At 47.2% G+C, this 122248-nt stretch overlaps 1 protein-coding gene across 4 annotated transcripts; it reads left to right on the plus strand.

The window, feature by feature from the left end:
- Positions 1 to 11909: 11909 nt before the first annotated feature.
- Positions 11910 to 115138, plus strand: COL13A1 (collagen type XIII alpha 1 chain). Of its 4 annotated transcripts, XM_019286660.2 has the most exons (45): positions 11910 to 12080; positions 25447 to 25761; positions 33164 to 33233; positions 52934 to 52941; positions 58166 to 58201; positions 58864 to 58890; positions 60638 to 60688; positions 64441 to 64476; positions 65930 to 65956; positions 66910 to 66936; positions 68001 to 68027; positions 68134 to 68160; positions 68448 to 68474; positions 72270 to 72335; positions 75885 to 76001; positions 76455 to 76496; positions 77363 to 77389; positions 78125 to 78160; positions 79447 to 79491; positions 80091 to 80117; positions 83829 to 83873; positions 85594 to 85626; positions 86211 to 86237; positions 86868 to 86930; positions 88787 to 88840; positions 89874 to 89960; positions 90428 to 90481; positions 90692 to 90736; positions 91310 to 91378; positions 91966 to 91989; positions 92414 to 92467; positions 93070 to 93114; positions 93403 to 93555; positions 94371 to 94469; positions 94774 to 94827; positions 95632 to 95673; positions 96162 to 96188; positions 97097 to 97177; positions 99511 to 99546; positions 102017 to 102070; positions 102351 to 102404; positions 103157 to 103192; positions 106033 to 106119; positions 110146 to 110184; positions 110791 to 111184. In XM_019286660.2, the coding sequence occupies exons 1-45, from the start codon at positions 11997 to 11999 to the stop codon at positions 110791 to 110793; spliced, it is 2487 nt and encodes an 828-aa protein (XP_019142205.1). In that variant the 5' UTR covers positions 11910 to 11996; the 3' UTR covers positions 110794 to 111184. The 4 variants fall into 4 exon arrangements, with proteins under 4 accessions (XP_019142205.1, XP_039409645.1, XP_019142208.1 ...); XM_039553711.1 differs by lacking the exons at positions 83829 to 83873; positions 110791 to 111184 and adding an exon at positions 113427 to 115138; XM_019286663.2 differs by lacking the exon at positions 106033 to 106119.
- The last annotated feature ends 7110 nt before the right edge of the window (positions 115139 to 122248 follow it).

The following is a 122248-nucleotide window of genomic DNA, read 5'->3' on the forward strand; positions in this document are numbered from 1 at the left end:
GTACAACAGCGTGTATCTTCCTGTGCCAGTGGCTCTGTTCTGTGTAGATGGGCTTGTTCTTTTATCACCAGGTGTATGAAAGTGCATCCATGTGTACAAATACAGCTTTTGGGGGTTTGTTCACTGATCTCCCGACATGACCTGAAAGCTTTGCGTAAGTGTATCAGAAGACAAGTCATTCATTGAGCAAAACCAGTCTTTGCATATTTTTTTTTAGCTAATGCATAGCATAATGAAGATTTTTCCACTGACCCAGCTCATGGATTCATCATCCACACTGGTGACGCTAAGGGAGAGGAAAAGAGCCCATAGCTACTCTCTTTAATAAGAAATCCTTGCAACTGCTCTGACAGAGAAATAACTTTGCCAACAGCCTGCACACTTTCTTTACATGTGCTAAACTGCTCGAGATGCAGCTGAATTTCTTTTAAACAAAAGGCATTTGTTTAAAAACATTCTGACAAAAGTGTTACAAATGTTCTATGTTTGGCTTTTTTTTTTTTTCTTCCATGGGAATGAACTTATGGAAGTATCTTTACCTGAAGTAGGGTTTTCAGTTACATGAAATTTACATGTACATGTTTCTTTCTTTGCTATTTTTCTTACAAAAATGTTTGGGTTTGTTTTGTCATTTTAGAGAAATTAATATTTTCTCTGTTTTTCTTGTCTGCTTTCTAGGAGATAAGAAGAGAAAATGAGTACAAAGGAAAACCTTGTAGCAATTCTCTGGACAAGGGGGAATAGTTTTGAGCTGAAGGAAAGTAGATTCAGGTTAGATATTAGAAAGAAGTTCTTTACTGTGAGGCACTTCTGCAAGTTTCTGAGAGAAGCTGTGGATGCCACATTCCTGGAAGTGCTCAAGACCAGGTGGAGCAATGTGGTCTAGTAGAAGGTGTCCCTGCCTGTGGCAGGGGTTTGGAACACAATGATCTTTAAGGTACCTTCCAACCCATATCATTTGAGGATTCTATGAACAATTCACCTTCCTCCCAAACTTGCTGCTGAACATTTTGGAAGACTTTTTGAAGGCCCTTTCCTCTGGAAGGATCCTTTCTTCTGCACCCAGACCTGATTAGAAATTAGTATTCTTGAAAAGGACTTCCTAAAGAGTAAGGCAGTTGCCATATCTTCTAAAGCTTCTCTAAAAATACACAATCCAAGTCTGGGCTGATCAGGGTATAAGTGTACAGCAATGTGCTATTGGAGTTGTGGTTTGGAGAGCTGCTCAGTGCCACTCAGAGTAAATACAAAGAACTCTGTGATTGCTTTAATTTGCTGATTGCATCCATTGCCTATCAAGGCTGGAAAAATACAGAAATCAGAAATCCTCTGCTTTCAGGCTGCAGTAACACCTGCAGCAAGTGAGCCCTTGGTTTTTACCTGGTGTAAGAAAGGGTTGTTTATAAAAGGAATGACAAATGCCTGTACTGCTGGGATGCAGCAGTGTTTTCCTGATTGCCAAAGCTGGGTGGGATACAGCTCCCTGCTCTCCTGCTCTGGGTGGCAGTGCTTGCTGTCAGTGCTCTGCTGTGTTATGGCTCTTTGTGGAAATCCTCTGGATTTGTGGAATGGGGAGAGGAGGTGTGCTCTCCAAAAGCTGCACTATGAGGTTAATGTGTCTGTACGTGTTCCCAGCTTCTGCGAGAGCAGCAGCAATGGTGCAGTATTTTGGAGGCTCTGAAGCCTCAACCTCCTGTCAATTTTATTTTCTTGCTGATTTCTGCCCCCATCCTGGAATAAACATTTGTATATGTACAGGCCTTGGAAGAGGAAGCAGAGGATGTACCTAAACCCTCCCCTGCACTGAGCCAGGAGCTCCTGGCTCACACAATTTTGGGGCACCTTCTGCAAGAAACAAGACTGTCTGGGTGTCCCTTCCAAGCAGACCTAAGTTTTAGCAGTAAAGCACAAAGCACTTTGTCAGCCTGCTGCTGAAACCTTGACATGTGGGGATGTGATGGTCTTCAATCTCAGATCCCCTCTGAATAATGTCAGCACTCAGAAACAATAATGGGGGAATGAGAAATTCAGGACAGCAACTGTTCGTCTTTGGAAAAAAAACCCAAACAAAAAACCCAAAAAACCAAGCAAGCAATAAAAAAAAAAATCCCCCAAATCTCAGCCTTGGTCTGGGCAAAGAAACAGCGAGGGGTTGCTAGCACCAGTGGCTTGCAGCAAAGTCTTGGCGTTTGCAGAGCAGTGGCCAAGGGTCTTGGTGTTTGCAGAGTGGTGGCCAAGGTGTTATGTTTTTGACTCTAAATGAGGTTAATGAAAGTTGCACGTGCTCAAATCCCTGAGTGCCATTTTGAAAATGCAGGAGCTAACAGTGGTTATTTATTGATTTCATTTTGTCCCCCTGGCCCATGTGGGAGGTTGGAAATGAGAGAGCAGACGCCTGTACATGTATGAGAAGATGGGGGAGAAAGCATGTATGGATACAGGGAATGTGGGGCTGGCACTTGAAGTTTGCAATCCCCTGATTTGGGGATTTTTTTTTCCCCAAGCACCAGTTCAGATGGCCCATGGGAGGGCCCTGCTTTTGTGCCTGTGCCTCCATCCTCAGCTAGGCAGCCTTCCTGGCCAGCTCATTCTACCTCGCCTGCAAGCTGCCCAGGGTTGCAAAAACTGGCAGGGCAAGGAGGAGCAGAGACCCACTGGGTAAGCTTCACTCCACAGGGACACCAGGTCAAAAATCTGGGGAAAAAGTAAACATGAATCATATTAAAAAGTCAATTTAAAAAAATATTTTTTCCCTTCCCTTCCCTCTCTTTCTCATTTTTCCGAATTTCAGCCCATAAAACTTGGTGGTTCCTCAGGGTGGAGGAGGGTGACTCTTGGTTTACATGCAGCCGTCGGTACCCAAGCATGCCCAAAACATCTGTCATCGGTGGAAATGAGCATTGCTCTGGCAAGGCTCTTCTTTCTTTGCAGTAAAGAACAAGCAAATTTGCTTATTTGTGGTTAATGCTTGTTCCAGATGGACAGAAATAATACATGACCCACGGCCCCACTGTTGCCCAAACTACTGAAGCACTGTGGAACATGTTTGCAGCACAAAGACAAGCTGGGGAGATTGTTTAACTTACTGGTCTCCAGTTTGGAGCAGTCCTTCAGCCACAATATAAATGCAACCTCCCAGCAAGACTAAACTTTCTCATAGAAATGAGCAAAATTCTCAGAGGAGAAGAGCTGTTCTCCTCTGTCCTCCTCCACTGAGATGGCAACCTCCATGACACCATCTTGGTAGCCACTTTCAGGCCAGTGTTTGCTGTGAAAGCAGTCACAGACCCCTTGTTTGCCAGTGCAGACAACGGTTTGCCTCTTGTGCTGATGCCGTGAAGAGGCGGCTTGAATGTACTTTGTATGTCACACCAATATGCCACCAGCATATGGAAATTTTTGCACGGAACTGATGTTCTTGGTGAAGCTTGACCAATTTTTCCAACTGTGCTGTTGCTAAAATGTATGAGAGTGGGGGTGTCCCACCTTAGTGCCCTGATACTGGTTTAATTTACCATTCCTTTTGTTAATTTAAGGTGGTTTGGGTTTTTATGGTGCCAAATCTTTCTCTGTGAATTTTATAGGATTGGAATAGAGGTTTCAAGAGGAGAAAGTCACACTTTTTCTCTTCAGTTCACCTGGCAGATCTGCTATGAGGTGAGAGACCTTTTCCTGGATTATGAACTGCCTTTTTGGCATCAGTGATGTGGTGCAAGTAGTCTCAGTCAGAGTGTGGGGAGCAGAGGGGCTCAGGATGTGCAGCCCTCCCCTTGCTGTGGAAATGAGTCAGTGGCTTTTATGGCCCTTGTGCAGTGCAAATCTCCTCTGTCCCACCCCACAAAAAGTGACCAGGAGCAGAGTTACTTTTCATGTTTCAAAAGGGAGTGGGAGGAGAGAAAAAGGGGCAAAGCTAAATATCATCAGTGTCTTATGCCTGCAGTGTAACAAACATATATGATAACCTCTCTGATACCCCAGTGCCTGTAAAATGCAACTAGTCGCTGGGCTACCCTTAAATAAAAAAGCATTTTCCTGCTTGATCTTTACCTTCCAAGCGCTGCACCCTGCACCCTGCTAACTGGGGGTAACACCCAGCCCCACTGCCTCTACAGCTTTCAGAAGCCTATTTCTGACTTCACCTTACGTGCAGCACCCTTGCAGGCAAAGGGTTACTCGTTAAGGTGCAGCTCTGCCTAATTAAGAGGAACAGCATCTTTCCCTGCAGTGAGGTTTGGGGTTTTTTGAAAATTCATCACTCTGGAGCATGACCCTGAAATAACTGCCTGGGCTGGACTTCGGCCCCTGTGCATTAACCCTCTGCTCCAGCCTGGCCTCTGAGACCTGCTGCCTTTAGCTCCCAGCTGAGTCCTGTGATCCAGACCACTGCTGGCCGAGAGCTGCAGCCAGGATGTCACAGATATGCTCGCAGGTTGGAGCAGAAATGAGGCAAAGCCTCCATGTGTCTTATGGTTTTGACCCCAAACAATATGCTGACAGCATAAATTAGGAGTTGGCTCAGGCTCACTTGAAGCTCAGCCCAGGTTTGCTTGAAACTCAGCCTAATTTCTCCTGAAAGCAAAGCTGAGTGGGAGAGGAGTTCTGGGTCAGGGAAGGGGTGCTTGGCAGGTCACAGCAGCCTGAAGAGCTGCTGTTTATCAGCTCACAGCAATTATCAGCCCACAGAAGCAGGGCTGCTTGTATTTCTAATTTCTTGCCTTTACAGAACCATGCAGGTAATGGGCAAAAATGCCTTTGGCATCCTGAAGCAAGCTGGGGATTGCTTCTGGCTGCTTGTGGATCCTTAACACAGTTAGGCACCTAAAAATCCACCCTGATAAACCCCCCTGGGAAAAAGCTTTATTTCCCCTGTTGCTGCCTTTCCATGCAGGTGCTATGTGTCCTGGCTGATGACTGTACCAGCTCCTGGAGGCAATTCATATCCTCAGCAGTGCTGCACTGGGAGAGAGGCAGGGAGCTGTGTGGACCCTAATTCCCAGAAATGGAGAAGACAAATGATGGAAAAAGTTTTGAGAGGAGCTTGCTGCTCTCGTGGTTAGCAGCTGGGCCCTAAAACAGGCTGTAATTTGGAGGGTTGGTCTATACTTCCATGACAAGAGCAAGCAGGCAAGCTGGGGAAAAGTTTGCAAGCTGAAAAACCAAGTAGAGCTGGTAAGCTTCCTGTGTTGGTGGGGTCAGCCTCCAAGTTCCTGTTGGGCTGGGGCTTTCAAGCGGAGGTAGAAGGAAATGTATGGATAGGAAGGCACTCGTGGAAATGGGGGAGCTCAGCTTGCGCTGCTCCAGTGCTGTGTGAAGGGTGCTACTGGGATCAGGGCTCCTGGGTACTCGGGGCAGAGGCATCCAACAGTGTTTTTGGCAGCTTTCGCCTCAGTGAAGCCCCTCTGGATTCCAAGCAAGTAGTTTCCACATTCTGCTTTCTGCAGTAATTTTGGTTTTATTGCCTAGGGGTGAGGGTTCCTGCAAACAAGTGAAACGCAGGCGGGGGTGATAAAAGGTGCAAATTGAACTGGCCTCATGCAGTCCCTGGGAAGTAGCAGTGGATGAAGAGACTTCCAACTCTTTTACAGCTCTCTCTTCTTTGTAGTAAATTGAGCTTGAGGTGTTACTGTAAGGAAAACAATATTTTTTTGATGGCTCCATTACAGTTGTGACCATCCCCTGTGGAGAGCCCTATGGACTCGTGTTTTCTGTTCATTACACCTCACTTTGCCAAGACCTGGTTTCCTGCTGGCAGTCTCATATCCTCCATCTTTGTTTTCCTTTTTTTCCCTAAAAAAATAGGAAGGTAATTATACTTTCTGTGCACCCTGCTTATCTCTCCTTACCAAGGGAGATGTGCAAAAGTGGTGTGGGCAGCAAGGAACCCTTGAGCTCTCACCCTTTCACCTATGGGCCCCCTAGATTTAGCCTTTCCCTTTTTTGTTCCTGGAGGAAGATTTTGGAAAAAAAAGTAGGGAAGGAAGGAGAGGATCTTCTACCTATCCCTACCCAGGAGACCTAGGGTCTGATGCTGCACCACATCTCTGGGAGAAACTATAATCCTAACAGGACATCTATCCCTGCTTGCCTTTGGCTTATCTTCAGCTTTGGGCCCTAGCAGATGCTTTGCAGCCTTTCCACAAATGTTTGGGAAGAGAAGCCAAAGTTAGGCTTTTTTGGCAGGGTTTCCACAACAAATCCCTAGCTCCCAGGGAAGATGGATGTCATTAACCCAAGCTGGGTCCATGGAGGGGTCCTCAGGCTGGTGGCAGGGGCTGCTGCTGGGGGCTCGCCTCCAGCTGGTGGTGTAAACTGAGGAGGAAATAAAGGCTCTCCCCCATCCTTGCCAGCTCTTGTCCTCCACAAAGAGCTGCAATCCTGGCTGTTCCGACAACCAGACAGAGTAGCAGGAGACCCCTTTCCTTCAGTGCTATTTGCTTTGCATTTGGTGGGATTTAAGGTCCACTGTCTGTCCCTGTTCGCTGTTTGTTTGGCCTTCCCTGTTTTGGCAGGGCTCCTTGCTACTTGTTTCTTCTCTTTGAAGGTCTGGGCTCAGCCACAATGAGGGGCTCCTGAATACAAGAATGACCTTACTGAGCCGTGCAAGGCTAACATGAGACAACAGGGAGGTGACTCAGTCCTTTCAGTACATGTTTCCATGTTCCCAGCTGCTGTAGGAAATAAACAGTAAGTGGTTAACATCAATAGTAAGACACATATAGAAGAAAATGTTGTCCTAACAACGCTAAATCTATGGTTTAAAATGGGCAATGGCAGGAAATTTGGAATTAAGGACGGATGCTTGTCTCACGCTTCTCCATTTGCCTTGGGAAATAAAAATAATTCAGGCACAAAGTGAATGAAATGGCACTGGAAATGCCATATTACTGCATTTCCTGGCTTTTATGGCAGGGAACGAAGAAGTAAGAATAAATGAGGTCTTTTGTGTCCTCCAGTTCAAAGTGGTGGCAACAAAATCCATCCAGGTCTCAGGAGTCAACAGAGACCAAGACGAATTTTGCTCAGTTTTATCACTGTGTTGTGCAGCCATGACACTGGAGAGGTTCTTCCTTTGGGGGCAATTATTTTTGTTCTTTTAGTTGAGCAGTTTATTGAGGTTTTTTTTGGTTCAGCTCCACTGGGACTACTTGGATGCCAGAGGACAAGTTCAGTGAAAAAAAAAAAACCCCTCACATTTACTAAGGTAGAGAGACTTCTGAAGAATAGAAATATTTCCAGGTCAAAAATCAAAGTGAAGCTGTTGCAATCTATTTGTGAGCACTGTCTGGGCAGAAGGTCTGAAAGTCTTGCACTATCCCAATAAGTCTGTAAATCCTGTGTGTTCCTACAAAGTCACCTTCTGATGCTCTTGTTGACGGTAAGGAGCGTTTGTTCAATGATCAGCTCCACGAGGTCAGTGGGACTGTTGCAGAACATGAACTGCAGGATGAGGGCCAAGAAAGTCAACTGAATGACTGGAAGATTTAGCAGCCTTAATGATTGAGTTGTTTGGGTATTTCTGGAAGAAGGTGCTGGTCCAGAGGTGTTAAGAAATCCTGTCGACAAAAAGCAGGATTCATTTCTGTAGACTGGAAATGCCTTATGTATCTTCTGTTCGACAACTAACTTGAGAGATCTCTACAAACAGCAAATTTCAGTGTGTCTTAGGGCGGTTCCCAAAACCTAAGAGAGGGAAAAATCAAGTTTGAAAAGTAGGTTCGCTGGGCCCTGGATCAGAGATACATAGGGGAAAAAACACCATCTCAGTATGGAGTGGTTTGGAACACAGCTAGACACAAGTACCAGGAAGGCCGTTGACTGGAAATGTATTGTGCATGTTACATGCTTTGCTCTTTATCCTCCTTTTTCTGAAGAACTGTCTGTGGACATTTGGAGATTATGCTGTTAGCTGAACAAACAAAAGGGATTAAAGCTGGGCTGGTTAATTTTTCCACTCTCCACCCATCTTGGAATTCATTACCATTCATTGCCACTAACTGAAATAACAAGGGGACCAGCCGCTTACAGCACTGCTTCCTCTGTCCTGATTTCCATGAAGTGGCAGATTTGTCCATGAAGACCACCAGGCAGGCATAGCCATAGGAAAGGAGCCAAGCTTCCACAAAACGGCTTGGTCATGCCAGGATCCCAGCACAAGGCTAGCTCGCATGCTAATTCCTTTTCACTAGAATCAATAAGGGCTGAGGGATGTTAATTTTATGTTTGCCTGTATGTATTTATATGTGTGCATGTCCTCACATTTAAATGCACATGTCTGTGGGAAAGGTCTGAGCTTCGCCGTGTCTGACTTTTGGGCATGAAGTCAGTTGAGTTGTTACCAGAGTCTGCCACAGTCCTGAAAACAGCCTTTCTGTGACCTGTTCTTCCTGCCAGGGTCAACTGGAAGACCCACCCTTGAGGTCCTTTTTGCTGCCTCCACACATTGAAGGTACCAGCCTGAATGGGAGCAAATGATCAAAGAGTAGCTGTTACATTTCCAGATGCCAGGAAGGATGAAAGCAAACCTCCTTCCACTCTGCCTTTGTGGGGGGTAGCTGATGGGATGTGACATCTGAGCCTGTGGATGTCTGGTGAAATAACTCTAGGCAGCACATGGAGATACTCATCTCTCTCTGTAACCAGCGGGAGAGCAAGGGAGCTGCTCCTACATGAGGTGAATCACTCACGAGCCCACCAAGAACCTCAGGGAGATCCTCAGTGTGAGGATAATGCATGTTATTAATGCGTAACACCAACTTTTGTCCATGCTGACCCTACCTGCAGCTGAGCTGGGTTGTGACCAAAAAGGCATGGGGAGGTCCTGGAGAGCAAAACCAGCATCTGGCTCCCATGCTGGCATTCCATGGGGATATGTCACAGCCCCTCCAGTGCCGAGGCCTGAGTATGCTTCCTGCACCACTCACCAGTGCGAAGATTTTGGCATGCAACCTGAGGTGGGCTGGGAATTTAGCTGCCTCTTGGCCGTGGTGTCTGAAGCAGGGGCCCAAAAAAATTGGTGTGCATGCGCTCTGTGACCGCTCAGAAAATGTTGCCAATGAAGCCAAATTCCTTCCTCCAACTCGCATGCAAACAAGCCACTAATTTCACTGGCAGTTGTGCATATCTGAGGGCAAAATTTGGCCAAAAGCCTTTGAGCAGAAGTTTTAGCATAATCACCCAGGAAAAATAAAAGGGTGGGAATTGCAAGTGGCATTTTGCAGAGAAAGAAGGATAAAAAATTAGAAATCAAAGTGTTGAAAAGCTTTCCAGTAACAAAACTCTTCTAAGTTCTTCAAACAGCACAATAGCTATTGATGGGTAAAAAATAAAAAAGGACAGCATATCCTCTTGAATTTATTCTGATCCCAACAGGCTGTCCTTGGCATTTTTTTCAGAAGAAACCCTTCAGTAAACATGTTGTCCAATGTGGAAAGACACTGAGCATGTCATAGAAGCAATTTGTAAAACATTCTGGGAGACACACCAATGCTGTCAGGGCCAGGGAGCTGCTTAACTTCACTCTGATTTACAGATAAATACAGTGTGTCTGGGGCTTCCAGTTGCCGACTGTGCGGGCCAGCCCCCAATTACGTGCTGTATTCTGACTCCATGGGATTAATTGGGACCACCAGGAAGTGTGGCAGCAAGAGTAACCTTCCTGCTTGCATGCTGTTGTAAGGACTAAGGAGAAGAGCTTGTGTGGCAAGGTGGGGCTCAGCTTCTCCCATCGTGGAACCGGGGGCCTAGTGTAAGATGAAAGGTAAAGAGGACATTGTAAAATTAGGATTTTCTGGATGTTCCCATGCAGGTAGAGCTCTGAGTGTTGAACATGGCTGGCTGTGTCTGCCTGTTTTTTTAACTGTGATGCACATTTTAGTGTATTTGGGGGTTTCTGCAGCATATTGAAGTGAAATAGGTGCCCAGTTGAGATATTTTGGTTTTTATGGCATAATGAAACCTGCATAGGACATTTGCCCTCCAAGCCTGTGGTGCAGAAAAATGCTGGAGTGGCCTGGAAAGGGCTGGGTGGGACCTGGCTTTTATGGATGAGGGGATCAATAGAAGAGGGATGCGGCTGTCTGAAAATGCAAGTGCAAATGTAACTCATGCAGAGTGATTAACCAGCGTTCTGATGGTTGTTAATTACTGGACTTTTCCCCTGGAAATGGCTACTTCAACACAGAGGCTGGGACACAGCAGGCGTGTGTTTCAAGTGTAAATAAATGTCAGGTTTTGGTACAAGGTCCCAGAAAGCTGGAATTATAGAAAGGAGAAGGGAAGCCAGGAAGTTATGCCATGGAAAACAGCTTTGTGCCGAGTTGTTTATTTATTTATTTTTAATATGTCTCAGCAAGGTTATGAAAAAAAGCACAAGTGGATCTGCTGGAAGTGTTGTAATATTGAAGAGAACCTTGTGTCCCGCAGACGGAAAGAGAGGAAAATAAGATCTATGTGTGCATGGGGAAAATAGAGGGGAGGTGAAATTGCCTGCTTACAGGCAATAATATTCACCATATTGCTCTCATAGTGCAGGACAGTTCTGCACAGGAATGTGATGGCATGAGCCCTCGTCCCCAAAGAGGAGCTGTCAAGGTTTTGTCCAGCTCCCAGTGCTCCTCAACATGCAGCAGGTTTGGATCCTGATCCTCCACCTTGTAGTCCCTGATTTTTCTTGTCCTGATCTTCCACTGGCAATGCCTGCCTCCTGTGAATAAAGTCAAGACAGCATGACCTTCTATCTCTTGCTCCCAGCAGGTTCTACACACCTCATACAGGAGAGTGCTAGTTGGGAAAAGGCATTTCAGGGGCACTTCAGGTTTCCAAGGCTTGAGAAGTAGTATGTGAAAGCACCTCCTCACCCCTAAGACAGCAAACCATCTTACCATTGTACAATTGCTTGCAGTTGGAGGGATTTGTCAGTGGGTTGCTATTCCAGACAGGTTTCTGAAAAGTTTCCATACCTCTTACGAAGATCCTCTGACCCACGGGGACTCCCATTGGTGCAGCTGCAGCAGGAGCTGTCATGTGCAGGGTACACTGGGTGCACAGGCTTTGCCATCAGAACCTGAGGTAATGGGGCTGGTATTAACTGCCTGCCTTCCCCATAGCAGTCCTTAGCATTCCTGCCATCAAAAACTGAGCCACGACACCTTTCCTTCCCCCTTTCCCCTTTTCTTTCCTTCTGAAGAGGCTCAAAGAGCATGTCCCTTCCACAGGTCTCCTCTCCACCAGCTCACTTCCCTCCCTGCCCTCAATTGAAGACAGCTGCCAGGAAACATTTTTGGTGTTTAGCTGAAGTGAAAACACATGGGGGGGGGGGGGGGGGGAAGGCAGGGCAGTGTTCATAATGTAATTACTGGGAAACTTGGGCTGAGGTGGGGAGAGGGGTGTGTTGAGCATGGGGGTGCATGTGCGCGCAGGGTGAGACTCCCAGAGATGGTGGCTGAAGCGCTATAGCCCTCAGTAGTCCCTGTGAAGAACAGGCTGCTCCTTGAGCACAGGCACCACGTTATCCCAGGTATCCAGACCACCAATGTTGAGCAGATGCCCTCTGCCCGGGGATGGGAGTGGGGCTGAGGGGTCTCTGAGGGGAGGCAGGAACTGCCTGGGGATGGCAGTAGGGCTGAGGCGTGTCTGAGGGGAGGCAGGAACTACCTGGGGATGGCAGTAGGGCTGAGGGGTCTCTGAGGGGAGGCAGGAACTGCCCGGGGATGGCAGTGGGGCTGAGGGGTGTCTGTGAGGGGAGGCAGGAACTGCCCGGGGATGGCAGTGGGCTGAGGGGTCTCTGAGGGGAGGCAGGAACTGCCCGGGGATGGCAGTGGGGCTGAGGGGGGTGTCTGTGAGGGGAGGCAGGAACTGCCTCAGGTACAGCCAGTTCCAGCCGGTTCTGGTGGCTCAGCCCAGCCCCTCAGACCTGCTGGTGTGACGCCTGGGGAAAATTGATGTAAGGAAGAGGGGAAATGCTGGAAGATAGAGAGGAATGAGGGAGAAAAAAAGTGATGAACAGCCCGGTGAGCACCAGGAGGGTTGAGGAGGAGGTGGGGTCCTCCGCTGCCACCGGTGGAGACACCATGGCAGGGCAGGTACGTGCTCCCCGATTTTCTCCTTGTCCTGCTGAGGCAAGGAGTGTGAGTGACTGTGTGAACTGCTGGGCAACTCCAAGCCAACACAATCTGCATTTGGGTCATGTCATTTATGTGAGGAAAAGGTGGAAAACGAGCCCAGAAACATGAGTTTCATCTGTATGGCTGTGGGTTCAAGTGACAGACCCTGTGAGGTCAGCTCAAGCCCTGCAGACCCCACTGCTGGGTCCACACAAGGCTCTTTAGTTCAGTTTTCTCACTTCAAGGGAAGTATTTGGGTGCGTTTTTAGTTTCAGAGTACTAGATGCTCTGATGACAACACAGGTTTCTCTTATCACGTAAGAAATGCCATAATGTGTTCATTTTCTGGGGCAAGAAGATGTTTTGTCTAAGAAAGGAGGAAGAAAAGTTGCTTTGGCACTTGCAACTGAGAATGTGTACTTTGTGAGAAAACAGGTTTTGACTATAGGATAGATTTGATAGATTTGTGCAAAGTTAAATGAAGATAGCATGATTTTATTGCAATTGTGATGTAAACTGAGACACAGCTCTGCCAAGAAAGGTATCCCTCCCTCCGGTATATTGTAGAATTGCATATAGTTTATGACTGTGCAGATTAGTTGGCTTAGGGCTAAAAGTGGATATTGAAGACTACTTCTTTGGATCATTCATTGTGGTTTTGTCCTCATGAGGCTGGGAGCATGAGGCAGCTTGATGGACTGATTTGCTGTTAGCACAGCTCTGTTTTTTCACCTGAAACAATATTTAACTACTTAGTGGCTTCAAATTGAAAGAGGAGAGACTTAGATTAGGAAGAAATTCTTAGAGGGAGGTGAGGCACTAGCACAGGTTCCAGAGAATCTGTGGCTTCCCCATCCCTGGACGTGTTCAAAGCCAAGCTGGACAGGGCTTGAAGGAACCTGATCTAGTGCAAGGTGTCCCTGTTCATGGGAGGGGGCTGGAATGAGATGATCTTTAAGGCCCCTTCCAGTCCAAATCATTCTAGGATTTGTTCTGTGGTTCTATGCACTTTCCAACACCACTCCCCACAACAACCCTTGCAGGGTTCTTTGGAAGCCCTAAGAAATCTGCCAGATGAGAGTACTTCGGAAATGGATTTCCTGATAGAAGGAGGCTTTGATCCCCAACAGGTGCTTCTTGGCACGGCACGGTAGGGTGGGAGTGGAGGAACCTGCAACCTGGGCTCTGTCTAGATGGAGGCAGAGCAAGAAGAGGGAGCTGGTGACCCTGGCGTGTGGCAGGCAACAGCTTGGCATTAAGAGATTGATAAATATGCCTGCTGTTGGTACCATACCATTCCTACGAACTGCACACAATTTATATAAATAGTGGGGTGTGAGCTCCAGGCCAGTGGGGGATTTTTAGTGGCTCATGCCAGCAATGGTTGTGAGGACTCTCATTGATTCTGAGCTACATCTGACATAGACACAGCAGTGTGGCCAGGCAATATGCTTTTGTCAAAAAACATATTTAATTTTTCATTATGTCTTTCTGCATTTGGGCTTTTCATCAAAGCCATCACTTGCTTTCCTTCATTTTTCCAAAGGCATCAAACAAACAAACCTTCAAAGTGAAACAAGCCTGAGTTTTCTTTTCCCTCAGGAAACTTGTTTTCCCTGTTTTCAGAAATCAGTTCTCACTAGTCCCTGCTGCTGGGCCTCCCAGTCCCATGCAAGGGAAGCATCAAAGGGGACAGGGCCTGGTGGGAGCTGTTTACAACCTCAGAGTGTTTGGCACTGTAGTCTCCATACTTTCCAAAATGCCAGTTTTTGGGGAAAACTGCCTGAATTTGATTTGGGTCCTACCCTGTAGCTGCCTGGTCTTCCAGACGTTTTCTTTTTTTAAATCCAGTGGAGCAATGAGCATCAGCCCTGGAGCTCTCTTGCACACCTGCAGTTACTGCTTATAGTTTAACATGTCAGTTCTTCTGCATATGTTATTTTTTTCACATCTGCTTTTGCATACATTATTTGATTTACTTTACAGAGGAATCTGAGGACTTGACCACAGCAGCACAGGAGTCAAAGGCAGAGCACAGTGTCCCTTGTGAAGTCAGCCAGGAAAACACTGCATACCTGCAAATATCCCAGACAAACAGAGGGCAGTTTCGGAGAGGTGTGGGCAGGGAAGTGAAACCAAAACAAACTATTCCTTTCAAGTAATATACCGGCTTGCTCTTTGCTAGTGTGGACTCCGTGTAATTGTTTGGGCCTGAGCTGAAGTGGCTGTGAAGTGCAACCACTCAGATTTGATGGTGGTTTACACTTCTTTGCTAAATGTGTAACCCTACAAGAGGTATTGGGAAATGGAGACTTGGGAGATGCATGGGTGCTGTTAGGTTGTGTACTGGAGACCTGGCAGCAGATCTGCCTGTCTCTGCTGAGTATTGCTCAACATCTTGGCTCTCCCACACAAGAAACGTGCCTGGCTGAGCCTCTCTTTCCAGGCCAGCCACTGTGGTCATGTTCTTGTGTAATGCAGCACTTGTTACAAGGCCCATCAGGGCTGAGTCCACCCACTCAGCTGCAGCGTGGGCTTCACTAAAGCTTTTCAGGAGTGATCTTGCCCATCCACAGCATGACTGACAATCTTCTGACCTTCTTTGGAAGCTCTGGCTGCCCAGAGATGATGCCCCCAAGAAAGCTTGTTCTTAACCTTTTCCCAAAGAGCTAACTTCAGTCCCATGCATGCTGCTAGACTGACACAGCCCCTGAAAACATGGAGGAACTTGGGAAGGGCACAGAGTCATTGCAATGGCATGATTGCTCTTCTATCAGCTTCAAAGCATTAAGAGTGAGGGAGGTTTGCTCACTGGTGTCCCTAAGGCCTTCTCAGGTCACCCTCAGCACCACTCACTGCCTTCCCCTGGATGGCACATGTGTCTTGGAGGTGTGAGCTGAACATAAACAGGCTTTTAAGTGATGTCCTGGTTGACAGGAGCCTTTCCAGAGCTGGGGGAGGATGCCTTCACGGGTACCATGAGATTCAGGACTTTCAAAGTAAGGGTTTGATAACTTTGCCTTGTCACTCCTTGTGACTGACTGTTTATTCACCTCTTTCTTTCTTTAATCCTTGTCAGCAGTTTATCTTAAAGCACCTGGTTTATTCTTTCTTAAAGTAGCCTGGTTTCTCTGAGGAGGAAAACTCCAAGAATGAAAAGCATTCATTGATCACCAAAGGCCACCAAGCAATAGAGTGGCAGAGGTGGGAAAAACACCAAGTTGTCGATCCATCAGGCCACAGAGCCCTAGAATTATACATGCCTTGCAACAGAAAGGCTTATAGGACAAAAAATGTCACAGGGACTGTGACACAAGCCACAGACTATCTGAGGCCACTCTCTTATGCAGATTATATCTGTCTCTGCTGCAGATGATGGGCATCTTCCAGTGCTGATTCCCTGCAAGTGGTCAGCCCCTGGCATTGCGCCGGCCTGTGAGATACAGTTTCTGTGTCAGTCTGAGCTGCTATTCCCACCAGCTCCCCAAGTTGGACATGTGGAACAGCGCAACTTGGAGACCTGCTCCCAGCCACATTTGGGGGCTCCCTCAGGGCACTTGCCACCTTGCCTCACTAGTGCCTAACAAAGCAAGTGACTGCTCAGGCTTTTTGCTGTCAATGGCAGCATTTTAACACCCTGTGGCTGTCAGCAATGTTAGCGTCCCATGCATAGCGTTCCACTGGTCATACTCTGGCTGTAACCTAAACCAGCCTTGAATGTATCCTTGATTCTGTCCTGGCAGGAGACTAGAGAATCCAAATCCAAAAGCAGCATGGCATTTGCTTTCTTTAAATTGTTTTTGATTTGGGGTAGTGTTAAATAGGTTGACCAAGCCTAGCAGAGAGAGTCACCCTTGGAAAAGACAACCTGAAAGGACTTTCCCAGGAAGACCAATTCCAAATCTGGCAGTTATAAAGCTGCTGCAGCTGTTGGATAGGCTTCTAGGAAAAACAACAGGACAGCAGGGCAGAGCTGACAGCTGAATTGGTACAGGTGATAAAAAGTGATGCTGCCTCACCAGGGACTGAAGCGACCATTAGCCTCTCATAGGGTGTAAAAAATCAAATTGCATGCCAGAGCATGCTTTGCACAAAGGTGATTGGGACCTGAATGCACTGGGATATCTGCTGGTGAGTGCAACTGGATTTTCCATCTGGAAGGCATGACTGTCTGGCCTAGAAGCCAATTTAAAGTACAAATTGGATCTGGCTGTTTGTCAGAGTCTCCTCCTCAAAATGCAATAAGGACAGGGTGGTTATATAATGTAAACCATTCTTGGTAATTTAGTGGTCCTGAAACAACAAACAAGCCAAGGAGGGAAAAACTGTTTCGTAGAATTCAAAGCCAAAGGAGTTCGGCTGAGGAATTCAGTCCACATGATCCGGCAGAGATGTGTGCTGCTATTCCTGTACGTCTTGAAAGGAAGCTGCCACCAGATCCTCTGCTATTTTCTGTCCACGGGGCCCTACTGATAGGCGTGATATTTCAGCCTCTGCGCTAAACCCCCGTGCTCCAAATATGCAGGGACAGTTGTGTGCAGAGCCAAGCAGTGTTCCCCACTGCTGGGGCACCAGTGGGAGGCAGCTCCTTCCTCACCAACACGTAGCAGAGCCCTCAGGGAGGGCAAACCTCTGTGGATAAACATGGGTTGTGGTGGCTTTGCCCTGACCCATTGCAACATCCACGGACACAGGCAGGATGGCCAGTTCAGAAATAATTTCTTCACCTAAAGGGTTTCCAAGCATTGGAACGGGCTGCCCAAGGAGTGGTGGAGTCACCATTCCTGGAGGTTTTCAAGGAATGACTGAATGTGTCATTTAGTGTTACGGTTTTGTCAACAAAGAGGTGATTAGACAAAGGTTAGACTCCATAATCTTGGAGATCTTTTCCAACCTGAATGATTCCAGGATTAGCAAAGTGTGTGGTGGGCAGCAGTCCCCACAAACAAAGGGTTCCATGCTGTCTCCCTGCTGACCCCTCTTAAAGCAGAGTAGTTTATTTTAATCACTTACTGGTAGCAGCATACAGCCAAATTAAAGACAAATGTATTTTGAGCCTGAAGGAAGTGAACCACCATTTCAGGCTGATGTCCTTCAAGGGCTATTGCAAGGGTCTGTTTACTACTTAATATTGATCTAGTAATTATATATGCTTTACTTCCTGCTGTTTGTAATCAGCAACAGGCCTCTCAAACTTGAAGCAGGTACGAAGCATGCACACGAAGTGGACAGTACTGACCTCCGGAGAAGAAAGAGGAAGAATGTTACAATGCATCAAGATGCGATTTCAGATGCCTGAGGTAAAAAAGGAGTGCTTTGCTTAGCCATGTGGATAGTGAGTTTTGTGGTCAGAGGACCCAGCTCTCCCCTCTTCTCAATGGGACCTGTCACAATGGATTCCCTTCTTCTGGACTGGCATAAATCTAGAGTGACTACACTGACGTCAAGCTGGCATGAGACCTAAGAGGCAAAAGAACCTAAAAAGAGCTTTTTTTTCCATTGACCTTAACGAGTCCCAAATGAGAAGGATTGGACCCTTTCTCTTCAAACAAGTTTGTTTATTGGCACTCGGCTTCAGACAGGCTCCTTGGGTGCCCAGCCTGATGGAGATGCTACATCCTGGAATGTTGCAGCCATTGTGTGAACTGGTCTTGCCATGTGTGTCTTTGGGATAGAAAAGCATCTCTCCATAGTTCCCCTGCGATGCTGCTAAAAGGAGGTAAGCCCCCGGTGGCAGCTAAAAACCCAACAAGCTGGAAGAGACTCCGTAAATGGCTGAAGGTTTACTGATAGAGCTGCTTTTAATAAAGCAGGTTAACTACCCTGCCAGTGAGGATTTACATCAGGTGCTATGAAGGCAATGGTGGTGGGAGGGAAAACCCTGACATGGAGCCATGCTGCTCTCTGAAACCATCGATCTGCTCCCAGGCTCACATCCTTCCTGCTTCACTTTGCTTTCCTCTCCCTCACACTGGAGTGCGGGGGTGACTCCTGGGGAGCTGTGGTGTGGGAAGCAGAGGGCATGAGTGAGGGCTTTGCCCTGTGCAGGGGAAACAGTGGCATTGCAGAAGGACATTAGCAGTGCTCCTTGTCTCCTGGCTTTCCTCTGTGAGTAGTTTCCAGGGAAATTGAACCGACTCCGCTCCATTAGCCACTAGCCTCTCATCCGCTGGGCCTGTCTTTTGCATTACGATGGAGCAGAGCAGCTCTGCGCACTGCTGTCAGGGTCTGAATCAGCTTTGATAAAAGACCAAGTGTTGGAAGGAGAGGAAGTATTTACGTAAAGTTGTTTTCAATTTCCTGAGCTTGCTGTATCCATTCTCCTTCACTTCTGGATTCCAAAACAATCAGTCTTCTGGGGGAGCCTTGCTTCATTATTTTTGCTTCCCCCAGTGCAGTTGACACTTAGTCTGGGTTTCCCAATCCTCCCAGCTCTGGTTCATTAACTTCAAAGTTCATACAAAGCTGCTGTGGGTTTCCCGGCTGCTTGTGCAGGGATATGCGCCTGCCCCGGCACTGCAGGGTTTGGTTTTCCTAGACAGAGCTGTGACACAGCTCTGCCTCCCTCCCCTATGCACGCAGCATCTGGTCGGCCCTGGGCTGGACCCAAGATTTTGATCCTTCTGGCTCACCCTATAGGGTGTTCAGCCTACAGATGTTGACTGGTTGTCCCAGGCTGGTGGCAGTCTGAGCCTGATCTGCATCTGCCAAAGCTGAAGAGATAGGGTTTTCTTAGTGATGTGTGTAGAAATAGGTAGTGGAGGATTAATGGGAACCCTGTGCGTGGCAGAGGTGAGGGGGAGGCAGGAGGAGGGTGGGCTTTGGGGTGGATGGAATAGCCCAGCTGTGCAGCAAGGCTGAAGGCATTCAGCAGTAGCTTCTCACTGAACTGTTTAATGGTAAATCTAAATGCAAATCAGTGCTCTGGCTTATCAGTCCCACACGTGCCAATGCACCGAGTCGAGAGCCTCCGCATACAAGTAACTAACTGAGCATACAATGACTGAGCTTGCTTTTAATAGCGGGAGGTTTTCTGCTCAGCAAGGGGCCGAGGGAGTTGCTGTTGGGAACAGAGGAGCTTTTCCTCAGAGCCCCAGCCTTGTGATGGAGAATGTTGTGCCCTGATGATTTAATGCATGAAAATCTCACCCTTATTTTTCCACCTGGATGAGAAGATTTTGAGTGTTGAGTCTCTTTGCTACAGCTAAGGCTTTGTACTGCTCTAGCTGTGCTGAGAGCCTGTAGTAATGCTCTGCACCTGGGATTTCCCAGGTTCACCAAAACAAAGAGCTTCCAAAGCAGCTCTCCTGGTGTAGGCACATCTCTGTCCTGCGCAAAACCCATCTCCCACAGGCTGCTGTGGGAATTCTGAGGCTTGCAAGATACTGGGGAATAGTGCTGCAGGGGTGGAGGGTTTTTCTTGTCTTATTTGTAGCAATGTTGTTCGTTAATTTAACTTCTCTTTCCCACCCCGGCTCTGCAAGAACCAAGGTAACAGCAAAAAACAAGCTAGCAGAGATGACCATCTCTGCAGACTCCAATGGCACTGAAAACTAAAAATCAGCTCCAAACAAGGAAGAAAAAGCCCAGCAACAAAAAACCTCCAAATAACTGCTGAAAAGAAGTAAAACTTCTTCCTGTGAAATGCCTCTTGTCCATGAAGTTCTTCTGCTGTGAGATGAAAGTTCCTCCATGAAGAAGGGTGCAGAGCCTGGTTTGCTCAGAGCCATTTCCCTCGTCATCTGAACAAAAGGTGAGAGGTTAGTTGAAAACAAAAGGACAAGCGTGGGCAGCTTAAATGTGTGTCCACCACTTGCTGTCTTGCACTCTCCTCTGGCAGAGCCTTCCCTCTGCAGGGTGTGTGGGAGAAGGAGTGGCCCCAAACTGTGCAAAACCTGTGTTTGCTCCACCCTCCCTTGGAAGCTCTGACCCAACCTCTGCAGGAGCTGCTGGTGGCCAGGCTCCCACCCTGGACACAGCTCAGCTCTGATTGTTCTCACACAGCTCTGGGGACAGGTTCCCACCACTGCAGCTGCACGAAGCGAGTTTGGCTTTGATGGGAGGGAGGCAACAATGAGCTCAGGCATTTTAGGGTTATGAAAATATAAAGCCCTAACCAGATACTGCTAACTTTGCTTCTTTCTTACTTCCCTTGCTGCTACCAGTGCTAGGAGTTCATATTGTGCAGTGAGCCCCTTTGTTTTGTAGGAGACCAATTGATTGAAAACAGCCATGATATTACTATGCATGGACAGTACATTTTTTCCATGTATTTTCATAACCCTTCTCCCAAAGGACCAAATGTGTCTTTATTCTATAACTCCACAATGAGTTAGAGCAGCTCCTCAGGCGGGAATTGTTCTGCTCCATAGGCTACTTAACACTTCCTATAAACAAATACCAAATTAGGTAGGTAATACTCAATATTCCTGACCTTACTTGCAAAGTATGTGTAACTGCATCTCAGAGAGACAAAGGTGGAGATACCTGTTGTGAACCTGAGGTTAAAGATGACAAAATACTTGTTGTGGGTTTTGGGGTTTTTTTTCTGTTTTAGTTTTTGGAGTTGTTTGTTGGCTTTAGTTTTATTTTAATAAAAAGCAAGGGTATTTGTATGTGTAAAACTGCATGTACCGTGAAAGAAATGCAGGGAAGCTTTGGTGTCAGACATCTCTTCTAGGTTAGGCATCTCTTATACCTAAGGCAAAGTTTATCTGGTTGAGAATGGAGTTTCACGGTAATGCCATGGGTTATATTTTTAAGTATGCATGTGCATGCTTGCTTTTTGTTCCCTAGTTAACACTGTGTAATTTTCTAAATATTGTCTAAATTTAAGTCATGACATCAAGAATCCACATCAGAGCAGGACCCCTTGGTCCTTCAGAGTCCCTGGCATGGGAGGTTTCCACTCTGCTTGCTGTTTGAGAACCAGCTGCTTGGAGCAGACAGGATACTGTGGGAACCCCAGACCTTGCCTACTCTGTGGGGCCAGTGGTAGTTGCTGCCAAACTGTTGTGGAGGTGACATTGTCCCACTACAAGCCTGGCAGCCTCTGTGATATAGAGCAGCTGAGGACATGGGAAGGTCCATGACCAGGAAAGAAAACAAAACCCCAAATCTCTCTGCCCCAGTATCCCATTTGTGTGAGTGTTCTGACCTTTTGTCACAAGGACTCTGAAAGCTGATGTGAGTTTTTCTATTCCCCCATTGCTGTTCCCCCCCTAAGACATTCTACTCTCGCTGCCTTGCCTTGGAGGGATGTGGCTGTGCTTGCCTCAGCCCCTTGCAGTGCTCCATATGAGCAGCATTTTGCAAAGGGATGGTCTGCAGACCATATACTTCCACTTGCAAGAATTTTCCCCCCTTTGTTTTGTTACCCTTCTTCCTCCTCTCTTCTCCGCTCAGAAAACATCTGTTTCCAGATGTTGTTCTTGAGTCTAATAAATGCAGCGAAAGGCCTTGGGTTAATATATTTACAATAGCTGGAGATGTCGGCTGCTAGTTAATGGCTCGTTCGAGCACACCAAGATCCCCGTGTTTCCCTGGGGGGGGAGGGGGAAAGGGAAAGGAGGAGAACAGAAAGAAAAAGAGAGCTGGGGTGGAGTGTTTCTCGCTAGTAAATGGTCTGGAAAGGGGAGGATTATTGGTGGGATCGAGCACATGGCCATCTCCAGGCAGTTGGCTTCAATTTCCAGTTAGTGACAGGAAGGACACATTATTTTTTTAATGGAAGGTTGTGTTTAAAGTGAAGGAAGGTGAAGAAAGCCTTGCTGCTGTTATCTGTCCCTTTTCAGGTGGAAGACCTGTTGCAGATACCTCGCTGGCTTGAACTGTGCTCATAGAAGCAAGAACCTCATCCATGCCCAGCTCTATCCATTTCTGGCCTGTGGCATGGAGTGGTTCATGCCCACAGTACCTACCTCGGGTCACAGGGGGGGTTTATGGTCTATTGCAATGAGACCACATTGTGTCCTGTGAGGAACCCCCACGTATTGCACTCCTTTGTGAGCACTGTGTGTCTGTCGCAGAGCAGCACCAGGCAAACTCTATGAGGTGCTTTGCCCATGTACAAATGTCCCTGAGAAGGACGGAGTGCCAGTGCCACCTGGAGACTGACCAAGCTGGAGTCTTGCCACACCTGCTTGTAACTAATCAACTGACCTAGTGCCATGTGCTAGATGTGAAACTTTTTCATTGTCCAGAGGAGTTTCAGCTGCTTTGGGAGGTTATATATGAGTTCTATTTGCTCCAGTTCATTGGATGTTTGTGCTGAGGTCCTTAATGTCCCTGGAGGACCTGTTAGAAGCAGCAGAAGTGTGTGGTTATTGTCCTTGTAAGGAATTTCACCAACCTCCCTGAGGAAAGAGGGATACGGACTCAAGCGCAGTGTATGGAGGGTGTTCTAAGAGTCACCTGTCAGTGAAATCACTCCTGATTGCAAGTGAGTATTTGTTTCTACTCGACCAACTTTGAGAGTCGCAAACTTGAAGGAGGACTGGTTTCAGGCCAGCGCTCACCTCCTCTGAGGCTGTTGAGAGAGCTGAAGTCTGGGCTCAGCTCAAGGAGTGCTGAGATGATTCCACGTGCCAGGCCTCTGTCTGGAGGCAGCTTTTTTGTTGAGCAGTGTTGCAGACTCGACATGCACAGTTGGCTCAGGTTTGTGGCTAAATTAGTCCATCTCTATTGGCATGGGATGATAGGGCTCCTTAATGCCTCATGAACAGAAAAATTACCCTCCAGCACATCTGCAGCTAAGGCTTCTGCATGAAACCCGTCTGAGTGCAGCTCCCTAGCCTGCAGTGACTATGACATACCCTCTAAATGAGCTGATCAGCTGGAGAGGGGCTGGCGGGGAAGCAGGAAAAGGCACTTATAGAGTCATTCAGGTGATGCTCATGTCTGGACAGCAGGATCTGTATCAAAAATCAGTGCAAAAGAGCAGAGAGCTCTCCCCAGCCAGTGTGGAGAAATGAGATGTAGACACCCAGCAGATTTCCATTTTTAGCTTAGAGGGTGTGTTTTTGTGATTTCAGTGCTTAGGTTGGTATAAAGGGGGGAAAGAGAGACAGCCTTAGGTGAAACTTTGTGTAATGCAGACAGGTAGCTGCAGTCATCAGTAGTTCAACCCCAGTCTTTAGGTAGTGTGCTGCAGCACTCTCTAGGACACTCAGCACCAGTTGCTAACTGGTATTTTCCCGAGTAGATCTCTGTTTCTCAAACACTGTGTCATCAGCCTCTAAGCATCTCCCTTTCATTTCTTGCTGTCCACTTATTTGCTGTGATTGCAGGTGGTATCTTGGGTAACTCCCATGGACTGTGGTTTACCTCTGGCAGAGCCACAGCCTCAAAGACTTACGTTCCTTTTGTAAAGAAATAGGCTGCTAACACAGGGAGAGACTGGGCAGGGGGTAGGAGACCGGGTAGCTACACCTCTTAAATGAATAGACACCCTTTCTGTGCCGGGTCTGTGGGTTACACATCTCTGCCCTGCTCATATGAAAAACTGTTGAAAGGCTGCAGCCATCAGAGAGGTGTTTTCCGTGCGTGCCAGAACAGCAATGCAAATTTGAGCAGTGAGATGACAAGAAACCCACTAAAAGAAATAAAGAAAGGATTTCCTGCCTTGCAGACACTAAAACCCCATTTTGGGAAGTGAGTGGCTGTGAAAGGCAAGAGGCCATTCAAAGAATTGGGGCTGTGTGCTACCGGGCCCTCCGAGGGTTTGTCTGGTGGAGGGGAAACAGCTCGTGCTCGTGTTAACCTGCTCCCAGAAGGTCTATTTCTTCCAGCCCTCTGAAACAGAGACCAGGCCAGAGATGAATATGCGTTTTCTCTGCCAGTTAATTTCCAGCACAGACTGCACGCAAAATCTTCATTTAAAACGTGTAAATGACAGCGAAAGAGCCACAAGGGAGCCAGATTTTAAGAGACCAATTTGCTGCCTGGCTTTTAATGACTATGCACCATGGTGAGCCCTGTGCTGCTTCACTGCTGAGTGTGCTCAAGGAGACGATGAAAGAACGGACAGACAGACAGGCAGGAGCTCAGCAGAGCCTACATGTCACCCTGGAGGATAAAATATTGTATGTTATGCTCAGAAAAACTGGGAGAGGTGGCCCTGCCTTGCTCCTGAAGAACAGAAGGAGGCTTTGTTTCCCAGACGCATGGCTTGGAGCTGCCCTACGGCACGTTTTGGGGAGACTGCTCCCTGCCCAAGGGGGTTGTCTGTCTGGTGCCCTGTGCCTGGTGGGACACGGATATGATGGGAAGTTCTGCTTCAGTAGAGGGCCTCAGCAGATTAGTTCCTCTGAACACCCTGGGCAGGCTGTACCCCCAAATCAAGCCCCAAATGTTCCCCTCTTGCACTGCAGCTTGCCCGCCTGGGGTGCTTCTCCCTGCTGCCCTCTGCTTGCAGAGCCCTCAGCTGCCAGCTCTTGTTTCCAGATGTTTCCATCTACTTCTTGCCCTGCCTGACTGCTCTCCTCAAAATATTGGGGTCCAAATACCCCACTGCTGGTGCCTGAGGGCTGCCCCAGGATCTGCGTGGGGGACGCGACAGCCCATTTGTACCACCCCATAAAGTGCTCTCGGCTGCCTGGAGGAAAGGAAGACGCAGGCTGTTGTGAGCCCAGCCTCTGCTTTACAATCTCTTTCCTGCCTCTATAAATAACCTCGGCGAGAGTCACTTCAAAGGGAAGGGCTGGCGGCGGAGAGGTGGTTTGGGGACCGAGCGGGACAGGGGCGTCCCACTGCCCGATCCCACCCCGGCGCTTTGCATAAATAAATAAATCATGCAGCAAGGGAGAGGTGGAGAGAGAGGGCGAGCAGAGGAGGTTACTTTGGGAAGCCGCGCAGCTCGCTCATCCCAGCCCCGTAGTTCGGAGGGAGTGTGTCATGTTACAGGGGAGCCACGATCAGCCAGAGCACAACGTCGCCGGAGCAGCTGAGAATTACCTCTCTCTAATGGGGACTTTCATGTGCGAGCTCCTGGCCAGTCTGCGAAGGAACTGAAATTGACAGCTTAGAAAGAATCAAAAACCTATCAGCGAACCAAAAGACTGAAATACAGGAGGAAAAAAAAAAAATCTTGATCAGATTATTTTTTTCCCTCTCGCACTCTTTGCTGCAGTTGGATCCTTTTTTTCTGCACCCCTTTTGTGTGTGTGGTTTGTTTTTGTTTTTTAAAGACACCCCCCCCCATCCACTTTTGTCATTATTGCTGTCACTTGTGATTTGCTGGCACTGGGATCCCCTTGGACGTTCTTTTTCTATGCCTTCTGGATTGTGCTTCTTGGAGTAGGAGTGAAGCTTTATTTATTCTATTTATTTATTTATTGTTTCTCAGGACAGGGAGGGAATGTTGGAGGAGAAGAACTGGAAAGGCGTCGACGAAGCAGCTTTTGACAGGGGGTGTGTGGCTCCCCCCAGGACCGGCGATGGGGAGAGATGCTGCCGCCTCCCTCTCCTGCTGGGCTCGGGGCTGCCCGGCGTCTCCCTCCTTTCTCTGGTGCTGAGCCTCCTGCTGTACTTTCGGACCTCCGATCTACAGTCCCGGGTGTCCCACTTGGAAGTGGACAGACCCACACAGCTCCCTGCCTGGCTCTCAGCAGACCAAATGGAGACAGCTATTTTGGGAAGAGTTGACCAACTGCTCAATGAGGTCGGTGTTCTTTCATTTGCACGTATAGTTTGCAGTATTATAGATTTTAGGCATATGCATGCTTGCCTAGTCACGTTATCCATTATTTTTCCCTTCCTTAAAAATATATCTCTGCACAAGTGATGCTGCAGCTAGGCTGAATTCCCTGTTCCTTCAGGTCCCTCCCACCTCTCAAACTTGCTTGGTATTTACTTCTGTCTTCTCAGCCCATGCTGTAGGTGAAACCTGCACTTTGCAAAGAGGAAAGCCTCATCCCTGGTCCTGGCAGGGAGGCAAAAACCTCCAGCCCTTCTGTTCAGGAGTCTTGCATACTGAAGGAGTTAGAATTGGAGCTAGAGGTTAAACCTGGGGACTCAACGTGGGTTTGAGCCCCAGGAGAGGGACAGGCAAGGCATGTCGCAGCTGGCATGGCTATGGGAGGAGGTAATTGCCAACACACTGGTGTTGTGATGGGTTGGCATTGCTGCTGTACCAGTCCTGACCCCTCCTACAGCTCCTGCCTCAGGAAAATGAGACACACTGGCATTGCCAGGATGGTTTCTGGTACTGCCAGAGCATCAGTGCAGAGCATATGGCTGTGTTTTACTCACTTGAATCCCATCCAAACTCCACTGGACCCTGTGGGCTCTCTTCTGAGAATGGGGGAGTGCTGCTACTGGCTTCCGCAGATTAAAGAGTGCCCAAAAGTGCAGATTATTGTTGCTGACACCTTTTACTTTGCTGTGTTGATGCTGCTGCAGGCTGTCTGGGTTCCTCTGCTCTGGCTGCAATGAATATTCCTTGCCTTGTTGGGCTTTGAAGTGGTGTTGACATGTGTCCGGGAGCAGATGGTGGCTCATGTCTCTGAACTCTCCAGACAGGTCCTCACTGACCTGTTCCCACAGCTCTAGGAGAGGCTTGGGGGTGAGATTCAGGGCTGCAACCATTTCCACCCACCTCTCCTTTTCTCTGTTTACTCTAGCTTTGGCTTGAGTCATGCTGGAGAGATCCCTAGGGCTAGCCCAAAAACTGTTTGTATCTGAAAAAAATCCCTCATGTGCTGCTATTGCCAAATGAGGCGAGAAATGGGATGATCAGAGTGGTGAGTACTGGGACCTGCCTTGGGCAGTGTTGCCTGGCACCTGGAGTGACCTGGACCCCCTCCTGCTTTCTAGGAGCAGTGAAAGTCTGTGGTGAGGAGTTTAAACCTACAGCTGACAGGCTCAGCTTCTGTTTATGGGTCTCGTGAGAGCAGTCCCTGGATCTGCTGGGGTATGCAGCCAAAAGCCATGAACCTTGAGTTAGCAAACACTGCAGGAGCTGAAGGAGATGGTTTTGAGTTGCCTCTTTGGATGAGGAATAAGGGAAAGACAGGGTCCATGGGGCAAACCCACTTTAAAAAGGGGTTTGGGAGGGCAGAAGCATTGCAAGTGATTGGATCTGTGCCCTGTGGTTGCACTCTCATGCAGGGACTCCTTCCCTGCCACTAGGCAGGGCCTAACGTGCAGCAATCCCTCTGTTGCTGCTGGCATGAGTCTGCTGGGAAGTCGAAGTTTATCTCTACCGAGATTTGAGAAGTGCCACAGGATGCCTCCTGGGAGTGGTGCCTGGGGCCGGATGGCCTTGTATCCTGCTGGCTCTGCTGGCAGCAGCACCTTTACACCTTTTTATAGCTCGGCTTAGCGAGGAAATGGGGGTCTCATGATGCCCATGTGCCCAGCAGCACCCCTGTTTTCTGAGCAGCCCCCTCCAGTGCTCCTTGGGGTGGCCACAGTCCCCATTGTAGCCAGTGTGGGGAGCAGCTGTAGGACAGGAACGACTGCTTGAGGGGCCAGCACTTGCTCCTGAGTACCACCAGGGTTACCAGCTCCATCCTGGTCCGCAGCTTCAAAAAGAGCTTGGAGAAAAGTGCTGGAGACTGTGGAGGAGTAGGGATGCCTGGCCCACGTCTCCTGTGCCTTTATACTTGTGAAGGTCTGATGCCCATGGGAGAGGAGGGCTCTGTCCCTCGGGGAGGAGACCCTTGCCAACTATGCTGCCCACTTCTGCTAAGCATCTAAACCTCAGACCTCCACACTCAGCCAGAGGCACTGGCGTGGACCAAGCAGCTCGAGGTCCGGGGCAGGGGGCTGCTGGTGGACAGATGGTGGGGTGCCATATGAGGCTTTTGATTAGGAAAGAAAAATCCTTCTGGTCTTCCTTTTCATTAGGTCTGAAGTGGGGCCCTGGACTGACTGGTGAGGGGCAAGGATGGGGAAAAGCAGGGAAGATAAAGGGAACAGGGAGAGGGTGGGAGGAAAAAAAAATAAAGAAAGCAAAATAAGTCGTGCTGACCATGACTGGGGGAGAGGGCCTGCAGGTGGGCTTGCTGTGATGGACGTGAAAGTGGGATATTCATCTCCCCCTGCTCAGACCCTCACTGCCTCTCATTGTCACATCCTCACAGTTTCCTGGTGTTTCAACCTTAATGGGTTTCACAGCTGCCAGCTCAGTGTTATCCATCACAAAATAAAACAGCAAAGCTTTAAAGGAACCCCAGCTTTAGAAGAAGCTGGTTAGGGGTGGGTAGGGAGGTGGGAGGGGAGGGGAGTCACAGCACAGGAGCACATTTCTAGCTCTGGTGGCTGTGAAAATCAGCTGGAGGGACATGAAGAAGTGAAGTCTGTGAGGGCTGATAGGTAATGCTCAAAACCTGTACTGCTCTGAGCTGGAGTGTGTAATGCCTTCCAGTCTGGGCCATGACTGTGCCCAGGCATGGCCTGGGTGTTTCCAAGGGTCTGCGAGGGATACCATACAGATTGCACTGAGAAGTGCAAATTGCCAAAGTCCTTTTAGAGGCCTTTCTTCGAGACATGCAAAAAATAAGGCAAAGTGGCAGGGAGAGGAGCTGGGTTGATTTGCTTAAGACGTTAATTTCAAGGCAGCTGGTGGGGATGTTTTCTTGATCTCGGAGCGTGGTTTTCAAGCACCCGTGGCTGGCTGTGGCAGTGTTACCATCTTGGCTCAGGAGCAAGGAGAGAGCAGCAGATGCTTTCCTAGAAGCAACCTGACCAGTGCTTCACTCGCTACTGTGTAAACCTCTGCCTGGTGTAGGTGAGTACCACAGGGGAATTTTCTACCAGACTCAAACTGACTAGGTTTGCTTGTAAAAACATCTGTGCAGAATGGGCCAGAAACAGGTAGTACAGGGAGAACTTTAACTCCATGTAGGAATTCGAATTCCTCTGCATTTATGAGGCATCATAAAATCATACAAGGAGCACAAATAAACTCACTACTGGCATTTGCAAGAGAGTCAAAGCTTTCCAAAGAAGAAAACAAGGTCCTTTCCCATGCTGGGTAACATTTGGTGCTGTTTCATTTGCCAAAAACTCATCAGGGTGGAGAACAGGATGGATTCAGTGCTGCTGCAAGGAAAAAAAATCCCAGAATTTGTGAGCTTGTAGAGATAGAAATGTGTATGTGTGATGCAGCAACAGGTAATCCTGTGCACCCTGGGGGAAGATCAACTGCCCCTCAGCCTTCTCAGGGGTTTGTGTTGAACGTATTTGTTGTGGCTCTAGTGAATCTGAAGGGATTCTGGAATGTGCCTGTGAATGGGGAGGGAGCATTGATCCTCACTGCTTTCCCAATAGTCTTATTTCCCTGGAACTCTTTCCTTACTTATGCAAGCAAAGGAGGGACACCACAAAACTCCCTTTCCCTCCTGACTTGAAGCTTTTTTCCCCCCTTCCTATTATTTCATGTCTCAAAGCACACTGCACAGTTGTTTCCTAGGGTCTGCAGGCTTGCTCTAAGCATCCCCTGCCTACATCTTTAGCTTAGTGGGTTTTGCCCCACAATCAGATAATTTTTTCCTTTCAACTTCACTGGTAGCTAAGTCCCATTTCCCTTCAGCTGCTTGCAATCCCTGTACCTAGGTGGTGTTATTTCCAAGCTTTTCGTTCCATCTGGGAGGACTGCTGCTTGCTTTTGCTCTGTGCCACATGGTCCCATGATCCCAGGAGCTGGGCCTTTAAGAAAAAACAGGGAAATTGGAGGTAAAACAATAAGAGTTAACCACCCACCCTTGAAACCCTCCTGATGCTTGTAATAGATTATCTATTTAAGATGTGTTTCTCTTAGCTGTTGGAGATAGTGGTGGGAAATGATTTCACCTCCCCCGGTGACTGCAAACAACTGGGAATGCTAAAGAGCTATTAATCTGCCCCCTTTGAAGAAATGCCCTCCTTCTCACCTAATCTCAAGTGCCCATCCAAAATAGACAGACACTTGCAAGGTTTAGGAGACCACAGCCACGGTCTTTTAATGTCAGAAGTGGTCTTGCTGTTGCTGCTCAGTCCACCCATGTCAGCCCTGTCCTGTCACGCTTGCGGTGAGTTAACAAAACCCATGGGAAAAGCCTGTGATGACTTTACTGTCCATTCCCAGCACGTGTTTCAGCACGACCCTCTTGGAGACAGGGGATTTTCCCTTTCCTGGCACTCAGCAATGGCTCCCTAAATACACAGAGGTGCAGGCGGAGGTGGTCAGCTGTGGCTCCAGTGCTGGCAACGGCTTTTTTCAGCCACTTTCCGTGGTTTAGAGGGAAGATGCGGCTTTTATGTCACTGGATAATGTGACAGATGAGAGCAAGCCGGCTCTGCTGACAAAGCAGTCCCCTCCATAGGAAGTGTTTTCAGCCTTTCTGGAAGGCAAGAGGTAGCCTGTTGCTGCTCTTGATGTTACATGCTCCAGGTAATACTGAAGGTGACAAAGCAAACCCCAGATCCCAGGAAGGCGATTGCAAGCACTAGATTCCCAGAGCCTACCTTCTTTTTAAATTTGCTTACAGAAGCCAACCTTGTCCTAAAATGGAATGGTTTTCTGTTGCCTGGGAATAAAAGTTTTCTCTTGGAAACATTTTTAGAGGGAAGTACATTTGGTTGGCTCTCCCAAGCAAAGCCAACTTCTTGTGTTGGACCAGGCAATATTTTGCACAGTGGTAATGAGAGAAGCAGAAAAGGCTGGGGGTTTTTGTTTCACCGTTTCCACCCAAAGTTGAGCTGAGGTCTCCAAAAGCAAAGGATTCTTTTTTGTAGCAGTGTTTGTTTAATAGACTGTGCAGGAAACTGAACACCAGGCGCTCCTAAATCCCTAGTATATTTTGCCTCCCACTAAAGGGATGCAATGCCATGGCACCATTGCCCTTTGCACTCTCCAAGGATGTGCAGAGCTCTTGGGCTTGAGGGAGGCACAAGGGATGGGGGAGAATGTGCAAATGCTGGTAAGTGTCCAATGGCTGCATGGTCGTGGTGCACAGGGCTGTGCTCCCAGCCTGCCCAGCAGCACCCGCACCTCCCTCCTGAGGGGCCCTCATCCTTGAGAAGGCTATTTCAGTTGTCCTAGGTCTTTCCACTACCTTGACCCTGCAGATAAAGCCTCAGGGAAACGTTATCGGTCCTGTTCCGTTCCTGGTCATGCTGAAGTCCTGCTGGGTCATCACTTCCCTGTCCAGTTATGCTGCTCCTCACTTTATATGCCTGCACAGCCACCCAGCCAAGGCTTCTTGCAGCACACCCTAACTCGGCCATTCCCCCTTAGCCCCTCCTGTGCCTCTTGGTCACTTGGTGGGGCGGGGATCTGTTCCCTGTTTCCTTGCAGATTTGTGTCCTATAAAGGCCCCTGTTGCAGCCAGGGTCTTTGGACCCTTGTTTGCTAGGAAATGACTTTCTGCTCCTGCCTTTGCAAACCGTCACCCCTTCCTCATCTGAGCCTCATTCCCAAACATGGGAACTCCACCCAAATGTGGCAGTCTTGTGTTGAGACATTTTGGTTGGCACATGTGTACATGGGAATGGGGCTGTGTATATCCACATACCAGTGTGAATATCCAAATAAAGGGTCGGCTGTCCTACTTGTGCCTGTGTCTGACCACTAGCACAGTTAGAAGCCAGGCAGTGCTGCAGAGCAGAGCTGTGCCATCTGGGGGTGGCAGCTAGATGGGAATGTGTCCAAATGCAGAGATTCACATATCTCTGCTTTTAACTGAGAAGGTAAACACTGATGAAACACTCTATGGGAACTGGCAATTTTCCTTGCCTAAAACCCTCTCCTCATCCTGATACCAAATCAACTTGCTATCAGAACATTTCAGTCTACCATGCAAAATAAAGTTCTGAAAATATTAAATTTCTAGTCAGTCACAACAACCGTTACTCTTTTCACTTGCAATGAGGAAGTCCTTTCAAAGTGAAAAAATGGAAGCGTTCCAGCCAATTCTGCCTTCCTTCATCCCAGATGGAAACAAGTTGATTTACTTTTATCCTCTCTAAAATAATTTTTCCCAAAACGGATGCCTTCTTTCAGGAAGATGCTCAATTACTTGTGAAAATAAAGCAATTTCTATATGATCTTGGGCATGGTCCTCTGTTGTGCCCTACATAAGGCTATTTCTTTTAAAATGTTGGCCCACTTGTGAAGTAGTTCAAAATATAGGAAGGCGTAACTGGGATGGGAAGTTGGGCTTGGAGGTTAGGACAGAAGAGGGAGTGACTCCGTAGCTCAGGAACCCCAGCAGCTCAGCCTTCTCAAATCATTAACCAAGTGTGGTTCGCAGGCATTAATGAATAACTTATTTGGGTTGATTTGCATTTTCTTCACTAAATTACAGTTGTTTCATAGAGTCTATGAGGGGTGGTGAGGATGTACATTTTGCTCAGGACATGAGTTAATTTTATTGATGTTTTCAGCGAGGGAAGATGCAGTGGCCTCAGGTGGACTTTATTTGCCCTTCAAGAAATACACAGATGGGCCCAGAGAGCAGGAGACTGACATGCTGGCACCATTAGAAATCCAATTCATACAAAATGAACATTCTGACAAAATTCCACCTTGTGGAAGCTCTTGATAGGTTTTGTTGTGTTCTGCCCTTGGGGAAAAATTAAGTGTCACAGCATCTGAAGATTTCAGGGGATGTTGTTGCTGTTTTCAGTTCATCTTCAGCCACAATCTTGCAGTGGGACCCTTCTGTCCATCCAGGTGTCTGCAAGAACATAAGGAGTCTGCTGCAGGGTGGAAGAGGACCTGCTTCAGATCCTTATTTTCTGTCTGCTGAGTGGGTCTTCTGAGAAATGCGGCTTTGTCACGAGGACACAGTCACCAGTTTATTTGCCACTGCTGGCTCTTGGTTTTGTAATGCCTGTCAGGAGGACCACATTTGGAGGCCATTATGAAATTCTCTCAGCCTGCTTTCAATCAAACCCTGCATTTCTAGTTAAAGGCTATGAACTTTATTGCAGTTCTTCGTTCCCAAACTGTTCTGCCCTGTCTCGCCCATCTCTACTTGGGCAGCATCCCCTCCCAGTTCCACTTTTTCAAGAATTTGAGGCTTTGGTTTCAATGGTATAAATTAATCCTTTTTCTGTTTTTCTTCTCTTGGCAGAAATTAAAGTTCCACTTGCCAAGACATCGAGAAGTTCGAGACACACACCAGCGATGCAACTGCCCGGCAGGTAGGGATCTGGGGCAGCTGGCGCTTTGGAAGGATCGTTTTTGTCTGCATCTCATTGAAGGAGGTTTTTAATATGGTCCCTGTGTGAATGCAGAGTTCTGTGTACTTGCATAACAGTGTGCTTGAGGTATAGGAAATTGATACAGAGATGTGTGCAACAAGTCTGGTATGTATGTAGATGTCAACATGTGACAGGAACAAGAGGAAGAGTGATAGACATCCAGGTAGATCTCTAGGTAGCCAGTAAAAAGAGAAGGATTGGTCTAGAGGGCGCCAGTGTTCCCACTGATTCTAGATACCAGTTTTGAAGTGGGCAGAGAAGCTCTTCGGAAGTGCATTTTTCTTGGCTGATTTTGGAAGGGTTGAGACATGTAGGCGAGATCCAGCACCAAAGCTGAATCTTGATGAGCCAAAATGCCTCTAGGGTGAGAAGACTTGAATTCCTTGGTGTTCTACAACTATCCGAGGCATCTTGCAGAATAACAGCCTTCTGCTAGAAGCAGCCATTTATGAGGGGCTTGAATGAAGTGATCACTTGAGGTCCCACTCATATAACATACAGAAATATTACAGGATTGCATAATTGCATTATGGTTTTAATCATGTTAGTGTCAAAAGGCTCTTTGAGACACATCTTCTGAAGTGGTTTCAATACAATAAGTGACAAATTGCTATGGAAAAAACACTTGTGAATGGCATTTCATTCCACGAGTATGAATCATTCAGCCTTCCTCATTGTCTTTTGATGCATTTGACTAGAAAAAAATATAGAAGTGCCAGCTACAACTCACATCCAAAGTTGAAGTTTTGGGAGAATATGAATTTGTATATTCAAACTGGGTGACTGAAACTCATTTTGCAAAGAAGGTGTCAGGGAAACTTATGTCTGGATGAGCGCATGAAAGTAGCATTTCCATTTTCAGTGGTTTCTCCTTTGGTTCTCTCTGCTGTCCAGTGTGAGATGTTTGACAGTTATCTGGTGATGTGTTTAACAAAGGGTATTTAAACATGGTCAACAGTTGGGATAATGATGGATGAAATTACAAAGGGGTTGTCTTTGCTGTAGGTAAGGTCTCAAAATCATTGTATTTAGGCCTGTACAGACATAGGAGGTACAGTCTCTTGCCAGACTAAAATGGATTTGCCACGTAGCAGCTTGTAAAAGCAAGAGTTAAAGCTGTACAGGTTTGTGGTGGAAAAGAACTAAAATCCAGGATCCAGAACTGTAGAACATTGGAAAAAGCCTGATTTGACTAGTCCAGATCAGGACTGTTGGACTTTCTTTTTAGTCTCAGAAAGAAACAACAGGAGCAATTTTGGTTTAAATTTAAAAGATGGTACAAGTGAAATGTTTTCTAAGTATAATTTCTCAAAAGAACAGATAAAAACTGAGTTCAACTGATTTTAAATATCAACATTTTCTCTTCAATGGAAACACAAATCACAGCCCTCCTCCATTTTTAACTTCTTGAGTGAACTTGACATATAAATGCCATAAAACCACAGGAGTGAATGTCCTCCTGGTGTTTCTGAGCCAACTTGAAGAAGGAAACTTAGAACTTGAATGCAGAGCAGAGGAAAAAAGAGATTCACTCATTTTTGAGGCCATCTCAATGTTACGTCCTACACCAACATTTGTGTGATAGATGAATCGCCCAGTTATTTCAGCATTGAGATCATAATACTTGGTTACAGATACCCACATCCCTTGGGAAGCTTTGGCAGCAGTTTGTGATGAGTTTCTCATAACTCTTAGGTGCCTATTCACTCAATTAAGCTTACAGTACTGCTGAATAACAGCTTTGATTTAGGAGGACAATAACAATAAATGTCTCATAATTGTCTCATAAGGGTTGAGGCTTCCTTTTTACAAACTGTCAAACTTGCTTGTCTTCATCAAATATTCTATGGATACAGAAACTATATATAAAATTCTCCCCCACTCTGTCTACTAATCCATTGAGGGAAATGAAACCATACCAGTCTAAAGCTGATGTTGTGGCAGGTGAGGTTTTGATTCGCTTGGAGCAGTACAGAAACAAAGGTACCTTCAGCCAGCTGTTGTCTTGTCTTAGACCCTTTGCTCCAGGGTATTTCCCTTTGGTCTCCAGGCTGATGCAACTCTGGCCACCTGACCATGGTTCAACATGATCTCTCTTCCAGCTCAAGACCTTGGGAATCCTTTTCCTCTATGCATTTTTTCCCATGTGTTTACAATGCCCCAAGGACCAGACAACATGACTTTTGCGGGAGACCAAGGTATTCAGAAGCGTCAAGATGTTGCAAGATGTGGCGCATGCCTGTTGCTTCTCACTGGCCCACTTCACTGCCTATAAACACATCATGCTCCTCAGCAAAATAAATGTTTATCAGAAGTGACGTTTGACTTCATCTCTGTGAGTCAGGTCCCTGCATGGCAGAGAATGGGAAAAGGAAGACAAGTTCACTTGCTGACCTGTTCAGTGCGGATGTGGAGGTCCAGGGCAGTGTCACCCACTGCCATAGAAGAGCTTCAGAACAGATGGAGTTGTGAACATAAATGGTTTGGAAAGGCTGGGGATAGGAGAAAAAGAAGATTGTGAAGTATGTGGCTGTGCTGTGACTATCTGAGAGCGTGTGATAAGGATTCTAGGAATAACATGGTCAGGAAGACAGCATAGCTGTATTTATAGCAGACGATAAGGAAATATAAGTTTCCTTTGACTGGGAAGCGGCTACTTCAGATCACTTGGGCTGGGTGTGACTACCTGTGAGATGTTGCTCCTTGGCATTGTGTTTTTTGAGCTTAGAGGTCACAGTGGGCTTCTCCAGCAGTGTCTTGATGGGGACAACACAGCCCTCAAGTTTAACATAACCTATCTGGGTTATCAATGACTTTGTTCCCTTCAATAGGTAACCTCTGTCATTCCTTCCATCCCCATTTACTGCTACATGCATCTGGGACAACTTTGTGCAGTTTGGAGAAGAGACCTGGGGAAGAGGTTGGGGAAAACTCAATGGCAGCAATGACTGTACCCAGCTATTCTCCAGCCCCAGCCCCTGTGCTGAGATGGGGCCAAGTGTGGGCAGGGAGCTCAGCACAGGTTTTGGTCTGAGGTTGTTGCATGTGTGGATGTGACTTGGGGAATTTTTCTGGGACTGAGCAGATGCTTTTCCATATGGTGTGTGGATGTGGTCAGGAGCTACCTGAAGCTGGAGGATCCTCTTACAGCCAGCTGACCTCCCTTGATTTCCTCCACGTAGCAGAAAAACGCTGCAAGAGAAAAGCATTGTGTTTCAGGTTGACAGGGCAAAAAATGCTAAGCTTTCCTGGTCTAATCTTGATCCAGTTGCAGATCCAGACTGTGTCTGCCTGGGGAGCCTCAAACAGCCAGGGATTACACCACAATCCCTTCCCACACCTTTCCTGGCGGAGGTGGGCGCTTGTGTATTTTGTATATTGTGACTCTCTTTATTAGACCTTTCCCATCTTCCTCTCCTCAGCTCTGATTTTCACAGTCCCCACGTGGTTGTTTTTCACTCTGCTGGCTCTCTGCTCTGGTCTTCAATATCCCTTTAAAAAAAAAAAAGGCTGGCTGCTTTCCCTCTGCCTCCACAATGCTTGTTTTGGTCTGGTTTCTCCTTGGTCAGGTTGGGAGTCTGCAGTGCTGGAGGCGGTCAGCTGTGCTAGCAGGGAAGCAGCTCAGAGGGATGCTGAATGACTTTTGCATCCCTCGCTGTGGCAGCACTTGGGGGCAGGGGAGGGACCTGGGGTGCAGGAGGGGCAGCTCCCAGGGAGTGGTACTGGCAGTCAGAGGAAAGTTGCACAGCCCTGCCACAAACCGGTCTACCTTCTGCTGTTACAGGGGCTTGGAGGGTGGTGTGGTGCAGCTGCAATGATTTTGGCAGTGGCCAGGAACTTGGGTTTTCTCCGGAATGTCTTTGAGGCTTTGCAAAGGAATGTCCCCATGGCATTTCTTCTCATACAAAATTTCACCCACGTTTCCTATCTGCCCCACCATGGGGCACAAAGAAAGCTGCTTGGCCACCCTTCAGCTGCGTTTGACTTTACAAAAATACCAGCAGGAGATACTGCAACTCAAAATTGTTGCTGCTGTTCACCTTCTTGCAGGGAGGCCTGCGGGAGCCAAGGAGCAGCAGTGGCCCCAGTTGCGCCCAGGGGATGTGTGCCACATGGTGCACACAACTCGGTCCAGACATTCTGCTTTCCCCCTTGGCTACACCTGTCCAGACCCCTCGGCATACTCGCTGCTGCTGGAGGAGGCAGTGTAGGGCTGCAGTGGGGCGTTGGCTCCCACCCAGAATGTGTCACCCAGAGCCAGTGGGGCCAGCTGATGGGAAGTGGCAGGATTTCCCACACACTGACCTGTGCCCATCCCCACAGACAGTTGCAGAGGAAGGAAAATATGCTGGGAAAGGCAGGACCTGGCTTAGCAGATGAGGGGTTGATGGGGATGGCTGGAGCAAGGGGAGACTCCTGGGCAGTGTGGGCTGAGCCTTGGCCCTGCAGCAGACAGGCAGGTTGTTGTATCCAAGAGGATGCATCCGTTTCTAACTTGGGATTTGTGTCTTCTCCCCAAACATCTATGTGGAGATGAGCCAAAAGGAGGGACAGTGCCCAAGTCCTGCCTTCTCCCCACATCCCAGCTGGGGTGCTCTATCTCTTGCCAGGTTGTTTTCATGGCTTTTATATTTTCTTGCTGTCGTGTTAAACGTGATCCTTTATCAGCTTGCTGGGGCTTCTTGGACACATCATAGAATCATAGATTGGTTTGGGTTGGAAGGGACCTTAAAAGGTTATCTAGTTCCATGCCCCTGCCATAGACAGGGACATCTTCCACTGTCCCAGATTGCTCCAAGCCCTGTCCAACCTGACCTTGAACACTTCCAGGGATGGGGCAGCCCCAGCTTCTCTGGGCAACCTGTGCCAGTGTCTTAATGCTGCTCAGGGGCTCCCATGAGATTAAAAACATGAACACACTGGTGAGCCCCGAGGGGTGAAGGAGGTGTTTGGGATCCCTGGTGTGGGGTGAGGGTGCGGAAAGGTCAACTCCAGCTATTTAAACACCAGCAGTCACAAGCCGTGTCAGTGGCCCTGGCTCAGAGCCATGAGGAGGATGAGGTGGGAGGGTGCAATGGAACACCCTTGGCCGCTTGCATTGAACTGGTTGAAATGCTATGGTTTTGTATTTCACCTCTTTTGAGGACATTAAGTCAGCGTGGCTTTCTATGCTGACTGTGCAAAAGGTGTTTTCCACTTTGAAAGTGGCTCAACACAGCTTTTTGACAAGCACTAGCAAAAATATTGGAAAAGAGGACTTCTGTCTCAAGCAGCTGCTCCTTGCCAAAAGTTTTGAGCTCTCTGAATTGTGTTTTCCCTTGGAAGGCTAAGCCCTCATGGCCAGGCTGGCCAGAGAGCTGGGATCTGGAGGGAGCAGTGCCTGGGCTGCTGTGGATGGGCGTCCGGCACCACTGCAGCCACAGCAGCACGTTGCCGTGTCAGAAAATGGGATTCTCTGGCACGCCATCCCCATAGCACATCTGGAAGAAAAATTGCAGCATAATCGTTGCTTAAATACTACCCTCCTTTTTTTCCCCTGCTTTGTAAGACATCTTCCTGGGAATTCTGTTATTCCCTGAAATTTAAATATATTCCCCCATCCACATTTTTGGGCCCTCCAGAGTATATACACACTTCAGCCTGGAAAGTTGCTCATGCGCCCTGGGCTGCTGGCTGTATTTTGGGTTGGGGTTTGTTTGGTTTAGACATACTGTTGTTTCATTTGTTTTGAAGATGCAAACCACACAATGAATTCCATGGATTCTGTGAGCAGTTATGAATAAATGGGGATGAACAATTCAGGAAAAAAACCAAACAAATAGTTTGTTTGGTCACTTAACTCTCTTTCTCTGAACATGTAGGCAGCTATACTCTTAACTGCCTGGAGCAGCTTGAGGAGTCACCTCAACCTTGGGTTTTGTCACCTGTACATTGCCACATGCATGGCTGAGGGACAGGAAGAGGGAGAAAGGATGTTTCTTATACCTCTAAGCATCAACTCATCTGGCTTAGTCTTCTAGGGAGTATTTAAGGAGTATTTAATTGATTTTAATTAACCTGCTGTTGTTGCCTCTGTGCAGATTAAGAGGGCTTGCATAAGCCATTAATACAGTTGTGAGCATGGCCTGCACTGCAAAATGGTTGGAGGGCTTAGAGCATCCCTGTGGTGCTACCATCCAACAGAGTTAGGATGGCAAATGCCTCGGCCTTTCCCTCTTTATCCAAAATATGCTTAGAAACAGCCAAAGCACTGAAAAAGGAAGGCACTCTGGTACAGTGATGGATGCAAGTGCTCTGAAGGAGGGTGGCCTGTTTATTTACACCCATCTGCTTGTTCGTATGATTCTCCTTTGTGATGCTCAGGCCTTCCTCCTGTATACCTCAGGGCTCCCCACTTTGTCTTTTATATGCCTTCTTATTTTAAACATTTTATTATTGGCTTTTTTATTTTAAACTGGCTGGAAGGTAGGAAGAATTTCCTCCAAAGACATGGAATTGCTACGGGACTTTTTCTCTGGAGGCTGAACTCTGCCCAAAGGTGCAAACAGGTGAACATTTATATTCAGGTGTGCATGAGTCCTGGTGACCCAAGCATTAACTTTAATGGTGCTTGTATATTATGGTCCAAATGTTATATCCCAGCCCTGGATAAACCTTGGTTGTTTGATACAGCCATTCCCCATGCAAAACCAGGAATAAACTAACCTATACCTTAGTATAGTGCAGAGAAAGACATTGAGGATTAAATGCATGGGAAAGAGATTTTGGAGCAGATACCCGCTGTGAAGTGCTCCAGCCAAAGCACAGACTGAGGCAGGAGAAGAGCATTGTGGCTGTGCTGATTTTTATCAGGCAGCAGTCCTGATGTGACCTTTACTGTCCATGTTGGAATAACAAATCCAGTGGCACATGGCACCCCACATGCAGACTAGGCCCCGACAGGTTGCCTGTGGGGCAGCTGGGGGTGCATGTTGAGGGCTGCAGCGGGGAGCTTCTGCATATTTGACGGGTTTGTGTACAGATGTTTGGTAGAAGTGTTTACACCATTGCGTGCCTGTGCTTACAATGTATATGGTACATATGGGCATAAATCAGCGCCTTGACAAAGCAAGGCAAAAACATCCCAGCTGGCTGAGGAAACCCGAAGAGCACATTGCTCTGCTACTGTACGGTGACGGCTTTGATTCAGCACAAGCGTGCTACCGGGGTGGAGGATTTTTCCCAGGCCTGGGCTGTGTGCACATGGCCAGGCTGGTTTGCGTCAGCCGCTGACGCACGTCCGGGCCCCGCGACATGGGTCTCGTGTGTGCTGCCCATCCTGGCAGCTCTGCGGCGGCCGGAGGAATGAGGGTGAGTCGTACCGGCCGCCAGGCTCCACGGCGGGGCACGGCGCCCGGTGGCGGCCGAGCCCTTGCGCAAAGCGTGGGTGCCCGCCAGCTGCCGAAGAGCACTGAAAATACCCGGGATGGGCCAAAGGGGATGTTGCAGGCGCCAAGTGGTTCACTCCGAAGCTGTTTGCAAGGGGACTTTGCTTCGGTGCCAATGTTAGATGCTGCCACGTGCTTAAGGACAATGGGGAGGTAAAAAGTGGGTTGTTGCCTGGCCAATATCAGGATGGCTCTGTTTGGTGTCCCTGTGGTGGGGCAGAGAGGGTTTTTACAGTGGGATGTAGAGGCCCATGAGGAGCTGTCCTCTCCAAGGTTTCTGCTTTCGGTGTGGTAATACCCGATTCCCTCTTGGCTTTTCCGGGCATCTACCCACACCTTTACCCTGTGGGGACCAAGGACCAGGCTGATCTGCCGGTGCCCGAGGGTGTCCCAGGACACAGATCAACAGGAAGAGGGGAGGGGCGGCTTTCCTTCCCCCATCGCCTTTCAGCCCCTGTGCCCGGCTGGGGCCTCAGGTACGCTGATGGTGCAGGGGCAGAGGCAGCCTTTAAAAGGGGAGAGGTTGCATCATGCAGGGTTGGGCGGGCCTCGGGAGGCAGAAACCTCATCTGTTAAACACATACCGCCCCCCCCTCCGCCGGGGAACATTCAATCCTCTCTTTGATGGACGTCCAAGAAAATACTTCTTCCACATCCTAAACTTGTTAGCACCAGTTAATCATCTTAACCTTCTTCCCCTCCAAACACACACTCCAATGAGTTTCCCATCGGTGGCAGCTGTTAAAGACGCAGCCATGCTTTTTGTGCCAGCCTTTGCAGGCGAGTGTATGGCCGTTAATTATTAAACCTCCTGGCTGTCCCCCAGGTGGGAGAGCAGCTACCCACATCTTGTGCTGAAGCCCCTTCCAAGTGACTGTCCGATGAGTCACTTTTAGGGTGGGATGCACTTGATGCAGCTCTCCCCTTCCAGGAGCTGTACCAGGTCTGCGTCCCTCTGTGCACTGCCTCTTTGACATTATGAATGCATTATGAAGCAGAAGCCCTGGAAAATACTTATTTGCATTAGAGTGATGCTCAAACATCCCAGATGAATGCTGCAGAATGCCAGCAGCATGACAATCAGAGGGGTTGGAGAGATGTGCTCACGTGTGGGGTCTGTGCCATGCACCTGGTGAGAGCAGTGGGCTGTGACATGACACCTAGTAACTGGGCATCTGCCCTTCATTGCATCTGGCTATGTCTCCCCTTTCCAATCTGGAAACTCCCACGTTGCCCATTGTGTGTCTTCAGTTTTCCCCTCAAAATAAGATTGTGTTTCAGATAGAAGAAAGGTGACTCCCTGATGCGTCTGTCCCCTCTGCAGTGCCCAAGGCTCTGGTGGGGCAGTGATGTGCCCTTTGATGCTATCCACCTCTTGCACATAAGGGATTGGGTGGCAGCCTGCTTGCATGGGCTCCCTGGACCAATTCAATCCTTCACTCCCCAAACCAGGGCTGGGATGATTCCTGTTCTGCTTGCCCATCCTGTTCTAGCCTGGCTGCTGAGACTGTCTGTTTTTTCCTCATGCGATGTCTTGGGTGAGCAGCATCGCAGACGGGCTGTGCAAGCAGGCGGTAATTAAACCAGCATATTTCCCGGGGGGGGCAGCTGATTAACAGCACATGGGGGGCTGAGACACACACGGGCAGTATCAATCCATTGCTTGCCTCACGCCTCTCCCTTAGGATGTCTGGTTTTTTTCTTTTTGCTTTTCTTTTTTTTCCTTTCTTTCAAAGGGAAAATGAAGATTATATCAGCTGAACTGGAATCTGAACTGACAGAACTTTGTGCGAGGGACTTGTTTATTATGATTTGGTGTTGCTCCGGGCAGTGTGTGTGCCTTGCTGGGGACCACCCAGCTATCCCATCCACGCCAGGCTACCCTTGCTGGGCAGCTCAACCAGCAGCAGGTAGAGGACCTTTTGGAAGGGGTCTTCCAGAGGCTGAACCTGGGGCTGGAATGTGGCACTGGGTGGATGCAGCCAGATCCTGGTGGCTGCTCTTTTCTTGTCCTTCTCCTCTGTCATCTGCCGCTGCTGTCCAAGGGAGGAGATGTTGCTGGAGGCAACAGCAGCTGCTGGGAGTTGTGTGTTGGCCTCATCCCTAACAGAGTTGAAGAACACAATGGGCTAGGATTTTTTTAATCTTTTTTTTTGTTTAGTTTTAAAATATTAGCTCCTTATTAGAGCAATTTTGGCAGCAAAGAGGGAGTAGTTATGTCTCCCAAAACGGCAGTCCTTGCCTACAGATTAACTTCCCCTTAGACCCTACTATATACAAGTGCCACATGCGTGAAAGAGGGGTCGAAACCCCAAAAGCACTCACAGAGTTTATGGGTCTGTGGCACTGCCCTGGCCACACCGAGGGAGCCACATGTCAGCTCTCTGCTCAACAGGGAGTGGTGTACCTGGCTCTGACCCCTGTGAAACCTAGGGAGAAGCTGTGGTATTGTGGGGCTCTTTGCCATCCCCTGTGCAATGTGATTTAAAGTGGGCTTAAAGACAGAAGGAGAGGAGAGGGGTCAAGACAAGTGGTTTTTTTCTGAAAGGTGTAGCCTTGTGTTTTGTGTGGTGATCTCTTGCTTATGGATGACCTGAATGCTTATAGAAAATGTTTATTTTCTGGGGAAGCAGGTGGAGATGGGGGTTATCAGGTGTGGTTGTGAATATTTCTATCTCTGAATTCCAAAGCCATCCTGGATAGATCTCCATGCTCTGCTATTGCAGTAAACTGTATCTTAATAGGCAGGGTCCTGGAGTTTCTTGGGACAGTGATGGGAAGTGGCTCTCAGGCCCTTTAGGAAGGGAGGCTACAGATGTGACTCTTGGCTCGAGGGCTGGTGCGGGGCATGTGCTATCCCCAGCCCCACATGGTTTGGCATGCATTCAGCCATTCCCTCCTCCTCCACTTGGGTTTTTCTATGTGCCTTTCCCATGCAGCAGACTGTTGCAGACCTTGGTTCTCATTCCTGCTCTTTGCTCTCTTCTTTTCTAGGACAGTGAGGGTTTCCTGTTTTGCTAGAACTTGCCATTTTAGCAGTGGCTGAGGAGCCTCAACCTTTTTTTACCAGGTGTACCACATGCCCCATGTACTTTCGAGAAACTTCTCTCTAAATATAATGCCTTTTCCTCTCGTGCCCTCAGGGCTTTTCCTTTTGTCTAGGAGGAAGAGCTTCAGAGTAACTGATGTCTAAGCTTGCTTGATTTTCCTCTAAGTTATTTTTTCTCTGCTCTGGGGAGAAGGGAAAGTATTTATTTTCTGATTTCCTTGTGCTCTCTTTTGATTTTGAGATTATAATGGGATCTCTCACTACCTTAAAAAATAAGCACCTGTATGCCTAAATAAGAAAAATCTTGCCCTCTCAAACAAGATGGAGGTCCTGACAGAATTCAGAAGAATTCAAACTTATGGAATCAAATTTGTCATGTTGAGAAGATGAGAGGATACAGGTGCCTTTGAGACCATGCTCAGTGGGAGGCAGCAGTTGGTTGGGGTTACTTCTTTGCCTTTCCAGTTCGATGGCTCTCTCCATAGTGTGTGCTGTGCATCTGGTGTTGGCACTGGGGGCAGCGGGGAAGGGATCTGCATGTTCAGTTCATTCTAGGTAAGGGAAGCCGTGAGTCCTTTATCCCTGTAAGCCAACACAGGTTGTCTCCATATGTGCGTCCTGCCCCGGCCTGGCTCTGACCAGGCACGGGGGTAGCCAAGCTAAACCAACCTCTCCAGCTTGAGATGTGCTAAAAAGCATCAGCTAGAGTTGGCTGAATGAATACTCTCCTCTTCTGCTCCATAAAACACACTGAGCAAACCCACTTAGGCTCATAAACTCCATTGCATTTTTCCTTTTGAAAGGACTAGCATCAGCCCAACTCTCCTCCACATGCTCTGTTTGGAAACAAGGCAACGCATCAGGAAGAGCCTGAAGGAAGAATTTATGATGTCTCTAATTAGTCAGTTTGTTCCATCCTTGAAGGAGAGGATAACGAGCGACAGGGATGCATTGCCGGCCTCTGGAGGAAGAACACTGTGGCTAGGCTCATGTCCAACTGCTGATAGGGTAATTAGTGGTAACTGGGAGCTATCAATCATCTGGGGTGGAAGAATGTCTGGGCTAAAGGAAAGACCCTCCCAAACATTTTCATAATTCAGAAGGGTGTGAGACAGGGTCTGGAAGACAGTACTGGCAGTCCGTGAGATATTTGAGGAAGGAGTCTATTAAAAGATAAATTGAACACAATGGTCTTTTGTTCATCCCTGGGTAGGTGACAGAATTTGCTGTTATAAAAGTTGCAAAGTATTTTGGAAGGAGGAAGGAAGAAGAAAAGAGTTAGCAGATGGAAAAGAGAGAAGAATAAAAAGAATTAGGGGGGAGAAAAAAGTAACAGTACACTAGTTATTAAAATCAGCTGCTAATTGCAAAAATTATATAGGACTAAAATTAATTATGCAATTTGCCAAGTGAATAAAGTGTGCTGTTTGCATTTGAAGTGCGCGATCAGAGAATTTATTCAAATAATTTTTAGCTATAGTAAGGTCCAACTTTCTACTTTTCCTGGACAACCATATTATGAGAGGGATTGTAATTTTCAGCAGGAAGTAAAAATGCCTTGGATTTTGATTTTTACTTTACCCAGCCATGATTTACTTTGGCCATTTTCCCCCTCTGGTTCCTTCCTAATTCTGCAGCTCTCTGAGGAATAGGACTTGTGCAGGGCCTGGCCAAGTACTGAGGAAGTGGCCAGCTCCTCAGTGCAGGAATGAGAGACTCTTGTTGAACAACCAGCTGCAATTTTCAAACCGATTTGGATCTCTCCAGAGCTTTCAGATGCCACCTTCTTATTCCTGGCACGGAAAAGGATGTGTTAGGGGATGTAGGGTGGGAGTTCCAGAGAGATTACCAAACATCTGCCAAAGGATAGGGTTTGTTGGAATGGTAGCTTATTGAACTGGCATGCACGTCTTCAGACTAAGAGTTGTGAGGTGCTTCTGGAAATGTCCAGGTGTTTAGGTGGATTTCAAAAACAGAAAGAGCTGGAGAATTGGTGGGGTTATGCCTCTGGAGAGTAGGAACTGGGGAAGAAGTTGAGAAAACTCAGCAGTCTGACAGGGAAACTGTTGAAGGCACGAGTTGAAGTTGTTCCAGTGCATAGGAGCTACAGGAAGAGATCAGCTAAATAAAATTATGAAGCAAGCTGAAATTTAAGACAGGAGGAAAGTAAAACTGGAAGGATTTAAAATGACTGGGTATGCAAGATGAAAATCTGAGAGTCTACAGTGAGGTGGGACTGTCAAGGACACCAAGAAAAGGCTGAATTTGTTCTTGTGAGTGAGGAGACCTTCCTTCTCACTGGAACGTGGGTGCCAGTCACACCAGGCAGCAAGGACATCAGCTTCTTAAAGAAATCTCTGAGCCTTTGAGGGCTCATAAAAAACAAGTGTCATGTCAGAACATAAGAGCAAGGCAGACGTGGTGACAGGGAGGAACTCATTTTCCCTCTGTGAGTAAGACCCTGCAGATAAGATAAATAGACACCGTATCTTCTGCCTTCACGAAGTTGTCTGCCATTGACTCATGCAGTGAGCTGGAGAGGAGGTTGCTGTTTGAGAATTACATTTGAAGAGGCAAAAAGGCCACTGAGGGGCAGCAACAAGAACAACCAGAGGTCCAGAAAACATGGCCTGTGCAGAGAGACTGGAAGAATTAGGTTTTGTTTAGTCTAAAGACAAGAGAAGACTGAGGAACAGGACAGCAGACATCAAATACATGAGGTAACCGCAAAAAGGAGAGAAATAAAAAAATCTCTTCTTTGAATTTGCTGTGCATCAGAGGTCATTGACTGACTTAAACAACAACACTGGAAATTTTGGGTAGTCTCTAAGAAAGATAATAAATATGGCCTTATGAATCAGGGCTAGGGTATTGCCTGGACTGGATCACTAGGGAAGCATGTGGTGTCACTATCCCCAGAGGACAGCAACAGGTTAGAGAAATATTTGCCCATATGGGCTAGGTACAGACTTTATTCCTTTGGTTGCTTTGGAGATGTTCCCTCCTCAGTTTCATGTCACTCATTCCACAGGAATCCTTTAATCTCTCTTTGGTTTGCTCAGGGGAGGCAGAAGGGGAAGAGAAAGGGGGATAGTCAAGAACAGCGGTTTTGGGCTGGTGGTTTGCTGGAGCCTGGGGGCACGCTTGCTCTTTGGCAGAAGGTGGTGGAGTGCAATGAGCCTGCCACCATAAGGTTTCGATTTACCATCCAGGGGTCCACACCACTACTGGAAAACCTTGGGGGGGCCTTCAAGTATGAAAATTCACTGGGTGAGCTGACCCTGGGAGTCCTTCCCAGCCTGGGTTTCTCTGCTTTCTGTGGTGCTAAGTGCTTCAGCATGGCAGGGACAAATGTGATTGTTTGCTGCTTGGGAAAAGCTTGCTGACCCATGGATGCCTGCCCGAAATGAGCATTGTGCTGCCCAGCATTGGCTGTCCCACCATCTCTCCCCTGGCAGTGCCAGAGGTGCTCTGTTTGTCCTGGGTGCAGCCAGCACTGGGTGGGCCATCTGCTCTTCACCCTTTCCTGTCCTTTGTTTTTGCAAGGGGCTCTCCCAGATGTTTGTCAGAATACTACTGCTTGCCTATGGTTGAGCCCTTGTCTTTGAGCACTTTAATTTGCCTAACAGGGCTGGCTGTGGTTATGCCAAAGGCCCCACTTACCCTTATCAGATTCTTCTGGCTCTGGGGGCTGACTGGCTCCTGTTGTCCTTACAGACTTTTTTTGAAACAAGCAGTGATGTTTGGAGATGCACTTGGGATCTGTGATTAAACTCCGCTATCAGACCCCCTCTTTTATTTTTGAGACTAATGCTTAATCATGTTAATTTTTCTATGAGGCTTCTCCTTGGTGTCTACTTTGATCATAGCATCCTTTGGACTTTGTTCAGTGCTGTGCTTGTGGCTTTCTGCTTGGCTTGGGCTGGTGGTGGTGGTGCGCTGGGGCGCTCAGAGTGCCTGAGCAATGACTTTTATCCTCAACAGCTGCTGATATTAACTGCCGAGTCTCGGTGATGTCATGGGTTTGATTTTGGGGGCGAGCTTGAATGACTGGCATAACCCAGTGCCTCAGCTTAGCGTTTGTCAGATTTTTTGGCAGTGAAATCCTGATGGTCCTTTTGCTGTCCAGCATTTCTGCAATCCTTTGAAAAACCTCTTGCCACTCTGAAAGGGTGTAGCCAAGAGAAGAATGTTTTAGGGATGGAGGGGCCTGGCCTTTTGCAAGGGCCTTCTGCTCTCTGGAGTGAGTTATCCACTCAGATTTTCTGCCACTGCTGACAAAACCTGAAGCAAAATTTCTAGAGGCTGTGCTTTGGGTAGTCAGTGTTTGAAGTCTTTCTCATTATTTTCAAGACTTCGTTGTCTTTAATTCCACCTACAGCTAATAATACTGAATTATGGCAAGGCACATGGCATTTTTGCCTTTTCATTTGAAGTTCTCGGAGTTAATGTTCCCTCTGCCTCCTCTTGTATCATTTGTCCCCTGATGGAGGTAGGGAAGATGGCTCTAGAAGAGTATGAGTACTCTGGATCTGTTGTGTGAAAACTGCAGCAGGGCCAGTGTTTAAAATAGGCCAAACCCATCGTTTGTACTCCATGCACCCAGCTGGGGCCTGCCTGCTCCGAAATGGGATCAGTCTGCACTCAGTGCCCATGGAGCCATGAATTAGGGGTTCCATGCCACCCTGGGTAAGGTCATGCTCAGGCTGCTGACATTTTAATCAGCATTTCATAACTAATTGCCTGGCCACAACTATCTTGTTATCAATTAACATAGCCCTGAATGGCAGGAAGTAACTGTATCTCTGTAACTCCCTAAGGCTGGCTTCTGGGTCTGTGAAATGGCTGGATTTCCTCACAGGGATGGATTACATGTTTACATCTTCCCTGCTGCCAGAGTGTGTAGTGAGGATGACCCAAGTAAGCAACAATAATGTCTTAGTGTTCCCTCTCTGTCCTCCTCATCTTGTATATGCTATATAAGAGGGAAAAAAACCCCTTGTATGTGAGCTTTTGGAGCAGGCTGGAAGGTACCCACATTACAGACACTGCACTGTACTGCCTGAATCCAAGAAATTAGAGGGAAAAAAATAAGCCACAGCATTTGGGAACCTTTTGAGAATGGACACTTTTCCAGACTTCAGGAAATGCCTGTAAGTGGATGGGATCATTTCAATGATCCTCTCAGTCCAGAGAGCACTGCCATCTCAAGCTGGAGATATCTCTGTCATCAGCAGAAGGCCTCTCAGCAAACCTGCTCCTCTATGTCCAGCTTTTAAGATCTGATGGTATGGAACATGGGACTTTCCAGATTAGGATAAATTTGACCCACTTGCAAAACTAAGCCTCTCCTTTTCTGAGGCCAAAGAGGCTACAGCGTGGAGGGTCGTATTTTATCTCTCTGAGTGGGTCAGAGAAAAGGAATCACTGCAGTTCTGTTGTAGTCAGTCACTGGTTGAACAGGCCATGAGAAAGGTCAAGTGAACAGAGGGCTCTGTGGCATGGCCTTGCTCTTCACCACAGGTGTGCTCTTTCTGTATGTGCAATAAGGTGGACCTACCCTTAGGTGGCCGCTCATTTGCTCGCTTGGGCTACGGAAAGGCAGAGCTTCTTTAAGGAAATTTTCTGTCTGCATAAAAACCAGAGCAGCTGAGAAGGGACAGTGCAGATGGTGCTAATTTCCAGAGGCCATATGTTTGGAGGGACCTTGGGTACCCCTACAAGAATTCTTTGTTTTCTCAATGTTCAGTTTCAAAGGTAGTCTGGAGGTCTCCTCTTTGCAGGAGACCACTGCTTCCTCCCACTCGTCCACTCCTGACACGTTTTCTCCGTCCCCTCCTCCGTCCCCTGCTGCTCCACAAGCTCGCAGCTGGATAAACAGTGTTTGCAGTCACTTACAGCCCTCCAGTGCCTTCCAGCGAGGCACCGGCACGGAGAGATGCTTCCTGAGCAGCCCGTCGTGGGCGGACGGTCGTGCTGCAGCCCATATGCCAGCACCGGCATCGCTCTGGTCCCAGCAAGATCAGGTTCAAAACACACAGGATCTGGAGGTGCTAATTACAAGTGTGGGTTCTCTGTCTGTGAAGGCTGAGGAATTTGGTGATCTGGAAGCTCTGGGTTTGTCTGCTGGCTGAGCTTAGCTATGGAATGGGTTTGGAAACATTCATGGTAGCTTTTATTGCTGCTCTGTTGACTCGTCCTTTCTCTGTTGACTGTTTACATGGAAAGGGGATCTAGCTCATCTCCTATGCAGCACCACCTCTGTCTCACCCCAAAAGAGCCTGCTGTAAGAAGAGGAGGAACCCACAATAGGTCGGATTTGTACTTGTGGCTGTCAAGATTGTTGGCTCCTGGTTGTTTGTGGAGCTCTTTGGAGTTCACCACCAAGACCTGGCTCATGTTGGGGCAAGCAGTCCTGTTTCCACATGGTTGCCCCAAACTGGCTGGGACTGCAAGAGACAGGTGACATGGGGACTACACGCAGTGGTGGTGTGTTGATTCTGTTGCAGTTCAGGTGGCTTTTGTTAAGGGTCCCATGCAGCCTGGTCAACTTGTGAGTTTGTTCTCTTGGCTTACAGGGTTGTCAGCATCCCTGTCTGGGCCAGAGCAGCTCTGCCAGAGCTTTGGCCACAACCGAGCTCACTGCACTGCCGATGGCTGGAGTAGTTGAGAGTAGAGGTGCAAGTATCTCTGTCCTCCTTTACCCACTCTTTCCTCTAATGTGCATTAATTTACTACTTGTGTTAAGGAACGAGCCACTTCAGAACCTCTGCTCACTTTACCACTGTGACAGCATATGACCAAAGCATTTTGCTGAAGCTTTATTTTGCTTTGTAAAATCCCTTACGCTTTGCAACAGCTTATCCAGCAGCACCTCCTCCCTCCCTGGTGTCTTTAGAACATCTTTCCTCTGCCTCTTCCTCCTCCTTTTCCTCCTCCAGCCCATGCAAGATGATGTTGCTTTTGGAAGTGACTCTGTCTGAGGGCTTCGCTTTTTCCTGGGTCACACAGACTGTCCTGGCATTTGAAGCCCAGTCTCTGGATGGTCTCTCCTGATTGACTTATTGCAGCCAAGACTGTGTCCCTGCAGCTCACTGATGAGTGTTTACACAAGACTGCGCAGTCCCCTTCAAATAGCCATTAATTTTATAGGGGGCACATAAAAGAGATGGGCCTCCACTATTCCTCCCTCCTTTGATCTGTGTGGGGTGCATGGCCCAGAGCTGCCAGCATTGCTGATTTACTCCGCTCTGTGGACAGAGCTTCTGGAGCAAACAAGAGCTTATATTTGCTCTCAGTGGTATGGCAATACCATTACAGGCTGTGCTGCTGGCTGGTTGTGTTTGGGCTGGAAGGGCAGGGGTGGCTCAGGGTTTGCATGTCCTTACATTTTTCTTTTAATATTAGCTCAACAGTTCAGTTCATGCAATCCATGAGTGCCCCAAGTCCATGCAGACAGGTAGGCGGGTTATTAAGGGTCTGTAGTGTTGCTAATGGAAATGAAGTCCATGTATTGGCGAGCTATAAGCATTGACCTTGTGACAGGGCACTCAGTCTGAAACAAAATCTCTCCAAAACAGTGCTCTCACAGAACTTTATTGTCATCCAAGCCAGACTCAGAAAACTGTCTCTCTTTTTGTTTCTTTTTTTTTCTTTTCTCCCAGTCTGGCATAAATTAGGATTCCTGCCTCTGAGTCTGACCTTGCCCTCCTAAATGAACTCTCTGATCAGAAGCCCTTTTGTTGTTTCTGCTTGGTGTACCAAGTAGGACAATGACCTCAGCATCAACACCGGTTGTGGGTGATTGCCAGGCCAACCAAATCTGGGTCGCCCCTGAGCTCCTGTCCTAAGTTTGATTTGAATTGAGTTGTTGAGCCTTCCAGCTGCAAGTGTTGACTTTAGCTCTGTCTGTCAGCTATCATGGAGGTGGTTACTATTTTTTGTATTTTAACCAAAAGTTGCTCTCTAAAGGTAACCTCTTCTGATCAACTACAATGAAAGCTGTGTCTAACAGTGGCATTTGACAGGGAAACTTTAGGTCACCAAACCTGGTATAAGAGAGTCATGCTAAGTGAGAGATTTCCAGTGTGGAAAACATTTGTTCATCCAAAGTCTCCAGTTTCTTTTGTGGACTTTCAGCCAGGGCCATTTTCAGGATGACGACGTATTTCACAGGTGCTCACTGTGACATCCGCCTCCCATGCAAAGAGGAGGTTGCTGCCTGTTATCTGTCAGCTCACCTGTTATACTGCTTAGCCTTACTTCTTGGCACTTGGTGTGAAGAAAAAAAAAGCAAATAGAGTGTCTGTAAAGTATGGAAAATGTAGAAACCCCTGACAGTTGTATGGTGTGTCTTGCTTCTCCCACAGAGAGGAAACCACAAAATAGTGAGTCCAGGGGTTTCTTTCCACACACACAATATCTGTCAGGATTTTGAGGAATTTTCTGGGAACTGATGAAAGAAATGTGCTGTTTAAGCCCTGATATATATTGTACAACCATGCTGTATGAAAGAAATGCAGTGCTCCACACTGGCAGGTTCCAGAAAAGATTTCCAAAATAAAAGAAACCCAAAGGATCTGAGGGAATTTCTTCCAAGAGGGAAGATGGGCTTCTATGGGATCAGAGGCAGAAGAAAAGGGGAAAATTTGATTGTATTAAAGAGAAAAGGTACCTGACGTCTTTAATAACTGTAGTTTCCTTGTTAACCATTTCACACCTTTGCAAGATCACCGATGCTAGTGTGAAATGGCTAAGAATTTTAGCAGCAAAGGGGCTCTTGCCTCCTCAAATCCAACCTTCTCAGCCCCAGGCATGGGCAAGGATATGAAGGAGAGTCATATAAATAACAAATCCCTCACTCCCGTGTGTGCCAAAGGACCAAAACTCAGTGTGACAGTGCCAAGAGGCTGACTTGCATGGCCTTTCCAGCACAGGGCTCTGACAGGGCTGTCAGAGGCTGCCCTGCACTCATGGTGGTTACTAGCAGCTGCTAATTGTGGGCATACCTTAATTAACAAGCAGGGAGCTGGTTAAAGTACATTAGCAAATGGGAGCAGTCTGAGGATTAAGCCCTGATGGTGCAGTGTCTTTTTCTAGCTCTTCTTGTTAGGATTTATTGCATTAAAAAATTAATTATTGTTTATTTTTCTTCTCTCTTTCAGGTCCGCCTGTAAGTACCAAACCTCTATGGTTTTAGAAGCTGTTGACACAGAGTCTGTGGAGCATGAACTCCACAGCCTCCTGTCTGTGGTGTCTGGTGTGGTAGCCACCTTTGCAGTCCTGGCAGCCTGGGATATCCCGAACAGCAAGTACTGTAGGAGCTCAGGACTAGATTGGGGTGGGATTGCTCTTGGCTGCAACTCAGCCTCTGAGGGGGAGATGGAGGGAGCGCAGGGAGGGGGCATGGCAAATTCATGTGGTGCAGAGATCTGTGTGTTACCAGTTGGCCCCACAGCCTCTGGGGGAACCAGCTGTATGCGCTTCACATGCATGGGATGCCACGTGCTGAATGAGATGTGTTTGCAGAAAAGGGAAAGATAGATCACAAACACATGGCAGGAGCTGAGCTGGAGGGACTTGTTCCCTGCTACTCACTCGGGCTGGCTGAACTGCTGGGCCTTCAAGTATAGCTGCGCAACTATCAATTTCAGAGGAAAAATTGTGTTGACAGCTTCCTTTTCAAATGTTAGCTAATGTAAAACCTCAGCACAGACAATTTAGGCTTCAGGAAAATAGCTAGGTTATTGCAGAAATTTTCTTGCAGCTATTACAAGACCCACGGTGAACCAGAAGAAGCAATGCAAGGACTGAAGCCATGTATTGATAACTCTCAGGATTATAAAGAAACACTGTATTGTCTCTAGCACGGTCCTTCCAGAGGAAATGGTTTATATTTGTGTACAATAGAGCGACTATTCAGGGTTTCTGTGAAGGAACATGAGAAGTTAAACATACGGTAGTCATCTTTTGTCTGTTCACGCAAAAGTGTCTTAAACAGTTTGCAGATGACGTTCTGAGTAGTAGTTGCTGCACAACCTATTTTCTTTCCCCTTTCATCAGGCTGAAATGCTATAGACTGAACTCCCACGGATATACGAGCACAGACCTATTTAATGACAACAATCTTCCAAAAAGTTGCACCTTCTAGGCCAAAAGGTCTGAAAGCATTTCACAGCTGGAAGCCCTGATCCACGCAAAACTTCAGCGATAGCTTATCCCAGGGGCTTTCAGGACTGGCTGCTAAAGTGGATGTATTTCAGCATTAGCTGTGGCTTTTTGGGAGGAGAGCACTTCTCTGCAGGCCGCTGCAAGTGGGTCTATCCATGGCTGTCCCTGCCACTTCAGCCTGGGTAGCCCGTGTATTGGCACTAAAGGGATGAGGTGGACACAAAATTGGTGGTGGTGTTGGCATTTCTATTATTGCTGTGAGAAATTAGAGAGAAATCCATAGATCAACACAGACGTCTTCTAGAGAGCAGTGCCTTTGTCGGGAGAGGAAGACACACACTCCAGGCTTCCTCTGCAGCAATAAGGGTTAGAAACCTAATATTGTAATGAGAGATTGAAGCCTGGCAGAAGCACATGGGACCACCAGAGAAGTGCTGACATTATATGCTACCGTATCCTGGCTTATTGCGACCTCTGAACCTGCCTCTGCAAGCAGACTTCTAGGACAGGCTGTGAGGAATGCTACAGCCAATGGAAATAACAAGAGGAAGTTGGGCAGACTGAGTGTTGTTAGCCAAAGTGGAATTTGTCTTGGGCTAGTAGGACCTTCATCTCATTCAGGACTTCCTGGGTTTCTGATCAGCTGGTGAGCGAGATTGGCTCAGTCACTGTGAGCAAAAGTTCACCTCTGAAGAGCCAAGTGAGTCCTACATGTCACTGTAGGAAATATTCCCCCACCCCTCCATATTTCTCATGATTGAAATGGAAATGGTTTTATGAGCAACAACCTGGGCTCCAGCCTGGCTGATGGTCATACATGTTGTTCTGGATAGCAGCCCCAAAGTGATGACCACACATCTCTCTCCTATTTTTGTTTCCCAGCTTGCAAAAGACAGCACACTGTGTGGCAGGGCTTAGCTCCCAGTGCTGGTGTTGGCTTGAGCGTGGAGATGGGCAGAAATGCTCATTAGAAATGCACTGAGCCCTGCTTGCATTTTAGGACAAGGACAAAAGCCAGGGACATGAATGAGCAACACCACAGCAGCAAAAGGGATCTTCATGCTCTTCTCTTGCCCAACCAATACTCCCACCCTTATTCCCGAAGTCAGTCAAAGCTTTGGTGAAGGCAAGGGCAACCCGCAGTCATGTAAGATATTTGATGAGATTGGGACTAAAAGGGGCAAAGGAAGAAAGGAAATGATGAAATCGTGCAATAGTCCTTCTGCCGTCTGGACCACATCCGAAGCAAAAGATCCTCTCACAGACATTTTCTCTCCCATTTCTGATCATGCAACATTTCTGTGGCAACTGCAGCAATTCCATACATGAAAAAATAATATTTAGCAGATGGAAACTAAGGAAGAAAGTCAAAGACCTGTAATTAGCTTGCTCTCCGTGGACTTGCAGATACCTTCAGAGCCCGTGTGGAGAGCTGTGGGTAGAGTCGTGCCAAAAGGAGAGAAAACTTCACAAGCAGGAGATTAGGAAACCAAAGCAATCAGAGCTGATGGTCAAGGAGCTGTGGAGAGTTTTTTAACCATTCTGTTTCCTAAACCCTTCCATTTGATTCCATCTCTTTATCAAGCCCCCCTTTCAGAGTTTGAAGCTAGTTTTTGCTGTTTCAGTGTATTTTGTTTCAGGGCCTCACAGAAAGGCCACAGCTCCTGGTAAATACTTCATCCTTACTCTTTCATCCCCTCATTCTTTCTGTCTGGCAGGACTTTCATCTGGTAGCCTTGAGAATTCATAAGGTGGTAGAAGGTAGACTTGCATAAAAAATGTGATGTGGAATAGAATACTGCAAACAGGACATGGGTCATACAGAGTAGAGACCACAGGAGCTTTGTAGGTCTAAACTTAAAGGGTAACATAACCCTCATGATCCCTCCTATGTGTGGGAAACACTGCTTTTGAAGATGTCTTTGAGGGTCTGGTTGAAGAGGCATGGTGTGCAGTATTCTTGCTGGTGGGACTTGCTAGGAGCAGCAGGATTTAGAAGGCTTAAGTCACCTTGGGACAAATGCAAAAATCCATAATAACAGTATCTGCATCTGAGTTAGTCATGACTGAGGAAGGAGCGTGGGTTTTGGAATTACAGCAGCATGATTTCCTGGTGATGGTTCCCTGTTCCCCAGGCTGCAGCTCACCTGGAGACTGCACGAGCCATAACAAGCAGTTTCCCAATGAAGGAGATGTAAACTGTGCAGCTGGCTCTCCCCTGGCTCAGGACAGAGGCTGCTGGTTGCCTTTCATGCTCTTTTAACTCTGATATGGGAGCTTCAGGCAGCTTTTCATGACTTCATAACCAACCTTCATGGTATCATCCACCCATGAGTGCTCTCTCCTGGCTCCCTGTCGCAGACAACCTTTCCTTATAAACATCTGGCATTTATTTGCTGTGCTACCGGGAGCTCCCCCTTTGCTGCTGTTGCTTGGAGGGCTGTAACTCTGCGCAGTCACATACCAGACACGGTGCCATCATATACCACTCCAGGTACTCATGGGAGACCTGACACAGCTCAGCCTCGACCTTGGGCTCTTCCTGCTTGGGCACTAGCCACAGCAGAGATAGAAAAAGTAAATTCGGCTTTTACCTCAAAAACCATGAGAGAAATCAGCCTGGGCTCAGCTCTGGAGGAAAACAGCATTTAAGGGACTTAAAGCAGAGGAGAGCTCAGCGTTATGTCTTCCAGCAGCCACAAAGTAATCCCCAGGGCCAGATGCAGATACCGGGAGTTCCGCTCACTGCCGGCACACAGAGATAGGCAAATATTAGCATGACTGAGAACGCACCTAAAATCCTAGAAGAAAGCAGTTTTCCATAATATATCATCAATAAAACTTAAAATCAAGCAACTGTTTAGGGTTTCATCCATCTGCAAGGAGTGCTTTTGCAAAGTGTATATGGCTCTTCAATTTATCACAACACATGCTGCATGGAAAGGAATGCTCCTCATACCAAACAGCCCCCCCAGCTCTGCAGAGGGAAGTGGCTGAACTTCCACCAGGGAATGGTTTGATCCCAAGCAATAACATCTGAGTTTGGGATGGACAGTCTTTGTGTACACCCAGAAGAACAAACAGAGCTAAGTGCCTTCCCCTTCCAGAGATTTCAGATTATGTTCACACGCACTGGGACTGAACGTGAGGGAAGGCACAAAGAGGTGGCACCAATGGGGCTGGTGTCTCCAGCTGCAGAAACCAGAAAACCAGGTTTATGTCTACAGACAGAGTCAGCCAGGGGCAGGAACACTCTGTTTTACATAAGGAAACCCCAAACATCGCTGGAAACAGAACTGAGGGATTATTATCACATCATATTTGCAAAATATAGAGCAAAAGCTACATGACTGTTAAAGCCATAATCATCAAGATCCCTTAGGAATGAGCTGCTATCTTCCAGATCTGCACAGCCTTCAGTTTTGGCGACCAGGAATGTAGAGGGGGTAATTTTTTTTTTTAATTGCATAGTACAATTTAGCTGTAAGAGGCAGCCAACTGCCTTGTAGGTAAGTGGGTGAACAAAATTGTCACTGGTCCTGTGTTCATGTGTTTACGAAGCTCTGTCCGGTGTCACCTGACCCAAAATCATTCCCAAAACCACTGTTAGGATCACTCACATGCTGACAACACACTGGGAAGTATCTCAAAGGGATAGAGGACACTGAAAACAGCTGCTCATATGTCTTCTTCCAGACGTGCTTTTTCCTGTGTCAGCTTGTGTTCTCACATTTTTCTCTTGCTTCTGGACAAGACAGTATTTTCAAGTTTAAGAGAATTGTGTTTTAAAGTTATAACTCTATAAATAAACAGCTAACGCCCAGATGACTTTGGTCAAGAAAGAGAAAAACATGACAGTTGGCTACTGCAGGAAGCCAGTTCCCAGGACCTGGATTTTATGAAGTGTTGGAAATAGGGATTGTATTTTGTTTGACTGGAGACTCCTGTCCTCCTTTTGCTGCCTAAATTGCTGTATGTAAGTTCTGTTGTGAGATGTGCGGGTTTGTCATACGTGGAAATGAGCTGGTGGCTCACACATTCTAAAGACAGGTTCGGGCACACTCATACACACTTTCCTCTTTAACTTTCTCTCTCTCCTTCTCAAAATCCTTGGACACTTGCACCACAGTGTGAAGCTGCTGCTGTGGCTTAGTTCAGTTGTGCTGTTTTATGACCTTGTTTTTGGCCAGTTACCAATTCTCTCTGATTTCTGCCTTAATTGCCAGGGAGACAAAGGTGCGATGGGAATTCCTGGGCGGCCGGTAAGTCAAACCCTCTTTTGTGTGCCTTATCTTCTCCATTCTGTTCCAACCCCCAGAATGTGGGGGGGGGGGGGGGGGAGGGTGGCAGAGGGAGGCTTTCAGGGATAGTCCCTTATCAGGTGTCAGTGCAAGTCAGGGAGTACTCTCTCTGAGCCCTGCACCTGAGGAGCTCCCTTGGTCTCAGCAGAGTGACCAGCCCTGCAAGCCACATACATGCTGGGGAGGTGTTTCCATTTCACCTGCCGTGCTATCCAGGGCCTCCTCTGGTTCAGCATCCCCCTGTTTGGGTGTCTCCCCACTGCCACCTCGTGCGCCAGCTGGGCTTACTAACCCTGAGTTTGCTAACACACACCCCTGCCTGCCACCGGCAGCTGCCCCTTCCAAATAACTCTGTCCTGAGCAAAGGGGGCCATCCCCTGCCTGGCTGAGTGCTGTATTTTGGAGCTCTCCTGGCTCGGGCATCCCATGGTGAGGACAGGGAAGAGGAGTGGGGCAGGAGCTGAGGCCACCCTGCTCATCCCAGCCGCATAGCTGGGGTTGTGGGGCAGGAGAGCGTGCCTTTGCCTTTGCCGCTGATGCCTGTGTTTGTCTCTCTCTCCCTCTCTCTCTCTCTCTTCCCTGCACCCTCTTGCATGTGGCTGTGACGGGTGCCACTGACCCAGGGACTAAAAGGGCAGTCCGGAGAGAAGGTGAGTCAGCTCCTTGTAGCCTGTAGCACCCCCAAACTGTCCTCTTCTAGGGCCAGCCCAAGCTTGCCCATCACAGTCATGGCCACTGCAGCCAGCTTTGGGCTTCCACACCCCTGGGCTGCCTCATCTTCCGTGTCAGTGCAAGTATATTTCCCAAATTCCTTCCAGGCCAGTCAGCCTCCAAAGATTGCTGTGTTTCTTGTTTATGACAATTTACTAACATCATAAGAGCCAGTGGGCACATGCAGGGCTTCCCCCAAGGCTTCCTGGATTTTAACCATTGACTTTCTCCTCCTCTGGCAGCTCTGCTTGCCCTAACCAACCTGCAGCTCCCGTCTACTTCTCAGGTTAGCCTGATCCCTGGTGCAGGTGGGGGCAAGGAATGAAGTGGCATGGCATGCTCCTATTTCTGACACAGTGGGACCTCCTCCTCCTGAGGAACGCTGATGGCATAGTTTTAAGTCTGTGGAACACCATCTCACAGACTCTTTGCTGTGCAGTGAGCTGGGATTTGTACCCACAAAGAAGTGCTGGTTTACAAAGCAATCCTGCTGCTGGCCCCTGTTTTGAAGCATTTGGCATTTCAGTGTTAGTATGTTTTCCCCAGAGCTGTGAGTACCTCCCGCCTGTGAGAGCAGGGAAATGGAGGTGTTTGGCATTCGTGAATAACTGAGTAACAACGTGTAGAAATTAGGAAAGGGATGGATATTTACCTGACAAGGAGGGTTATCCATGCAGTACCATACCAGGCCCATTTGTTCCTCTTCATAGCAGATCGGGAGAAAAACACAACAAGGAAGGGTAAAGTAGGATAGAGATTCTTCATCCTTGTGTTCACTGTTTGCTTATTGGAACCAATCAACATTATCCAACAGACCAGAATTTCCCACCTGAAGCCATTCTGCTTTTTCTCTGCGTGTCCTTGCATTTGTTTCTGGCCGAAGTTTCCATGAAGGGACAGCAGATAGATACAAACAGTGGAAAAAAATCACTCCTAATTGCCCCTGCTTCCCCAAAGCCTTCTATGAGAAGTCTTTGGCAGGCCACAGGTTTGTTTTGCAGAGTGCTTTGCTTTCTTGTAGGCTGCTTGGTTTATGGGATGCTCCATCCCAATGCTCCCCCAGCCCTGGGCACTTCTGGAGCTGCCTCTCAGGAATACACCATGTTTTCCAAAGAGAGTGACATGTCCTGCCCATCACACGCTGTGGGTGGCTAGGAGCTGGAGAGGCAGATGTTTTCTTTTCCAGCACGCACTTTGCTTTGTTTTCATCCACATCTCAACTGAGTTTGAGAAGTATGCAAGTGAGGCATTTCTGGAGGCAACCAAATAAGCTGCCCACAGCTCCCATTTCCCTGGAGCCCAGCACATCCCTCTTTCTTTTCTTTCTTCTGCAGGATGCAATCCTCCTGGAACTTGCAGGAAGGAAACAGAAAGGGTTTCAGGCCATCTTTCACACTTCCAATGGGGCAGAACCTGTGTTTTGCCAGAAAGTGTTTTATGTGTTTATACTTCTCCTTGCTGTGCAGCTTCCATTTTCTGGCACATCTGAGCAGCTCTAAAGGACATATTTTCTCCGAAAGTGTGAGACAGGAGCTGGGGGAGGCCAGAACAGCAGCTGCCCCATAAGCCCTGAAGGTCTCACACCTGAGGCATCCTCATCTAACCCCAGTCTTGACAGGAATATAGTTGTCTTTGTGTTTTCTTCTCCTATTCTCACCCCTTTTCCTCTGCTTTGTCTCTCTGCAGGGTGCTCCAGGAGAAGCTGGCATGTCTATCATTGGGCCCCGCGGTCCACCCGTAAGTGGCTTTTCTCTCTATTTTTGTCTGATGCAGGATGTGGGCAAGTTACCGGGAAAGACTTAGGAGGGGCATTAAGACTCAGCATCAGCCAGAAAGAGCAAAAGCCCTGTATAATGTGGTTCCCCTGCTGAGGCAGCCTTGGTTTTATACTGCTATTATATCCTATATATAATGAAATGATAGCTCATATTCCAGAACAGATGAGGAAGCCTTCCCTTGGCAAGGAAACCAAACTCCTGCATTTAAAAGGAAGAAGCATATTTCCTTTTTGCAAAAGGGGTCCTATCACTTCTGGAGAAAATTTGCACTTTGCCTGGCTGATTTCAGCCTTTGGTTTAATCAGCAGGGAACAAGCCCCCTGATTTTACTGAAGAGCAGGACCAGAGCTAAGCTGGTGACTGGGGAGCTCACAAAGATGGGTAGTTCAGAGGTCTTTGTCAAGTACCCAAAATCTTGGAAGCTCTTTGTTAGCATGGTTACCACTATCTGGAGAGTCCCTTACCTGGCTGAGAAAAGGCAGGATTTTGCACCCTCTTCCAGCAAAAGTGTCTCTACAAGGTGCAATGAGTCAGCCAGACAAAACTTTTTGCAAGGACAGGGTCATAAAAAAAGACCAAGATGAAGGGTTGGTGTGTTTACATACCCTAAATGCTGGATGCTTCTTGCACTGTGGTTCAGCCATCAAGCCTCTGCTTTTGTGTGGGTGTAGCCAGACCTCTCCACTCCATCCCTGCACAGCTTCCACCAGAGATTTCCATGAAAAAAGACCTGGAGGTTCAATTCTCTCCCTCCCAGTGGGCACTTCCGATTTTGTTTCACCTGTGAAGAGCACTATCCTTGACCTGCAGAGAGAATGGGCTGCTGGCAACCTTTGTTTCACAGCTGAGGCAGTATGAACACTTGGCTACATCTGGCTTTCCAATTAACTTTCCAAAAGCCCCATGACAAATGTTTCTAATAAAAACCAGCTTTGCTGGTCCCCAGGCCCACCTGCCCAGGATGCTGGAGTTTGAGAAGTGACAGAATCAAAGCCCAGGACCCAAATGGGTCTCCCCAAGCGCTTTATGCCTAGCAGATGGTCCCTGGCCACGTGTCCAAGCAAGGAAGAAGGGCTGGCAAGTCCCTCAAGCCACGGTCTGAGCAAGACCACCCTGCTCCACAAACAGCAGATTTTGGAGGGTAAGTGCCCCATTGCTTTTGCTGTTTCTCACAAGCTCTGGCTCTCAGCCTTCTGAACAGTGTAATTGTAGTAATCAGAGAGAAAAGCCATCAGTTCCTGTCCATGTAGGTCCTGCAAAGGAGACAGGCACCACTGTTTTCTTGAAGGACACATGCCTGGGATAGCAGGACAATTTTTGTCTGCTTTGGTGCTGCTGCCTTTGCTGCTTTTTGGGAAAGTGCAGAACACATATCTTTAAAGCAGCAGAAAACTTAGATGGCAAATGGTATCTAAAATGGGGTTTTGCTACACCAATCAAAGCCGTGAGGTGCCAGGAGTAGCCCAACTCCACACTTTCCCCCTGCAAAGCCTGCCATGAAGATGATCCAGTTTCCTGGGGAGCTGGTGATAGGTCAAAAGGATGGCTGAGCACTGAAGACAAGCACGGAAACCCTGGTGAAGGGGCCACTCGGAAAGATGTGGGATGACAAATAGTTTCCAGATTTTTGTTTGGAGGTTAAAGTTTTCGCTTGAGCTCAGAGCTGCTTAACTCCCGGCCAGAGAGGGACAGTGCGCCGATAGTGGCAGAAACAGACGGTCTCCATGATTTGGCAGCTCCCAGGATTGAATACTTCATACAATCAACATTTAAAAAAGGAGACAAGGAAAACCAGCCACCCAACAAAAACAGTCTCTTGGAATCGCTCGCTGCTGAACTGTTGTCTTGGCGTGGTACTGTGCAAATCACTCTGCTGTCCTCTGAGGAGAAAGAGGCAACAGTCTGTAGTCTACAGAGGAAGCCAAATTGTACCATTTCCAGGTTTTCTCCCTAATTCTTTTTTTAGCACTTCTTGTCAGGGAGGTGTCCAACAGGGAACCAAAATTAATTAATTGTGGCTCGGCTCTTCTTGCTTCTTGCCTTTTCAGAAGCCAGCGGTGGACAGATCCTTTAATTTATAGCCTATCTTCCCTTCTGGTCACTGGCCAGCAGGACCAGGTGGTTTTGTGTGTATCTTGCAAAGCAAAGCTGACCAAGTTCAACTTTGCAGTACTAAAGAAACAGTGCAAATGCGATTAGGTCCTGCTAGCATTGCATACAAAACCAGAGCTCTTCAGTGCAACATGAGGCATTTTGTGGTGGGGGCATCCTCAAACCCTGCAAAGAGGCTGTTTGGGCCCATCCTCTGCAGGGGTAAACTTTTACTGAGTCTCTCTGACGACAGAGGGTGGCTGGAGATGTTGCCTGAAGGTGAAGGTTTTCCCTGTCAGTGTAGCTCTGAGGTCTCTCCCAAAGGATTGTCATTGCATCACTGTGGCAAACCTCACCCTCACAGCCCAGGAGGCCCATTCCCTCCTTCCCCTTCCCTTCCCTCAGCACCACATGGGATCACTCTGGTTAAGGCAGAGATGCACCCTGGTCATGCCCAGCTTATCCCTAGGGAATCCCTGCGGGACTCCAACAGTCTAGTCATGGTAGCTCATATTGCTGAAGAAAGCATTTTCTTCCCCAAAATGAGAGAACACATAAGGAAGCTGGGCATTTTGGCATCAGAGCACAGCTTTCAGGGTAGGCAAGATGCCACAGTAGTCGGCTGATAAGCGTGGCACAGGATTTGCCTCATCCAGCTGTTCCTATCTACGTGAGTGTGCTTCAAGATCTGCTGAAGTCTGGGCCACAGGGACCTAATGCTTCCTGACCTGGCTTATGCTTTTTTTGGGAAACAGTTTGAAAAATCCTTAAGTGAAGTGGTGTCTTTCCTGGATACCAACAAAGCTATGGTAACTGTGACCTGGGATGTCACAGGTCCCAAAAACTGAAGAACTGTGAAAAATTAACAGCCAGGACATTTTCTCTTTTTTTTGGTGTTTTTAAGTAGAGGATGAAGAAGCTACCAAGCATATCCCAAGCCAGTGTTTGCTGTACCTGATCCCAAACTGGTAGCCATAGCTAGCTGGCCAGGAAGAGGTAGGAGGAAAAGTCTTGGTGCTCATGTTCCTCTCATCACACAGCCTAACTCACCTTTTTCTCTTAGCTCTCAGAGGGAAAAAAAAAAAACTAAAAACAAAAAACAGAAGAGAAAAATAAAATCATCTCCAGAATTATTTGTGAGGAAAACGAATGAGCTGGGACATCAGATGAGGGGAGGAGGAGGAGAGGGATGGTTGTATTTAGACACCAGTGACCTGCAAGGCTTGTCTTGCACAGAGCAGCACCCTGCATTAAACATCACAGGTTTATGGCAGCAAGAATTGCCATAAAATGAGCTCAGCCTCTGGAATATACTCCAAAAGCCTAACATATGGGCTAGGGACGCCCATTTAATTAATGTAGAAACTTCAAGGAAACTGCTTGCAGTCCAAACTGGAGCTGCTCCAGCATTTTCTTGGCCCTATACAAATTGCAGCGAGGATGAGAGATTTCCCCTCCTTCCCAAGACACTTTCCCCTTGGAGGGGAATTGCGTATCTCTTCAGAGAGCTGTAGGGTAGTTGGTCAGAGGCTGGAGGAAAGGCTCTGTAGAGAGGACTTAGGGTCCATCAAAATTCATTTCAGTTCCTCTAAACTGCTATCTCTGTTTCATCCTTCCCAGGGACAGCCTGGAACAAGAGGTTTTCCTGGATTCCCGGTAAGTGTAACTCTTAATTTATGAGGTACGGATGTGTGATGTTACTAGGAAGCCTCATAAGTGCTTGCTGTATCTCATCATTTCTTCCTGAAATCAATGACCTGATCTGATAGCACTGGAAAAAGTAATTTTTTCTTCATTCCTTTTTCTACTTCTTTTTTTTTTTTCTTTCTTTTAAATGATATTAGGGCCAAAAAAAAAAAACCCCAAACCACACAACTCTGAAAGGAAATTAATTTTTAAAAAGCCCCAAGTGTTAAAATAACATAGTTAAAGCCAGATCTGTTCAGTAAAAGAAAACCATCCTAAGAAATACCATCACACACAAAGAAAACAACCCCTAGGTAGGTGAAATTCCAATTTTAATTGAGCTTTTAGGTGATATTCCAATGGCAGCAAGTGCCTGGAATCCAAAAAGGGGGCCCTGCCTGTTGAGCGTCAGCTGGGGACTGTGCTAGGCTGATCACCCTGGTCATGCCAAAGGGAAAGGACATAAGACATGAGGGGGAATTCTCCAGCACAGTTGTAAGGGAGCAGAGAATATGCCCAGGAGAGGACAAAGCAAATTTCATTTCAATCCTACAGTTGCTGGCAGCACTCTCTGAAGCGCTGAGGCTGCTGAAGAACAGTTGCTGTTTATTCATATGCATTTATCCTGGACAACTAGGAGCCCTAAAGCAAACACAAACACCCCCCACATCCCTGCTCCCACCAGGCAGCTCAGCTGCTGCTCCAGGACACTGGATGTGCCAGAGCAGGTCTGCAGGGGAGACTCTCACACCTGGAAAATGGGAGGAATTGGCAGCCTCCGAGCTGCCTGACTGGGCTCCACTGTTCTGCCCATTGTGAAAAGGGGGGCTGTGAGCTGCCCCTGGGCTGAGGAGAAGCAGATCTCTCCAGGCCCTTGTGGTCTTTAGCTTTTGGAGGAACAGAAAACAAATTGGCCCAGCTCCTGAGAAAGCGCTGGATTGGACAGCTCTGTGGAGCCTGTTTCTCATCAAACAGTACCTTCAGCATGTGCTGAATGTCACCTCTTCCCTGGGACACTTTTATTATTCTATCATTTGCAAAAATTTCTCTTCCCGCAAAGGTGGGTGCCCTTTTAAATCAAAGTCTTGAGAAAACTGTTGATACTCAACTATTTTACCAAACACTGTAAAATTTTAAATTCGGAGGTTTTTTTGCAAATTTCCTATAAATCCCTCCTTGCTTCTATTCTTGTGTCCAGCATTGCTGCTGAAATGTGCTGACAGTGAGCAGGTCCCTGCTGAAGCAGTTTGAAATCTGGGCTGGTACTCAGTGGGCCAGGAGCCTGCAGGACTGGACAGGAGGGCAGGGAGTCACCTCACATCACCCCAGTCCATGCAGTCTTGTGGCACGTAGTGCTTCCTGGGGCAGCTGGACAGACACCCCGAGGAAAGCATTTCTCATCATTTTTCCTCTTTTATTTCAGGGCCCTATTGGCTTGGATGGCAAACCGGTAAGGAAACAACTTCTCGGCAGGCTTTCTGCCCTGCCTCCTGCTAGGTCCCGCCGTGGTGCCGGCCTGCGTGTTACACCGTATGTTCTTAAGGGGTTTATTTTGCAATGTCATGCACACGCATGGATTAAAAGAAAATTAGGAGGCAAATCTATAAAATAGCAGTTCACAAGTGCAGCAGCCTGGCTGCTGCAGGGAACGCCTTAGCAGGCACTCCCACCCTGAATCAGGCAGAGCAGATCCCCGAGGTAGCAGCCCTCTGCCTTAGCCAACAGCTTCCTTCTTTTGCTGCTGTGCCAAAAAGAGCTGCAGTAGAGCAGGGAAGGATCCTAAAGGCCTCTGTGAGACCTCCATGCTGTCCTTAGAGCTTTGTAGTAGAAACCTAAGTTCTTCCCGCCCTTTGGAGAGTAAGGCACAAATGAGATACTTCTCCATGAACCCAGTGGACATGAAACCCATATCTCCATGTAGCAGCCACGTAGCCAAGTTCCCCACCACACTCCTCCAGTGCTGTAATGGAGGAGCTGGTAGCACATACCGCTGGCTTCTAATTTCCTGCAGCAGGACCCTGTTTTTGCGAATGAGGAACATTACCCCCAAGAGAGACGCAGCAGCACCTCTCTTGTACTGCTCTGGGGGCACACACTTGACTCAGCAGAAGCTGCTCTGCCAGCCCCAGGGGGGCTTAGCCATGACCCAGCCATGCCCTGCAGAGCCTTGACACGCTGTATTCTTCCCCGAGAGCTTTGTTCTGAGCATTTTGGGGAGCTCAGAACCTACAGGAGTGGTGTCCTGTTAGGTGGTGAACAAAGCTCCACATGCTCAGTGTTGTGTCCCCCACTGGAAGTGTAGTAACTCTGGGCACCTACCAAGGTAAGGGGGAAGTGGGTTAAATCAACATCATCTAGAGTCTGCAGTGGCCAAAGCTGATGTGTGTTTCCTTTCTTTTGCAGGGCCATCCTGGACAGAAGGGAGAGATGGTAAAAATACATATGTTTGTCTGCGGGTGATGGGTTGGTTTGAAATGATGTGCCTCAGCTGGAAACAAGCTCATGGGCAGGGTAGCAATCTTACTTCAGCTCATGCACTAGCTGCATCCCTAATTCTGTAACTTCATGATAATAGCGCTGGGATGCATGTCTGTAATTTTTGCATTATGGCTATCAGATTCATCATGTCACAACAGCAACTCTCTAGTTACGCATGGGATGTGTTTTCCTTGCAGTTAGCAATTATGTTCTTTAAATATATTCTGGGAGCTGACATTTTTCGTGGTTGGCCTCATAGCACAAGTAAAAGTTGATGGAAAGATTTCTGAAAATGCATCTGGCAACTTTCAACTTATCTAACAACAACCAAAAAAAGCATACTTTTCGTATTAAATGTGGTTTCCCCCCTCTCCCCCCGCCCCCCCCCCCCCGAAGCTCATGTTTCATATGTGCATCATACTAAAATGCTTTTGGTTGAAAACTATAAACTTAGACTGCACTTTATGGAAGCCCAAATGCTGTCTTGTTCCTCTTGACATCTCTGGTGATGAAATCCCAAATATGAGTATGTCAGGAGAGCAGCTCTGTAGTCACCTTCACTTACTAACGTGTTGAGTGTTTTCTTCTGTTAATTCTGTAATTCTGTTTTTTGAGCCTGAGTGTCAGTATAGCCCTCTGGCAAGCACATGTTGAAGATCCCCCTCCCCACTCCCCTATTGCTCAATCTTAGCTCAGGCTTCAGTCCTGGCTGCTTCTGGTTCCACCCCAGTGCGTCGGCTGAGGAGACGCGCTGTGAGCTGAGGTCCTGGGAACAATAAGGGTGTGTTTTCCTGATGATTTTTTCCCCCTCTTCTTTTAATATTTCCCCCCTGTGGTGCAGCCAGAGCATGTGTGCATTTTCACTCCTCCAGAGTAACAAAGGGAACCTGGATCTCTCTTGGGAATTTTCTTCACAATTATTTTTAAAAGCTCAGTTTTTCACCTACTCCATACGCTGTCTTCTTGTCACTGTGAATAGAAAGCCATCCCATGTTAATTTCTGTGTTTCCTTAAAGGGTGCTGCAGGTCCCAGGGGACAACCCGTAAGTATCTCATCCCTATCCCCTCTCTCCCCCTAATCCCTTTCCCCTTACATTCACTGAACTCCTTCATTTACTGAGTCCTTTTTTGATCACTTTTCTTTTATAGGGACCCCCAGGACAAAAAGGAGAAAAGGTAATTTCAATGGAAGCCTTGTTAAAAAGTAAACTGAAAGAGAGGAAGGGGCTTGGTGGACTTGGTGCCGCTCGATGGGACTGTGAGTGAGGAATACAGCAAGAGCAGAGGGCTCAGGGGATCGGGGACAGGAGGCAGGGTGCTTATCGGGTGCAAACTGGCATAACTGCACTGAGTTTGATATAGTCACAATGATTTACACCTTCTGAATCTGACCCTGCATGCCTATTTTGGTCGCCTCTGTTTGTGGTTTAAACTCTTTCCTTTTTAATCCCCTTCTTTCGCAGGGTCAGTGTGCAGAGTACCCGCACAGGGTAAGTCATTAGCGTTATTATCCTCTGTCCCGTGCCTTCCTGCATGTTAATCCTCCTTCGTTTGAATGGCTTTTTGTTGGAAGTAGAGATCCTTTCATTAACTAGATGCGTCATCTGGGCCCCCAGGGCAGTGCTCGGCTGATTGATGTGTTTCGAAGAAAAGCAGCAGATAAGGTTTTCCAGGAGGGATGTTGGTTCTCCAGTCTGTTCCTGCCCACCGGAGCTGACCCCTAGATAGCTGCTGTCAATTCTACTTCCTGGACACCCTCCTGTGCTTTGTGCTGGACAGGGGAAGGTCCACGTCCTCACCCTAAAACCCAGTGAAACCAGGGGTTTCTGGAGGAGTGGAGGTCACCCACTCACGCCTTGTGCTGCTGCACTGATTCCATGCTGCTTCCACGGCCTCTGCTCTGGTTGTGTGGCCAGCAGCAGTGTGGAGTTTGAAGACCTGGGGAGAACTCTTATCATCATCCCTCCCTTTTTCTTCTCCCTCATGCTGGTGTCATCCCTGCATAGAGACGAGGAGAAGGGTTGTGCTCCCTGCTTGAGGGTAACCCTTCATCCCCTGGCCATGGTGCTCTGTAAGGTCCCTGACAAGCTGGTCCCCATGCTGGTCCCCAAGCCTGGTGGACTTTCTGCCTGCAAGGAAGAGGCTGAGAGGGATGTTGATGCCAGCAACTGTTTAATGAAAGCCAGGATGTTGCCCCACCTGCTCCTTCATCTTGGCCTGGCCAGCATGTGCTGCAGCCAAGAGTGGAGAGAGAACATCATGGGGTTTGAGGGGATTTAACCAGTTCTAAAAACAACCAGAGTGCTGAAAATCCACTGGAAATGCATTGGAACAACATCATATGAAGTGGCTGGAATTTGTGATCTGGGTGTACAGGGAGACAAGCTTAAGAGCTTTCTGTTTATTTTTGATGGGCCTCTGGATAATCAGCAGGGCTCTGGTCCCTGGCCCAGAAGGGAGCAGGGTTGGAGCAGCAGAGCCACTGGAGAGAGAGCTCGGCTGGCAGCAAGGGAGAAAGGGCAGTGGGTATGTGCCAGTCCCCCGTGCAATAGCAGCCAGTCAGCTGTGTTTATTCAGTGAGCTGGCTCACTAGATTGTTATGTTAAAAAGGAGCCAACAACACTGGTCACCTGAGCAGTGTCCTGAGTTCCTGTTACAGCCCTTGGCTCTGACTGTCCCCAGTGCTCAAGGTGAAAAGCAGTGGCAGGACCCAAAGCAACACTGGGAAGGGAGCTGGTGCATCCCTGGAAATTGCCTGGGCTCAGGCCTGAGGGCAAAGGCATACTGGTTTGGTGAGTCAGGGTTGTAGGGTGACTGATGAGCTGCAGGGCTGTGACAGCGGGAGAAGGGTGGGTGCAAAGCCTCACATCCTGGCAATGTTTCCTTGGCTCTCATGGAGATACTTTTGGTCTCATGAGGCACCAAGTTCAACATTGTAAAAAGCCCATGAGTTGTTCAAGGCTGAGACATGCTCACGGGAAGGGTGACTGTCCTCAGATCAACTCAAGGACGGACTGTCCTGAACTGCAGATCTGGACAGACCAGCCAGCAGAGGTGCAGCTCTCTTTCTTTCTTCCTGAATGAAAATTAGGATGGGCCTTGTTGCAAAAATGTGATGCTGCTGACCAAATTGCAATTTATTCTTGCATTTTCTGTTTGATAAGGTTTTTTGTCAGATGTTTTGGGTGAAGAAATGAAAACCAGCATCCTGAAAAACCAGGGATGTTGTTTCAATTTTGTTTCATATTTGTTTTCTTAGGAAGGAAATACAAGGTTAGGATATGTGCCTTGGCTCTTGTAGTTTCCTATTTTTCTGTCTGTATGAGTCTGTGTGGCCTGTGCTGCTGTGAGGGACAAACCCATGCATTGGGGCTGCCCAATCAGGGTAAGAGGGTCACTCAGGCTGCTCCCAAGTGCCGCTCAGGGAAATGGGGGGACCAGCCATGCTCTGTTTGCTCTCAGAAATACTGTTTGTCTAACTGACCCCGTTTGTCTCATGTGTCTTCACTGTTCCCCAGGAATACCTAAGTACCACACTTGCAGCCCTGCGCTCTAACCAGATCCTTACGCTGAAGGTTTGTGGGTAGCGGTCTGACGGGACCCAGTTCTGATGCAAAGGCTCGAGGGTGCAGATCCAATATTGCATGCTGCCTTCTGAAAAAACTTCCCATGGGAACACAGAGAGGGCAGGGCAGGAGATGGGTGGAAGTGCCTTCAGATTTCTTGTCTAAACTCTCCCACTTGCACCTGAATCCATTGCAGGGTCTTGTCTTGACTGTTTTCAGGACTGCTTCTCTACATTTTCCTCCTTATCCATTCCAGCATCCTCCCTCAGCTTCCCTGTAAGCTGTATAGTATTTTAGATACCATTCAGCACTTGAGCAGCCAGGCAAAGCCTGGAGAGAGAGCTTAGCTGGCTCTCCTGAGCTATGGGGCCTCCTACACTTTCTTTTAGAAAGGGGAGGTTTGCCTTTGGATAAAATCAGCCCAGCTGAATTTCCAGCAGCACTGCTTTTGGAGCGATAGCTTGTGGCTGTCTGGATCAGTGCATTTGAACACAACCACCTGATCATGACACCGCAATATTGGGTTACCACTTCTCTTTGCAACAGGACTGGATCCTTGCTTTCCCTGCACACGTGAAGGACAATGTTTAAAGGGAATAAAATGTGCTGCTTGGAAGTGTATGGTTTCTGTGGTGGGAGGCCTGTGGGCAGACCTCTGGGATCTGAGTGCACAGCTCATAGGGGGAAATGTCACACGTGGGCACATTTTTGTGCCCAAGCACAGAAAGTCTCTCTTGCTTCTCCCAGTGTAAATCAAGAGCAGCTTCAATGGAAACCTGATAGGAACAGGAAAGTGGATCAGGCCAGAGCAGCATTCCTGGGCCTGGAGCCGGCATGGTGGGTGCCAGGGTGACAGCAGCATGCATGCAAGTGGAAACTGGATACAGCAAAAGGATGAACAAATGCTCCTGAGCTTTAGTGCATTTGATTTCTGTGTGTCCGGGTCAGCTTTGTGCCCTGAGGCAGCATTCCTGGCTATAAGCAGTCAGAGGGTGATGATGCTGTTGAGCAAGGAAAAACAAAGCCCAGGCTGCCAAGGCAATGCCATGCTTAGGCATCCAGCTCCAAGGCCTGGTCTTCTCCCTTGGCCAGGGTGGTTGTGTCTGGCCAGCTCAGTGAACCATGCTGGGACCTCTGTGCTGACCCAGCTAGCCTCTCTCCACTCCCTTCCACACCTGGAGGAAGGGTGAGTCCTGGAGATACACTGGGTTTCTTGTGAGAGAACTAGAAAACTGCACTTGGAAAACTTGGAGAAAATTGTAATTTTGATAGTTGCCCCAAATATGATGATGATGATAAGTTAAGAGAAACAATCCCATTGCTGGACACCCTAGCAGAACCACTGAGTGGATATCTTGCAGTGAACACTTCCTAAGGAGATCAGCAGAGCTGAGTCAAAAATCCCCTGGGTAATTCTATTTCCAAGCAGAGGAAGCTGTGAAAGCTCTGTGTGGAGGGAGCATTGGGATGGCAAGTGGCCACCCCACACCTGCCAGGCTGGCACCTGCTGAGTGCCCCTGTGAGTGGCATGGAGGAGCTCAGAGGTCTGCCCGCAGGTACCTGTGCTGCGCCCGCCCTGTGCCGCTCTCATGCTGGGCTTTATTTTCATGGCAATCTCTCTGTTCCCCTCTTCTCTGTTCTCTCCCCTGGCTGCTCTCTGACTCTCGGTGCCCTAATGGCCTCCTTTGCCCTGCGACCTTCTGGTTTTATCTTCTTCAGCTGTTGCCTCTCCTCAATTCAGTGCGGCTGGCTCCACCTCCGGTTATAAAGAGACGCACTTTCCAGGTAGACTTCTCCTCCTTATTGCCTGTTTCTGAGCTTATCCTGATGCTTGCAATTAATCAGCTTGCTACCTGTCTTTCATCCCCTACAGAGGGGTTTCCAAGAGTTTCAGGCAGAGCTGAGGGACTTTCTTTAAAGTGAAGGAAATCTTTGATGTGATAATGTTGCTAAAAAGAAATGCAGTGAAGCCAGTTTTTTAAACTAAAAGAAATGGGCCATGAAGCTGTTCTTGGGGCTGTCGACAAGCAGCCTCCTCCCTTAAGGAGTCAGTTCCTGCATATTCAATCTCCAGAAGAGGTTAGAAGCCTCTTGCTGAAATGCATCTAATGTCTGTGAAATTTAACTGAGAAGAATGAATAGGCAAACGCTTCTTTTAAGGGCTAGTCTAGTCTGAGGCACTTGGGGAAATGTGTTTAAATAAGCTCTTAGAATGGTTTCATTAAATTGCATTAAATCTTTGTGTAAACACATTTATTTTGGTTTCCAGGGCCATAATTCATGTTTAGTTTATTTTGGGAATGAATTCATAAAGTGAATTACGGACATACGAATAGTGAATAAGAGTGTCCGTAGTCAGAGTTCATGTAGCTTTTAATGAACCCACTTTATGCTCTCTCATTCCATCAGCTGGGATTAGCTTTCCTGTGTGGACAAACCGCTGCAATTACCCCGATGAAGTGTGCTGGACACTCTCTATTAAGTGGCTGGGTTTTGTCACCCTGCTGCCTGTCTAGGCAGTTGGATGCTAGCAGGGGACTGCAGGATGCAAGAGACCTTTACCATGAGGTGCTTGGTCCTTGCCCAGCACTGGACAAATCCTGACCTTACCACCTGAGGCTGTGGTTTCAGTTCAGTTTCTATCCATTCAGCATTCGCACCACACAGAGCCCCATGGATTGCGCTGTTTGCCCTTCAAAGTGACAGTCTGGAGAGCCAGGCCAAGGACTGACCTCTTGGGAAGGCTTTGAAAGCTGAAGTTCCTCTCCAGGATGAAGTGGGAAACTTGAATAGCTGCCCTACATCCTGTCGTCAGCCAGGGCTGCAGATTCCCTCTGTCTGCAGAGGAAAACTTCACCAGAGAGTTTTGCCGTGATCCGTTTTGCTTTTGGTGTATTCATTCTCTAAATGCAACAGGGTGTAATCTGCTCCTACAGATCTGCCAGCACCAGGCAATTCCAGGAGCCCAGTGTATGAATACTAAGAAAAAAAGTGAGTCTGCAAAATGGATGTTAGCACCAGCGCCTGGAAGAGAGGAAAATCCTGCTGCTAACTTTGAGCACATCAGCAGGAGTGCTTTGCCCAAGGGCTGGGGCTTAGCCGAGGCATGGGCTGAGGGGGGTCCTCTGTGAGGAGGCTGAGCAAGCACTGCATTGCTGGGGCACAGTCAGGGTGGCTGGCTGATGTTTAAAAGAACTGAAAAATAGCTCCGGTCGACAGCTAAAAATATAGAATGACAACTGAGGAAAATGACACCTGATCTCCCACTTACTGTATCGACTTACTGTCCATTTAGCTCTGTGGAGGTCCTTTTGTGCTGAACACATTAATGAGACTATAATGATGTGGTAATAACACTTTGTGTGTTCAGGGATCTGCAAGGATGGGTACTTGCTTAGACAAAGCCTGCTGTGCCCAAGACAGCAAAGTGAGGGTGATGCAAACAGGACTTTTGGGGGATCTCCTTCCAGCCACTCCCTGTGCTGGGGCAGGGCTCCTGCTCTTCCCAGCTCCCTGTCCCCTACCAGCACCCCTTTCCAGCACCATGCTGCATTTTAGTGCCCTAAATCTGGATCATGGACTGGGCTGGCAGAGAGCAGCTGAGGTGGAAGTAGAAGAGGGAGAGCCAAAGTGAGATGGGCAAAGCCCCCTTTGGCTTCCCGTGGTGCACCCATGCTGGGAGTATTGTAAGATGCAGTGGAAGGAAAGTCTTTGAAGCTGGAATGAGAGGTCAAGGCAAGAGGAAATCTAGAAATATATTCCAGTGTCCTCCCAATATCTTCATTAGATCCAAATTACCTTCCATATTTAAAAGCTGTGAGACCATTTAGAGGATGGTTGAATAGCACTGAGTATGGAAAATAAAGAAGCTTAGAAAAGAACCTGCATTCCCTTGCAAGGGCCACAGGATGAATGAAGATCCACTTTAAAAATGGGGTGAAGCAAGGGCACCCCTCCTGCCTGCCCCAGCAGGCTTCCCAGCATGGGCTCCAGGTTGGGTGGTGAGGCACAGGAAAAGGGCTGTTGCTCCACACGTGACTGAGCTTCTCGTGAGCCTGGCCCATGTGTTGGAAATTTTCTTTTAAACAGAGCTCATGGCAGAAAGGATGAAATTTGCAGCTTATTATTTTCATTTATCATTCTAAATAAAGCAAACATCCCTGTATCTGCATGTTTTACTAAAGGCAGCCAGGATAAACAGTGTGCTTGGTAGGAACACAGGCAGGGGACAGATTTCATGCATTTTCCTCCAGTGTATAAGGCTGTAGAGAGGATAAATGCAGCAGAGACCCAATTGCACACCCATTGGCTTTTAATTGAGAAACAGCCATATTTGGTTTCTAGCTTCCCATGGATCCACCAAGGAAAGTTTTTCAAATTGAAATTGGATCACTACCAGTAGGCTGTCATGGTACTTTATCTAGGGAGGTGAGCCTAATAACCAAACAGCTTAGCGCGGGTGCCACAGTGCCCTAGGAGCTCGCTGGATTAATCAATTATAGATCAGCAGTCTGGTATTCAAACGTGGTGCTTCCAACCCACTGTCTCCTCAGCGCCACTTGATGCCACGTCCAGGTCCTTTGGGCCAGATGACATTGCTGAGGCATGAGCCACAGCCACCGAATGGCTACTGAGGGGCCTGCGGAGGAACTGGCTCAAACGGCTCTGTTTCAGAGAGCTGAAAATGGCAGGTGGCTCAGCATGCACTGCCTTGTTAAATCTTAGAAAAACAGGCTCTGCCTAGTGTACATGGGCCTGCCTTGGGTGGGCTCCAGGAATGCCATGATGATCGTGTTATTTTCTTTTGGGTTTGTGGGATTTCTACTTTTGGTCCTTGGCAAAACAGAGGGAGTGTTGTCCAACAAATATAGTATGGGGGAAAAACAGGCTGAGGTAAGACACTGTGGCTCTGCCTGGAAGTGCCAGCGTCATCATGGGAGGCTTTGCTTCACATGTGACTGTCAAATGCTTTGGAAAGCCTCCTTAGAGACTCAAAAGATGTTGGTCTTTGACACATAAATTTTACTTGACTGGCTCAATGAATAAAAAGGTCTCTTTGGACTGCTCTGTCATCTCTAGATCCCTTTAGAAGAGAGCTCTGACCAGGTGATCTCAGATGTCTTTGCAAACCATTGGGTGCTGGCTCCTGCTTCCCAGGGAGCCCAGCTGTCCTCAGCAGGGCTCTCCATCACTCTTGGAAACTTTTCCTGGCAGTAACCTGGGACTTGCTTCTATTTCCTCTGCTTCAGTCAGGCTGGCCTGCCTTGGGCCCTTAGGGTGGTGGTGTGAAGGGTTTGCTCTGCCAGCTGATAACTCTTGTTTTACAAACTGCAGGGTGAGCAAGGACAAGCGGGGATCCAAGGTCCCCCAGGGCCCCCTGGTCCACCAGGGCCCACTGGACCAGCTGGACCCGAAGGAACCCCAGGACGTCCTGGGCCAATTGGACCCCCTGTAAGTCCTTACCAAAACCTAAATCCTTCTGTTCCCCCATCCCCTAGGGCACAGGCTGTTTCCTCTGGCCCCTGTTGCTTCTGGCGAAGCTGAGATAGCCGTGGACAGGAGGCTTGCAGAGCATGTGGATGTGTGGAGAGGAAGAAGTTCCAGGGAAGGAGGGGAGTGAGAGGGAAGGCGGAGATGTGCACTGGGCACTGCTGATATCTGGACACACAGTGGGCGACACCAGGCTCATTTCCTCCTCCTCAGCCCTTGCAGATGGCCCCAGGGAGGAAGTAACACCTGGGGTGTAATTGTCGTGCTGCCTGCCACCCTTTTGAAGTCCTGTCGCTGTCCTATCGAGCAGCCAAGGAGGGTGGGAACAGAAGCACCATTTATAAAATAATACCATTGCTAAATGGCAGGGCACAGGACAGAAAATCCTGCTCATGTATCTCTCTCTCGCGACAGGGCAGAGCGGGAGAGCCTGGAAAGCCTGGCAGAGATGGAAAGGTGGGTACCAGAAACCAGCTCCATTCCTGGGAGCTGCAGGGGAAAACATGGCATGCTGGCTCCGTAGCCACTGCAGAATGAAAGGAACTTCCATTTCAAAGAGTTTTCAAGGCCTGCTAACAGGACAAGCAAGTCTCATCCCTGAAGGCAAATGCACCTCTCCACACACATTACAGGGGTCAGGGATGCTGTAAACATCCTCATTTCTCTCTGAGAGATCTTCATCTCTCTCTGAGGAGCCAAGGACAGGATGACTAAACACTTGAATTGCCAAAGCAGGCAACATCAAGGGTGGTATAGGCATCAGAGCATATCTAGAGTAGTTTTCCCTTCCTGCCTGCTCACATGCAGCTCCTGCATAGATATTTTGTTTATTTATATTTACACACACATATATCTGGTATGCTTCATGGTTCATATCAGGTAAATTGTTTGGTTTTTTCTCATTTAAAGACACAAGTGGTTTGTTTGTTAATATATTCTCTCTGTTTAGCTTGCCAGAGGAAGCTGCAAATGCCTGATTTACTCCAGAGCTGCACAGTGGGCTGGGAACAAGTTCCCCAAGCAAGCCAGAGAAACAGAAAAGATTCTGGAGCATAAGACATAAGGCAAAGCAGCTTTTTAGTCTTCAGATTCAGCAAGAGCAAACCTGGAGGGATGGAGCACTATGGGCATGAATTGATTTGGGTGTGCGGACTAAGATAGTATTCATCTACATGAAGACTAGATTAGGGATGTTTGAGCTCACCAGTGCTAATCTTTAAGGGGTGTTTCAAATCAAACCAGCCAGCATCCCCCCATCACCCTGCTGTCCATGTGATGTCTGTATTTTCCAGCCCCAGTGTCTCTTTTGATTTTATCCACAGGGCTTACCTGGGCCTCCTGGACCAAAGGTGAGACATCTCTCCTCACTTAGAGGTGTAGAAAGATGGTGAACAGAGATGGACTCTCCTGATGAGGACAGATGAGTACATTTTGATGGATGGAGGAGGGGTAAAAGAGGTTACATCAAATAGCTGAGAAAGATTTCTAAGCCAGCTCAGCATTGCCTCTGGGGCCTGGCCCGTGTGCTGACTCATGGGTTTTGTCCAGGCGACACGTCTGAGTAGCATCTTGACTGAGCCAGGCACGCCTCATCAGCCCATCTTGCAAAATTGTTTGCCACACACAGCTTTATTGGCTTCTTCCATTCTCAAAGCATTTCCCAGTGCTTCAGGAATGGATTTTGCAATGCTATTGTTAACTCTGCCATGGTTTCCCATTTATTCACTTGCCAAAGTGTGAGGGAGGGGGTGGTTGTTGTTGTTTTTCAGCCGCAGCCACCCACCCTAATTTGTTTTTATCTGATATGTGTAGCCAGGGTGAGGAAATAGGAACTATGGAGGTTGGGGCACAGAGCTGACATGCATTACCTGTCTGCTAGGGCTTTCCTGCCAGGGCTCAGCCCAGCGCAGGTAATGCTGAGCTGTGGGTCTGAAGGGACGGGAGCTCAGTGGAATCACTCTGAGCAAAAGACGAATTTTCCCCATGGAACGCTCTCCCATCCCAGCAATACCCCAGGGAAGAGGGCAGAGATTCATCCTTCTCAGGCCAAGCCTCGTTTTCTTTCGTCTTTTTGCCTTTTGCAGGGAGACACTGGGATTCAGGGATACCCTGGCAGAAAGGTAAGAAGGGAAGCTTCAATGTTGTTAAATTAATTAGTGCACTGATGCTTCATGGAATCATGGCTGAAAATCTATGGACTGTGCTGAAGCCTCCTGTGGAGCCTTTTTCCTGTTGGACTTGGATTTGCAACAGGCCCACAGATTCCCTGCTGTCACCCATGTAAGGAGAGCCTGGGCCCAGAGATACCTTTAACTCTCCAGCAGCTACGGAACAGATGTCTGTGTGTGTGTGTGCCTCTCTACACCCACTTGCAGGCTGAAATGCACTTCTTGTGCATCCAGACCCAAACAGGAGGCTGGAAAGGGCCAAATCCCTGGCTATTGCTCTCTGGGATACAGGAAAGAGTCAATTCTGCTCTGGGTTAAAAGGCAGAAACTGGCAATGCCCGAATGCCTTCAGCAGCAGCTGATTAACAGCAGGGTTGTCAAGCCTGGAGGGTGTAATGAAGAGACAGAAAGACAGGGGAAAGACAGAAAGGAAGATCAAAGGGGAGAGAGGGAATGAAGAGACACTGCTAAAGAGATGTCAGCTGGAGAAGGGGAAGGTGAATGTTCCCAGCAGGAAGGAATCCTGTGTCCCCTGTTATCTCCACGTTTCTTTATGGGTGCTCTGCAGGCAAAATGGCAAGACCTGAGAGCTTTTTAATTAGCTCTGTATAAACTGAGAAGTTTTTGTTATGTCAGGAAGTGGAAATTATAGCCCCTGCAGACTGCAGCCCACTCCTGCAGACAGACACAATTTATTGCCCCTTCTCTCAGTGAACCATCAGATTTTCCATTAGGAGCCCATCTTGTTCTGTGTGCGCAGGGCGGGCGGCTCTCGGCAGCGACCTCACAGCAAGGGCCTCTCCTACCAGCCTCTCCTATGAGCTCCTCTTACATGAAACAACTTGTCTGGCTAATTCACTTTCAAGCGAAGAGCCTGCACTGATCTTGGAAGGATGAGTCCAAGGTCATGACCTTTCTCTGGGAAAGCTGGAAGGAATGGATGAATGTAGAGGACCAAGTCCTAATGGGAAGGGAAAAGAAGGCTAAATATTGAGAAAAGTTTACTCAGATATGATGTAGGATATGGGACCACTGCCTTCACTCCATACATTTCATACACTGAATATCTTTCTTGATGCAGAGTGGTGCTCCTCTCCCAGAGAGACCCAGGGGTAGGTTGGTGTGTGTAGGACACCTTGGTGTGTCTCACACCTCTGCTGACCTTTCTGGTGACCAACAGCTCCTTTTCTTGCTGCTGTGTTTGCTTCTTCCACTGTTTTCTTTCTTCTCTTCCTCAGGGTGAGGTGGGCGAGTCAGGCCTCCCTGGAGCCTCTGGCCCCAAGGTAACCCTTAAAGTCGAGTCAGTGGGGGCACCTCTCAGGGGCAGATAAGTGGCACAAGCCTATCCTAAGGGGATATCAAAGGCCATGGGCTGGAGACAGTTCTCTAGAACCTGGAATGAACTTTGTAGACAGGAACACTTGCTCTTATGTGAAGAGTCTGGGCGATTGTTGGCCAAGGTGATTCCGCACTGTCCTGAACCAGGACCTACACAGTCTCCCATTAAAGAATAAAACTGGCCCAGCCTTTAGAGGCTTTTGCACCAGGGCTGTGAAAATGAGACTACTCTGGACCATGAAATATTTTGATGGTTTCTACACCCTTACCATGTAGAAAAACATTAGTATGGGCAACCTCCAGCATCCACTCCAGGGACCTAAACTGCCTTTGCATTCCCTAGGAGGGCTGGGTTACAGCCAGTGCTTGACTGGTACCATGTTGCTGTGAGGAGGACCAGAGTGCTGGGGTTGCATTTATCACACCCCTCTTTTGGCTACTTTCCCTTTGTCCCTTGCTGTTACAACTGAACTGCTTGCTTGGTTTCCCTTTATGTTCACTGTCCTTCTCTGTTAACCCCCTTTCTCTCCTCTTTGCTGGGCAGGGTGAAAAAGGGGATGCTGGCGTAAAGGTAGGCATGACAAATATGTTTTTCTAATGCACAGTAGATCACCTGGGAGATACTGCTCCTTGGGCTAATGGATTGTAAGGGGAAGTTGGGTCCAAGGCAGCTCTGTGGGGTATTTGATGGAGTACACATCTGTGCTCTGATTAACCACAGACAGGCACTCCGAGCTCAGGCAATAAACGCAGCCTTTATCCGTTCGGTGGAATTCGATTCTTACCAAAGGCATTTCTCTGACTATGAAGTTTGCTGGTGATTTGTTACATCTCTCTATTTGATGGGCTAGGTTGGGGTTTCCTCATAAACTCTGGTTAGCTGACGCGTCAAATCCACTCAAACTCCACGATTCAGGCTGAGGTTTGGCACCAGCTTTTCTGTCTGTTTCTGGACACTTTTTACAGGCTCATATGGTCTCTGCCCAGATGTTATCTATTTGACTGAAATTTACTGTACCCATATATTTAAAGTATATTACTCAATGTAGACTGTGCTTAAAACATTACAGCATTGGCAAGTGTTCATGGCAGTCAGAGCACGCTGTGTCATGCCATACATCTTAAACATCGTGAGGAAAGACTGGTCCTGTAATATTTGGACAGGCATTAACAGTGACATGTACATTTCCAGTATTTAGTGTGTGGCATACAGCTCATTTATTGTGCAGCACATACACTTTCTATATCTTTACCATCTGGGTGGATTACTGTTCGAAGAGAGAAAAGGCCCCTTCAGAGCTTACCAGGGATACATCACTTGGAGTTTAAAGAGATGTTCTTTGGGAATGCAGGCTCTGGGTTCATAGTTTAATAGAGCAGCAGTGACTGTGTTCCTACAAAAAACCAGTACCTCCTCAGAAATACTACAGTGCATGCAGAGTCCAAAGGTTTCCTGTGTCCTTCTCCAGTGTAATTCCATCAAGGACAAAGGTATTGCTCCTGTTTGTGCCAGTGTGAATGAAGGTGGAATTGCACCCAGAACATATGTGTTTTGAGGGCTTGGAGTTTGCTGCTCTCTCAACAGTGGGTCTCCTGTTAAGCTGAACTGAAGGACTGAAGTCAGAGTGTGGCCTGGGAGGGAGAAAAGGCTGAAAGGAGAAGCTGTGTTTCGTCCCTGCTTAAAGTCCCTTGTTTCACTGCTAGCATTGGAACACCTGCTTTATTTGTGCCCGTGTACAAGGACTAACCAGCCCTTCACTGGCAAAGGGGAAGTCTTCAGGTATTGCAGTGATGTCTCAGGGTCATCCAGAGGATGAGAGCCTTCCCTGACTCGGGGCCACAGTCTTTCTACTTGGCCCTTTATTTATCCCTTATTCATCCCGCGTCAGGAAGAGCAGAGATGAAACCCATCACAGTTTTTGTGATACTAAATTGCAGCTCCAAAGGGGCACCTCCCCAGTCCCAAAGCAGCAGCTTCTTTCACACGCAGACTTTCATTTGTTATTGTCAAGGTCTCTTTTCTCTCAACTTCCTTTCTTTTTGCTCAGAGGAATTGAAGGGGAAGTGCAGACATATTCTTAAATCAGCAGCCATACCTCACCCAGTAGCAGCTCCTGAGCATCCAACAGAACCTGCATTTGTTGTCTTTGGAAATTGCTTCTTTCTGTTGTCCTCCCACCTAGGAGGATTAATTGGGACTCTGGAAGACTTTTAAATCTTCCAACTTTGGATCCAATTACCTGGACTTTGCCTTGAGGAGCCCTGGACAAACACTATGATTCGTAGTTTAGCTGAGTGGCCAATTTTGCATGGAATATCACTGCTGCCAGTGAAGAATATCTCTAGCCTGAAGAGGTTTGCTAGCATCATACAGACCCCTTGTTCATTTAACCACTTGTCCCCACCCAGTGACAGGTGCAGCACAACCTAGATTGTCTCTCAGCTGTTTTCTTCTGTGGCCACCACTTGTGCTTTGATCATGTAAGGACCTAAATCTGTGTCTCATGAAGGTCATTAGGCAGTCATTGTGATCACCTGGCCCACTTGAATGAGCATTTGATTCTGCCCCCAGCCTGTCACATTCAGCTTCACTGATGTTTTCTTACTTTTTTCCTGAAAGATCCATAGGATGAGGCTTTTTCTCATGCTTTGAGGAAGGAGCCATAAAGTGCCCACAGCCTTTCTCAATAACCCCCTGATAATTTGCCTCTCACAGCAAAGAGCAAAAAGGAAGGGTTGTCTGCTTTAATTGGCAGCTAATGAGCTGATCAGCGTGAGGCACCATTGGCACTCCGTGGGGATAAAGCTGCTCACACCAGGTAAAAGGGGAGGAGAGTGTGAGGTCACGGTGTGGAAGGGAGAGGTGTTTCCTAAATCAGCATGAAGCTCAGGAGAGCTGGGAGATGCTACTGGTTGCCTTTCTAAAGCCCCCTGGGGAGCTGTGCTGCGGCTGTTTTGCGTTTTGTACCCATCTCTGGTGATGTTTCCCAGTTCCTGACTTTGCTGCACCATTCCAGTGCTGCTTTTGGTGGGCAGCTGCTGCTGCCTGGCTACGGCACCCTGTGCAGCTCCTAGGGTAGCAGGGGATCGCAAAGGGAGCAGCCCAGCGGGTATTTGCTGTACTACAATGGCTTTCAAACACATAAGGGTTTAAAGATGTTCTAGAAAGTTGTTTTTCCTGCTTTTTCTCTGGCGCTGGGTTTCTTTCTGCTCTTCAGCGGCGCAGTGTCACGTTTGTTGCTGCCCTCTCTAATTAGCTCTAGTGCCTGTGGGATCTCGCCGGTGCCGGGGGCTGTGCCAACGTCGTCAGGAAATATGGCATAGGGTGGTTGTTCTGAGTTGCCCCTGTGGGGGGTTACCGTGCTCCCTCTCACCAAGGGGGCTTTGCTTTTGCAGGGCTAAATAATTCAACAGCTCTTCAGGCGGACAGTTCTTCCAGAAAAGTCTCTGGGAAGGGGAATTACTGTCACAGGCTGGGCTGCCCTGTGGGGATGGTCTCTGCAAGAAGGGTGGGTGTGTTCCACCAGAAAGCATCGGTCTTCCCTTCTTGGTCTTGCTTAAAAAAAACGAGAGCGCATAATTGGGAAGGGAGAGAGAGAGAGAGAGAGAGCGATCCACGTTTTCTAGTACAAAGTATTCCTAATTACTGCTTTACTTTTCTAACTGCTGAAAATAGGGTAGCTAAGTAGGCTGTGTAGGGCAGGAGGTGCCCACATTAGGCCATGTATATGATGGTATTAGAAGCTGTTTTATAAAATACAGTTCACAGGATGCTGTAATTACAAAAAGTTAATTAAAAAAACCCCATATACGTATATCCTTCCAAGCAAGGACTAAACACCCAGAACAAAATGACAGCAGTATGCAGATTGCCCAAAGATGTTTTGTTTTCCAGTTATCACTAGACAAAATTCAGGCTAACAGCACTTGTTAGCACCCTTGGATTCTCTGTTTCTCCAAATAGGTTTGTTCATTCTATAGTCACTGTGGGCTGAATGCCTCCCTGTGCCCTACATCATGCTGTAACCTGGAATGTGGTAGCAGAATACAGAGGCTGTGGCACTCCAGTGGGGTCCGTCCTGTAAGGCTTGAGAGGTGCTGCTGATGGGAAATGGCCCCAGCTAGGGCAGTCAACTTGATGATAGTCAGGTGGGGAAAACAGTGCCTCACCTCGCTTGGGAGGGTTTCTCATCACCTGTGCCCTGGGCACTCCTCACAGTGCCCTGGGAGGACTCATCTCCTGTCTCTTGCTGTCTTTCTCTGTGTCTTGCTCTGCTTCCAGGGGGAGAGAGGCATGCCAGGGATGCCAGGAAGACATGGCTCTAAGGTACCTTGTAACCAGAGGAGTGACGCTTGTCTGCCTGATCTCACCCATAGCACTCGACTGCCCCTGATGCACAGGCATTTGTGTGTGTGTCTCTTAGTTGGTGGCTGTCCTCAGCTGAATTGTTTATGCTTCTAAATTGCAAAATGCAGGGCTTAATTTGTGAAGGCGATGGTGGGGAAGAAGTGTTTACAGAGCAAATGGCATGTCCAGTCTGATGCTGACTTGCAACATCAGGATATTCATGCTTTACGCCAGTGAGAGCAGCCAGTTGCTGATGTTTGTAAAGGGAATTGGCATTTTGTAAATTGGGTTCCCAGGTGACTGCTGCAGATGTGTGTTAGCCCAGCTGGGATAAGCAGGGCTGCCCAAGTGTGAACCTGGACTAATGCAGCGATGAATCAGGGTCAGTGTGTGAGCAACCCTGCATGTCTGTGGATTGCATTTTAAGGGTAAATACTAAAAAACAACATGATCTGTGTTCACTGCTGTTCGAAGGCTGAAAAATGAGGAACAGGCATCCCAAGGCACCACGAAGGCCTAACCAAAGCCACTTACTGCATGGTATCCCTTATGACTCTAGCCTGTATTCACTAAAACCTACTGATCCTGAGACAATCTGGAATGCTTTTCCCCCCCCATTTATTGCATAGAATCCCTGATCTCCATCTTCTGTCCTTGTGTTTTTTAGCTTTTGTCCCCGATTTCTGTTTCAGAAAGCTGAGAGGTATGATCCTGCTGCTCTCTGGCTCCCCACTCCTTCTTGTTTGAACTTTTCCAAACTCTTTTCACTTTGAACTTGGCTCCCAGTCCTCCTCACTGCCTCATGTACTACATCCCAACCCCTCACATTTCCCAACTTCTAATACCACTTCACTCCCTCCCCTCTCCTTAGTTTATCCCCCATATTTGCTTTTTCAACTGAACCTTTTCTAACTAGGGCCTAACTAATACTAACACAGGGTATACAGAGATTTCAGAGGATGGTTGACGGGGACAACCTGCATTTTGCATCAGCAAAAACTGTCAAGGGAAATGTGACAGTCCCTGTGGGAGCAGCTGTCTCCTGAGGCTCTGAGGCACCTGTCTCGGATGACAGGGCAGCCTGGACTCCGCAGTCCCATGGTGGTGGCTTGCTCTGCACTGCGGAATGACACCTGAATTGCAGTGCTCGGAGGTCTGTTTTCTCCCCTAAGGTGTCTGGCTTCAGAGCTCTCCTGAAAGCGTTTTATTGCAGGATTTGTCTTCTGTGATAAAAACAGAATGAGGGGGAATACTCCAAGGCTCTGGGATACAAGCTGGCTTTTCTTGGGATGCTTGAGCTGAGGTATCTGGGCTCTAGCCTTGAAGTGGGGGTTTGGTCCTTGGTCTGTCTTTGCATTCCTCAGTTATTTGACCCTGTTCTGCTTGTTGGCCTTTGCTTCACTTGTGGGACTAAAACCAGGGGCGGTGGGGGTGGAAATCCAGCTGTCTCGAGTGGGTTGTGCTCATGATGCCTGCCTTTGGAAGAGCTTTCTGGAACCCAGAGCCACTTCCACAGGTGAACAACTGCTCAGGGAATGAAGACGTGTGCTGTGTGGTGTTACAGCATTACTTCTGAGTGGTGGAAAGGAAAAGATTTTCGCATTTTCAGTTTTACCTGACTGATACTGTTTTGCTTTTTTAAAAATGTATGTCCGATTAATTTCAAACAAGGTGTTCCTGTCTTTCCTCTCTCTGCCAGGGCGCTCCTGGGTTGGCCACCGCAGGGATGAAGGTCAGTTTTACGCTGCAATGCCTTGAGTTGGACGCGGGCTGGAGCTGGGAGAACGCAAGGTGCTAGAAAATGGTCGGACAGCTCCCACTAAAGGGGAATATCAGAACTGCCGTGGCTTTGGCGGAGGTGCTACACCTGTCTCCAGCCTCACTCCTGCTACCTGGCAGCGAGTCTGGTGAACTAGTACTGTCACAGCCTCCCCCAGCTGCACCTGCAGCCTTGCTCTTCTCCTGTGAAAACAGAGCAAGGAGCGGCAAATTCCTTTGTGCCAGCAGATGAGTCTTGTCTTCCTATGCTCCTCTGTGTCTGGTAAACATCCTGACATACTGCAAGGTCGTTGCTCTGTTCTATAGAAGCCACGAGTCTGAGGTCTGCTGGTTTCTTAGAGCAGTCTGGGAGCTGGCTAGTGAAGATAAAAGAAGTTTCAGGCACAAAAATATGCAACTGAAGCACTGTGATGCCCTTACTTACCAGGTCAAGGCCCCCATAGATCAATGTTGTTTTCCCCACTCTGATAGCCCTAGGAGGATTTGTACTCTCTCCTCCTGGTTTTTCACCTTATTCTCCTGTCTCTTTCTCACCAGGGCGAGCCTGGGACTCCAGGAGAAAAGGTACTCTCACAGGGCTTTGCTCTGAGCCTGCACTTCTGGTTGGTTTGTGTATTTTTCCCTTCCTGATCAGCTGAGGGAGCTGAGGAATGTCTGTGTACTTGCCAGTGCCTGAATCCAGGCCCTAGTGGCACCTGCCACTCTAAGCAAAATGGTAGTAGGATACAGTGATACCAAGTGAGAGAGGGACCATACTGCAAGTATTTCCATCCTCCTGCTTGTGTCTGTGTCAATGGGAACCTTCCAGCTGCCTTCCTCCTTTCCTCCCTACTCCATGAGATACGCACAGCACACTGTGCTTAGCAAGTAGGTTCCCTCTGCCACTTCCCTTGTCCCCTTTCTGCCTCCCATACTTCTGTGCCCCCAGAAGCCTTCCCATGTCCCTGCAGAGGGCTCTTCCGCTGTGCAGTGTATGAACTGCTCTGCACAGTGTCCCCACCTCAGTGTAGCATGACCTGGTTTGAGTTCCTGAGGCAGGCATGGTGTGTGAGTGCCCCATGCCTCTCCATCCCGGAGCAGCCAGCTTGGTTTCAGAGCAGCTGGCTGCTCTTGTTTGAGGCTCGCTGGGTTATGTTACAGCATGTGACAGCCATATAACAGACATGTTCTCTGTCTCTTTTTTTCCCCACGAAGGGAGATCCTGGAGTCCCAGGGAGGATGGGCCCCCCAGGTTTGCCAGGGAAGAGGGGGCAGCGGGTAGGACATTGTGTGTTTGGGCTGGGTGTCCTGGTAGCGCTGTGCTGTGTTCCCTGCGAGCGGGAGCTGCTGGGAGCTTCCGTGTGTTGCATTATCATGCTTGCGGGGGATTATGTGTCCTTTGCTGGCTCTTGCCCCCTTGGTGAAGTGTGTTTGCGTGTTCCTGCTTGCAGGAGGTGGGGGGCTGGTGGCAGGCAGGGCAGCATGAGATGCCTGGGATGTAGCCTTGTCCTGGGAACGATTAAGGACAGTGCTGCATCTCTTGACTCCAGAAATAACACCCTAAACAGGGATTCAGTAATCTGACCTCCTTCCTCAAGAAATCCACTGCTTTGCACCGTAGTTCTGGCATCACAGGATGTTTTCAGTAGCTCTTATGGATGTGTATTCAAAAGAGTCCTTGAATGAAAAGTGGGATACCAAGGCGGAATCAGGGATTCACAGAGGCCTGGGACAGGATTATTCCTTATTATAGGAATTACACCTTTACAAAAACCCCCAATGCCAAACCTTTTCATTGGGTATGAGGTCCTGAAAATGTTTTCCCTCTTTCCAGGGAGAGAAGCATTAATTTAGCAATGTGCATGCTTTGGCAGGGAAAGAAGGCTCAGACAGGGGGGTCTTACAGGTGGCTGGAAACCAAATTACCTTGGAGAAGGGGGGCACTGCACTCTAGAATTGCCTGACAAAAAGATTGCTGCTAGTTAATTATTTTCCAGGGAGCCACCAGTGCATGTCTGTTCCTGGAGCATTGATGCAAGTCCCCTGCATGTCAGATGCGTGCCCTTGAGCTCTGATGAGCAGTACCAGCCTCTGCAGCCCAGTAGCTTGGCTCCAGGAGCCTTTGTGGAGAGAGCTGGGCACCTGTGGGGGGAAAGAGGGTTTGAATTGTTCTCTGTAATCTGTACAAGTTGCTGAGTCTTGGAGCTGTGGGGGTAGCGGCTAAGAACACCCCTTCCCCTGGTGATGCGTTTGAAACTTTTCTTCAGGGTAGCAGAAACCTCCAATATTTCTCACTGTCCTGGCAAAATGCAGACTCCCAAACAGGACACTGTACCTGGAAACCATGGGTTTAGCAGCTGTATGGAATGGTCTGAAGAGAACTTAACTTCAACATAAAGACCAGTAATTGAGTTCCAATATTCAAAATATAGCCCCGGTGTCATGGTGAGCTGAGCAAAGCCACTTCACCAAAGGAATGCCAGACGCTCTCCATTGCTCACTACCTGTGGCATCCTCCATGCTCCATGGTGCCTCACACAGCTCAGCCTGCAGCTCACCAGGCATCATCTTGTATCATCAGCTGCTGTCTTTGCCATTTTTGCCACTCCTGTTGTCACTGCTTTTCATGACCAGTGTGTGTCACGGAGCTTGGCTGCCAGCTGAGACACTGCACTGCTTGCGTTTTTTTAAGAGCATAATGAGTCTGGGATTTGGAGCTAGGGAAGAGGAGCAGGGCATGGAGAAAGTCCTGCACTCCAACTAAAATTCGCCCTCGGCAACAGCTTCTGTGGGTATATGGATCAGGGAAAGCCTGTGCAGAAGAAGTGACAGGGAAAAGAGTTTAACAGACCAGAGGGATAAGGAAGATGCACAGGGGTGTCCCTGGATCCCTTGCCCGCTCACCTTGCTTTGGAGAGAACTGGCAGTGATGTGCAGAGATAGTCAAAAGGATGGGCAAAAACGTGTAATGTCTTGAGCTGGTACTGCTCATGGAGGATGCCTTGTCTGTGCCCGAAATAAAATCCCTAGGGAAGGAGAGAGAGTGTGAAACCAGGAGCAGCTCACCCTTTTGCTACTCCTCCAGGATGGAGAGCCTGCAGAGTCAGCCTTGACCATGTCTGTTTTGCCAACAGGGTGAGAAGGGACAAGCTGGTGACCCTGGCCTTCCTGGACTTCCTGGCCCAAAGGTTTGTCTGTTTCCTGATTTTATTTTTTTTTCTCTTTTTGGGTGGGGCCACTCTCACCCCTTTTCCTCCCTCCCTCCTGTGCACAGCTCACACACTGCTAGCTGTGGCAGTATGTTCTGCTCAGCTGAATGTCATCCCCAGACAGGGATGTGAGGGAGGCACACAAAAAGATGCCTCTTTGTGAGGAATTGTGTGCCCTCATGTAGTGAGGGGGAGATTGACCACAGAATCATGTTCCAGTAGTTCCCCTTTAAAAGCATGGCCTCAGATGTAACATGGCATTTCAGCCTCCTTCCTGTTCCAAGATCCATGGGTGATGAGAAGAGGGGCTTTTGGGGAGCTGCACTACTGTGCTGTGAATTGGAGGAGTAGCTTTGTGCTCAGAGAGACCCAAGGCAGGTCACATAAAGATAAGCCCTAAAACTGGCTTTTTCCCTGATTTATCTGAGATTTTCAGATAGAAATCACACCTTTCAAATCAGACTTGCTTTTTCTTTGGGAAAGGGGACAGTGCAGTGAATGCCAGTGGCCATTTCAGGAAGGGATGAGGGTTCAGTGACAAAGCTTTCCTGTTACTGCCTTATTATGTGCTCTTGGTGTGCATGGTGTGCAGGGCTGAGTGGCTGATGATTACAGCTCCAGAGGGAGACATTCCAAAAGAAGCCGTCATCAGGTGGTTTAATTAGCTCAGTTTCAACAATAGAAGAACACAGTGTTCAAAGGGAGGCTGGGGGATGAGGTTTGTCCACAGGCAGCCTTGTGTTGCCCTGGGGAGTAAGTGCCGTGCTGCAGCTGAAGGGATGAGCGTGGCTGTGGCTGCTGGCAGGGCTACACAAGGACCCTCAGGCAGGACCATACTGTCCTGTTCCTGGCCAGCTGCTGCTCCTGGAGCAGTGCCTCTCTGGGCTATCAAGAGTCCAGCTGATGGACCTTGTTTTGGGCCACGTCTCTCTAAGTCAGTATTTTGGCAAATGAAATTACAGAGATGCAGAGTCTGAGCTGAGACATATGGCTTACCCTTCTTTGCAAACAGGGAGAGAAGGGAATTGCTGAGAATGCCTTGGTGGGAGCTAAAGGAGAACCTGGCCCTCCAGGTCTGCCTGGACCCCCTGGACCAAAGGTGAGTGATTTTTCCTTCACGGAGTTGTGTGTTTTGAGGGACTGTGCCCAGCACAAGGTGTATAGGAAGGAGCAAAGGTTGTATTCATCTGTGCCCATCTGTGATTACCTGCTGGAGGGATATCAGGTTCTACAGAGTGTTTTAGTACTGTTGTTCCATATGCTGCAGGTGAGAGAATTTGTGAACTGTTTTTGGAAGGAAAATGCCCTTCTTGTTCTCAAATAACTCCCCTCTAGGCTCTGTGAGAAACCAGTCTGAACACTCCCTCTGCCCTGGGTGGAACAGAAGGGTGAGTGGTGGGCAGTTGTGGCAGGAGATTTGGGCTACCTGAGGAGAAGGTGGCACAGGAGGGGTGCTTGGATGGTGCAGTTCTGTAGTTCTTCTTCGTGGAAGTGAGAAGCCAGCAGTGGAGTTGCATCCTCTCAACACAATACAGACCCATCCCTTTCCCTTTCTCTTCCTGTCAGGGAGAAGCTGGTGACATTGGTCAGCCTGGTGCTGCAGGATCACAGGGAGAAAAGGTATGGGGTGCTTCTGCACAACCCACCTCCAGGTTCCGAGGTTCAGTAGCTGCAGATTTGTTCCTATGTGTACAAAACTTAGCTGAAAAGGAGAATTTTAAATCAAGCTGTCTAGCCCAGACTGTTTCAGAGAACCAGCAGAGGATGATTCCTGGAGTTCATGCAAGTGTAGGGACAGGCTTTGCTAAAATTGTGATCTTCCTGTTTCAGGGGGAACGTGGTTCACCGGGAGACCAGGGACCCATGGGCCCAAGGGTAGGTGTTCCTCCACTAACACAGAGTTTTGGCCCGTCAGAGGGGTCTAAGGATAGTGGGACCACACTGACAGTCCAGATTGGGTCTTGCTGTCACTGTGCTCATAGCTGGGCAGTGGCTAAGTTTGCGACAGGCTATTTCTCCACTCCAAACCCTCACCCCCACATTAGAGGAAACAAAGTCTCCCAAGCCATCTCAGAGTGGCTCATTCATAGGAGGAGGTGGGTTTGGACGTCCCAGTCTGGACTCAGGCCCTTGACCTACGAGAAAAGAGCAACAAGAGGGTTGGTGCATGTTCATGGGTTGGTCAAACAATCCAGTTCCTGGCTTCTGGCCTCAACTTCACCTCTTTCCAGACTGCCAGCTTTGATGGTCACAACATGGTGATCTGAGCTGGGCTGGCTACAATTCTGTAGAATTTCCTGCATTGCAGAGGCTTTCTTTAATAAATGAAAAACTGGACACTTATGAAATGGACCCTTCTGAGTCCCTTTTTTCAGAGTGAGCCACAGCTCCGAGCACCCCAAGGGAAGGGCAATCCCAGCCCCTGGCTAAAAACCTGGTATTTTTCAGGGCCCCAAAGGAGAGCCTGGGAAGGATGAAATTATGGACTATGATGGGAACATCAGTGAAGCTCTCCAGGTGAGCAGCTGCCCTCCTGTCCTGTGAGGTGACTGCTGGGTGCTTTACTGTTTCCCAGGGGCACAGACAGCTGTGAACAATGTAGATCTGCTTCGTCTGCACCAGCCGCAAAGGGAAGCACTTGGTTGTGCCATAGTCCCCTTCATCCCACAGCTCCCTGCCAGTAGTGTTTTGGTAAATACCTGCGCACCTGGCTGGGCTGATGTATCCATACTGGTTGACAGAGAGGTCACATGAACCCCCTTGGGAGTGGCCCATGGCGTGGCGTGGGTGGTGAATAAAGTCACCAAAGCTTCCTTGCAAGCATGTGCAGATGAAGTGCAGTGAACGGGTGGCTGTGCCCAGCTCCGGGCTGGCCTGGGTTCCACTGGGAAAAAGGAGAAATTGTAGAATAACAGCTCTGTGGGACTCAGAGTGTGGTTATTGTTTGTTTGGTTTTTTTCTCTTACTAATTTTGTAGGCTCCGTGCTCATTTGGGCCAGTGTTACATTAGTGGAGAATAAGCCGTCTCCAGGAAAAAGCTTAGTTTTCCAGAGGCTGTTTTCTTTTTTTATTTTAATTTTATTTTTTTCACTTTTTTTTCCTAGGAAATACGAACTTTGGCCTTGATGGTGAGTTCCTGTCTTTGCTATGGGGTTTTACACAAGTAGCCATGTGTCCATCCTAAGCAGATGGCCTGACAATTTAGGTGCAGCTAAAACACTTCGCCTTTGCCATTGGGAGCTAAAGCTGGGGCAGCTGACAGCTGAAAGAAGAGCTCATCTTGCCTTCTGATCTTGGGCACTTGAATTCTAATCAGGACTTTCATCGCTCTGCTTTAAGAGGTAGTACATGCTGCTTAGAACAGGGAGTGCTCAGAAAGAGCAGGGATGAGCAACTCTCAGGGCTCTCCATTGTTCATCTTGCCAACAAAATATGATTTTAGGAATCCCTTGAAATATTCCTTAGTGATTTCCCCTTAAACTCAGGAGAGGTGTTCGGTTTCAAAACACAAATGGTGTTGAAAATATGAAAATAATTTTTTTCTTTATCTAGGGACCCCCAGGACGTCCAGGGGTCGCTGGACCTCCAGGGCCACCAGGACAGAAGGTACTGTCTCAGTTCAGCACTTGCAGACCTCAGGCAAAATTTCCACCCACGACTCTTTCCAGATCTCCCATACTTCCTGTCCAGCACTATCAGACTGTCCTGCTGGCCTCTGCCACTCCTCCTCACACACAATATCCTGAAAATCTCTTTTCCCACAATGATAATGCCTAATCTTAGAGATGAAGGTTCCTTTCTACTTTCCCTCCCCTTCAGGAAGCAGCTTGTGGGAACCAAACTGAGGGGTTGTGTTGGTTGGGGACTATATTACAGCACTGGGGCTGTGAGCTGGCGGTCAGGATCAACAAGACTGGGAAAATTCTCAGGCAGTCACATAATGTAATGTTTCAACAGGGGTTTCCATGTTAGTCTTTCTGTTTTGTTTTTTTTTTTTTAATTCTATGAATACAGAAAAAACCAGGGGTTTCCATGCTTTATTTTTTTTTGATTACAGAAAAAACCCTGGATTTTTCATGCTTTTTTTTCCCTGTGAGTGGTCCATGCAGGCTGTTTCTGCAATGCCTGCCCTTCTTCATCACAGTGCCCCACAGGAGGAGTCAGAATAGCTGCTTTCAAACTGACAAAGTAATGATTCTGTGTTTCAGGGTGAAATTGGGTTGCCAGGTCCTCCAGGCCACGATGGAGAAAAGGTAAGGCACGATGCTCCTCCCTTCAGAGGTCTTACCTGGAGTCATTTCTGTCACTGACATTGCACGGTTGCTTTTCCCACAGGGAAAAAAGTGTTTTGCTTCACAAAAAGGAGCATTAATGGTTTATCAATGTCCTAACATTTGTCATGGCAACGCTACTTTGTCCTGTCTCCAAAGGGCATAACCATGAGGGAAAGGATGAGCAGTGCAAGAGGCTCTGGGCCAGGCAGGAGTAGCCTTACTCTGATCTGTAAATGTTTCACTTTATGTTGTGCAAATTTCATTTAGGGACCACGTGGCAAGCCTGGAGAAATGGGCCCCCCTGGCCCTCACGGACTGCCAGGAAAGGATGGACCTCCTGGAATGAAGGGAGAGCCAGGCCATATTGGGGTCAGAGGAGAAAAGGGCGATAAAGGAGAGCCAGGACAAGCGGGCTCACCGGTGAGTAAATCAAAACCTCTCTGAGTACTGGTGGCCACCCAGGTTTTGGGGCAAGGCCCCAGGACTCCTTGGATACCTGAGCGCCCCTGCAAGGTGGGTGTTGCTGCGTGAAGTGTCACAATATGGGAGGTCCTGGCTTCCTGGCACATGATGTCCTCTTGCTGGAGTGGCTGTCCCCAGGTGCCTGCCTTGCTCTGTGGGCACCATGTCCGTTCCTCAGCTTGCTGCCTGGTGTCTTGCTGGCACTGAAACGCTGCTGGAAGTGAGCAGGCCTGACCGTGAGCTGGGAGGCTGAGGCACTACCACACCCCCTCCTGGGAGGGCAGCTGCATGGGGTAACCCCTCACAACCTGGCCACTAACTGGGGCAGAGTGCCCAGCCTCCCAGCTTCAGTCTGTCACTGCTTCTGTGTCCCCAGCACTGCTCAAGGGGGTTTTATGCAACAGCTTCCTGCCTCTCTCTGAGATTACCAGGATGAAACTCCTGCTGTCTCAACAGCTGGCTGTGGGGAGTGGTTCCTAGCATGGACTCCAGCAAACTGCATAACCCTGAGCAGAACTTGGAGGCAGGAAAGCAGTACCCCATCCCCACTCTGGGAACTGGTACATCTGTAGTGACAGGAGGGTGTTCAGCCATTTGTACCTCCACTTTCAATACTAGTGATGCCCTGCATTTCCCTGGATACCTGGTGGATGCCCAGGGTTTTCAGAGTACTCTTGGGATGACCAGAGCTAGTCTTGGCTCTTGCAGTGATGTCTTGTATGTCTACCTGACTTAGTCGTGCAAAAACTCCACAAATCTTTCTTGATCTATAGGGTCTAGATGGCCCCACTGGAGAGAAAGGCGAACGAGGTGACCAAGGGATACCAGGACCATCAGGATTGCCAGGTCCTATTGGACTTCCAGGATTGACAGTAAGAATGGAAAAGACAGGCTGCTCTTTCCTGCTTGGTAAAGAGAAAATAGCATAGAGCAGCATACAAGGGCTCGTTTTCCAAAATGCTGAGTGCCCTGGAGCCTCAGAGCCCTACCCCTTTGTTAGGTGTCACAATGTCCGTCAGGCCTCCAGCAGTAGGCAGGGAATATGAACCACATGGTCTGTTCCCACTTCTCCCGGGGGAGCTGCTGCTTGCCAGCAATGGGTGGTTCACAGGCAGCTTCAATGGAGGGAGACTCCAGAGCACAGCCGGTGGTGACAGACTCTGCTGTTGTGTGCAGGGAGAGAAGGGTGAGCCTGGGGAGCATGGAGACAAAGGAAATCCAGGAGAATTGGTAGGTCACCTTTCTTGTGTTCCTTCGTGATCTCGGCAGTAGGGGAGGGACAATCTGGCAGCAGTGCTGCTGGAAACAGGCACCCTCCACCCTCTGGTGACACCCCTTCACTGAGGACAGCAAGCCTTGTGCTGTGGGACTGGATCGCCAGCTGCCTCTGACTCCTGATGCCCTCCTTTTCCTGACACAAGAACAACCTATCTTACAATCACTAGTCAATAAGGAATGCCTAGGGAAGAAGAGAAGAGCTTGGAAAGTATAACAAATATTTTCCCTAGTATTTGCAGTAAATGGATTTCCTAGCAATTATTTGCATGTGTATATATACTATGTATTTTCTTTTTTTTTTTCAATAGATTTTAGAGTTCTTGAATTTGCCCATTCTCCCCTCAAAGCTCACCCCTAGCTTTGGAATGGTTTGCAGCAAGGAGTCCCACAGGCTATTGACACATGTGGAACCAGATGCCTTCTTTCCTCTCTTCTATTCCTTGACCCTATAGGTCCTTGTAGGAATGGTGGTAGAGTAGTGGAAGTGGACCTTTCTATGGGAAAAACCTCACTGCTTTCCCTCCTCTTAGATATTGGCAACTGCTGCATAACCTTCCGCAGAGTCCTGCTGCTGCTTCCCAGCTACTCTGCCTGGGATTGCTGCTGCTTCCTAATGCAGTCCTTAGGGGGAGTCTAGGTTTCCCAGCCTGGTGGAAGAGCTCTGCTGCACCCTGTGTCCTGTCTCCCCTCTGAGCAGCCCCACTTTGCCCCTGAGGGCAGCACATTGATGGTGACTCCTCTTGCATTGCTTTCTAGATATCTGGGCCCCCTGGACCCCAAGGCCCTCCAGGACCTCCAGTAAGTTTGAGTGATACACCTGAGGAGCAAGGCACTGGGAATGGGATTAGAGCAGGCTGTGGCTGGGGAGGATTCTGTGTGGAGGAGACAGAACCACTGCAGTGTTGAAAGGGGAACATGCTTAGTATCACTTCCAAGCCCACCCCCAGAGTAGGTCAGAGCTACAGTGGGCTGGGAGGGCAAAGAAAAAAGGTTATGTTAGTTTGAGCTGAAAGGAAGACAGTAGCAGGATGGGATTAAAGGGATCAACTGCAGAAATTGTCTTAATAGCACACCTGGCCCCCTGCCAGGGTGTGCTTGGCAAGAGGCTCCTCGTTAGAGATGAAAACAGTACATGAAGTGCCCATTACACAAATAAAGAGGCTTTTGGGCTGAGTGTTTCTGCTCCAGAAAGCAAAACCTTTGTACTGCAGGCTTAACTGGGATACCTGGAGCTTAAAGCCCATCCTGAAACATTACTTATATCTTGTTTCTCATCCCAAATACAGGGTCTTCAGGGTGTTCCAGGACCCAAGGTAAGGGTACAAAACATTATGTACTGAAATGTGACGGAAATTGTCCAAGGTGCTAGAATTCCCTTTAGTAACAGCTTCCTCGTGTTCAGGTGGTACTTTTCTTCCATGTTGGTAAGAGGATAAATCCTTCTGGATATTTTCTTGAAGAAAATGGATTAGCAGCTCTCATTTTGGGACAAAAAACAGTTGAGTGGAAACGTACAAGGAGAGCTGCATCTTTCTGGTGACATTCTGGGCAAAGATTGGAAAATGTGCAAAGTGTTTTAGTTCTTCTGATTATCCTTAATATTTGGCCACCAGCACTGTTTGGGTGCTAAAAATGATGGGTATGTTTTAAAAGGCCTTATGAACAGGAATGGGGGGGGGGGAAAGCTTTGGGTTACATTTTGAATTTAAGAAAAAGGAGTATTTTGTTTAATATTGCTTCATAGTTTATAATACAGAATTTAAAAAATACAGTTGGTAAAGGAAAGCTGAAATTATTTTTTTCTGAAGTGTTGAAACTGATGCCTTAGCATTTACAAAAGTCTTTCCAAACATTATTTCTGTATGATTTTTCTTCAAAGCTTGTGCATACCTGTCATTCACTTCCAGTGGATCCACATCTTAAAGTGTAATCCCACTGCATCAGATAACTTCTGGTTATTTATATTTATATACAGAAACAAGAGCAGGGAGAGCAGCACTATAGTGAGCTCTGAACATCTTTACCCACAGGGCCTGAGTCTCCTCTTATTGCCACTGAGTTAAAACAGGTGCTCACACAGGGGTAATTTGACAGTGGTTTTCTTCAGCTTAGGCTGAGAATTGGGCTAAAGCATTACTCTGCTGCCTCTTCTGAAGGGAGAAATGTTTGTTATGTAAGTGCTGTTATGGTGGGTTTATTTTCTGCTTCATCCTTCCTTTAGGGGGAAGCAGGGATTGATGGAGTGAAAGGAGAGAAGGGTGCCCAGGGTGAAAAAGGAGACAGAGGGCCACTGGGATTACCCGTAAGTATCCAGGAAGCAAGCAGCACTTTGTGAGCCAAACTTAATATCAGCTGTAAAAAGATCCCTCAATAGGAGACGCACGTGGGGATTTGGTATGTAAAGTCAGAGAAAGAGATGGTCTATAAATAACTGTGCCTTTGCTTTTTAAACTCAAAGTCTCAATTTCTGTACACAGCCTTCAACTTCTAGATCTGTTGAATAGATCAGTGATCACTTTATTTCCTCCTGCTTCTGGCAGGACTGGGAAAAACAAGCAGTAGCTTTCCTGGATGTTCTCTGCACTTCAGGACAAGACCAGAAACAGAAGCTGGAGATGCCTTCCCCAGCCATTTGTCTCCTGGGCTAAGCTTTGTACAAAGTGTGGTTGTTGTTAATGCAACCAGCTTCTTGGATAGCTGGAACATTCCTGTCACTTCTGCCATGGCATCAGTGCTCCTCCTGAGCCAGCGTGTCCCTGCTTTGTGTGAACTCGGTCCCGTTAACCTGGTGTTAGTGCACTGCTTGGCTTAGTGAGAGGAATTGGGGCACAATGTATTACAGAGAAGTTGCAGGAGCTTTAGATACAAACCTGATGATGAGTTGGTGGTAACTTAGTCCCACCCAGTTGTTCCACAGCCCCCAACTTCTCTCATATCATAAAAAGCACTGGTGGCACAGCAGACCTTCTCCCTTTGCCAAATGTTCTGCCTGGAACGAACACTGCAGAGTGCATCTCATGTACTGTGTGGCTTTCTCGTCCTGTGTTTGACCACCCAGATCCCTTGTCCCTGACTTTGGCTGAAATGTGCGTGTCTTTGTAAAATGTTTTCCTCCTTTACTTGTGCTGAACAGTAGTTCCCTTCTAGAGCTTGGATGAATCCCCTCTAACTCTAGGTGCTTAAGTGAGCCCAGCATGAGTACATTCCCTGGGGCTCCAGGCAGAGCCAGGGGGGAGAAAGTGGTGGTTTTGGAAGGCTCAAAGGGTGTGGGATTGTGCCTCAGTGAAGCAGTGAGAAGTCAGAATCCAGTCCCCTGAGAAATGCAAATGGAAGTTTTCTGTGTAAGTGGTTATTCCTTATTGTGGGGTATCTGGACAGGGGAGGGATGTCCTTGTGACAGTCTGAGCAGAAGATGCCTCAACAGTTATCCCAACAACTCATCTTTGGGGCAGGGAATGTGCTAGTTGCTTCTCCTACACTAGTGAGCCCCATGGGGGTCCAAAGGTGCCTTGGCTTTTCCCATCACTCTTCCTGAGCTGTGGAGGTGGGAAGACTGGCCCAGAAGTGTCTTCTTAGACATGGTTTATATTTGGATCAGCAATATTGGCTGGCCAACCAGGAAGCACAGCCAGTAAGATCAGATATTGTGGAACTTATATCCTTTTTCAGAGCCACTGAACTCTCTTCATAAGATTTCCGAGCCTGATCCAACGTGTCTTCAGCCTGTCAAACTAAATGCAGTGCCACGCAGGTTCTGAAATATTTCAGACTGTAAAATGCTGAAGCTGGATCTGCTGCCTTTTTCTGTGACTTGGGGCTTGACATCATGCTGGAATTCCAGTCCTGATTGTCTGCAGTAGCCTTGGAGTTTGTAATGCTCAAGTGGAGGAAAACTCAGTATTTGGTACTTACATCCTACCACAGCTTTCCCTCCCAACTACTGTCATACAAGCCACTGGGCTTGATGGGCCTTGGGGAGAACCACTGTTAGGTCTTATGGATGAGGAAATTCAGGGCAAGAGCCAAGCAGACAGAAAAGTGCCACTTGATCTCAGTCTGGTGTAAATTTGCACTGGTGACATGGGGAGATGAGCCACCTGTTTCATAAGCCCCCAAACAACTGCATGTGGAGTGGAGCAAGCCTGCAGCTGACCCAGTGCACACCAACAGTCCCCGGGTTTCTTGGTAGCAACTTGAACAGCTGATGGTTCTGTGCTGCTTGTAAATGCTTTGGTGACCACCGGCATCTGAGCCTTGTGTCTCACCTGTGTTGCCCAGCCTGCCACAAAGGCAATGCAGATTCCAGCTCCACTGTCACATTGTCCTTTTTGCCACCTGTCACGGAACAGCTGCTTCCCCAGGAGCTTTCCTGGTGGCATTGAGAGAAGGAAATTTGCACTCTTAAGAGGATCTGAAAGTTGCAGGTCAACATTGTATGTATTCAGTGTTTCTATGTTTTTGTTGGTTTGCTTGTAAGTGCCATCATCTGTCCTTGAGATCTTAATTTTTGTTAATTGCAAGCATATGTTTGTCTCAAGTCACTGCTTTACTCACCTCTCCCCTCCCCTCTCCTTTCCCCTCACCCTCCTCCCCTCTCCTCTGCCTTGTTTTTGTGAACCCTCCCTGTCTGTTCAGGGTGCTTCAGGTTTAGACGGCAGGCCTGGACCACCGGTGAGTTCCATTTCTCTGTTACCCCATGTTCGTCCTCCCCAGTATCGTGACTCATTCTGTGTCTTCCACCTGAGTCTTGTTTACACCAGGAATAATATTTTTATCACAGCAGGCTTGGGAGGGGTTAAACTTAAAATGAGGATTGATGTCACACGCTTGTCTTCTTTGATGTTATGAGTCTGGATCCTGGGCTCACAGCCTACTTGTTCCTCTCTGTCTCAGTAACAAGACGAATGAAACCTCTGCATGGTTCCATGATGCTCCGTTCTCCTGTTCTCTATCCTGAGGGATCTCCAGCCTGCTGGTCCCCATAAGATGGGAGAGGGACTCATCATCAGGAACTGTAGTCATAGGACAAGGGGGAATGGCTTCAAAATGAAAGATTGAGCAGGTTTAGATTGGATATTAGGAGAAAGTTCTTTATTGTGAGGCACTGGCAGAGGCTGCTCAGAGAAGCTGTGGCTGCCCCTCCCCTGGAAGTGTTCAAGGCCAGGTTGGACAAGGCTTGGAGCAACCTGGTCCTAGTGGAAGGTGTCCCTGGCCATGGCAGGGGGTTGGAACGAGGTGATCTTTAAAGTCCCTTCCGACCCTAAACCATTCTATGATTCTAAGTAATGCAAACCTGGTTCTACAAGCCACTCTGCTATTATTGGATAACAGCTGTTAAATAACAGCCAAATATTTTCAATCCCTCTTGGGAAATCACAGATCACCCATGTACAATCCATTTGGCTATTTAAAAACAAAAAGCAGTTTCTCCTCCTCAGTATAGCTGGGAATAATTTCAGCTGCTCTGACTTCTGAACAGAATCTGAGTGGCAGCTTATACAGTCACTTGTTTGGGGGAAACTATAGATACAGTTTTATAGATGTGCAGGGGAGATTTCAATGGCACTAAATGATGTATAAGTGCAGGCAATTAAGATTTCCATGGCTGCATGAATCTAAGGAGAGCCTGATTTTTCTCTCTTCCTTCACCATGCTGAAGTTGTGTGCTGCATGAGCTACTCTTCCACTTGTATTCTGCAGACCTTAACTTCTCTGAAAAGCTCTCCTGATCTGCATGAGCTGTCCTGCTCGCATCAGAGGGGTTACTTCAGTGACTAAGGATTGCAGACTGACATTAAGAAGTGCAAGACCCTTTGCTTTAAAGCTCTTAGAAAAAGACTCTCTCATTTGGGAAGCTTGCTCCTTGGTTATTCCTAGGAGTCAGGTAACGTGCCTCAAAACTATCCCTTTATCGAGGCTCCATGAAGGAATTGTAGGTCCATACCTATGGGATTCAAGGAGTCTGTACAAGGAGTCTGGGTTGGAGACGCCAGAATCCTGCTCTTAGCCAGAGGGACTATTACTGAACCACCATGTTGCCAACATTAAAGATCTCTTTGATTAATTTCGCAAAACCCAGGCAAGTCTCGTGAGCACCAGAAAAGAAGTTTGGTGTGCTGGTGTTTAGGGACCGAGGCTGGAGAGCTGGCCAGAGTAACGTCACGTACACCGATACGATTTGAGCATTGTTCTCCCTTTATTGTTTACCTATGCAAGCTTATATCTACTTTTTGCAAAGATTCACTCCCAGTCCCTCTAGACAGCCTCTAATCAGTGGGGGAGACGACCAGTGTATAACTTTGCCAAAGACTTTCAGGGCTGCCTGCAGCCAGGTGCTTTCCAGGCTTGCCTGCAGCCAGGGGCCGGTTCAGGGGCTTTTCCTCAGCAACCCTGGGTTGTCCAATCTTCCCAGGGTTATCATATGCCCCTGTTCTACAAGGAATCCCTGTACTGGTGGGAGATGGCCTCTGTGTCAAAGGGTTAGGAAAAACACTGGGTTTTCCTGTCAGCGTGACTGGGAGCCTGGTGGAGTGACATGAATGGCAAAGAGGGAGCAGAGGGACTGGAGGATACCCCTCCCAGCTCACATCTGTGCCTGTGCACACCTGCATTCAGCACTGCAGCTTGGGGTCTGTCAGCTTGCATGAACGACTGACCCAACACTTTCCATTTTGCTCAACTACGCTGACTTGAGGTGGGGCGGGGGGGGGGGGTAAAGAAAATAAGGAAATAATCAAAAAGAAAAGCAAATTGCTTATCACATGTGTAAATGGCCTTTACTCTGCTACAGCTTTCAGCCTTGTCTGGTATAAACTAGAGAGAAAGAATTCCTGTCTGTGGAGCTGGTAGAAATGTTTGCTGAAACACTTGTCAAGAGAGCGCTTCAAAATTAGAAATGAGGCTCTGTATGTTGTTGCTGGTGTGATCTAACATAGCAGCTCCAATGTTCTTCAAATTGCCTGTACCGACTACTTCAAATGCATCGCCACTAACACTGAAAGCTGTAGTGGTGCTAGGTGCCTTCCACCACCAGACTGTCCTTCCAAGCTGTGCTTTTCCTAAGGGAGTAGCAGTGTCTCCTGGCTTTAATGAGACCCTGGAATAAAAGCGTCCTGATGTGTTTTCCTTCCTACAACTGCAGGGTACTCCAGGACCAATTGGGGTTTCGGGACCAGCAGGACCAAAAGGAGAAAGGGTGAGTTTGCTTCAGAACTGATGGATGCTCTGTAACTTCTCTGAAGAATACAACAACTCTGAGGGATGGAGGGAGCTCTAGGCTTTTCCAGAGCTGGAATTGCCCTCTCCTTGTGCATACAAGACCCTCAGCTGCACCTCTTTGGTATTTGAGTAGCTCATCCTTGGGGGTTTTCAGGTGCTTTGAAATGCATCCTTTGCTTTTTCTTCTATGGTGTTCTGCTACCTGTTTGTACTGAATAGGAATGTTAACAGTTTCTACTCTTTTATATCCATTTCAGGGCAGTAAAGGAGATCCTGGAGTTGCAGGACCAATGGGGCCAGCAGGGCTTCCTGTAAGTATGGAATAGCAGGGATTTATCTCCAGAGCCTGTGCCTTGCTGTGGTTGACAGCTGAAGATGCTGCAGTATTACAGTGTTTGCAGTCACAGCTGAGTTAGGTGTAACTCAAAGTTAAAAGATTTCATTCGCTGTGGGAATGACAGAAGAAGCTGAGTAGCTTCAGAGCAGACTCAGAGTGATGTGGAGGAGGCTGAAGGGAAACTGTTAATTCACCTTCGTCCTTGAACTACCAAAAGAAGCTGTGGGGGACTCCCAGGATGTGTATCTTAGTCCAAAATGCTGCTTTTGAGCAGCTCCCCTTACCTTTCACAGCCTGGATGCCTGCCTCCCAGCTGTATGGGAGAGTCCTGTCTTGCCATTGCAGGGACAAATGCTGCCTTCAGTGAGGTTAGTTCCGCTGTCTGGGATTGCTTTTTGCAAAATGGGGCCAGTGTTGGTGCTCTGGTCTAATGCAGTCATGGAGTTGCTTTGTTGTTTAACACAAAAAACGAAGTTTGCTGCATTGTCACAACTAGTTTGTTTCTTATCTGAAGGCCCTTAAGGTAATAATAGTGCTGTTGCAACCTGGATGGTCTGATGGAGGTGAAGAGAAGGTTGTCTGCTGGAAAAGTTTTGTTTTTGACATAGGGCCATTGGTACAAATGGAAAAAACCCAAGCTCCTGAGCACACATTCTTCTCTGTAGTGGGAATACAATGAAACCTACTCGTTTTTAAAGTATTTCTTTTTGTGTTGATGCATTTCAGGGTTTACAAGGTCTACCTGGTGACAAGGGAGGCCGGGTAAGTTGCTAGGCGAACTCCTTGTATTTAATTGCTAACACCTGTACACAGTGACATCCCAGTTAACTCCTGAGCACCTGTAGCAGCTAGCATGTGTTTGCCAGACCTTCATCCAAGTAACCTTACACACATTTTAGAAGGTGATACCCGTAGCTCATTCCATCACCTGGGGCATTGTGCTATATCTCTCTGAAGGCTGTAGGAGGGATTTTCTAATGTGTTCATTGTCGTCACACCTCTGTTCTCACTGAAGCACAGGACTTGAGTTAGGCCAACATGGTGTGCTTTAGGAAATCCAGCTTATCTACTTACTGATGTGTGTAGGGATTCCTGGGAGAATTAGCTGAGGTGTAGCCAGCAAATCTTATTTCAGTACTCTGAAATTGTCCCTGAAGCATGAAAAAGAAGGTTGTCTTCTAGCAAATGATCCTGCAGAGAATTTGGAAGATGGAAATTTGGAAAACATAAATTAAATTTGCCTGCCTTGAAGAATCAGACATAAAATCTCCTCAGGCATTGTCCTGAATGGAAGTGATGGTGAACAGCTGGGTCAAACCCGGTAATGAGAATGGCAGCTTTCCCATCATACCACCTGTGTTATAGAAAGGTAAACATTGCTAAGAAGTGCATGTTGAGAAGCTCCTTCTTTTTCACCAAGTTTTCTTGCCTATTGAGGCTTTGAATCTGAATCTTTTTGATAAAAACATTTAGGAGCTATGGTTGAATATAATTTATATTCAGAAATATAAATGACTTTTGGATTGGAGTCTGTAATATTACAATTGTATAAATGTCAAGCAGTTCAATAGAGTACAAGTGTATGTAGTCACACACACCTTTTATTCATAAGAATCTGGCATCACCTAAATTTATCTGGAAATGTAATTTTTTATAGTGCATGTGCCCGTGTGATTATTTCATTATGTGGATTTGCTTTTGATGCATAGTGAGTGTTCTCTATCCTCTATCTGCAATGGATTTCTGACCTTACTCTGCACAGAAAGGACAGTTTTGGACAGCACTAGCCAGCTGGCATCTTAAACTAGGGGAGAAAGGTTCAAGTTTCATGGGAATGGCAAAGTTCTCCCCTTTTTTGATCATTGCATTTCTGCCTTTGCTTCTTAACTTCCTCTTCACTTTTGTTTTGCTTGTGTGGCTTCTAAAAAATGTAATTTTTAATTCCTAGACTTTTTCAGTTGGTTTTTGAACTGAGTATCTTAGTTAAAAAAGGGATCTTTCATTAGCTTTCATTAGCTGGGATTTCTCTGAGCTCTGGCATAAAATCAAGTGAAAACTGGGAGAAATTGCAACTCCTTGTAGAGGATGAGTTGGAAAGCATGAGTGGGGAGTTTGACTGGCCCCTTGAAGTGTGCATGCACTCTGCCTCACTGCAGCCCATGGCTTGCAATGGAAAAGTGTAAGAAACTCAGGAGTGTAAATGGGCAAGTGCAGTATCTTAGGGGACCCTAGAAAATAACCCTTTTCCCACTGAGCCTTTGTCCAGGGATTTCCCCTTACTCCCTACTCCGAAGTCCCAGTTTGCCAAAATCCTCTCTTTTCCTCTAGGCTTTTAAAATCCCAGAAATGCTCCTGCTGCTCTCTGCTTGAAGCAGGAGATCAGCGTAGCTGTGCCTGGGGTTGTGGCACTAATGGCAGTGGGAACAGGCAGCATTTTGTGTAATCCAGCTGAAAAAGTGTGAACCCTGAACTTGTCCTGCTGTTATTTTAATGCCTGTGGGGGTTTTTGTGTGTGTGTGTGTGTGTGTGTGTGTGTTTGTGTATCTTCCTTGCTCCTATAGGTCCACCTTTGTCCCCTTTATCCCTTCCTCCTCTTCCACCTTTCTTCCTGGTTCCTTCCTCCAGAGCAACCCATGCTGTGTTTTTCCTGGATTATCCTCTGCATTCCAGTGCTTGGTTCTGGGTGACTTCTCCTCATTGCCTCTTCTCTCCAATCCATTTCTCTTGCCAGCTTTGGGTTTAACATTTTTTTTAAAAGAACAAGCAGCAGCCTGTGCTGTCTGATTTTATCCCTTAATTCCTTTAACACTCCCCACGAGGACCCTAAGTTCAGTTCCCCGTGCAGCAGCCCCTTCCCTGTTTCATGCTCAGCAGCTTCGAGAATTTCCTGTTACACCGAAGGATTTGGTGTGGATGTAACTGACAAATACCACACTATGCCCTGCCTTGTGCTGCTAGTTAAGAATCAGGGACCAGTTGCTGCCCTGTGGCTGTGCTGCCTAGGACTACTCTGGTCTAACAGGTTTTTTGGGAGAGCGCTAGTCAGAGCATCCCAAAGGACAGCCAGACTGTGCAGATTCTCGGGGTTGAATACTTCCTTCATTCTCTGGCTGAGAGTTCCCTGAGTGAGACTTTCTTTGAGAATGGGAATTCAGAGGCATAAAAAAAGCATCTCAGTGCTATCCCAGAGCTCCAGTGGCAGAGGGACTTTCCCAGCCAGCTGGAGATTGAGATAAGGTGGCACACTGCTGGTCAGAGGGGTGGTTTCCCATCCTGTGTAGTCTGGGGTCAGCCGGTTCTCCAAGGTGCCTCTCTCTGGTGTATGGGAAGCCCCGACAAGTGGTGTGATGATCCCTTTGATGCTGAGCCCTCACAGTCTGTCAGAGTGGGACTGCAGCCACAGCCACAGTGTTTATGCAGCTCAGTTACTGCTCAGCAGCTCCATATGTTGATCTTCACTTAAAATCTCAGAGGGATAATTATTTTAAAATGTTTCCGAAATGTTTATTCTTTTTTAAACTATCGCTGACATTTGTTTGAACTGGATGATCCTAAAGCTCTTGTGTATTCTTTTTTTTCTTGGACTAAACTATTATTTACAGGGGGAGAGGGGCAAGAAAGGCTCTAGAGGGTCTAAAGGGGATAAGGGAGACCAAGGAGCACCTGGATTAGATGCACCCTGTCCGTTGGTATGTCCTGTTTCATCAAATGTATTGTTTTAAGATGTGTTGATGGGGAAGACAGAAGGAAATCATAACATAAATAATAGTCTTGCAAAAGTACAACATTTGGGTAAGGTCTGGCTGGGTTCCCACCACAGCCTGTGGCAAAGCTGTGGGACCAACTGATCCTCTGAGAGATCAGGCTCCTGAGTGACCATTGTTATGTTCCTTCCTCTTCCAGACCTCACAAAGGTTTGGGGTACATGGGATGTCCCATGTGCTGGGAGCCCGGGGCTTTCTCCTCTGCGGATAGAGCCCTGTCTCCTTTGCTGCTGGTTACGGCTCTTCTCTGGAGATGCTCGATAGGATCAAATATACGTGATAGCAAAACTGGAATGCTGGTTTCCTTGTCTTGGAATAACAGCCAGCTGATATGATGGCCTGAGAGCACACAGGGCACTTGAGCTGCACTACCCAGAGGGAAAACAAGTCTCAGTTATCCTAAATGGGATGTGTTTCTGTCAAAATAGATTGGCTGTAAGTCTAGGCAAATTAATATATACAGGAATATGTGTACATTTTTATCTAAATTCATATGCTACAGCAAATGCTGTCAAAAATCTGCTAGCAGTGCCGCAAATTCCAGGAGTACTTGGGGATCATGCTTTTAAAAATCCAGCTGCTGGGTTTCCTAGTGAAGATCAGAGGAATGGATGGTTTTGTAATGGAGGAAATGCTAGTCCCATCCTCTCAGCTTTAACTTAGAGAAGCATCTCCTGGCTCATAGATGACAGAAAACCAAAAACGAAACTGATGCTGATGCAGACAGGGGTCTGTGCTGGGTGTGCAGCTGAGTGCCCTGTGCCAGTCCCAGCAAGGACTCGGCTTCTCCTCCTGGGACACAGAGCTGGCTGGCACTGAATGAAATAACGATAGTGGTTGATTTCATAAACAGGGTCTCCGAGGTTTTAAAGGCGAGAAGGGTGAGCCGGGGCTACCTGGGCTGGACGGCCTGGATGCCCCATGCCCATTGGTATGGTGTACCTTCCCTTTCCTGCATGCTCATTTGCTTTTTGGCTCTTGGTGCTATTTTCTGATCCCCCAAACAGCTGCATGCCCTAGAGACACCCAGCAGTTCCTTCCTTACCTGTCTCCATCTTCCCTTCCTCTCATAGCTGCTGTCAGAACCAGGCCCTTCCCTTCATTCTGATTCCCAGCTGCTGTCAGCAGTACTTTGTGGCATGAGGAAAAGTAGAGTTGGAATGTGGTTTTATTTACAATTTCTTCAATTCTTCCTTTGCCTTCACTTTCACAGCTTCCAGTAAACCTATGTATGCAGACCCAGCTCTGCACTGGCTTGGCTTCCTCACAAGGAGCTGCAATGCTTGTGTCCTTTATTAACTCTATTTTTAAGTGCCTGTGTGTGTTGAGCACAGCCTGACATGGTTCCATATGACCTCAGTCACCCCATACATAAGATGACTGAAAATAATAGTTATCCCATCAGTAAGCCCATGTGAAACATATTAATGGGGACAGTTAACCTCTCTGCTGAGTAATTCCTATTTATTACTCTCCCCAGAAGTCCAAACTGTATCCATAGTATCCAAAAAACTTGAATTTGGGATTGCCTGTTTCCCAATATCCATCTTATTTGAGTGATAAAATGACTGTTGTATTAGTGCCTGATCTAGCTCAACAGCTGTAGGGCAAAAGTATTCTGAAACACCTAACCCCAACTGATTTCTAAGTATCCCAGTAAAGGTCATCAATTTATTCATTTTCTCTGATATTTCTGGAGATGCAGCATTCAGGGTGGGATTTTTTTCTCCTTAGGACAGTCTCAACATCTCCGTAATACAAAGAAATTTGTACTCCCCTGCCCTTCCGGCCCTGTTTGGCCTGACAAAGTTTGCTTGAGTATGGTCCTTCCAAGCTTTACGCTCACTTAAGGATGTTTGATGCCATCTACTTTGGATGGGATATTGTTAGTTCACTAGCTGGAAAAATGCACCCCAAAGCAAAAAGCCACATTTAGTTCAGAAGGTTTTCCTAGTTTCTTGAGGAAAAAAACAAAACAGGAAACTGCCATAAAAAGCTGTTGTTATTTGAGCTTTGTGAAGAGCTAACATAGTTTTCCATCCAGTATTCCCTCCTTTAGGTGCTGCTGTTGCCTCTTTGGGGCAGTGACCACTGTTAAAGTCTCACTTGCAGCTCTCTAAATTCTGGGTAGCAGAAACTTCTTCCAGTCCCACAGGTGAAGCTATACCTGCCCAGAACAGTCCACAAAGGAGGAAGACCACAGAGCCATGTGTTTTGTCTCCCAGTTATCATGGCCAGGTTTCTATAGAGTAACATCTGGCTGAATAAGGCCCCTAATTTTGCAGGTGCAAGGATTTCACCAGTGCCCTGGTACACGACCTTTTTGGTTTTGTCAGTGCTCCCAGTGAGGATTCACCCCACATGGCTGTATTAGAATTCACACTATTTTCGTTAAGGGAGACTTGCCAGAAAATCTGATGAAATACGGATGCTGTTATTTTTTTATACATAGTGTTCTGGCATGCAAGCTAGCTTGGGAACGTGAATAAGCATGTTTTTTGATCCAGCTAGGTTAGAAGCTTAGCATCCAGCTGACACATCCATGTGTGTAGCTTATGGAGGCTGTGAACTGACTCTTTGCACATCTGAGATATGTGGAAGGAGATCCTTGGTACTAGTAAGCATGTCATGTTTCTGTTCTTGGCACATTCGCCTGCAACAAACACTTCCTTGTGACCCTGATCTTCCTTTGATCCCTAAGCTGTGACTCCCTGGCCTCCCATTCCTTCATACACCTAACTTCCCATCTCCTCCTGCCGTGCACTACACCAGTCATTCCTATCACCACCAGTGTACCAATGGGAACGCCACAATTTACCCAGTAAATAACTTGTAATCCCGTGTTTCCACGTAGTTGGGGGAAGGGGAGGAAGCAGCACAAGGAGACCAAAGTCAAAAAATGCATTTGAAAAGCAATATTGTTGTACTATCATGGTAACATTCATGAGCCCCCTGGAAGTGCATCTCCAGTAAATAGTTAATTTCTCAATATACTACTGTGCATTTGCTTTTCTGTTTGTATTTTTTTGGGGTTTCCTGGGGAATAGTGATAGACCACGAATCTACCATGTGCACACAGCACAAATATTTGACTTCTCATGTCAGAGATTTATCTCCTTACATCTGACTTTATCTCCTGCCCCAGAGCACCTTAGCACTGGTGTCACATCCAGCCCATCAAAGAGGGTTTCACAGGGTTGAAATGAATGGCAGTCATTTACAAAAGCATTTCCCAACCATGGAGCCCAGGACATCACCGTTGCAGAAGTGCTGGGGGATTTTCACAGAAATCCCACTGTGTTATTGAAGCCAAAGCCCCTTTTCAGGGACTCAGCTGAGACATCCTGAACCAGCAGAGGGGCTGCTTGCCTTCCTAATTTCCCGGGAGCAGGATCTCCCCAGAGGCAAGAGGGGATAGCTGGGCAGTGTCTCACATGACAAAGCAAACCCTTTGACAGATAGGGCAGAAAGGAAAGGGAGGTTTTTTCCAGACCCTCCTCAGGGTCTGAGGTTAGTGCTGACTCTGGGGTTTGGTTTTAAGCTCAATGTTACATAGCCAAGCCTGAGGACACAGAGCAGCCACCTCACACTTCCCACTGCCAGCCCCTGGCAGTATTTTTCTGGCTCAGTTGGCCCTCCTGTGTTCCTTCTCTTCTTCCTTCAAGGAAGCCTGAATAGACTCCTTTCTTAGGAGAGAGTGGTTCTCGGGTACATAAGTCCCTTGGACAGCGTGCAGGCATTTCCCTTCTTCACCCCAGCCCCTGCTTCAGGCTGCACTGGTTCTGCCAGCCGGAAGTCTGGGTCATCTGAATGGTGAGGAATATCTCTGACTATTCCTCCAGCCCTGGTTCAAACTGTTTGTTGCAGTAATAGTTAACCCATGCCTTCCTTTCTCCATCTCTGTACTACTTTATGTGTCCTAAACTGCTATTTCATCCATCTTTTTTGCAGGGGGAAGATGGCCTTCCAGTTCAAGGCTGCTGGAATAAGGTAAAGTAATCTTGGAAACGTTGTTGTGCTGAGTTGGCAGTGCCATGGGTCCTGCTGATGTTTTTCCATGAATCTGTATGAGAGCAGAAGAGGTGTGGGTGCATGGATGGGATTTCCAGGACTGTATCCCTGAAAAGTGGCAACCAAAACTCCTCCTTATTTGTATATCAGAGTTCAGCTCTATGGGCTACAAAGGAGAGAACTGTATCTGTGGCCTGTGAGCTGCCTGGCCCTGCTTCTAATCCTTGTACAAAGATGAGATTTCCACCTGGATTCCCTCAGACCCCACCTGCACTCCCCAGGGTCTGGCCCACCTTCAGTGCCCACTGTGGGTGTTAATGCCAAGTGTTCAAGCCACAGTGGTAGGAAGAGGGTGGAGGCAGAGTCAGCCTGGGGTGAATCTCCCTTCCTCACTTTGGCACCTGGGGAAGTGGAAAGGGTCCCTGCTGAGATCTGTCACCATTGCTTTTCCTCCTGGAGAACCCAGAGCCAGCTTCCCTAACAGTGTCCTTCCCCCCATGGCGTGCTCCTTCCCCCTGTGAGCTGTCACTAACTAACACTTGTTAGTGAGTTGTCACTAACACTTGTTTATGTTTTCTTTTGCAGTGATGATTCTAACCCTGGATTGGCCTGTGTGTGTTACTGTACATAGAATATTTATTTTTATACAGTGTTCTTCTCTGAAATGCCAGAAGTTATGCATTTTTACAAATTATCATAAAGTGGCATATTTTTTTGTACAGAAAATACTAGATCTCCCTTTTTTCCATTTGTCAGTTCTCTGTATTGCGCTTGTTTTGTCATGGAGTACAGCTGTAATATTTACATGGTATTTGTGCACATATGATGAATATAGGAACTTAATAAATTATTGCATTAAAAGTGCCCAAAGGAACTGCCCTGTATAGATTTAAAGGTCATTTTCATTTTTCAAGCTGGATCATTCAAGAATATTTCAAAATATTACATATTTTTTATTAAAGCGAAACATTAACACTTCTGTTGTGATGAATTAAAGTGTTGCTGAAAAACCTCATGGTAGTCCCCATGAACTGGGAACATAGAGACTCGCAGTTTAATTATCCTCCCATGAGCTAGACTAACCCTCCTGACAACAAGGCAAGAAATTGGTTGGCAAGAAATTCTACTCCCTTTCTAAATTGTAGGCCTTGAAGCAGCTTAATTAAAGTCTTATTTAAAATTAAGCATAACGCAGCATATACCTCGATATCCTAACAAATGTGTATTAGTGAAATCAATCCATATGACTTTTTAAAATGTTAACCAAAGGTCGCATGCAAATTTGCAGAGTGTGTAATTATCATTTGCATATGCACATCTTAATTATCCTTCCTGACCTACCTTTGTTGGTGTCTCAAGTCTAAATTACCCAGAGAGGAAAATACTACCAGACTAAAGTGAACATAAGTGTTCTTTCCTTAGAAAATGAGGGGAAAAGTGGAAGTCTAAATCTGTTTCCTAAAACATGTCTACTTGCCTTGGTCCTTCACATAGGGGCAAAGGCAGTGGGCATCCCAGGAGTTTCAGGGGAAAGCTACTAGTATTTAATGATCACAAAGGAGAAACACGAGTGGTGATGCATTAGTGAGGCTGATCCACCAAAATCCTGGTCTTTGCATGATGCTGCCACTACAACAGGAATTCAGCTTCTCCTGGCTACAGCTGTGCCAGTGGAAGGGGTCACCTCCACGAGGTTCCCCCATACTCAACTATTCATCTATTCACAAACTATTAATCAGTTGTTTTTCTAGACAATTCCATACAGCCTTTTAGCACCATCATAATAGAGTGACAGAGTAAGGGATGTAGTTCCCTTGTATACAGGGGCAAGGCCTGCTGGGGACTGCCCAAGGAACCCAGCCCAGCCTCTGACAGATGGATTGCAGCAGTCACCTCACCCTTTCAGAAATTTACTGAATTTCATCTAAAAACCAGTACGGTTTCCACTGCCCTGTGTCCCTTCCCTCCCCGCCCTGCAGGCTGTTCCGACTCCAGTGCTCTCACAGTTAGACAGCTCCTTGCAACTTTCAACCTAAACTAATTCATGGTATTTATAACCATTTGTTCTCATGCCAACATTGTCCTTGGGATGAAATGTTTCCATGCATGATGTTTTCATGAGATGCTTGGTGCAATGGAGCTGAAACAGCATGGAGAGAAAATGAACCACAGAGCACTGAGGGATTCTTGTTGGTTTTCTCAGTAATAGATGTCATTAATATAAGCCCCAGCTCCCTGTTAAAAGGCTTTGCAGCTGTGAAGCTGAGCTAATTGGAACAGCTGATGTTCCAATTGTGTTTTAATTGCACACCTGTTAAAGAAAGCAGTTACTAAAGGCCCAGCCCGGTGTACTCCTAGTGCTTTGGGTTTGGAAGGTTGTAGTAGCAGCAGTGAGTTCCTGCTCTGATCTTGAAGCATTCAGCTGCAAGGAACGATGTTTGAATGCTTCAGTCCCTTCTCAAAATCCTCGCTCTTCTTAATCCTTAAAAACATAGACATCCCTAGGAGAACCTGCCAAAGCTTCCTGTTCCCTTTGGTCTGTGTAGCATGGTTTTTGTGTAGCTGGTATTTGTGACTGCACTGCGTGGGATTATTGTTGGTTGTTTTTATCTGATCCAAGAGCAAAGTGAATGCACATCTGTTACCTTGTCCTGACTACAGGATTCTCGAGGTGATGCTGTACGTGTTTTATTTCTCGGCCTGATTTTTGACTGCTGTATTTGTGAGAAAGCTCTTGCCTGAGGTGTGAGGGACCTTGAAGTGAAATTGCCAGAACTCTCGAAAGTACCTCACTTGGGTCAGCAGAGACTTAGCTACTGTGTAGGGTACTCTCTCATCTGTCCTAAAGGTTGGGAAATGGTGACAAGTGTTCCCTGTAGCTGCTGCAGATTATAGCCTGGGATTTTCATTGAAGTACCAGACAACCATTTTGTATTGCTGTTCTACAGCCCCAATATTGATCCAATCTCATCAGCCACTAGGGATAGACAAGAGGTCTCAAATCAGTGACACCACACTGACCTGCTGCTCTTCCCAAACCTAAGCTCCTTGCATGTCCAAAGAAACCCCAAGGGGGCAGCTGGGTTTGTACCACCCTGAGTGTGGCAGTTTAGTTTCAGGCTCTGTCCCTACTAAACCCGTAACCAGGGTACTGTTGCTGTTGATTCCTGTCAATTCTGCCTGGCTGTTTTCATGTGAAACCTTTTGTCTGCCACTTCAAGGGTCAAACTCCTTGGTTGATAGCCAGAAAGTGAGTCTGAGAGTGGAGAAGCTTGGAAAATGGCAGCAGAGTGAAAGGAGGAGGCCCTTCCTGAAGATTTGCTGGAGATGTTTTGGAAGTTCCCTCCTTGGAGCCTGGGAAGAGTTCCTCGGTGGCACACCAGGAATGTGTGCCCAGATGCTGCCTGCTGGGGCTGCGGGAGCTCAGCATGCCAGCACTTTCTGCTTTGCTTTCTGTCGTCCCCCAGAGGCCAGTGGCAGGGGTTGAGAATGGCACCATTTATATTCTTTTTCTTTGGTCATTTTCACTTCATTCTACTATTGTGGTCAGACTCTTCAGATGAAGAATTAGGCTCATTTTCCAGCAGCAGCTGCATAAATGAGTGCAAGACATAGACAATATTTCTGGGAGGGGATCCTTTGATCCAAGAAAGAAACTCTTTTTGAGCAATTCTCTTTAGAAAAGCAGAGGAGCCCCCATGTTCAGTTCAGACTGCTGCTCAGAGAGGATAACACTTTTTGCTACCATTTCTGGTTAGCAGATGACAAACTTCCACCTGTATCATTGATGATTCCATCTTTAACCTTTTCATCACAAACTTTCTTCTCCTGTTTGGGGTTTTTTGAACCATACTGAAGGCATGAAATATGTTGTCAGAAGAGGAAAATGTGGAGTGTGGAAAAAGTCTGGTTTCACTGACTAATTCCTTTGCTTCCTGTACTTGTGCTTTGGTCTCCACTGCACCCACTGGATGTACTTTGTCTGGAGCCCTCCAGAAATGTTTTCTGCTGGCCCGTTAAGGCCATTTTGTGGGTACATCTCCACAGATGTACTTCCAGATGGAAAAGAAGGATCACAAAGGTTCAATTCCACTGTTACATGTTTTAATATGTTCACTAAAGGGAAATAAAGATTTCGCAAAAATTTCCCAGCTGCCTGAAGGGCAGAATATACAATCCTGGATACTTCCTACCAGCTGCCATGCAAACCTGGCATCCTTTACTCATCCCTTACCCCACTGCTGGAAGTTAACATGTAAGCTCAAGTGTCTTTCCACCACAGCTTGTGCAATTTATTGTAAAAAACCCCAAACCTAAAATAAGTACCTGTCTTTCGAACGTGACAAAACATCTCTACTTCCCTGAGTGCATTGGGAATCCCGTTGGCCCAAGTAGTAAACCACATATTTAACTTTGAGGGAGTGATTCCCCACTGGCTTCAATGATGCTATTTGCATTGAAATACTTTGGTGAGCCAGGGCCATTGTTACTAGAGCTAATGAGTGATATTATCTCAATCATTAGACAGATCCAAGTGCTAAGAAATTCACGTTATAGTTAGGGAGAAAGTGCTGATTTCAAGCTCAAAGGGATGCCATTAACCCAGAGTCATCCCAGATTCAAGCACTCTTTGTCAGCAGGGGTGGAGTCATTCTGACCTTCTGATAAGGACACCCATACCTGACACCCATCTCCTCTCTCCAATGCACAGAAAGTCTACTGTTAAAATAATTCCAGGTTTGCAAAGAATGGGGGAAAAGTTCTGCTTTCAGGTTCATCTGAAGAACTGCAAATTTTTTTCTTAAGGTTTCTAACGCATGTGTTCAGGAAATAGAGTAGTGGGGGAAGAAATTGTTTCAGTTGGTAACCAGGCTGGTGGAAAGATTAATTTATTTGATTTGTAGTTTTTTTTTATTTTTACTCTTTTATTTGGGGTGGGGGGTGGGGTGGGGGTGGGGCGGAGGGAGACCCTGACCAGAACTGCAGGCGGTAGGTGTGCATTTTTTCTTCTTTTTTTAATGAAAACCATGATATATATAGCTTGATAATGTTACTTCTGCTTTTTGTTAATGATTTTTGGGGGCAATTTGTTTGCTCTATTCTGTTTTCTTGTGTTTTCTTCTAGGTATATTTTTAATGGGCTTTTGGAATAAGTGTGTAAAAGTTTCTCACCCAAAATGTCCTAAGGACATTCCTGTTGTGTTTTTTCTCCCCAAGTTCAGTAGTGGAAAGGTGCTTTCTATAGGCAAACCCGTTTTTAGTGGGGATAAATATACCCCCAAAGGCCACACCTAGGGACCAGGTGCCAGTGACCTCTCCCAGACAAAACGCTCTCTCCACAACTCTTCATTTACATTTACAGAGATCAAAAGGGCTATGTTAGGGAACAGATGATTGGAAATGGTCTCTTCCCACCTTAGGTGGTCTGTCTGAAGGCAGTGAAGTCTGGTAAGAGCCACTCTGTCCTCTTCAGAAACGTTCTACAGCCTGAAATCGCAGTCTTGGCTAGAAAGAGCTGAAAAACTAAATTTAAAAGACTTTATGTAAACATGGCAAGTTCTTGGAGGGTACCTGCTCAAGTATTACTGTCTGTTGCTATTGTTTTCCCTCCTCTGAGTCCAGCAACACACTGGTTCAAGCTTAGCTTTAGGCCGTGCTTCACCCTGAGCCTATGTGCAAATGCTTTGCTGGATGAGGGTCTCCCCTTCTTTTACACTTCGGGTTTTTTTTCCCCTTCCCCTCTTTTTGTCCCTATATCTTCCAGATGTCTTTGATCCAGACAAAATAGCTACTTTCTTCTCTGCGTTTTCAGAAAATCTCTTTTGGTCATGTTTTGATCATTTTCCACTCACTGTTATTATCTATCCTTCCTGCTATCCTTCCTCCCTCCTTGTAGGCCTGCTTTGTTAAACATTTTGAGCTGATGAGAACATCATGACAAAACATGAATTAAGACTGTAGATGTTTGTGATTTATTTTAGAGTTGACTGTAAAGCTTTTACTGTTTAAAGGCAGCAAGGGCAGTGTAGTTTTGTAGCTTTCTTACGATTTTGTTTCTTCTTTTTCAAACAGAGTTAGAATACTGCAGATTTTTTTTTCAAGAAAAACCTGCTAAACTTTTGTTTTTCCTGCAAAACATGAGTTTGTTGAATTCCTGTTTCAAAGTTTAGTAAGTTAGATACTAATGGCAGGTATGAGAAGATTGGTTGTGGAGTTTGTGGAGTGCAACTTATGCTATTGCTTTCCATGGTATATTGTTTGTCAGTCTCTTGTCTCTGGTGGGGGTTTGCTGGGAGGGTGAAATTCCATTTTATGATAATTCCATTGTTTTTTCACAGTCACATTTCAAAATGTTGCTTCAGTAAATCGTCCCTTTTGCTCTCCTGCAAAGATTTGCTTTTACCCTGATGTTGTATCCTACAGCAGTGCCACAGGCCAAGCAGTTTCACCCTTTTTTTGAGCCTTCCAGAGGAAGAATGTTAGCTTCTTAAATTCCACAGCCTTTTCTGGGTGATGTCAGTGAAAAGGAGAGGAAGACACTTGGCAGCAAGACTGTGCAGGCCACCATAAGCAGACTCCTTCTCCAAGCTTGGTCCCTCACCATTCATTCATGACTTGTCCCATTCCCACTCCCTTCGCTCTGCTATTCCTTGTTCTCCCTCACCCATTACACTTAAAGATGGGCAAGCTGAGGCAGAACATTCATTGCTGTGTTCACCCCCACCCCAAAAAGGGCTGAGATTATCGCCCTGATACAGGGAGGATTGGCCTGACCCCACACCATTCTCATGGCTTTAGTGATGCAGAATTAGCTCCAGATGTTGAGCAGTGCAGCAATGGGAGGGAGTTCCTGATTTATGGGGACAGCCTGCAGATGTCACAGACTCTCCATGCTTCCATCACCAGTGGGTGCAGAGTGAGTGGCTGAAAGGAAGTGTTTCTCTGGATGCTCTGGCTTGGAGGTGGGTGGGCCATCCCCCATCCAGGTGACTTAGCTCCTCCAAGAAGTCACACTGATCTCCCCTTAGCATTCAGAGTCCTCAGAGCAACAGGAAATACCTCCCTGATGGCCTTTCCCACACCTGGAATGCTTGTGTCATTGGCACTGCTCCTGTTTCTCATCTTTGTGTCGCTTGGACACCAAATTCTTTGGTATTGGGACACTTTCTGTCCAAGACCTGCTCCTCAGCCAACACCAGACAAACACCAATGACCTAACCCCTGCAGGAGAATGATTTTTGAAGCAACTTTGTGTCATTACATATCTGGTTTCGTTGTATTTTTCAAGAGAGGTTCTTCCCCTTTGATGGCATAGAATGTAGAATATTTATTGTAGCCGTAGTGAAGTGATGAATTGTGAGTAGATCTTGACAGGGCATTGTTTCTATGTTTCTCTTAGAGACACTGATTGATTGAGATGTTTAAATCTGAATACATTTTGTACACTTTTTTTTCACATTGAACTTTTCAGCCTGTATATTGAATGTCCAATGTTATTTGGCATTGATTCATGTATGTGCTGTGTATATTTTTGTGTTACCAGTAATTTTTACTGTCATTGTGCTGTTTCTAAGACATTATTTCAACTCCTTTTGACATAGTTTAGCTACTTGGAATTTTTTGGACTTCCACTAAATTCCACACTAAATAATTTGCTAGAATGAAGAGAACAAAGGGCTGTTCTTTCCCACAAGCTTTTCAACCTCATTAGGAGCTTCTTCAGCCAAAATGAGCATTTGACTTTTCTGTTTCACTTTTTTTTTCTTAATACAGTAGTGCTGATCTGTTTGGTTTTTAATCCTGGGAATTCTGAATTCCATGTTGACCATTCCTAGCAAAATTTTAGAAAAGCAGAGACAGCTGTGCCATGAGGAGTTATACTGATCATAACAGAATTGAAATATTGTAATTATTTGGTGTTTCTTTATAAATACTTTTTCCACTTTTAAGTTTTCAAGCAAATCTTTTCTCAGTGTGATAGAAGATTAAAAAGACACTAAACACTCAACATGTACAAGGAAAGGGATTTAGGTAAATTATTTCCATCTGTATGAGTGAAAAATAGCTTAGGAATTTTTATGTCAGAACAAAAGCTGAGTTTCAGTTACACATTTCCTGAGTTCATTAATTAATCCAGTGATTTCAATGTAACCATCCCTGTCCTGGAAATCAGGGATACACTTAAAGAACCCCCTGAATCCACTCCTCAGAAGTAAATAAAGCTGAGGTTTCTAAAAGTAAAGTGTTGCTTAAATATAGCACCTTCAAAGCATTTCTGTCTTCTTGTAAAAGATGGGAATTTTATGTTTAATCACCAAATACCCATTTATCAAATAAAGAAGCCAGTGCTGATGTTACTCAGAGGTGCTGGTTTATATTGTGATAAAAACTGCTGTGCAGAACTGTATATTACTATTTTAAATACCTTAGCTTAGTCACTACATTAGGAGAACAAAGATGTGAGATTTTAGGAGGAAGTTTGTTTGGGGAATGGGTTTTTGGATGACTAAAAGTGGGCTAAAAAACAAGGCAGGAGGTTATGAAAAATATCTCTGGCTGGGGGGTTGTTGTAATGGTAAACATGACATCATATTTAAAGTGTCATCCCATTGTTTTCCAAGAGGAGTCTGATGAATTCCCCATGCATTGTGTTGAAGCTTTATTCCTTTGTGTCAATGTTTTAGTGAGGTTTCTATTTTAATTTATAAATTAAATACATACATGGATACCTATTCTGGTACCGTCTGCATTTGTTCCCTACGATGTACATACTTTCTTCTTTTATAAAAATGCCTGTTTACCTAGTTTGTGTCTTTTGTAAATGACACCACATGCAAATCATAGCCCATAAATTCACTTACAGGTGAATTCACTTCCTCTTTGGGGTGGGTTTCAGGTTCCTGTGCTGAGGCAACCACGCCATCTGCTGTTTGCCAGTCAGGCCCGGGAACTGTGGAACTGATTGAACTGAGGAACTTAGAAGGACAACCTCAAAAAGACTGCTCTCACTATAAAATTAGACGGCTGGACAGAAAACAGAGTCCTACCTAGTGCCTGTGCTAAGGGAAAGGCAGCAACATCAGCTGAGCCCTAGCACTGGACCCTGCAGAATCTGCACGGCAGAAAGACAGCCTGAAACCTCCCATGGCATGAACAGCAGCTTGCTCTTACAACATTAATTAATCAACCATAAGTCACAAACCCACACTAACTGTGGAACTGAGAGAGCAAGGGCAAAGAGGGGAGAGACATAGACTCTCTCTAGTTATGCCCATGCCAAAATTATTGTACTGACCAGCTTTGTGTGTTGTCTTTCCTCGAAACTGAGAGAAACAATGGCAAGGTGTCCCTCCATCTCTTCCTTCCTTCAGCTTAGGGGTATAGCCCTTTCCCTCCCCTCCTCCTCTCTTGTGTGCCTGGGTGTGTTTCTGTGTGAGCCCAATCACCAATGCAGTGGTGGTTTCTTGGAATGAAAATGATGTGATGAAAAACCATCAGCTCTGAGTGGCCAGACAGCGAAGTGTGCTTCACTCCTGATCTCCTCTGGGTACAGACAATGAGCTTGGAATGCGAGGCAAAATTCTCAATGATCTGGATGTTTAACAGTGACTGATGCATAAAGTTATATAGGAAAACAAACATGTTTTGATGATCCATCTTGGAATGGAGAATGTGTTTGAAACTTTGGCTTTTATCATTCCTTAAGGCTTCAAGGTCACTCTTGCTTTATAAAGTGATGGCTCCTGGATATGTATTGCTCTGCCCTGGGAGAGTAGTGAAATCTTGCACTTGTGCAATAAATAAATGTTCTGGAGGTTTGCTGTGTCCTGCTTCAGAAAAACGTGAGACCCAAAGGTTGGCTTGTTTCAAAGCATTTTCATTTATTTATAGGACACAGCTGAGATATTCTTTTCCTTTAGGGCTCTGCAATTAGCAGGAAAAAATAGCTAATGAGGTAAATTGTCTTGCTTTAAATCAAACTCAGGAACAATTATGAAAGCAGGCAAACACGAAGTGCTGTGCTGTCCTGACCTATGAGGCTGCTCTGAAAAGAACTTGGAGCTTTAATGGTCCTATCAAGGGAGACAGTGTGCTTGTCTGTGTTACCAGAGGAGAAAGGAAATGTGTCACTGCTTCAAACTACACCAAAGGGTGTAACAGCAAAGGGACAGACATCCTTATTAGCACAAGAATAGTCAATTTGATCTAAGATCCCTTTGCAACACTATGAGAAGTGAGAAATGTGATCTATTCAGTACAGATCTGGAGGGATCTGTAGTTGAGTGACTCAGTGATAAACGGTGCAATGCCACATTGCTGCATCTGTGCTGCTCTGACAAACAAATAGTTCTGCAAATGCCAAACCCAAATCATTGCATCAGGAGTCCCCAGACAGAGAACGTGTCACTTTCTGCACTAAAAAGTTGTGCTATAGTAAATGCTCAAACATTGTTGCAAGTAGTTTGCTTTAAGAAATTCACAGAGATAGAGGCTTGTCTGCCTCTTGGCTTGGCAGTGCCTGGTTATCATACTGATCTGTTGCCAAAAGCACCACTCACAAATTTATCGCTTTATCCATCCAGCTTTCCTCAAACTCAGAAACTGAAATAGGTTTTTTAGTAGTTAATGTAAAAATTGCAATCCTTGGGAGGCACAGAGCACCAAGCCAAAAGCATCAGTTGTTTCTCAAGTCACCACTGTTTCCTTAGCTAGAAGTCCTGACCTGTTCTAATTCTTCGGAGAAGCCATTATGTACTCGTGATTCCCACAATTTTCCCTATCCCTTTCTGGCTACTATTTCTGAGTTGTGGAGAGGGATCCTACAATGTATTCCTCAGCTGCAAACAATGTTATTTTCTGGGTTTGTTACCTTACTCTTTTTTTCTTTATTCTGAAAGATATATTTGTAAATCTCCATTAGAAAAAATAAAAAAAAAAAAAAAAAAAAAAAAAAAAAAAAAAAAAGAAGTCATGTTGATTATGATTAAACATTCAATTAGTATTTTTACTTATATGACTAAGGAATAATTAAGACAATGATCTCTGCAGTCTGCATAGCTGCATTTAATGATAAGTAACAAGGATTAAAACCTCCTTTTAAAGGATGAAAAGGCATTTTTGATATTTTGCAAGCTACTAAGCTACATTTACCTTTTAGAATCAGTAGGTGTTTGGGGAGGAAAGACCTTTCCCCTGGCTTACACACTATAGCTAACCTGTGACTGCAGCTGATCAGCCTATGTTAAACAACATGTCAGAATCTGACACACACGAAGACTTTAAATTCTAAAGTACGTGGGATGGTCTAATTTAAGAAAGTACTACTAAAGGAGAGTTTTCTAGAAAGTTAGGATGTGGTTTTTCTGGCTTCTTTAGCCCACTGTACCCAATCTACTGGCATAACAAGCACATAAGCAATACGAAAGGTGGAGGAAGGGTTAAAAAATGGCACAAAAATGGGGAAAACCATTCATTACAGAAATACAGATTAGCTGCAGAACTTGGTTGTTACAGCTGTTCTCTATGACCATAATATAGACACACATCAACTTTGATTGTATTTGGTTTTCCTAATGACAGGGCAATGCCTACACTGATTTGATCAAGTTCCTGGATTATATACATCCATAAAATAGAGCTTTTGGAGTACTTGGCATTCCTGTCCTGCCAGGATGACCCTGAATACCTGCCAGCCTGAGCGAGAGCGAAGCCCTATCTCTGGATTCTGGAGCTATGAAATATTCATTACAGTGTTTGAGATACAACAGCTTCTGCCCCAAAATGAGTGCCATAAACAGGCTGTTTCCCCCATAGCTGGGGAGGCAGGCACGCAGCAGGCTATAAATGATCCGATAGATGTGTTGCTTATTTTGACAAAGTAACAGATTGTATTTGAGCTCGGAAGGCAACAGGCAGATGGTCTTTGCACAACCTAGAGAGGGCACGCCCAGTTCCTGCTGAGTGGGGAAAGCTCTCCTTGACTCCAGCATGGCACAAATGATAGTTAGTTCTTCCCTGAACAACTCCATCTAAATAGCAAGAA

Source organism: Corvus cornix, chromosome 6 (assembly GCF_000738735.6).
Source record: "Corvus cornix cornix isolate S_Up_H32 chromosome 6, ASM73873v5, whole genome shotgun sequence".
Taxonomy (NCBI): domain Eukaryota; kingdom Metazoa; phylum Chordata; class Aves; order Passeriformes; family Corvidae; genus Corvus; species Corvus cornix.

Coding starts and splice junctions, on each gene's coding strand:
- COL13A1 (XM_019286660.2), top strand. CDS start 11,997: ATGAACAGCCCGGTGAGCACCAGGAGGGTTGAGGAGGAGGTGGGGTCC. Junction 64,477..65,929: donor GAGGTTTTCCTGGATTCCCG/GTAAGTGTAACT, acceptor CTTTTATTTCAG/GGCCCTATTGGCTTGGATGG. Junction 83,874..85,593: donor CAGGAAGACATGGCTCTAAG/GTACCTTGTAAC, acceptor TCTCTCTGCCAG/GGCGCTCCTGGGTTGGCCAC.